The 141,557-nt window shown below is 41.7% G+C and overlaps 4 protein-coding genes across 7 annotated transcripts; 3 read left to right on the top strand and 1 right to left on the bottom strand.

Moving 5' to 3' along the window:
• Window positions 1-42,282: 42,282 nt before the first annotated feature.
• On the bottom strand, window positions 42,283-59,673 carry CDNF (cerebral dopamine neurotrophic factor). The gene is made up of 4 exons (XM_062210494.1): window positions 59,453-59,673; window positions 48,378-48,505; window positions 47,225-47,366; window positions 42,283-43,448 (listed from the first exon to the last, which is right to left on the bottom strand). Exons 1-4 carry the CDS (start codon window positions 59,565-59,567, stop codon window positions 43,270-43,272), a joined length of 564 nt encoding a protein of 187 aa, XP_062066478.1. The 5' UTR covers window positions 59,568-59,673; the 3' UTR covers window positions 42,283-43,269.
• A 240-nt stretch (window positions 59,674-59,913) lies between these two features.
• Window positions 59,914-96,075, top strand: HSPA14 (heat shock protein family A (Hsp70) member 14). Its single transcript, XM_062210492.1, has 14 exons — window positions 59,914-60,094; window positions 60,833-60,913; window positions 60,989-61,071; window positions 69,930-69,978; window positions 70,113-70,218; window positions 71,541-71,631; window positions 73,605-73,709; window positions 75,157-75,318; window positions 76,569-76,724; window positions 79,277-79,379; window positions 87,988-88,200; window positions 88,608-88,781; window positions 94,445-94,515; window positions 95,868-96,075. Exons 1-14 carry the CDS (start codon window positions 60,038-60,040, stop codon window positions 95,944-95,946), a joined length of 1,530 nt encoding a protein of 509 aa, XP_062066476.1. The 5' UTR covers window positions 59,914-60,037; the 3' UTR covers window positions 95,947-96,075.
• On the top strand, window positions 60,992-68,281 carry MSANTD7 (Myb/SANT DNA binding domain containing 7). The gene is made up of 3 exons (XM_062210493.1): window positions 60,992-61,071; window positions 63,023-63,811; window positions 65,025-68,281. The coding sequence occupies exons 2-3, from the start codon at window positions 63,250-63,252 to the stop codon at window positions 65,546-65,548; spliced, it is 1,086 nt and encodes a 361-aa protein (XP_062066477.1). The 5' UTR covers window positions 60,992-61,071; window positions 63,023-63,249; the 3' UTR covers window positions 65,549-68,281.
• Window positions 96,076-112,714: 16,639 nt separating the features above from the next.
• Window positions 112,715-140,115, top strand: SUV39H2 (SUV39H2 histone lysine methyltransferase). 4 transcript variants are annotated; one of them, XM_062210491.1, is made up of 6 exons: window positions 112,715-112,802; window positions 115,303-115,448; window positions 131,490-131,621; window positions 135,470-135,616; window positions 138,463-138,592; window positions 139,404-140,115. In XM_062210491.1, exons 1-6 carry the CDS (start codon window positions 112,772-112,774, stop codon window positions 139,508-139,510), a joined length of 693 nt encoding a protein of 230 aa, XP_062066475.1. In that variant the 5' UTR covers window positions 112,715-112,771; the 3' UTR covers window positions 139,511-140,115. The 4 variants fall into 4 exon arrangements, with proteins under 4 accessions (XP_062066475.1, XP_062066472.1, XP_062066473.1 ...); XM_062210488.1 differs by having other exon boundaries at window positions 112,716-112,802; window positions 131,490-132,197; XM_062210489.1 differs by having other exon boundaries at window positions 112,717-112,802; window positions 131,490-132,161.
• The last annotated feature ends 1,442 nt before the right edge of the window (window positions 140,116-141,557 follow it).

Below are 141,557 nucleotides of genomic sequence, written 5' to 3'. Positions count from 1 at the left end.
ATCATGCAGTTCTTCAGCCTCTGGACCAAGATTTCTTAGACGTTGGCGTGCAGTCATTGTTCCTTGGTTGATTTCTCATTACTGGAGACATCACTGTGGAGGGCAGAGCAGATGGAGGCTGATTTCCAGGCTTATTCAGCCACTAGGGAAAGCACACACCTCGCTGGGCCTGGATTTCCTCAGCTGCCTCCCAGGACTGCTGTGACATCAGATAAGAGCGTGGAGAATGAAAGGAGGAGTGCTGATCCACAAGACCCCTGAGGTTGACTTGTCCCTGTCAGAGTGAGACCTAGCATTTTCTAAGATGGAAGAGGACAGGCCCTGTGTCTGTACTGCCCTTCTTCCTAAGGGGGTCAGCTGTACCTCTATACTTCCTCATGGTATCCCAACAAAGGGAAACAAGAAGAATGAAATGTTCTTGCCTGGGAAGGGAAAAGGAGTATGGGAGGTAGTGCTCTTTGCAGCATTCTCAAGGTGTGGGATGTCACAGCCCTAAATGTGTCATAGCTTCTCTGATCGCTGGTCTCCCTTTCTCTAACTTTGCTTCTCCAGGTTTCTAGCATGCCTCTCCCGCTCCCTCACTGCCTTCTCTCCTAGCAAACTCCTTGCATAAGTTCAATGAACAATCTCAGGCCCTTTACTCAGAGCATTTCATGCTGGAAAATTGACCTTCCAGTCTGATGATTCCTTATGGGCTGTTCGAGATACCCGTTGATTTGCTGAAAGGTCCGGCTGGTGCCCACTGTGGGCTCTCAGGTCCCGACTCATCACTCCATCCTGGAGCCCCACGGCAAGCACGAAGTGGCCAGGCCACAGGCCACTCCTGCCCCAGCACATCGTGCAGAGGTCAGGTGCCCTCAGCGTCAGACAGACCCTGCCCTCTCTGCTCTGTTACCTTTTGGACATTACTTGGTGACCTTTCTCGCCTATCAGAGATTTTCTAATAATGTGAAACTTCAAAAAGAGTGAAGTTTTCTCTTTCCCCCTAGGAGGTTCCTTGGCTTTTATAGAAATGCCCCCAACCCTATCCCCGCTTCTTAGTAGCTGTTCTCATCTCCTCTAGACAGAGAGCAGCATCTTTTTGCTAAAGTTCCACATGGCCACTCTTCTCTCTTTTCCTCATTTCTTCCCATCCTCCCTCCCCACCTGCTATGGTTTGAACTTGAAATTTAAATGCTGTTATAACGGTATTAAGAAGTGGAGTGGGGTGGGGAGGGCATGGCACTGTGGCGTAGTATGCCTGTGATGCCAGCATCTAATAAGGGTTCTGGTTTGTGTCCTTGTTGATGCACTTGGAAAAGCAGCAAAAGATAACCCAAGTGCTTGGGCCCCTGCACCCACATGGGAAACCTGGCAGAAGTTCCCAGCTCCTGGCTTTGGTGTGGTCCAGCCCTGGCCATTGCGGCCATTTGGGGAGTGAACCAGCAGATGGAAGATCTCTATTTCTCTGTAATTCTACCTTTCAAATAATAATAATAAGTAGAAGTGAAATCTTTTAAACTATTTATTTATTTGCAAGAGCAACAGGGAGAGAAAGAGAGATAGATCTTCCATCTGCTGGTTCACTACCAAATAAGTGCAACAGCCAGGGCTATGCCATGATGAAGTCAGGAGCCTGGAAATATATCCAGGTCTCCCAATGGGTGGTAGGGGCCCAAGTACTTGAGCCATCTTCGGCTGCTTTCCCAGAGGCATCAGTCGGGAGCTTGATTGGAAGCAGAGGAGCCAGGACTGGACCCTGCACTCTGATATGGATGCCAGTGTCGCAAGTGGCAGCTTAACCTACTGCACCACATCTGCCCCAGCAGGTGGCATCTTTAAGGGGTAATTAGGACAAGAGAACATTTGTATCATGAGTTTTGGATTAGTGCTTTTAAAAACGATGAGTGTGGGGCCCTCCTGCCTCCTCTGTCTTTGCTTTCCTACCTTGTGCCATGTGAAGACAAAGTGTTTTCTCTCCACAGGAAACAACAGCCGAGGCACTGTCTCAGGATCAGAACTCCAAACTTGCTAGTCCCTTGACGCTGGGCATCCCAGACTCCAGAACTGTGAGCCAATAAGTGTCTGTCCATTGCAAATTATCTAGTTCAGATATTCAGGTATGTCTGCAGAAGTGGACTGAAACAGAAATTGATATGGCAGAGTTGGGTTACTGGTGGTGATGGTGGTGGTGTGTGTAGCTGTGACAAATACCTGAGATTGTGGAAATGGCTTTGGAATTCAGTCATGGGTAGAGGCTGAACTAGCTTTTTGTTTTTGTAAGATCTATTTGAATGGCAGACATCAGAGAGACAGACACAGAGAGAAGGGGAGAGAGAGAGAGAGAGAGAGATATCTTATCCATCTGCTGGTTCACTCCCCAAATGGTCACAAAAGCAAGGTTAGGCCAGGCCAAAGCTGGTTCTCCCACGTAAGTGGCAGGGACCCAAGTACCTGGGACATCATCAGGTGTCTTTCCAGGTGCACTAGCAGGCAGTTGGGACTCAAACCAGCACTCCAGAATAGGTCGCGAGTGTCACAAGTGGTGGCTTACCCACTGTACATCAGTGCCAGCCCCTGCAGTAGTTTTGAAGTAATGCTGGGAAAAAGTCTGTGTTGCACTGAAGAGAGCATTATGGGCAATTGTGGTAAGGGCTCTAGAGCTACAGGGAAACTGACTTCTTAGCGACTACTGAGTGGTAGAAACACGGACAGTAAGGGCCGTTCTGATGAGGTCACAGATGGGAATGAGGAACGAGGAATTGGGAACTGGGGGAAAGGTCATCCTTGGAAAATGGCCAAGAACTTGGCTGAATTGTGTGCATGCTCTAGGGCATTATGGAAGACAGGATTCAAGAGTGATGAAGCAGGACACCCCACAAAGGAAACGTGGAGGAATCTTTGTGGCTTCTTTTAACTGCATATGATAATATGAGAGAAAAGAGAAATTATTTAGACAAAGTTGAGAACAAAAAGGGAAGTGGAGAGTAAAGACTGAGGAAGTCCCCAGCCTGGAAAAAGAATGAAAAAGCATGTTTAGAAGACACTATGGTTTGGCTCTCCAAGGTTTCTATGCAGGAGGCTGCATCCTTAGTGTAGCGGTGCTGAGGTGCTGGGACCTTTAAGCAGAGGGGCCGAGAGGAAGCCTATAGCCCTTGGAAGGGACTAACACGGCTCCTCACGAAGTTAGTTTCTTGAGGTTGGGCTCTTATAAGCAAGGCTACCCCATGCACTTGCCCTGTTCTATGTGAACTTTAAAGATAAGGGAGCTCTTGATTTCTAATAATTATTCCTACTAATTATAAAATCCACAGTCAGTAAACATGTTGAGTTCAATATGTTCCCTCAATGATACGAATTAAAATTAAGGAAGCTGCTTCTCATGAAAAACAGAAAAGTAGCAACAGATTGAGTCACCACTTCCCAGAATTTGAAAACATGTTGATTCTGGGGCTGGCGTTGTGGCATAGTAGGTTAAACCACCTGCCACCTGCAACACTGGCACCCATCTGAGTGTCAGTTTGAGTCCTAGCTTTCCTGCTTCCGATCCAGCTTCCTGCTAATGCACCTGGGAGGGCAGCAGATGAGATGGCTCATCTGCTGGTGCCCTGCCACCACATGGCAAACCTGGGTGGAGTTCTGGGCTCCTGGCTTCAGCCTGGCCCAGCCCTGGCCGTTGGAGCCATCTGGGGAGTGAACCAGCAGATGGAAGATCTCTTTCCTTCTCTGTTTTCCTCTGTCACTCTGCCGTTCACATAAATAAGCAGATCTTTAAAAAATATAAAAATAAACCCAAATCATATTGATTCCACTTCAGAAATCACCTCCTAGGCAAGGAATGGCCATACAGTGGTCCCCCTTTATTTGCTGGGCATAGTCCCAAGACCCCTAAATGATCCCAAAAACCACAGATAATACCAAATCCTGTCTACACTATGTTCCTATACATGTGTATCTGGCATAAAGTTTAATCTATAACTTAAGCCTAGTAAGAAATTAACAACAGTATAACAGAATAACTGTATAGCAATGTGCTGTAATAAAAGTTCCATGAATATGGTTTCTCTCCCTCAGAGTATCTTAGTATAATTTCACCTTTTCACTTAAAGGAAGCAATTTACGTCTTCTCTTTGGCTTATCTGAATTGTCGGCATTGTTAGCCCTGTGCTTTAGGAATGTTATTAAGAAGAATAAGGGTTAGTTGAACATAGGCAGTGCAGCACCATGACAGTTGATATTGTACTGCCTGACGAATGAGTGAGTGGCACATACAGTGTGGATATGCTGGACAAAGGAGCGATTCGTGTCCCCAGTGGGATGAAGTAGGACTGTGCGCGATTTCATGATGCCATTCAGAACAGCATGCAATTGAAAACCTATGTGTTGTATGTTTGCAGAGTTTTCCATGTTTTATTTCTGAGTTATGATTGACCACAGGTAATGGAAACCTTGAATAAGGGGGAACTGTTGTATCTGGCACTTTGAACATCAAGTCAGAAAAATTTTCCATGAGATGTTTTTCATTTTTCACTGCTTGTGTTCTTTCTAGTCAAGAATTTCTCATTCTAAGATGCTGCCAAATTGCTTTATTACTTTCAGGATAATAAAACTGAAAGGCAAAGATCTTGTAGCCAAGCATGGGTATCCAAATGGCTCTGATGTAAATGTCTGTCACAAGTGGTGGCCCCCAAATCCACAAATATTGTAATGTTTTATGTTTGGGCATGGAGCCGTGGATGGTTTTCATTTTCCTACTTGGGATAATTTCCTAAATGTTCTTTTTGTGTCTGCTAGAGGAGAACTTTTAGTTCTCCAAATGAAAAAAAGAAAAAATATATCTAACTTTTCCCACTTTATTCTGGTAATGAATTAATCTTCTCTTTATATAAAGAAGTTCTATTTAAAGGCTTATTAACTGAATTCTGTTTTGTTGGTAATTAGCAGTACATGTGACCTATTCTTTTATCTATCCACCCATCCATGCTAGAACTACGATGCTAAGACATGCTATTCCATGTGAACACTGTGGGTTTCTGCCTCCAGCTTATAGTCTGGTGTAGAAAGATAAGGAAACAGACTTTTACAGTGGAGTATAGTAAGTGCTATGAGAACATGTCAGGGGAGGGACACCTAATTCAAACTGGATGACTGGAGTCAACGAGGAGAGGCTTTCTCTGAAGTGAGGCCACGTTAAGTGAGAAGCAAAGGTAGGAGGTAGCCAGAGAGCATGAGGGTGGTTTGTGGGGACAGCAGCAGCCAGTCAACAAGAAAGCTGGTTGGTGAGAGAAAGCTCGAGGAGGTAAGAATCTGAAGAGTGTCAGGAGCTAAGAGGGCACTCAGAGAGGCCCAAGGAATAAACAGTGACAAGTTCATGCCGAGCTTCTGACAGCATTTAAGTTTCATCTTAAGAATGATGAGTACTATGATTGGAATGTGCCTCTCAAATTTCATGTATTGGAAACTTAATTGCCAAGTTGTGTGTTAATGGCGTTTTAGAGATGTGACCATTAAGAAGTGATTGAATCATGGGGACCCTGCCTTGGGACTGGATGAATGCAGTGAGTTAAAGGTGTCACAGGAGTGCCTTTGTTGTGAATTAGAGCTCTTTCTGACCAGTCTTGCTACGTGGTGCCTGTGCTGGTTGGGACTCTGCGGAGTCCCTACCAGCAAGAAGGGGACTCCTCGGCCTCCAGACCTGTAAGGAATAATTTATTTTTTCTTTATAAATTGTCCAGTTTGTGGTATTCAGTTAAAACAACAAAAAGCAGAACAAAACCATAGAAAACTTCCCAAGACTTTATAAGAAGTCATATTGCATCTGTGCAGTTTAGAAGGCTCACTCTGACTGCCATGAGGATAAATCCCTGGAAGGAGCAAGAGGAGAGGCTTGGTGACATTCAAGAGAGGATGAGATGCAGCTTGGCCGAGAGTGGCAGCCACAGGGATGGAGAGCGTGGGTAGCCTGGGGTGACATCCTCTTTAGGGAGAAGTAGTAGGACTGAGGGGGCAAGGCAGAGCATGGAATGAAAACTGATTCTCAAGTCTGGGTCTTGGGCAACTGAATGTTCCTGAATCATTCAAATGATGTATGAACAAATCCCTAAATAGTGACACATTCCAAATCAAAGGCATGCAGCCTTGTTTCTGATTGCTTATTAGCCAACATAATCTCATGAGGAAACTATTGTGCAGATAAACTACAGAAAGACTCTTTTGGCCTTTGGAAGATCCTTTTTGTCTTTAGAATTTCTGTTGTGCTCTTGATAAAGTAACAAGGTGATTTCATAATGCAGATAAGCCCCAAAGCTTCTCTAACAGCTCAAGAACACAACTCCTAGAGCTGTTCTAGAAGGAAGGGATGGTGGATAGTGGTGTCAGTACTGAGGCCAGCAATGAACTTGGGCAGGACTGAGGTTGAGAAGCTGTGTGTGATTCGTGGAATTGAAGATGGATACCTGGTCCACACAAGGTGGCAGCCAGCACTCATGTAGGCTCCATGTAGTCACTACTTTTTTTTTTTTTTGTATTATTCAACTGAAATACTTGAGAGAAGTTAATTATGAAGGGAGAAGGCTTGTTACAGTTTTGGAAGGTCACAGTCCAAGTTGCCCGAGTAAATTACTTCATTTTTTATAAGGCATTTCCTTCTTCATTTTTCAGTCTTAGGATTCCTGCTCAGTCTGGGGACATTCCATGCTTGGCCCTGCCAATGCCACACTCTGTTTCCTTTCTATGAAAGTAATGCTTCTATTCCCAAAAAGTCTGAACCCCTGTAGGATAGTACTTCTTCTCTGGACACTACTTCTGGTTTGGAGGACCAATTAACTAGGTAATTTCACTGAGCTTGGGAGACTTCACACTGTAAGGAGTATTTCTTCACCACACTGACACAGTTCCTACTGATCAGATAAACGACAACAACCAGTTCAAGACCTGTCTGCTCCACTTCTTTTTTTTTTTTTTTTAAGATTTATTTATTTATTTGAAAAGCAGAGTTAGAGAGGCAGGGGCGGAGAGAGAGAAAGAAAGAGAAGTTTTCCATCCACTGGTTCACTCCCCAGTTGCCACAATGGCCAGAGCTGTGCCAATCCAAAGCCAGGAGCCAGGAGCTTCTTCCAAGTCTTCCACGTGGGTGCAGGGACCCAAGTACTTGGGCCATCTTCTATTGCTTTCCCAGGCCATAGCAGGGAGCTAGATCAGAAGTGGAGCAGCTGGGACTCGAACTTGCACCCATATGGGATGCCAGCACTGCAGGCATTGGCTTTACCTGCTACACCACAGTGCTGGCCCCTGCTCCACTTCTGATCCAGCTCCCTGCTATTGCACCTGGGAAAGTAGTGGAAGATGGCCCAAGGCCTGAACCCCTGTATCCATGTGGGATACCTGGAAGAAGCTCCAGGTTCCTAGCTTCGGCCTGGCCTTGCTCTGGCCATTGCAGCCATTTGGGTGAGTGAACTAGCAAGCAGAGGATCTCTCTTTCACTCTGTCTGCCCTCCTCACTAACTCTCCCTTTCAAATAAATTTTAAAAATAAAAATAAAAAAGTCTACTCAAGATGGAACAAAGACCAGAAACTATGAAATTGTTAGAAAAACACATAAGGAAAATGCTTCAAGGCACTGGTGTAGACAGTAATTTATTGAAAAAGATCTTAAAAGCATAGGCAACCAAAACACTACTAGACAATTGGGATTATATCAAGCTCAGAAGCTTTTGTACAGCAAAGGAGCCATTTGGTAGAGTGAAGAGACATTAACAATGGGAGAAAATATTTACAAACTACTTATCCAATGAAGGATTAGTGTCCAAGAATATATCAGGAACAAAAAAAAACTCATTAAAAACAAAAAGTAATGAAATCCAGTTAAGAAATGGGCAGAAGAATTGAATACTCAGTTTTCCAAAGAAGAAATATAAATGGCCAACAAATACTTGAAAAAATGCAAAATGTCACTAACCATTAGGGAAATATCAATCAAAACCACAATGAGATTGTGCTTCATTCCAGTTAGAATGGTTATTATCCAAAACAAATTCTGGAAAGCATATGGAGAAAGGGAAACACATACATGTTGGTGGTGGGAATGTAAATCAGTAAAGCTACCATAGAAATTTTAAATTAGAAATGGATCTGCCATATAATCCAGCAGTCCCACTGCTGGGTGTATACCCAAAAGGTATAAAATCATAGTATCAAAGAGGTGCCTACACCAGTATGTTTAAAGCAGCAAGTTATGGAGTGTGATAAATTTCCCAGGACAGGTTGACAATCACCTGCCCGCGGACAGACTACTCCAGACGTTACAAACCTTAGAAATAGACTATCCAAAACATGCTTTCCCTGCTAATTAACCTATACCCATGGCACCGTGTGCGTTTATAAATGCCAACAAGTCACTGTATGGAATAGTGATCAAATTCTCCACAGAAAAGATAAGATCCATGTAGAACCCCATGGGCAATCAGTATAGTTGGGAGAAATAAGGGCAATAGTCAAGGTTTTACTCCTTCGCCTGGATGGGCTGGTAAACATATGTTCGAACAGCAAATACTCAGTACAGGTAGCAAAGACGATCCCTTTTGCAGTCTTTAACCTGACCAATAAGCCAATTGACCAGGTGTTCACAACACTTGAAGAGCTAACTGAGAATAGAAAATGCTGACGGTTTATCTCAAACGTAAGATCATATACTGGGTTACCTGGCTTTATTTTCCAAGGCAACAAAAAGGTTGATCATCTTATCTCCTGCAACATGGCTCTCATTGGACACCTAGAACAAGCTTGTATTCTACACCAAAAATTTCATATGTCAGCAAGCAACATAAAATTGCTTTTCCCAGAGCTAACAATGAGCCAATGCAAACACCTAGTGCACTCTAGCAAGAATTGTGACCCCCTCACCCCGTTAGGCCCACTGCAACAAGCAGGAGTGAACCCGCGTGGCCTTGCTCCTAATCAGCTCTGGCAAGTGGACGTCACCCACATTAATTTCTTTGGTAAACTTAAGTTTGTCCATGTGGTGGTAGCTATTTATTCAAAGGCTGTATTTGCAACAGCCCAATCCAGAGAAAAGGCTGGTAATGTGATAAAGGCGGTTAAATCAGCTATGCTGGTCCTTGGAGTCCCCTGAACCATAAAGACTGATAACGGGCCAGCATATACATCACAGGAATTTAATCCCTTCCTGAGGTCCTGGAACATACAGTCTGCCACAGGTATCGCATACAACCCACAGGGACAGGCAATCATTGAAAGAACTCATAGGATGATTAAAGATCTCTTACAAAGCCAGAAAAACAATCATATGCCCCCAGACCCACAGCTTGCTTTGACTGAGGTCCTTTTCTTTTTTTTTTTTAATTATTTATTTATTTATTTATTTAACAGGTTGAGTTATAGACAGTAAGAGGTAGAGACAGAGAGAAAGGTCGTCCGTCTGTTGGTTCACTCCCCAAATGGCCACCAAGGCCGGCACTGCACCAATCCAAAGCCAGGAGCCAGGTGCTTCTTCCTAGTCTCCCATGCGGGTGCAGGGCCCAAGCACTTGGGCCATCCTCCACTGCCATCCTGGGCCACAGCAGAGAGCTGGACTGGAAGAGGAGCAACTGGGACTAGAACCCGGCACCCATATGGGATGCTGGCGCTGCAGGTGGACGATTAAGTAAGCCCCGGTGCCGGCCCCTGAGATTCTTTTCACCATCAATTTTCTAACTTTTGATTCCCAAGGGACCAGTCCAGTTTATAAACACTGGGGATCCTTTCCATCCCAGCCCCCAGCCAATATGGTTAGGTGGAAAGACCCCCTGACAGGAGAATGGAAGGGACCACACCCTCTGCTAACCAAGGGCCGAGGATATGCTTGTGTCTTTCTAGAGAATGTGGGACAGCCCATTTGGGTACCAGCCAGAAACATCAAGCCTGCAACTGACAGCCAGAACCAGCTGAACAAGACTGAGAGTCTGCCTTGTTAGCGGATGTGCCTGCTACCAATTGTCAAGCTGCTGCCCTATCATCCTACCCTGAGAAACTGTCCATAGCTACGTCCACTACTGCTTTATACCTGACTTAACTCTGGTCAGCCACTCAAACAGCCCACAAGCCTGTGTGCAGTCACGCCATTCCGGGTTACCATTGTTCCTCATTCCTACCCCTATCTGAGCAAGCACTCCTGTGGTCTCTCATTTTGAGCACTGGTTAGTCAATGACGGGTAAGATCCCCTGGGGGACAACCTAAGACAGGCACAGCTGCATACAGAGACCACATGGGAACGGGGTTGACAATGGTATGGCCAAGAGTCATGCCTCCCGTTGCTAAAAAATAAATGAAAAGGGGAAATAGTGGTGGAATGAGAAGGCCATGCCAAGATGGCTGCTGGTAACGGAGCCTGCATGGCAACAGGCTGTGATTGGTTAGGGCATAGACCGCCCCTTGACCAGATTGGCTGCCTTGGCTATATAAGCTGCTGTACCAACTGAAACGAGTCTGTGGGCTGCTCGACTCCTGGGGTTTGTGTCATGACTCCGTGCCTCTTTCTCTCACTGCGCTCCTCTTCTGAGAACAAATCCACCTCAACAATCCACATCCCTTTATCAGGGGGTCTGGGTCCAGTTCCAACTACCCTGTGTTTCCGATCCAGCGTCCTGCTAATGTGCACCCTCAGAGGCAGCAGCTGATGGCCCACATACTCACAAGGGACACCCTGATGCACTTCCAGGCCCCTGGCTTTGACCTAGCTCAGCCCCTGCTACCCCAGGCATTCAGGAAGTGAACCAGCAGGTGGAAGATCAGCTCCTTCTGCCTCACTCTCTCTGTCACTCTGCCTTTCAGGTGAATAAATAAATCTTGTTTACTTAAAAAATTAAAACAGGTACATCTTAAAAGGAGAAAACCAAACGAGTCTAAGAGGCAGAGCCTAGGCATGTCCTGTGGCCCCTTCACCATTTGGGTCCTGGTGTCCTCGTCCCCAAACAGGTCAGAGAAACACCCAGACCTCACGTCAGTGACTCGGGGTCCTCCCAGATCTGGAAGCTGCGGACGTCTTGCCAGAAGCAGGCTCGCACACACCTGTGGGAAGAAGGCTGCCTTGAACTCGGTCCCACCCGTCTGCACCTTCAACACCTCATCCAGGCCAGAACTTCCCACGTGCAAGCACTCACCACCAGATTTAATTTTTAAAGTGCATTCTTTCCTAAGGCTTTTAAGTTCACTTTGGTTTACCCCCAAATCAAGTTTTTATACGCTTTTTCAAACCATGTAAAACCATTGTAAACATCCTGAGGTTCCCCCCCCCCCATGGGTATGAGTTATTTTCTCACTAAAAGGGGGCAAAAAGGAGAAGAAAATGACAACAAAATCAGTCAATACAAAAAGTGGGCGGGGCACTGGGATTTTGCTTGCCTGACTGTTAGTTGTGGTTTTGTGAAAGAGCACAGCGCTCAGCGCGAGGAGGCTCTGCTGGAGAACGGGGAGTGTGGAGGGGCTGCCCGGGAGCCCCTGCTGTCCAACACAGCAACCACTCCTCCGCAGGAACACGAGGCTCCAAAGGGTCAGGAAGGCAGGGCGGCTGCATAAAGACCCGTCTCTGAGGCGGTGCTCACACTCCTGGAACACTGAGCGTGCCACTTCAAACCTCTGGGTGTGAGTGAGTGGATGGAGAGTGACGCTGAGCCTGAGCGTGTGTGGGCCTGCGTGAGGCTGAGGGCGTGCGGGCGTGTGGGAGTGAGCGTGCAGGGCTACGGTGCAGGCCAGCAGTGTGGACGGAAGCGGCAGAGTTCAGAAAGGAGGACAGGACGCCGTTGGTGCTGCCCCTGCAGAACCGCCAACGGCACTAGCTCAGGTTCGAACCCGGCCCAAATGCCCAGTCGGTCATGGTGTCTGGCCCCTGTAGACAAAACATCAATTTCAGGCCGTCCAGTGAGTTTTGGCCTAGTGAGCAGATGTTCTGATGTCCGAGCTAAGGCCCCGGCCTAACAATCTGTGCAAGGAGACGCAAGCCTTCCTTATCCTGTAAGCACTCCACCGAAGCTCAGAAGTCCCAGGGTCCCATAATTTCCAGGTGGTGACCCACCTACGCCCCCGTCTCCCACTCCCCATCACCTCACATGATTCAGAGACGGAAGCCAGCAGGGGAACTTCCCCTGGCTCTCTGCTGTGGGCATCTGAAAACCCGCTTAGAGATGGGAGGTAGGCTGGACCACAAGCCAGTCTCCTTGCAACCTGGGAAGCTGTTAGCTAACTTGAAAATACCACTTCAGCCTCTGGTTTGTCCACTGGTAGCCCTCCGGCAAAAGAGAGAAACAAAAGGATCCCCTGTCATTGTTTATCTCCCTTAGTTCCAGACAAGAGCTCTTTCCAAACACAGGACATCGAAACCACTTTGGAAATCAGCCGCTCGCAGCTGCTAATCTGCAGCCAGAAAGGGCAAATGGAGAGCGGGAGGAATGAAGTGGCGGTGTGTGACCACACTTCAGGGTTTGCACAGAGAACGAGACGCCTGGGTCCATGCACGCCTCACTCACTAGCTCTCTACCTGCTGTAGGTGTGGGCCACACCTTCAGAGAGCATTTTCCACCCGTCCTGCACCACCGTCCCCTTCCAGGAGGACCGCCCTCCTAAAGGTGCTGTGCCCATAGCCAACAGCAGGTGCGGGCCTTGTGCTGCCCACAAAATGCCAGGGTGACTGGGGCCAGATTTTGCATACATATTTGCCTCCGGGTCATCATCAGAAAGCAGAGTTTCAGGAGGAGAAATGCTTGGCCTCCACAGATTCAGGCTGTGACTTGTGACGTGGAATCAGACAGAAGCATGCTTTTGGAGTACAGACATCTTAGCGAGGGACGTGGCATGGAAACAGCAAGTTGTGCAGGAGAAAACGATCCAGGTGCAGTGACTAGTGTTTGATATTCAACATGAAGTCAGAAGGCTACCGACAATACAATGCCAACTCTACCCCTCAAGGCAGCACAACAGCCCCCCCCCCCCCATGGAGCTGGGAAATTCCCCAGACTCTGGAGGAGCAAAAACAAAGTCCAGCCCTGTCAGCAGTGCTAGCGCCATCACTTACGTCTTGTTAGGTCCTCTGATCCTGCAGTCTACAACTGAGATTAACCATGCAGAGGAGAAAAACTCCTGTCTACAGCTGCAGCCAGAGGGAGACGTCAGTGTGATGAACCCAGAGATGCACCTGACAGCACACCTGCCTAGCATCTGTACTGTAGCTGAAGGGACTTTCTTGTGGTCAAAGGGAGCCATTGTCTTGGGAGAACCCCCCTGTAGGTAGTGTGTCTGACCGCACAGCCACGGTGGGGTGACCTCCCCTGGAGACGCTGGACCAGTGCCAGTGACGTGGCCTGGAGGCAGAAGACACCAGCCACCACACACCCCTGCCACCTCCACCCACGGACCCAGTAGCATCATAAAATGGCTGGGTTCCCCCTGGGGCCAGCAAACAAAGGAACAACCACCTTTTGGAGTAAGTAATCCTGATCCTGGCTGTGGTCCAAGACACACAGAAGGGATCCCTCTGGCAGACGAATCATGGAGCTGCAAGGCAAGAGGGACCTTCAACTGTGCTTTTGTTTCAAGATGAGGAAACAGTGCCCGTGGAGGTGAAAGCCGTTGTCCAAGGTCGCGCCACCGGTGAGCGCAGCAGCTAGAAATGGACCCAGATCGTTTTCTCTGTCCCCCGAGGCTTTGGATGCGCTGAATCTCAAAGGATTTCCAGCTGGAACTTCAGGACCCGGAGGCAGAGTCGCTAACCGGAGCAGGTGGGCTCCATGTCTTGACGTTCGTTTCCTGTAAACTTGTTCTGGAGCGGCCTTGGTTCAGGGCCCGTTTGAGGTGGGAGGTACAGGACAGATGTGTGTTCTGTTGTGGGGAAGCCTCCATGCTCACGATGGTGCAGACGGCACCTGAGAGCTGGTATGCTCCGTGAGCCAGTTCTGGTAAAATTCCTCCAGGGTGGGACAGCAGAGCAGGCAGACTCCAGGTTCGGCTCAGCACAACCCAGGACCCTCTGACCCCATCAGTTTGGCAGGGACCCTCTCCCTGCAGTGGACATCTCTGCCCCCATGCATTGGCGGCATCCTTCCACTTCTGGCTCCCAGCCTGCCAGGGTGGCCTCTTCCAACCCCTGGACAATGTTTAACTCTATACTGGAGAGTTTCCAGCTGATCTGCGGCTGTTGGTCCCAGTTTTTTTTTTTTCCCTGCAATTTGGATCTAGACCTGGTCAGAACATCGGAATACCTGCTGCTTTTCTGAAATAACAGACCCGGATACCCTGGAGCTCCACAGCCGCAGGCCCACTAACACGTGGGCAGACCCCAAGGCCAGAGCAAGAAGGAAGCGCCACACGCTGAATAAATGAAGGCAACAAGCTGTTAAGTAAAACAAGTGCCAGCCTACATCTTGATAAGCTTTTCCTTGTAACAAAACTTTATTTATTTGACAGGTAGAGTTACAGACAGAGAGAGAGAGACAGAGAGAAAGGTCTTCCTTCCGTTGGTTCACCCCCTAAATGGCTGCTACGGCCCACGCTGCACCAATCCGAAGCCAGGAACCGGGTGCTTCCTGCTGGTCTCCCATGCGGGTGCAGGGCCCAAGCACCTGGGCCATCCTCCACTGCCTTCCCGGGCCACAGCAGAGAGCTGAACTGGAAGAGGAGCAACCAGGACTAGAACCTGGAACCCATATGGGATGCCGGCTTTGTAGAGAACATATGTGTATCCAGTAAGCTTCATTTAGGCCGGAGGTATAGCAGTGTTGGCCACGAGGTCACTGGTAGTGAATCAGCAATAGATATTCTAAAGACATTCAAATGTAAACGCATGGAATCCAAGGCTGTGTATTGATTGGCTGGTGAAATGTGACTAGTGGCTCACAGGAGCCCAGTCCCGTGTTTCCCCCCGGGGAGCAAAGGTTCAGTACTCCTGTCCACAAATTCAGTGTTCATGTTGATTTTATAGAATACAGCTACTATGGATAGTGAGAACTGACTGCATATACATACTTAAGAATGATGTTTCCTGGGGCCAGCGCTGTGGTGCAGAGGGTTAAAGCCCTGGCCTGAACTGCCGGCATCCCGTATGGGCACCTGTTCTAGTCCTGGCTACTCCACTTCCAATGCAGCTCTCTGCAATGGCCTGGGGAAGCAGTGGAAAATGGCCCAAGTCCTTGGGCCCCTGCACCCATGGAGACTCAGAAGAAGCTCCTGGCTCCTGGCTTTGCATATACACAGCTCCAGCCATTGGGGCCATCTAGGGGAGTGAACCAGTGGTTGGAAGACCTCTCTCTCTTTGTCTCTACCTCTCTAACTCTTTTAAATAAATAAAATAAATCTTCAAAAAAAAAAAAAAAAAGAATGATGTTTCCAACTGCAAAGTATTCCAAGGCTGGCTCATGCAACTGTGGCAGATACTACATGAGCGAGGGCTTCTGGAACCACGAGTGGGAATCTAAAGAGTTAAGAAAGTGGATGGTAGGGGCCAGTGTGGTGCAGTGGGCTAAGCTGGTGCACCGAGCACTCATAGCTGAGTGCTGGTTTGAGATCCGGCTACTCTGCCTCCAAACCAGCTCCCTGCTAATGGGCCAAGGAAGGCAATGGAAGATGGTCGTAGTAGTTGGTGCTGTGTAGTGCTTCCCCTGCACCCATGCTGAGAAGAACTTAACTTGTTTGTCCTTTCTCTAAACTCACTGCTCAAATCTTCCCATACTCCAACAAGTGTCCATGGCCAAGGCTGGCAGTGATGCAGTCTACAAACTTCATGGCATGCCAATGTCGTTGCTTTTTGTTGCGAAAATATAGAACAACTGGCCAGCACCGTGGCTTAGCAGGCTAATCCTCCACCTTACGGCGCTGGCACACCAGGTTCTAGTCCCGGTTGGGGTGCCGGATTCTATCCCAGTTGCCCCTCTTCCAGGCCAGCTCTCTGCTATGGCCCGGGAAGGCAGTGGAGGATGGCCCAAGTCCTTGGGCCCTGCACCCGCATGGGAGACCAGGAGAAGCACCTGGCTCCTGGCTTCGGATCAGTGAGATGCGCCGGCCACAGCGGCCATTGGAGGGTGAGCCAACGGCAAAAAGGAAGACCTTTCTCTCTGTCTCTCCTCTCTCTCTCACTATCCACTCTGCCTGTCAAAAAAAAAAAAAAAAAAAAAAAAAAGAAAGAAAATATAGAACAACCACTGTAGAGGAGCCTTTCTCTGGAGCCTGCACAGTGTTGTCAACAGGACAGGGGTTTGGGCTTGCAGGCTGCTCTGGGCCAACATATAGCACCGGACACCGGTGACAAAGCCTTCTGCGTGTTACTTGACACACTCGTTTTTACTGTGCATGTATTTGATGTACAGGACCCTTGAAACCATGGGCCCCTGGGGCAGAATATAGACACGGATCCCAGCGACTGTGGATTAAAAATGTTCCAAGAAGAAATTGTGTCAGAACTGAGCATGTGCAGATATTTTTTCTTGTCATAGACTGACATGGTATTAGGTTCTGTGAGTCATTTGAGAGGATGCGCCCAGGGTCACCGTTTAAATACAGGCCTTGAGCGTCCGAGGTGTTGCCATCCACACGCACCCAGAACCAGTTCCCGCAGACACAGAGTTGACTGAGGATTGTTCCTGACACGACCGACGGCTCCTCGCTCTCTAGTCCTTCTGAGGAGGTGTCCAAACAGAACTCTGAGAGGGTTCTTCTGCTACTCCCTTGTTCCAATGACCTCCAGGATCTCTGAAATGGGTAGTGAAGTGTGTGTGTGTGCGCGCGCACACGCACGTGTATGTGCGCACACGCGCATGTGAGTGTGTGTTTCCAAAACAGTGTTTGTATTTCATTGTTTTTGCAGTCCTCCTTTCATAAGAACTTTGTTTATTTTTTTATGTAAAATAAGATGGATGGTTCTCTTTGGTCACCCGATCAATGTCTTAAAAAACAAACAGCATTTTTCTTTTTATAAAATATACCATGTTGGCCGGCGCCGCGGCTCACTAGGCTAATCCTCCGCCTTGCAGTGCCGGCACACCGGGTTCTGGTCCCGGTCGGGGCACCGATCCTGTCCTGGTTGCCCCTCTTCCAGGCCAGCTCTCTGCTGTGGCCAGGGAGTGTAGTGGAGGATGGCCCAAGTGCTTGGGCCCTGCACCCCATGGGAGACCAGGAGAAGCACCTGGCTCCTGCCATCGGATCAGCATGGTGCGCCGGCTGCAGCGCGCCTACCGCGGCAGCCATTGTAGGGTGAACCAACGGCAAAAGGAAGACCTTTCTCTCTCTCTCTCACTGTCCACTCTGCCTGTCAAAAATAAAAATAAATAAAAATAAAATATACCTTGTTCATCACACAAGCCCTTGCGTGGTCTCTCTGCCCGATTCTAGAAGCCCGGGAGTGTTGAGCAAGCCTCCGTGGTGTGAGTCTGCCACTCTGTGCCTGCCTTCCCTCCTGCCCCTTCTGCCTCTGTTTCCTTCCTTGGGGGTTAGCACCCAGTACTGCCCACTGCTGCTTACCTGTGTGACCTGCAGACAACCTCTGGGTCTCCGATTTGCATTTGTAAAGACAGGAAGTTGATGGCTAGCTCACAGGAGTCATGGTGATGGCACTGAAGCTGCCTCCCTGACAGGTGGAGGGCTGAGCCCAGCACAGGGGTGAATCTTCTGTCCAAGTTCCTGTCCTTGTCGCCATCCCCTCAAGGAGAGGATTTGACTCATCCCTCGCTCCCTGCCACCCAGAGAATTTCACTGAGTGTGTGGAGCCCTTCCCAGGGCAGCAGCAAGGAGGCATTAAAGATGAGTGTTGCTCTTCTGTGGTCCAGGCAGGCCCGTGGGCAGAGCTGCTGCTCACCCCCCCCCCCCCAGGGCCGCTGACAAGCAGGGCTGGCCGGGCTCCTTTTGAGCTTAGACTGCCTCATCAAATGTGGTTTGGACAACAAGAATGAAACACATGAAGCCATTTGCATCCCGAGGTGTCAGATCTGCCTTCCAGGAGTGGGAGTGCCAACAAGGAAATCCCTGGTCCCGCTCTCAGCCAGGGCTGGGCAGCTCCCCAGCACCCCTCCTGGAGAAAGAGATTGCAGGGGAGCAGGGGGCCAGGGACTCAGGCCCGGGGTTTGGTCAGCTGTGTGTTGCGAGCAGCGTGAGGAAGCAGATAGGTTCCATTGAAAAATGAGGGGGCAGTGAGGATGTCGAGTTACGGAGAAAGAGGAAGAAGGAAGCCGTGGGTCAAGGACCAGGAACCTGAGACAGGGGCTGGGCCAGTCTCAGAGGAGAAGAGGAAACAGAGTTGGAAGGAGAACATTCGTCCTGCCCCTCTGCCTTCTGATGCCATGAAAGCTGTGTCGCGCAGCTACAAGCGGCCAGGTGCTGCGTGGAGCTCAAGGGATGGGTTGCCGCTTGGGAGCCCGTGTGGAGGGGAGAAGCAAACAAGTGCTGTCCACACTGACCGAGGCCAGCACAGAGAACGGGAGGAGAGAACGAGGAGGGGTCCTGGGACTGCCCTTGTGGTGGGGGTGATGAGGTGGGGTTGTGTTGGCCCCAGGGTAGAGGGAAGGGCACTGCAGGCAAGGGGGTCTGCCTCTCCTGGCCTCCTGCGCTAGCTTGTCCGTGGCCTGGGACCGGGAAGAGTGATCGCGGTGCGATGGGAAAGTGTGCTGCCTGTCCCAGGTGAGGGGGGGACTGGCAGGACACAGTGCAGAGGTGGGCTCGCCGTGCTGCTCCTGGAGGCGGGGATCACCAGGGAAGTGGATGCCACAGCACCGGCGATGACGCTGGCAGTGACATTTGGGAATGGTATTTATCAGCCCTCTCTGGCCTAAAGGCCCGTTTTCTAACAAAGAGCTCGTACCTTTGAAGTGGAATTAGCACATCATATGTCCTACATGCATACTTATTTGCAAAAATAGCACTACAAAGACCTAACTAGGTCACGGAAATCACATAGAGGAAGGGAAAAAAGGAACACATTTATAATGAAAAATGCGTATTTAATATGAAAACGCCTCAGGAAGACATCAGCAGGGGTGAAACATTGGCAGCCACACTCAGCATCCCACAGCCACGAATGACCGCGACCAGCACAGCCTAGGCAGTACTAGCGGGAGACTCACTTGGTGGAGCAAGGACCCCAGCAGCTTTGCGTTATTTGATGTGATTGTCTGAATAAAGCAAAGTGCAGTTTTCCCTGGAAAACAGTGTCTGCTTATGAAAGAAGCACTGAGTCTCTATGTCAAACAGGGGTAGGAGCTACTGCTAACCACCTAGGAAAGCAGTAGATGGCCCAAGTGTTTGAGCCCCTGCATTCACAAAGGAGACCCGGAAGAAACTCCAGGCTCCCGGCTTCAGAGTGGCCCAGCTCTGGCCATTGCTGCCATTTGGGGAGTGAACCAGCAGATGGAAGACCTCTGTCTCTCTCTAACTCTGCCTTTCAAATAACTAAATCTTTAAAAATAAAAGAAACATTCTCTCCTGTTTTAGGATAGCTCGACAACAATCACTGTTAATTCTTCGAAGGTTTGATGGAAATCATCAAATCGAAGCCATCTGTTCTGCTTTGGCAGGAGTTTTTTACATTATTGGTTCAATCTTCTTTTTTTAAGATTTATTTTATTTATTTGAAAGGCAGAGTTACAGAGAGAGGTAGACAGAGAGAGAGGTATTCTATCTGCTGGTTCTCTCTCCAGATGGCCACAGAGGCCGGAGCTGCACCGATCTGAAGCCAGGAGCCAGGAGCTTCCTCCAGGTCTCCCTCGTGGGGGCAGGGGCCCAAGGACCTGAGCCATCCTCTTCTGCTTTCCCAGGCCATAGCAGAGAGCTGGATTGAAAGAGCAGCAGCAAGGACTAGAACCGGCACCCATATGAAATGCTGGCGCTTCAGGCCAGGGTGCCAGCCCCCAATCTCTTTACTTTTCAACAGGTTGTTTAGATTTTCTATTCTATGGGGCTTCCCAGGCCTCTCCGCACCCGCGGCTCCTGGTGTGCCCCAGCAGTTGAGGGAATGGGGCATCACCTGCGGCTGTGGGGCTCGTGGCCCAGGGCACTAGGGCTGGAGAGTGGATCCGCGACCAGCGGACCAGGACCTCAGAGCGGAGGCGTGCATGGCACACCCGGATCTCAGTAGCCACTGCAAGGTCAGGGACCTCTTGTCCTTGGGGGCTACAGCCGAGTCAGTCTTGGTGCAAGGACTCCCTGATTTGCCTTTGCCACTGTCACCAGGAAGACCAATCCCAGGTGGTCCCAGACACAGGGGCAGAGTGGAAGGAGGGTGTGACCATTCACACCCAAAATGAGCCCAAGCTGACACCATGGAAAACGAAAGTATTCAAAGAGCCACCTGTGGTCTCACATTGAGGCTGAGACCCTGCTCAGGATAGTTCTGTCACCAGCTGGCTGTGTGCTCTGGGTGCCTGTCTCTGGGAGCGAGTGATTCGCTATGGCTGGAGGGGGTAGAATGCCGAGCAGGTGTTGATTCAGCGCGTACCTGTGAGGCCAAGCCTCCAGAGGGCAACTTTAGGGCTTGTTCTCCTTTCTGCGGATGGAAGAGCTCCAGCTAAGAACTTCCCCAGGTCTGCAGCAGGGGTCTGTGGAGCCCTGCTGGGTGGACTCTGTTCTCAGGCATGGCCACCAGGGGGCAGAGCCACCCTCCCGTGGCCCTGGGCTGAGCCTGGGCTGGGGCAGTCTCTGGGTAAAGAGGCTGAAAGGCCCCACCCAGCTGGAGCTGCCCCTGCTGGCGTCCTGCTTCATAAAGCTCACTTCTCTTCACATCCTGCTCCTGCTCGGACACCCTCGCTGGCTGCCCCGTGCTGCGTTAAGCTCTTACACCATGGCCAGCACCCAGACCCCTCCCAGGGACTGTCTGCCTGCCCCTCCAGCACTGGTTCCCGCTCAGCCCGCCGGGTCCCCCACTTCAGCCACGTTGCAGCGCTGGGAATTGTCGTGACGGACCCACACGTGTTCCGTCCCCGCGCGCGTGCATTTATTGCAGTGGTTACCACTCTGCAGAGTGATTTGCCTCAACCTCTGCCTGGCAAAATTCCCAACCTTCGAGGCCCGTTTCATGCCGCAGCTGCTCCCCGAGACCGGAGACCAGAGCCCACAGCAGGCCCACAGCTGAGAGCGCCTGAGCGCCAGTGCAGGGTGATGCTCGGGCCTCCCTCTGGGCCTGGCCCTTCCTTTGCCTCCTGCCCTTGTTGCCCCTGCTCTTGCTCTGTGCATCCCGAACAGAAGGGGCCCGGGGCGGGGAGCTGACGGATTTGGGAATTGCTGTGAGATCAGTGAGTCAGGGAGCTGAACAGAGGCTGCCCTACCTCTGCCTGGGGGAGCCCACTCTTGAAAAAGAGAGGTGGTGGCCAGCACTGTGGTGTTAGTGGGTGAAGCCGCCGCCTGCAGTGCCAGCATCCCATGTGGGTGCCAGTTCTAGTCCCGGTTGCTGCACTTCCAATCCAGCTCTCTGCTATGGCCTGGGAAAGCAATAGAAGGTGGCCCAAGTCCTTGGGCCCCTGTACCCACGTGGGAGACCCAGAAGCAGCTCCTGGTTGCTGGCTTTGGATCAGCACAGCTCCGGCTGTTGCAGCCAATTGAGGAGTGAACCAGTGGATGGAAGACCTCTCTCTCTGTCTCTCCTTCTCTCTCTGTGTAACTCTGACATTCAAATAAGTAAATAAAATCTTTTTTTTGGTTGTTTTTTATTTTAAAGTTGCCCACGGGCTCTGCAGGCGGGCTTCCTGGAGGAGGGGCCCCATCTGCTTCCCCTGGAACTTGCAGCAATTGCAGGCTGACTTCTCTGGAGACACTGGCAGCAGAGAGTGGGCCTGGCTCTTTCCTCATGTGGGATCTCTGTCCTAAATGTGCTGTACATTGTGAATTGATGCTATAACTAGTACTCAAACAGTATTTTACACTTTGTGTTTCTGTGTGGATGCAAACTCTTGAAATCTTTACTTAATATATTCTAAATTGATCTTCTGTATATAAAGATAATTGAAAATGAATCTTGATGTGAATGGAAGGGGAGAGGGAGCGGGAGATGGGAGAGTTGCGGGGGGGGAGGAAGTTATGGCGGGGGGGGAAGCCATTGTAATCCATAAGCTGTACTTTGGAAATTTATATTAAATAAAAGTTAAAAAACAACAACAAAAAAGTGAGATAAATATAGAAACTTTGGAAATTATAGAGTTTAATTAATGCTGTACATTGTTTCAGCAAACCTGAAAACATTTGTGTTATTGTGACTGGTACTCCACTAGGAATGTCTACGATCTATTTTAATTATTCCTTTTGCTGTTTTTCTTAGAACCAAAGATAAGAAAATGAGAGCAAAATTAGATACTTCAGTTGCTTCCAGGAATGGCAGAAAAAGACAATGATTTGTGCCTATAATTATTTTACTTAGCAAATTCTGTAACTAAAAATAAGTACCATTAACAGACAATAAAATGTTTCAGCAAACAAAAATAAATAAATAAAAATAAAAAAATAAAAAGTAAAATAAAAATAAAAAATAAAAAATAAAAATAAATAAAAATAAAAATAAAAATAAAATTAAAAATAAAGATAAAGATGATAAAAAATAAATAATAAATAAAAATAAAAAAGATAAAGATAATAAAAATTAAAAATAAAAATACAAATATAAATAAAAAATATTTTCTCTGCATCCTACCCAGAAGGGCAATGATCATGAAATAAATTGTATGCAGCCTCCCTAGACTGAGAAGCACATACGTTCCATGACCACTAAACAGGTTAAGGCCACTGAACTGAAAATACCACAGTCTGTTGCTAAATCAAGTTTCTGAAATCGATTCATTGCTGCCTTACTTTGGCAAGCTGAAGGTTGAGTAGGGCTCCATGGTTTGGTCTACAAGAAAAGCTGTGCCTTCAAGTTGGAAAGGAACAATAAAGGGAGAAATCCCAGTTCTGGCTGTGTCATAAAGGAAAATAAACTTAATTTCTTTTTCCCATAGCAAGTAAAGCATGTGTACTTTATAGAACAAGTCTCTTCTGCAAAACTAAGTGCGTTGAATTGTGTGCTTGTTTAAAAAGAAGTTAGGATAAAAGTCTTATGCTAAAGCTTTATGTTTATGTAGAAGTCTCAAAGAAAAAATAAGTGGTATGGTATAAAGTACTTAATTTTATCCTAACATTGGTTAGAATAAAACATTTTCATTCTATACAAAGATAGTTGACGTGCATATTAGAAATTTTCCTTTAGGCAAATTCATAGCAAATTCTCCACTTTACACAAGATTATGTCATACAGATAAATAAAAAGCAATATGAAATTAAGGACTAGATTTTCTACACAAAATAGATGAGAAGGGGCCAGCACTGTGGTGTAGCAGGTAAAGCCACTGCCTGCAGTGCCAGCATCCCATATGAGTGCCGGTTCAAGTCCCAGCTGCTCCACTTCTGATCAGCTTTCTGCTGTGGCCTGGGAAAGCAGTAGAAGATGGCCCAAGTCCTTGGACTCCTGCACCCACGTAGGAGACCTGGGGGAGGCTCCTGGCTCCTGGCTTTGGATTGGTGCAACTCCGGCCATTGTGGCCATTTGGGGAGTGAACCAGCGGATAGAAGACCTCTCTCTCTCTCTGCCTCTCCTTTTCTCTGAAACTCTGACTTTCAAATGAGTAATTTTTTTTTTTCTTTTTTGACAGGCAGAGTGGACATTGAGAGAGAGAGACAGAGAGAAAGGTCTTCCTTTTTGCCATTGTTTCACCCTCCAATGGCCGCCGCAGCCTGCACGCTGCAGCTGGCACACCGTGCTGATCCGATGGCAGGAGCCAGGTGCTTCTCCTGGTCTCCCATGGGGTGCAGGGCCCAAGCACTTGGGCCATCCTTCACTACACTCCCTGGCCACAGCAGAGAGCTGGCCTGGAAGAGGGGCTACCGGGACAGAATCCAGTGCCCTGAGTGGGACTAGAACCCGGTGTGCTGGCGCTGCAAGGTGGAGGATTAGCCTAGTGAGCCACGGCGCTGGCCAAATGAATAAATATTTTAAAAAGATAGATGAGAAGTACTGAAAGAATAAGCTCTCTAAAAGTCGAAATGTAACAGAAAGCCTTATAAAAAAGGGAAATCAGGAACTGGGTCTGAATAGGTGAGGATAGACAAACAGGAAGAGCTAGAAAAGGCAGGCTAAGTAAAGGTGGAGATATGGGGAGATTGAACAAAAATCCCTGACAGTTTGCTAAAATGCAAAGACGGGAGTAAGCATTTATGTACACACAACTCAGAAATAAATGATCATACTGTTGGACCTCTCAGTTGTAGAGATGCCCACTTGCTCGAGAGGACGCCCAAAAATCCAGACTCCAGACCAGTTGATGCAAAAAGCATGAGGTATTTATTGTACGTTTGCGCAAACGGGCCCCCACCTAAGGCGGTGAGGAGCCCTGAGCGGCAGTTTCACACAGGTTATATAGTCAACAAATTAGCATATGGGATTGGCCGGTTCGGAGGGACAATTAGCATACCGGAAAGTGCTGAGGAGAGTGCTGAGGGAACCAGCTGAGGAGAATGCTGAGGAGAGTGCTGAGGGAACCAGCTGAAGAGAATGCTGAGGAGAGTGCTGAGGGAACCAGCTGAGGAGAATGCTGAGGAGAGTACTGAGATTCTCCGAAGGGGAGTGGCAGCTCTGCTCTGGGCATGCCTAGAGGTTCTCTAAAGGGGATAGACTTTTCCTTCCCAGAGAACGTGCCCGCTGGACCCTGGGGAACATCTAACCTCTTAAGAAGCCCCTGATATCTGCCCAGGCCTAGTTTCTTGTCCCTCTCCCCCATAAGGGTCCTTCAATACCAGCATTATTAATAAAAGCCAAAAACCGGGGAAAAAGCTAAATGTTCACAAACTGATTAATGGATAGTTCATGAGATAGAATTTTATGCTGATATGCATTATTTTATTACTATAAAATATATCCTAATGTAGTTCTAATAAATATATAATAGAAGATTATTTGACAATAAAACAAAGAAATATTGATAGACGCCACAACCTGGAGGAACACTACAAATGCTATGCTAAGTGTAAGTAGCTGGTCATGAAGGGCTACATCCTGCAGGGCTCTCTCTATATAAAATGTCCAGAACAGCAAATCTTTATAGAGACCAAACATAGGATGGTGATTGCATAGAACTGGGAAGACAGAAGAACTGCAGGGGTGATGACTAAGTGGTACAGGATTTCTTTTCAAGGAGATAAAAGTGCTCTAAATTGACTGTGGTTGTGGTTACAGAATTCTGAGAATACATTATGAATGGGACACCGAATTTCATTAGTTTAAATGAGAGAAATCTATGGCGTGTGAAATAGACGAGGGTCCTTTTGTGGGAAAATAGGGTTCAGGGCCAAGTTGACATTGATGTAAACAGTTTTGGAAATGCATGCTTAGTTTTTCATATTAACAATTCCCATGAACTGTATGAAGCCTCTCTGTAACTCAAATACTTGTTCTGAAAAATCTAGTGCAGGATCTAGATGGTTTTCTTAATTCTCTATTTTAGGTATACACATTATACATGATCTGCACATTTCTATCCTGTTATAAGATATACGAAAAAAAAAAAAAAAAGGGAAGGGAAGCAAATGCCCCTTTTCCAGATAGATTTTTTATTAGCTGAAAACTTTTACATTATGGAGAAAAGTATAATGGCTTTTCTGTCCAAATTATTCTGAAATCAATTAAAAATATGTCTTCACAAAAATGAAGGTAATAAATAACATTTTTTTCGAGCATTCCATTAAACGCTATCTTCCCATTAAATCTGGTATGATGGCAATGGAGCTATCACTAAAAATATTAAAAAGAAAATAAAGCTTTCAACTTCTAAGAGGAATAATGCATAATTCTCAACTTTCCTAAGAGTAAATACTGTTTCTGAAAATAATGTAATTGTAAGAAAAAAATGGCAGAATGAAAGACTGAGTTTAAGAAATAAATGCATTACAAAGATGAAATTATACTAAAGTTAATTATAATAAAAATACAAAAGAAATTCATGTTTACTAAAATTCCTATCCTAAAACACCTATATTATTTAATTGGCAACAGAATTACTATTGATATGTTAAAGTTTCATACTTACTTGTCTCCCAGTTTCCCTTGGTGTGTCATTTCTATTCTGTTTGTCTTTATCTAAGATTTGATGACAAGTCATTAAAATCTCCACTGCAATGCTAGTCTCAGAAGGACTTTCTTCAGCATTGGGTAGTACCTGGTAAGACACTTCTGTTACTACATCATAGGTCACATTATGACATTGTGATAATAAAATTTAATTCTAGTGTATATACAAATGGTCCTAGATTTGTGATGGTTTGACCTATGGATTTTTCAAACTAATGATGGTGTGGAAGTAACAAATGTTCTACATAAAAAAATACATCCATTTTTTCACTAGCCCACTTTATGGGCTGTTAGTATGCCAGACGTTACTCTCTCATGATGTTGGGTAGCAGCAGTGAGACACAACTGCCAGTCAACCACACAATCACAGGTAAATAACAAACACTCTACAGTGTACTGTGTTGTTCAGATAGGACGGTGGGTAGGTAAGTCAAATCAATGACTATCGTTGACTTAACAGTATCTTCTACTTAACAATGTCTATCAGTATATAATTCTGTCGAATGCCATAGAACAAATGTGCTTTGAAAACCAGCACATCATTGATTCACCTTCTTCTCTCATGTATACACATTCCCGTTTTTCACTGAACTAACCAGAGTACTAATTTCTTGCTTAATAAATTTTATGTGGTTAGATAATAGATTTAGCCCAGTATTGATTCCTTCCCTGATGAATATCCCCACTAAGTTTCTCTCATTGGCACTGCAATGATCAGATAATGGCTGTATTGGTTTTGTTTCCATTTAAGCATTTCCTTACTTTTTAATTTTCTAACATTGTAAGAACTCTCACTTGTGTTAAAACCATGTCTGGTGACTGATTTACTATTTTCATACTCTCATACTCTAATTTATTTTCCATTAAATGAAACTTCAGAGGTGATTAGTTAGGGGCTGGTGTTGTGGTATGGCAGGTTAAGCCACCACCTATGACATGGGCATCCCATGTGGGCATTGGTTCAGGTCCCAGCTGTTTCACTTCTGATCCAGCTTCCTGCTAATGTGCCTAGGAAGGCAGTGGAGGATGGCCCAGATCCTTGGGCCCTTGCACCCACGTTGGGGACCCAGATGAAGTTCCTGGCTCATCGCCAGCCATTGCAGCCATTTGGGGAGTAAGCCATCAGATGAGAGATTCTCTCTTTCAGTGTGTGTGTGTGTGTGTGTGTATCTCCCTCTCTCTAACTCTGCCCTTCAAATAAATAAAACTAAAGCTTAAAAAAAATAAAGGAGGAAGACAACTGGTTTACACATAATGGAGACACAGAGCACAAATGGGATGGAAAATTTTCAAGGTCAAGTTCATATTTTTATTCATGAAATGCCTGAACTACAACAGAGATGGACACTACGAATGCATCATTATGCACACAATCAGGTGTATCACTCATCAAAGTTGAGGATTTATCCTCTCTGTCAAAAACTTTACTCATCTCTGGTTCTTAAGACTTACTAGATATTCTATGGATAGTTTAAGTTTTGTAACTATTTAAAATGTTTCCAATTAAATATTAAATCATGAACTCCTGATTGTAAAAAGCTAATCTGAAAGTCATTTTGTGTGGTGCATGGTGTTATTAAAGCAAGGAAATATTAAACCAGCAATTTAAATTTAAATTTTGACATACCTGTTCTTTTTCCCTTTCATCAGAACATGCTGTTTCTACCTTAGGGATTGTTTCAATATTACAGGATGGTGAGGAAATGGGTTTCACTTCAGTTGTCTTATGTTTGTAGCTATCACCATCAAATTGACCCTGGGCCATGTCTTCTATAGGTGTTGTTTCTTTACCACTGTCTGTAACAGTAGAAACACTGTATCTCATCATTTGAATCACATGCTTTGAAGCCCCAAATTCAAAAGGTTTCTGGACTACTAAAGTGAGGCATATGTCCAGTGTCTAATCCATTTAGTGTTAATTTGGCTCATTTTTTTGTCCTTTGCATCGGTAAATCGAATCCCCATGACAGATCTATATGTTTAGTTAAGTACACTATGCAGTATAGTTTAAATAAAGATATAATTGTTTTAAAAATAGAAATGAAATTTATTTTTATGTGTTGAAAGTTTAACTTAAGCTTGATATTTAGTTGAATATTTACTTCTTTAAGACACACTTCTAATTGTTCAAAATGGGAACCAGCTACTTGGGGAGTAATAAACGTCACCAGACTCAAAGAATACAAACATGACACATGTCCATACACAGATTCATCCCCTCCACACACAAGAGTAAACCCGTCAGACACCAAATGAAAACATATAGGAGAAACACGCTCTCTACCTCACACCAGTATCATTTTAATAACATGAGACTGGGTTGTTCATTGTTTATGATTTCCACAGCCACAGCCACTCTTAGATTATTACACCTTTATCAGTGTATAAATTGTTGTTTCTATTTGAAATGCTTTCCTCTACAGCTCTAAGACATTTTCTTTTCCCTTTTAAGACTTTGCCAGCACTGTGGCCAAACAGGGAGAGCCACTCCCTGGGATGCCAGCATCCCACATGGGTGCCCTTTCATGTCCCGCTGCTCCACTCCCATCCATCTTCCTGTGAATGCACCTGGGAAAAGCAGTGGATGGAAGATCTTTCTCTCTCTTCCTCTCTCTAACTCTGCCTTTCAAATACATCCATAAATCTTTTTAAAAACATCAAACACCCTGCTGTGTTTGTGTTGGTTAATCATTGGATTTCAGCCTAGATCTCCCATTTTGTCAAAGTTCTAAAATATAATCCTGGAGCCCTGACACAAATTTATGCTAAATATCAGCCTAAACAAAATTATTCTTTACCCTAATTCTATGATTTATATGTGGTTTTGATTAAAAGAATACTAATGACTTCCTAAATGGTATTCTGTTGCTTGTATGTTGCAGTATGGGAGTAGACACAAACTCAACCTTGACATAAAGTGATCATAAAGTGATTTTTGGAAAGCATTATACTATTATAAAGCCATGCAGAGGTCCTTGGAGAGCTGGATTTTGTTTCCTGGTAGCTATGACTCACATTAGTCACAGAGAATGGAATTCCTTATTATAGCAGATGGCATAAGGCACTATAGCTTACACTGCCAGAAACACTGGTTCAAGTCTTGACTGCTCTGTTTTGATGGAGCTCTCTGCTAATTCACCTGGGAAAGCAGCAGAGGATAACCCAAGTACTTGCGCCCCTGCCACCCATGTAGGAAACCCTGGATAGAGTTTCATGCTCCTTGCTTTAGCATGGCTCAGCTGCGGCTGTTGTGACCATTTTGAGGAATAAACTAGTGAATGGAAGACCTCTTTCTGTCACTCTGCTTTTCAAAGAAATTAATGAATCTTGAAAAAATTCCTTAATGGATACACAGCTCCAGTGTTAGTCTATTATTCAATTTTCAGGTTATATGTCCAAATTTGTGCATTCTGATTGATTTTTGGTCTTTGATTCTAATACAATAGATGTTAATCCTCAATTTTCAAATTTCTGTATCTTTGACAAGCCTTATTACTGACTGTCAAACTGGTAGAATTATCACCTAAAAAACTTAAAAATGAATTTTCAATTATTAGATTGAAAGGTATATGTGCACTTCTTTGTTTTAGTTACAGACATTTGAAACATAATCAGACTTAAGAAATCTTTTTTTTTTTTTTTTGGACAGGCAGAGTGGATAGTGAGAGAGAGAGAGAGAGAGAGAGAGAGACAGAGAGAAAGGTCTTCCTTTGCCGTTGGTTCACCCTCCAATGGCTGCCGCGGCCGGTGCATCATGCTGATCCGAAGCCAGGAGCCAGGTGCTTCTCCCAGTCTCCCCTGCAGGTGCAGGGCTCAAGGACTTAGGCCATCCTCCACTGCCTTCCCGGGCCATAGCAGAGAGCTGGCCTGGAAGAGGGGCAACCGAGACAGAATCCAGCACCCCAACCGGGACTAGAACCCGGTGTGCTGGCGCCGCAAGGTGGAGGATTAGCCTGTTAAGCCATAGCGCTGGCCTAAACTTAAGAAATCTTAATGACATATTTTACTAACTGATAGGCTGTTTTGAATTATTTGATTTTTTTAAGTTTTATTAACAGCAATTGTATATATTTAATGGCATGTAGTATGAAATCTCAGTATATGTATATGGTGTGTACTCATCAAATCAGGGTATCAACATTTCCCCTTCTTTGACATTATACAGATAACCATTTTTTATATCCATATTTGAAAAAAAATTTACCAGCTTAAGAATGAGAGATTTTAAAAATAGCAGGCTTAAATCTGATGTCTTAAAGTACTTCCATGTTTTGATATCCTAAAGTCTCAAGCTTGAAATTGTTTTTTACGTGCTCCACATGTAGAACCTCTGTCCTTAATGAGTTGTACTATGAGAATTAATGCTAAAACTTGTACTTAATACTTTGTACTTAATATAGAGTAGACTCTATATTTTCATCTTCTAGAGTATATGTAAAATGCAAACACAGATCCACTACTGAGAACAATTATTACTGTGAATTATAACTATACATACATAAATAAAACTCTACCCATGAGTAATTCATTTAATAAAAGTAATAGCAAGAGAGAATTTCAGAGGTTTGAAGCAGTTTCAGAAAGAAGATGGCAGTGATGTTGAATTAAGATGGCTAAAGAAAACACCAAAAAGAAATGTGTATCATATTTGTATCTTCACATTGTACTTCATACAATAGCATTTTAAACACAAAAATGTTGATCAATACACACTCACCATATAAGTTGTCTGGTTTAAATTCCTCAACATACGTTATCTCTGTTTGGTGTTATTGACTACTTTGAAGTACAGATGTGTCAGTATTGTCATTCCCATTTACCCACAGATTTTTCTATAGAAAAAAATACAACTTCAACAAATGTATTCATTCAATTACTCCTCCACTCACTCACTCACTGAAACATTTATTGTGTCAATAAAATCATAAGCACCATTCTAGGAAAAGATAAAAATGTCCATAGAAGGCAGATTCGACATTATGTTCAAGTGGGGGTAGACATACAGTATACAAAATTAAATTCAGGTTAAAAAAATATAATTAATTATTTAATTAATTATTAATTAAATAAGTAATAGAAGATTTTACCTTGGCAATTAAATTGATTTCTTCACTACTGTCAGGAGTGGTTTTGATGCAAGTGCTTTAGAGCAAAAATATATAACAAAGATTGTTAAATTATTTCCATTAAAAAGATCTAGTAAAAGGTCAGCTATCCATAGATTAAATGGTGACTTTTATATAATGAAAATTTCACTTTTGCTTTAGAAAATTTTCTATCCCCGTTTCTGCTTCCATCTCTCTTATTCTAAGGAAATACTTAATGAAGACAATTCATTCTATAACAAAGTGTGAGTGCCAATAAATTGGCAGTGCCTGAGAAAAACTGGTCTTTACAATTTGTCTACCCTAAAGGTTCAACTGAAAATCCAATGGTTGCCCTAAGTTTTATTACCTGAATGTAACAAACATGGTAACCTTGGCTGGTGCCATGGCTCACTATACTAATCCTTCTCCTGTGGCGCCAGCACCCTGGGTTCTAGCTCCGGTTGGGGTGCTGGATTCTGTCCCGGTTGCTCCTCTTCCAGTCCAGCTCTCTGCTGTGGCCCGGGAGTGCAGTGGAGGATGGCCCAAGTGCTTGGGCCCTGCACCCACATGGGAGACCAGGAGGAAGCACCTGGCCCCTAGCTTCGGATCAGCGCAGCGCGCCGGCCGTAGCAGCCATTTGGGGGGTGAACCAATGGAAGGAAGACCTTTCTCTCTGTCTCTCTTTCTCACTGTCTATAACTCTCTCACTGTCTATAACTCTCTCTCTGTCTCTCTCTCTCACTATCTAACTCTGCCTGTCAAAAAAAATTAAAAAACAAAACAAAACATGGTAACCTGTAACACAGTAGAAAAATACATGGTCCGTCTCCCATTGCCTATCCTTGTTTTATAGGGTAAACTGTGTAATGTAAAAATGGAAGTCTTGAAAAATTCAGCATAGAAATCACTTATTAAGAAGGCTTCATTGCTTCCTATTACCCAAAAACAATATAAAGAATCCTTGGAAACATACAAAATTTTTGAGTGCTAAAGGTATACAGGCCAAAGAACAAATGTATGGACTTTTACTGGTGATTTTCTCAGATTAAAATATTAAATATTATGTAATCAATATTAAGTCTTGCCTCATTCAGGTATACATAAACTGGTAAGCCATTAAAAACCTCCATAACACTGAGATACCCAAATAGAGACTCTACTGGAAAAACAAGAGTCCCAACACTTGTACCTCTACTTATGTATCAGTACCATCTAAATGTCTTTGCTTCCTATGGCCCCACCCCTACCCCAGGACACAATGGCAAAATATGATTTGAATAATAATTTGGATATCAATAAAAGTAGCATAAATTTGTGGCTTCATGCCAAAATGTCTTATTTTTTGGTTAATGGATTACCGTTAAAGCCAATGGATTAAGGATGAAGACAATACAATTACGGTGTCAAGTATGTGGGATTAGTGGGAGGCATACGGGTCACTGAGGACTTATTCTCCAAAAGTAGTTCTCTTGAGGGTTGAACGGCACCATGGTTATCTCTCTGCTTGCCGGCTTGCCAAGTCATCTCCTCCTGCTTATATCCACCAGCTACCACAGTCATCAGATACCAGACTAATGGTGCCACCTGGCCTTGGAGTATGAACCTCAAAACCAGAAGCCCCTCTTCCAGGCACAGTGGGTTAAGCCACTTGCAATGCCAGCATCCGTATTGGAGCATTTGTTCAATCCCTGGCTGCCCAGGGCCAATCCTGTTGCCTGTTAATACATTTCAGAAAACAGTAGAACACACCCCAAGTATCTGGGCTCCTACCACCTGCATGGGAAAACTGGATGGAGTTCTGGGCCATTTGAGGAGTGAACAAACCCCCACCTTCTTCCCTGCCTCTCTGTCACTCTGTCAAGTATATAAAGTTTTTTAAAAATGTTACTGGGGGGGTGTCCTAGATGTGTAAATTTTTGTTAAATTTTTCTAAGTCGTTGTGATGAACAATTTCAACCTAGAGCTAGTGCAGTGGACTGACTCTCCTGTCACCCACATGCCACTTTCATTCATCATTTGGGAACCTGGCCGAAAACAGGAATGAAAACAGACAGACCCGCTTGTCGAGAACTCTGTTTCATGTTCCCTGGGAGGAGTAGCCTAGCTTTATTTATAAAATCTTTTTCTGCCAACTTCCCATCAAGGCATTCTAGGTTTGGAAGATGAGTTTAGACTCCTCTCTTAGCAATTCGCATAGAATACTAAGCCAGCTAATCATCTGCTCTTCCCTCTTGTTTGCCTCTTGATCACCACCTACTCACTCCCAGTCTGGTTTTCCCAGGGTCCTCTTAAAAAGGGAACTTAAGGCAAGCTTACAACTCACCAACTCCTAGTTACCAAAAACTGTGAATTCTTACACCCAAAACTGAAGACCACTTTGTCTACACACGTAAACCAGAAAAAATAAAACAAAAGTAAACACACCATCTTGGTATTTTTCCCCAATTACCTAATTTTCAAGTAGCTGACATTTTCTCTTTTTTCCTGTCCCAGTTTCCCCCTTACGCCTTGCCACGGAGATTTACGTAGGAAGTCAACAACAGCAAGGTTTCTACTTACTGTATTATGCTTTTGCCTTGTGTCTTAAACTAAAGCCTGTTTGCAAGACAAAATTTACTTTCCTGTGTTATTTTACACTAACTAGAAAAAAACGTGAGTGGAATGATATATTTGAAGACAGTTTTACCTTTAACAGTGTTTTCCCCGATACTGACCACAAATACATGGAAATCTGTACTCTCTAATGCTTCTGTAAAAACATCAATATTTAAAGTGAAATCTTAGACAGTTATTTTAAAATATGTTCACACAAGGAATACTTGAACTTAAAAATATGGAAAACTGATTCCAAATATTATAATATTCGAACAAATGCATTTCAAACAGTTTGGAAAAAAGTTGATCATACCTTATTTTTTGCATTAATATCAGCGCCATAGTAAAGCAGTTCTTTTATCATTGGCAAGTTGTTACTAAGTGCAGCATAATGCAGGGCCATGTTCCCCCCACTGTCCATGTGGTTTGAGTTTGCTCCTTGGGACAATAACATTGTGACACATTCCTTTTCCAAACATTGGGTGGCCTGTCAGTATGATACCGATAAATAGAGTGTAAGTTCCCATAATTCAAAAGAAACATTCTCCTGGTTTCACCCACTAGTTACATTTAAGTGAGATCAATTCATTTGTATTCTCATCATTTAAACCACATCTTTCCTGTGCTGGAAATGGGTGACTACTGCATACCTTAATTAATGGAGTTTCCTCCTTTTTGTCAGTGGGGTCAATTTCACACTTATTGTTGAGAAGAATATGTACCACTTTTGGTTGGCCACTGACACATGCCAAGTGCAGCAGAGTCCTATGGAAGTGAACAAGCTTTTAGGAAGTTACAGTGCACAGTCTCCAAACAATTATCCATGTTACTGTGAGCATCAAATAGCATAATATTACGTGCCCTCCAAAGGAATACTTTTCTTCTGGAAAAAGTACAGTACTTATGAGCTCTCATTACCACTAAAGAAAGAGTAGCCTATTAGAAGAGATGACACCGGCGCTGTGCATAACAGGCTAAGCCTCTGCTTGTGGTGCCAGCATCCCATGTGAGTCCCAGCTTCGCCACTTCTGACCCAGCTCTCTGCTATGGCCTTGGAAAGCAGTAGAAGATGGCTCAAGTCCTTGGGCCCCTGCACCCATGTAGGAGACCCGGATCATGCTCCTGGCTCTTGGCTTTGTCCTGGCTGTTGTGGTCCTTTGGGAAGTGAACCAGCGGATAGAAGGCCTTTCCTCCCTCCCTCCCTTGCTTGCTCGCTCACTCTCTCTCTCTCTCTCTCTGTTACTCTACCTCAAAGAAATCAAAGAAAGAAGAGGAGAAAGAGGCGGCGGAGGAGAAAGCATGGCCCTTATATTCAGCAGAGGTTTTTTTGTTTTAAATTTATATATATATATATATATATATATATATATATATATAAAAGATTTATTTATTTGAAAGAGTTACAGAGAGGCAGAGGCAGACAGACAGAGAGAGGTCCACTCCCCAGATGGCAACAATGGCTGGAGCTGGGCTGACCTGAAGCCAGAAGCTTCTTTCAGATCTCTGCCCAAGGACTTCAGCCATCTTCCACTGTCTTCCCATTAGCAGGGAGCTGGATCAGAAGTGGAGCAGATGGGACTCAAACCGCTGCCCATATGGGATCTAGCACTGTGGTCAGCGGCTTTACCCACTACACCACAGTACCAGCCCCCAGCATAGCTTCTTACATTCAGCACAGCTTGGTTGAATCCTATGTTAATCTCTGCTACTTATTAGCTCTATCAGCCTTTTCCTGCCTCAGTTTCCTGATCACACTGCGATTCCCGAGTGACACTCTATGCAAAGGATTTAGCACGGTTGCTGGCACAACTAACAGCTCAGTAATGGTCAGATATACTCACTACTAATATGACTGCTTAAGGAAGACACCATTTAAGACTACAATAATACAAGTGTCACAATGTTGCAGGTATGTTTGAGGGATTAGAGAGAACACTGCACTGTTTCGTCTCACTTCCATGTGTCTGTCACTGGAGCACTGCTTATCTTCATTCGGGATATCCCCATTATCACCGCAGGTGGAGGATTAGCCTATTGAGCTGTGGCGCCAGTCCCAACAAATGTTTTTAAAAATGCTCTGGGCCGCCACCTACAGTGCCAGCATCCCATATGGACACTGGTTCAAGTCCCCTGCTCCACTTCTGATCCAGCTCTCTGCTATGGCCTGGAAAAACAGTAGAAAAAGGCCCAAGTCCTTGGGCCCCGGCATCCACATTAGAGACTGGGAAAAAGCTCCTGGCTCCTGGTTCCTGGCTCCTGGCTTCAGCTTTGTACAGCTCCAGCCATTGCAGCCATCTGGGAAGTGAACCAGCAGATGGAAGACCTCTCTCTCTCTCTCTCTCTCTCTCTCTCTCTACCTCTGTAACTCTGCCTTTCAAATAAATAAAATAAATCTTAAAAAAAAAAAAAAACTCAATATGAAAACAGACTCTTGATTACCAGAAACCAGGAAAGCTTCGAAGGATAGAGGGAGTTTAGATTTAGACAGCAGGGGAATATGGGAGCTTTTGTTTGGTCCTTCCATACCCCAGTAACCCAGCAGCACCTTGCTGGCTAGGGCTTTAAATAAAACTCTCTATGCTTGGGTCTCTGTCCCAGAGTTTCTATGTTCTGCCCAGTTCCACAGAGAGACTTGGGGATCCATCCCTCCATGCAGCTGCCAGGTTTTGGGTGCTACTGCTCATTGTGGCTTGGGCCTGAGGTTCTTGCATTCCATCCAACCCAGTAATCAGCCTGAATAGAGAGGTCCAAGACTTCTTGTTCTATTTTCATAAAGTCAAAGTGACACACCGAAATCCAGCCACTTGCTCAGTCAGCATCTGTGAGACCCACCTCCTCCATCCAGCATTAGTGCTATTCTTGGAGCACTGGAGTTGGGCAGTGGGTAGGAGTCTATGAGACCATCCTGCTCTTGGAGCCATCACTGAACTCCCAGCTCCAGCTCCTGACTTGGACATTGGCTGGGAGTGAATTTGCCAGGTCCACCCACAGCACCAGTGGAGTCTGCTTCCAACACCCTGGAAATCCCTCACTCTATTCCCTCGCTTGGGAGATGGCTGAGGGTCCTACAAAACAAGGATTTCAGAGATCACATTGAGCCACAGGGACATCCCTATTCCTAGTACTGCTACCCTCAGCTATACCAAATAAAGTTATAGGGAGATGATACTACAAAACAAGCAAAAAACCAGTAACCAAAGGCACAGCTCCATAGAAAAACCTTTAAGAAACAAAAACCATTCTCTAAAAGTGATAGAAACAATCCCCCAGATGTGCAAAAATCAACATGGAAACACAAGAAATATTAATAAGGAAGGCAACACAACAACCCAGAGAGAATACAATAATGCATTTATATCAGACCATGAAGAAAGGGAGATCAATAAAAGGCCTGAGAAAGAATTCCAAAGAATAATTATAATGTTTCTCAGAGATACAAAAAGTTAAACAGTTAAATCAGAAAATCAGTACATGATAGGAATAAGAAATCTAGTGAAAAGATAGAGATATTGAAAAAGAATAGAACAGAAATATTGGAAATGTACTCAATAAGTCAAATAAAAAACACAGTAGAGCCCCTTTTTTTTGCCCTTCTTTCACCATTATTGACCTTTGTTGCCCTTGTTGTCCTGAGCCTTCGGGGTGGGTGGCTTTCGGGCTGCCCAGTCTCTGCCTTCACTTTACTACCCATGCTAAGCTGCTTGTAGCTGCTCATAATCAAATGCTCGCTGCACGTGGCTCCTGGCCTGCTCTCTGCTCGGTGTGGCCCCAACTAATCTCCGGATTTCCTTTTCTCCCTTAGATAGAGCCCTCACTCTCCTATGCATTTCTCTCTAAATAAAAAAGCTTAAAAAATATATACAGTGGAACGCCTTAGCAACAGACTTGATCAGGCAGAAAAAAAGAATATCTGATCCTGAAGACAGGTCTTTTGAAGCATTCCAGACCAAAAAAAAAAAAAAAGGTGTGTGTGTGTGGGTGGCGCCGCTGTGGCATAGTGAGTAAAGGTGCCACCTGCAGTGTCAGCATCCCATATGGGCACCAGTTCTAGTCCCGGCTGCTTCACTTCCAATCCAGCTCTGCTATGACTTGGGCAAGCAGTAGAAAATGGCTCAAGTGCTTCAGCCCCTGCACCCACGTGGGAGACCTGGAAGAAGCTCCTGGCTCCTGGCTTCAGATCGGCGCAGTTCCGGCCGTTGTGGCCATCTGGGGAGTGAACCAGCGGATGGAAGACCTCTCTCTCTCTCTCTCTCTCTCTCTCTCTCTCTCTCTCTCTCTCTCTGCTTCTCCTCTCTCTGTGTAACCCTAACTCTCAAGTAAAAAAAAAATAAATCTTTAAAAAAAAAGAAAAAGAAAAATTGTGTATATCTGTATTTATATAATATCCACACATGAAGTGGATATAGCAAAATGTTAAAAATGGTTAAATCTCAAGTCTTAAAATTGCTCCTAGGAATACAAAGAAGAACAAAGAAATGTCATACCATACCCCATAAATATGTATTATTTTTGTTAAAAAGATTTTTAAAATGTTTAAAGAAAAGCACAACAGGATAAGCCAAGCTTTACCGTAGAAAAACAGTCTTCTGGGAAATGTTTCTATTTCAGAATGTTATTATAAGAGTGAAATAATTGGGGATACAATTCCTTTGCAAGAAATACTGAAGCTTTTTCTTAGGGAATTGACAAATTTTATTTCTCAACGTTCCTGAAGTTAACCTAAAACTTCATGCGTGTCATCACATTTCAGCAAAAAAATAACAAAATTATCGGACTGTGACTTGCCTTGAAAATATTGGCATCAGGATAAAATCTGCCATCAGCTAGGTGGGAAATCTAAAGTGGGCATTTAAATTCCAATTTATACTTATTCATCACTTACTGGTAAAGACAGTGTATAAGGCAGTAGCTTTTATTCATTTTATTACAAATTTTTGGCAAACAGACTTCAGTAATGTTTATTTCTTCATATTTTTGTCTTTGAAACTTTTATTTATGTGAACATGCACTTTTTTACATTAAAATATTTATCTAGGTAGCAACTGGGTATTTCAAGAAAACAGCACGAGCACAATTTTACCCATTCCCACAGTGAAGTTCAGGTGCTTCATAAAAGGGCCACAGCTGCCCCATGTGGCTGTAGAGGGAAATGCTATGATTTAAGGAAGATAAAAGGGAGGCTCTGCCAACTACTGCAATATTAATTGTCCCTAAAAAAAAGTCTCAAATTTTCCACAAGCTTTTGCTTCTTTCTTACACCTGCAGCTTTCTTTTATGATCTCTGTCAGAGTTTAGAAATCGGTATTTTCCATCAAAGAATTTTTGCTTTTTAAAATAAACATTCATTAGCAGAAATCCTTCAGATTAGCTAAACCTCTACCACGTCATCAAATGTCCACTCAATAAATATTTTTGAAGGGAAAAAAGCTAAAATAAATGATAGCCACTAATTAAAAAGGAAAACAAAAAAGATCCAAAATAAACTAAAACAGGGGGAAAGGCACTAAAATAAAATTCTAAAAGTGTCTAATATCAGAATGATAGAATGTCCAAAAGAATTTCTCTTTGGGTGGAATGGTCTATTTCAAACACAGCTATGTGCATAGAAAAGGCACTTATTAAGAGCTGCACAAATTCAGACAAGGCCTTTGCATCATAAAACGCAATAGTATTTTTTTAAAGATCTAATAAAATATTTTCTTGTCCTATATGCTGAGCTAATTTAGTCAAGATTTAAAACTTCTTTGTGGAATGTGAATTATAAATCATTCATATGCAAATGAATTTATTTACAAGCCAAAATTATGAGTCTTTTGCTTGGAATTTTTTTAAAGATTTATTTATTTTATTTGAAAGTCAGAATTACACAGAGAGAGAAGGAGAGGCAGAGAGAGAGAGGTCTTCCATCCGCTGGTTCACTCCCCAGATGGCCACAATGGCCAGAGCTGTGCTGATCCGAAGCCAGGAGCCAGGAGCTTCTTCCAGGTCTCCCACGAGGGTGCCAGGGCCCAAGCACTTGGGCTTTCTTCTACTGCTTTCTCAGGCCATAGCAGAGAGCTGGATCGGAGGTAGAGCAGCCAGGTCTTGAAGTGGTGTCCATATGGGATGCCAGCCCTTATAGGTGGCGGCTTAATCCCCTATACCACAGCACCAGCCCCTTGTTTGGAATTTTTGAAATCCAGAGTAGATCAAGAGCAATGTCTGTCTAAGACTAGTACAATTTAGATGAAAGACTTTCAGAGTTTTGTCACTTTTTAAAGAATATCTTGACTTGTAACTCATGAGTGCTTACAGATTTGGGGTAAAACACATACGTACATACACAAACACAATGCCCCATGAGATAAGAAGTAATTTTAAATGAAAATAAAATAGGGAAACTGTACTCAATGCTTGTCAAATTCAAAACACTAGGAAAGAGGCCAGCATTGTGACCCAGCAGGTTAAACCACTGTCTGTGATGCTGGCATCCCATATAAGTGCTGGTTAAAGTCTTGGCTGCTCCACTTCTAATTCAACTCCCTGCTAATGTGCTTGGGAAAGCAGAGGAAGATGGCTCACTTGTTTGGGCTTCTGCCATCCACATTGGAGACTGGATGGATTTCTGGGCTCCTGGCTTTGGCCTGGCCCAGCCCTGGACTTTGTGGCCACTTGGGAATTGAACCCATTGGATGGAAGATCTCTCTCTCTAACTCTACTTTTCAAATAAAAATAAATAAATCTTTTTTTTAAAAAATGAGGAAAAATATAATTGCTTGTATCTATGTAAAATATAAGCAACGAGGAGAATGAAGAGTTATTTGGAGTTTGATAACCAGAATTATAACTAAGAGTCATGCTAAGGAAAAATTTACACTATGTGGCAGAGATGGTTTGTGGCCATGTTTCTACCTTTTGCCCCAGTCATAGCAACAATAACAAATTCCTGATTTTATCTGTGCATTTCTCTGTGCCCAACCCAAAATGTAATTTCCTAAACTTCCTTGCAGCCAAGTTTGGCATGTGATTAAGTTCTGGCATGCTATTAGAGTTTTAAATGGAACATGGGGGTGTTTCTGGGGGGGAGGAAGATAGAAGGGCACACACACCTTAAAGGGCTTGGGGCCAGTGCTGCGGCTCTCTTGGCTAGTCCTCCACCTGCAGCGCCAGCACTCTGGGTTCTAGTCCCGATTGGGATGCCAGATTCTGTCCCAGTTGCTCCTCTTTCAGCCCCGCTCTCTGCTATGGCCTGGGAAAGCAATGGAAGATGGCCCAAGTGTTTGGGCCCTACACCCACATGGGAGACCCAGAAAAAGCTCCTGGTTGCTGGCTTTGGATCGTCCCAGCTCCGGCCATCGCGGCCATGTGGGGAGTGAACTAGCAGGCGGAAGGCCTCTTTCTCTCTGCCTCTCCTTCTCTCTTTGTGTAACTCTGACTTTCAAATAAATAAATAAATCTTAAAAATAAATAAAAATAAAGTAGATGCATTACACGTGATGATTAAGCTGCCAGAATCCAGAAGCAATCATCACTTTTGGCCATTCAGTACACCAAATATTTTTATTATTATTTTTAGTTACATAATATACAACATATCTTCTTAAGAAACATCAATTCTCTGACAAATTTGGTTACATCTGAACTGCCCAGCTGAAAATTCTACCTCTGCAGTATTTAAAAGTGAAAACTCCACTTTCAATATATACTTTGTCTGGAAAATTTCTCCTCTACAGATGTTGCCGTTGATTTCTCAACAATGTTGCAGTGGATTCGTTTCTGAGAGGAGGAGCGTGGTGGGGGCAAGAGGTGCGGAGTCACCACATAGACCCCGGGAGTCAGGTGAAAGCAGGCTTGAGGCGAGCAGCCTGCGGACTCGTTTATTACAGTTGGAACTACATCTTATATAGCCAAGACCAGCCAATCTGGTCAAGGGGCGGTCTATGCCCCAACCAATCACAGCCTGTTGCCAGGCAGGCTCGTTGCCAGGTGGGTTTCAAAGCCATTCCTGAGTAACTGACACTCACTTGCCAGTGGCCACCTTGGCATGGCCTTCTCATTCCACCACATTTCTCCCTTTTCGTTTATTTTTGAGCAACGGGAGGCATGATTCTTGGCCATACCATTGTTGACCCCGTTTCCATGTGGTCTCCGTACACAGCTGTGCCTGTCTTAGGTTGTCTCCCAGGGGATCTTACCCGTCATTGGGACTGTCAGTCAACGCAATTCTTGACAGTGTATTTGCATCAATTAATTTTAGTTGATTTTCAAATAATGATTCTATAGCAGTTCTCTTACATGTAATTTACATACAACAATATGTCTAGATCTTAACTCTACCACTGGATGAGTTTGACAGTGGTGGTCATCCATATAACCACCACTCTAGTCAAGGTACAGGACATTGCCATCACCCCAGAAGGTTCCATGGGAACACTGTTCCTCTGTCATTCCCCACCTCCATGTACAAAGATAAGCATTTCTTTTTTTAAGATTTTATTTATTTATTTGAGAGGTAGAGTTACAGAGAGAGGGAGAAACAGAAAGAAAGGTCTTCCATCTGCTGGTTCACTCCCCAGATGGCCACAATGGCCAGAGCAGAGCCCATCTGAAGCCAGGATCTCCGTCCAGGTCTCCCATGCAGGTGCAAGGGCCCAAGGACTTGGGCCATCTTCTACTGCTTTCCCAGGCCACAGCAGAGAGCTGGATCAGAAGAGGAGCAGCCAGGACTTGAACCAGTGCCACAGGTAGAAGCTTAGTCCTCTATACCACAGAGCCGGCCCAAAGATAAGTATTCCTACCTTAGTTTCTTTATCTTATGTGGCTGGAAAATAGAACTAAAAATGATTTTACAATTTAAAGTTGATAAAATATGGTTACGAACCATAAAGTTCCATGCTGCCTGCAGATGCTCTTAATATGCTTTGTCTATGACAAGCTTGTCTGATATGTGCAAGAGAAAAATGAAAAAGACCTTGAGCTTCATCAACTTAGCAATCTGAATATCAACAAAATCTGCCAAAACATCAGTGATACTTACAAGAGTTACAAAATTTAAAGTCTTAGGAAAGAAGAGAGCTAGAATGTATAGTGATTTGCAGTTGAAAATACGAAGTTTACTCTAAAAAAACATTTAAACATGCTAAATTATTGTTTAGGGTTGAAGTCTGCATTAGGTAAGCTAAACGTTGTTTCTTTTGTCCTAGTCCAATATATTTAATAAAAAACAAGTTGTGCATGGAGAGAAGCCTTCTTTGCTTCTTAGAACCATCTTATTCCATCAGTCTTAGTAGCTCACTTTCCCCTACTTTAGAAGGCACTTGGAGGTTTTGGTGCACTACAAATGTACAATGCAACACTGGAAGTTTTACTCATCAACACAACTACCAAAATTCTGAGGTATAATATCGAGACAAAAACTATAAGACCAAACAGTGCAATTCCCAGGCGTCCTTAACCAGCATGTCCATATCCCAGAGAGTCATTTTTCTCTAAGTACGGCTGATGGGTGCTGGTGTCCATGGTCAGAGTTCTGTTTGAGGGTGCATCGCTGCATACTTGGGGGCCAGTTCTTTGATCAGATTCACATAGTCAGTTTTCTCTGCACAAGCCCTGCACTCTTCCCCCCAGCTCCGCAGTATCTGTTTCAGTTCTGCTACTCTCATCTTCCACAGGTCAGCTGATGCCAAGTCCAATTTCTTTTCTAAATGCCAAAAAAGAGCATAATTGAAAAAAATTAAATCATAAAACCCTATGAAACACTTCAAGAAGCATATGGTATTGCTTATCTCAATGCTGACCTATGGTCCAAAGTGGGGAATGGTTTTAATTTCCATGGAAACCAAAATATACCATAAAGAAAATGTGACATATACAGCCAGCCCTCCATATCTGTGGATTCCATATCTGCAGATTCAATCAACCATAGGTCAAAAATATTCAGATAGAAACATTGCCTCTGTCCTGAATGTGTACAGACTTTGTTCTCATCATTCCCTAAACAATGCAGAATGACAGATATTTGCATAGTATTTACATTGTATTAGGTCCTGGAAGTCAACTACAGAAGATTTGAAGTATGTGCAAGGAAGTGCCTAGGTTAAATGCAGATATGCACCATTTTATATAAGAAACTTAAGCATCTACAGATTGGAGTAGCCTGGAACCAATCTCCCATGGGATACCAAAAGACAACTTTACCAAGCTATCAGAATAATTTGTGTTCTATTCAACTTTCTTTCCCAGGGATCTTATTTGCTTGAGTGTACTACCACCCCAAGGATTCACAAGATCAGCATTATTAAAGCAACTAGCACCACATCCTAATTGTGCTCCTAAAGTAAAAGGAAGGAAATCCATAAAAAGCTGTGCCTTTGGAGGGCCATGATTGTGGCCAACTAAAAGCCATAAATCATAGTTAACCAGCAGGTTACGGTTCACTTTTGCCCATAGGACCGTCTTCAGTAAGACAGATGAGAAAACACATTACAAAACACTCTTGGGGCCGGCGCCACGGCTCAATAGGCTAATCCTCCGCCTGCGGTGCTGGCACCCCGGGTTCTAGTTCCAGTTGGACTGTCCCGGTTGCACCTCTTCCAGGCCAGCTCTCTGCTGTGGCCCGGGAGTGCAGTGGAGGATGGTCCAAGTGCTTGGGCCCTGCACCCCATGGGAGACCAGGAGAAGCACCTGGCTCCTGGCTTCGGATCAGCGCAGTGCACTGGCCTCAGCGCGCTGGCCGAAGCGGCCATTGGAGGGTGAACCAACAGAAAAAGGAAGAGCTTTCTCTCTGTCTCTCTCACTGTCCACTCTGCCTGTCAAAAAACAAACAAACAAACAAGCAAAAAAAAAACCACTCTTGGATTTTCAATAAGCATGTAAAGAAATCCAAACATAATAAAATTAGGAGCTTTTCCACTGAGCCTTAATTATTTTGGATCTCTGTTTAAGCTCACCTGATGCCCTGCCCCCGCTTTTATTACCAAATTATCCCAACCCTTCTCCAATGCTAGTGCTTCAGTGCCAGCCAACCTAGCTCTTGCCATTGGTCCCAATGACACTTGTCACTAACAACTATTCTAGCAAGATTACTGTTTCCCTGCTTACAGATTCTCTGCAGAAAATATTAAGATTTCTATTGACAAGTCCAAAATTAGAAAAACAATAAGGCCATTTATAATGTAATGATGACTATAATTTCTCTAACAGAAAGAGGTAATTTTCCTCTTTCAAAGGAAAATCTCCATTGTCCTTCCCCCACTGCCATGTGAGTTTACAATATTTAAGTTGATTTTTTTGTTAGTGACAGCCTAGGACTTTTACAGCTTGACTTCTCATTTAAAATCCTTTCCTTGTTTCCCTATGTAAAACAACATACCACATGCAAATATTCTAAACTCAACAGTTCTCAAATGATTTGTCAAAAAGTTCCAATGTGTTCAAATTTCAAAATTGTCTTCTAAAGCTTTTTTTTTATTGGGATGGTCAGCTACACCCTGTGTTCCAGAGAACAAACACTTAAAATGTTACAGGGATCTTCACCCTTCTAAAAAAGAAAATTAACAGAACAGTCTTTCAAATGAAGAGCCAAATGTCACTGTCTTCACAGAGAACATGCTCTAACTCTACACTTACCTTGCTTATTAATTTCATGGCTGACTCCTCAGGGTACCTTTAAAAGTAGACACTTTCATAGCCCAAATAATGAATCTCCAACATGTGTTGGCTCTCATCTTTCCCACCAAAATAAGCAGGGAAGAAGAAATTTGAACTATTGATCTACTCAAAATAAGTGGTTGAGGAGAAAAATACTTTTCTGTCAGTGTCAGCAGCTGGATTTTTCTAGAGAACTTGGTAGCTGGTACACATTTTTAAAAAGGGGAAACCCAGGGTCAGTGCTGTGGCATAGCAGGTAAAGCCGCCGCCTGCAGCTCTGGCATACCATATGGTCATACCATATGGTTCGAGTCCCGGCTGCTCCACTTCGGATCCAGCACTCGGCTGTGGTCTGGAAAAGCAGTAGAAGATGACCCAAGTCCTTGGGCCCCTGCACCCACGTGGGAGACCTGGAAGAAGCTCCTGTCTCCTGGCTTCGAATTAGCACAGCTTCAGCTGTTGCAGCCATCTGGGGAGTGAACCAGCAGATGGAAGACCTCTCTCTCTCTCTCTCTCTCTCTCTCTCTCTCTGCCTCTCTGTAACTCTGACTTTCAAATAAATAAATAAATAAATCTTTAAAAAAAAAAAAAGGTGGGGGGGCCCTCTGTGGCCACCCTGAAACTGCAAAGAGAAGTTCAACACAAAAGCTACAGTTGGTTCGCGGCTGCCCAAGGACTTCTAACAGCCAGCCTCACCGAAACCTTCATTTCTTCTCAGTCATATCTGATTTTTCTATTATCTGGGAGCTCTGTAAGATCTTCTTCATGTAGGAAAAGTTATGCAAAATAAATGTGTGAATGAAAGAGTCAGCACAGGCGTGTCCCTTTTGTGAATGCTGTTTATGTGAACTCAGTGATCTCTGCCTCCCAATAAAAAGGATACCTGTCCATAATAACTACCCTGGAAGGTAGGGTCTGCCTTGGAAATTGAAAAACAGGTTATCTTTGGTACCTTCCAACCTGAAAGCTATTTAAAGCTAGCTTTGAAGCTGCGGTGCATAGGCATACTACACAGCTGTGCTAAAAAACTAGACTGAAATAATTCAGAGTTGAATGCTAAAGACAGTTTGTAATACTATACTTGGTATGTAACATGAAACAATGATTTAAGCAGAAGAAATGAGTCTCTACTGGAGGAATTTCAGGTGTTAGGACAGGCAGAGGGTGGAGTCTTCCAGCCTTTTTTACTTACCAATTTATCCCAGAGGCTGGGCTAGTTACAAATCCTCAGTATAAGAATAGATGTATCTATGTAAAATTTAGAAGGCCAAACGTAATGTTTTAAATAGAACATCAACTTTCTTTCATTTCTATTTATTTTAGGCACCCCTTGATAAGTTATTTCATCAGGCAAAACTTGACTTGATGTAAATAACCTGTTTCCTGTCATTTAAAACTGACAGTATAGAGGTGCCTAAAAAGAAAGGTATGGTAACATTTCCAGCATCAACATTTTTGTATCATCTTTGAATAGATGCAACTTTTGTTTTAATAGGTTTTGTTTTATTAGGTCACTAAAGCTAAATTGTAGCTGCTCTCCTTATGTTCTGATATTTTAAATAATTTCTTATTTATTTTCTTTGACATACATAGCTGACATTACCTTAGTAACATAGGAGCTCAAACTTTGCTATTTGGGTTGCAGTTTTAACCAGGAGCTGATTTGCCAGTACTGTTTATTTCTCTTCCCTCCGTGAAGCTCAGGTGGCTCTAGGCATCATTCATCAGCCCAGCAGCCTTTCCTTCTAACAATGACATTTTAGAAAACGCGGCCCTGTGTTTCATGGCTCAGCGACATACTGGGGAAAATATGTGGCTTTGCTATACCATATTTCAGCTCACAGATCTGGCTGTCCATCTTCTTCAGTTTCTCACAGATCTTCACTGCGGGCATATGCACACTCATTGGGCGAGTGACTTCACTTAGGATCTTTGTGGCAGCATCCTTTGTGGCTCCTAGGTAATAGCACTGAAGGAAAACCAAGAGAATGTAGCATCCCAGATAATGCAAAACAAACAAACAAAAAAGAAGCTAGTATGGAGAGGGGAGAAAGAGATTAACCTAGTCTTCACAGTCCAGACAGCAGAAACAAATGACTGCCTTCTTGTGATGATGCTAATTAGAAGTGCCCTCTATTTCACCTGGTGTTAAAAAGCTAATGAGAAGCGCTAACACTGTTTTCTCTGTGCAGGTGCTCTTCTCAGTGCTTTAAAGGTAGTAACTTGTTTAATGTTCACAACAATCCTGTGAAGTAACTACTATTAATATCTCTGTTTAACACCCAAGCCAACTAAATGAAGGTTGCCCAGACAGCAAGGAGAGATAGAATTATAAAATCCATGCCCCATTCCATTACGCAATATTCACACTACCTCTCAAGCTACCCGATTTAAGGAATTTACATTAAAAAATAAAATGTAATGGCATAAATAAATGACCAGAGTTCCAACAATATATCAATGGTGAGTCATCAGCAATGCAGATTGAGCTGACAAATTCAAAGTGACCATTTTAAGCAAAAAGGAATTGGCCTGAAAAATGTCCTTAGTGATGTAAGAAACAAGTGGATGTGTATACCCAAGAAGCATAATACAAGTGCTGTTACAAGAAAACAAACACTCATTAATTACAAATAAATAATAGTATAAAATGTTCTGATAGGTTTGACTCATTGTTCTGGTAGGAAATTGAAAGTCTTCCCACGCCTAGCACAGCTAATTCTCATTAGGAATTCCATTTTATAATTGAAGAAAAGATGGAATTGGTTGCCTTTAGTTTACTCAGAAATCCAAATGAAATTGGGTGAAAACTCGCAGGACTATGTTTCACTGGAAAATCGACTTTCTGGTTGCTGTCCCCAAAGAACATGCTGGAGGGGAGCCTGTGAGTGAGAGGCTATTAGGTCCAAGAGGAGAAATGAAACAATGAGCAATTGTCTTTAAGCACACAGGAAAAATGACAGGTGAAAACTGACCATACCAGGCGGTTTTCTTTTCCTTTGGCATCCAAGCAAAAGCTGATCAACTCTTTTTCTATGATCTCCAGTGAAAAATGAACTCCTCTGGCTATCAAGGAGTTGTAGAATCGATCCAAGAATTCCTTGCATACTAGAAGGAATAAAGAAACATGTCTTTATACACAAGCAAATCACAATCACACTTATATACGTGGCCTACTCACCAAATAAAATAGTTATGATTCAAAGCATTGTGAAAATGGGTTCAAATTCCACGTAAAAATGATTTCAGACCTGTTGCTATCAGTTTAGTACTGGGCCTCAAATGCAGTGAAAATTTAAGTTTTATTTATCAATTATGGAAACAAATTCCAACCAGTATGGGAATTTTCCACAAAAGTTGGCTCAGCAAAAAGAAAAATCATAGCTTTCTATAGGATTTGATGGCATAGCCTAGTTTTAAGCACAGAGAAAAATGTGAAGAACTTTCTTGAATGAAGTCCTTTAGTACTAACTAAAACCAGGTAACATGCTCTGTCCCTTGTGCCTCTGTGGCCAAGTGTCTTATCTACCTATCTGATAAAGCCATCTACACAAAGTAGATTCTTGAAGTTGTTTAAACTATACTCATTTGATTAAAGTCATTTATCCACGTAATAAACATTTACTGAGCACTTTAGACAAAGCACTATGGGAGAACTACTACAGGGTGAACCTGTGGAACGAGGTGGAATCCAGAGATGAGGACCAAGTTGTAAGAAGCAAATGATGAGGGGGCCAGCGCTTGCACAGCAGCTAAAGCTGCCACCTACAGTGCCAGCATCTCATATTGGCATTGATTTGCTGCTCCACTTCTGATCCAGCTCTCTGCTATGGCCTGGGAAAGTAGTAGAAGATGGCACAGGTCCTTGGGCCCCTGCACCTGTGTGGGAGACCCAGCGGAAGCTCCTGGCTTTGGATTGGCCCAGCTCTGGCTGTTGCGGGCCATCTGGGGAGTAAACCAGCTAATGGAAGACCTCTCTCTCTACCTCTGCCTCTCTGCAACTCTAAATTTCAAATAATAAATAAATCTTGAAAAAAAAAGTAATGATGAGAAAAGAAAATGGCAAATGTGAGAATATCTGAATAAAGATAGACAATACAAACAAAAATAGTGAGCATATTGTTGTAAACATAACCCAAAACCTAAGTGCAATAAAATCATAACACATAAGATGACAAATAAAGGAAAATTCAAATTAAACTTCCTAGGCTCTCTCATTATCCAGGAAGACGATACAGAAATATTGTTAAAACATTCATTTATATTTAATTATGCATGCTAAAATGTAAGGGTAACTAAAAAAAGATTACTGGTAAGTCAGTATCAGTACAGAGAGAAAGGAAGCAGGAAAGAGAAAAAAACAGAAAAAGTATAATTTTTTTAAAAATAAAAAATTGATAGAAATAATTCAAATATATAATTAATTGCAGTATGTGTAAGTACATTAAACTTGCAATCATGTAACAAGATTTTTCAGATCAGAACCTTTAATAATCTATATACTGTGGGTAAGAGACATAAAAGTATAAGGTCACACAGGGATGGCTGGAGGAAACCCAGTGACAGAAAGACCAATTTCACTCCTATGAGATACCTAGCAGAGTCACGTCTCCAGACAGAAAGTAGAGTGGTGGTCTCCAGGGGCTGGGGGAGGGTAGAGTTTCTGCCTGAGAGGATGAAAAGAGCTGGGAAGACGGTTGGCAGTGCTGGTCGCAGAACAGTGTGAACAGCCTTGATACCATGGAACTGCACTCTTACAAATGGCTAAGATGGTAGCTTGTGTGTGTGTTTTGACCACAATAGAAGCAATGTGTTGATTTTTAATGCCACAGAAAGGGGTTGGAAAAGCAACAGCAGTAACAACAGGTGAAGGGCTTTAAAAACAAAAGGATATGCTAGGCAAATGCTAACCCAACACTTGTTCAGTTTTATGAAATATTAGGGATGACCAAAGTCATGACTACTCACAAAGTGAATTATTTGGGGTGGTGCAGTGGCATAGCTGCCTGAAGCGCCGACATCCCTTATGGGTGCCAGTTCAAGTCCTGGCTGCTGCACTTCTGATCCAGCTCTCTGTTATGGCCTGGGAAGGCAGTACAGGATGGCCCCAAGTGCTTAGGCCCATGCACCTACATGGGAGACCTGGAAGGGGGTTCCTGGCTCACCCTTTCTGATCAGTGCTGCTCCAGGCTCCTGGCTTCAGATCAGTGCAGCTTGGGCCGTTGTAGCCGTTTATGGGATGAACCAGCAGATGGAAGACCTCTCTCTCTCTCTCTCCCCCTCTGTGTGTGTGTGTGTGTGTCTCCCTCTTTGTAGCTTTGACTTTCAAATGTATTCATTAGCAAGAAATGATTAGAAAAATTACAAATTTTTATTTATTTGTTTTAAAGATTTGTTTATTTATTTGAAAGGCAGAGCTACAGAGAGAGAAGGAGAATGTGTGTGAGGAACTGAGTGACTGGTCTGAAGCCAGGAGCCAGGAGTTTCTTCTGGTCTCCCATGTGGGTGGCAGGGGCCCAAGTACGTGGGTCATCTTCTGCTGCTTTTCCAGGCACATTGCGGAGAGCTGGATTGGAAGTGGAGAATTGGGACTCAAACTGGTGCCCATGATGTGATCAGATGTGGAATTATTTCTATTTACTCTATTTAGAATATATTGGACTTCCAAATCTATAGATAGGTTTCATCAGTTTTGAAAAATTAGCTACTATCTTTTTTGTGTGTGTGTGTGTGCCATCCTTTCTCTGCTCCTGGAAATCCAGCTTTATCTTCATTGAATCTTCATCTCTCTACTTTTATCTCTTAATTTCTCAGTGATTCATTCTTAATTTGTTTAGCTCTCCTAAAATAATTCTCTCCTCAACTGTATTTAATTTTCTGTTGATCTTATCAATTTTTAGCTATAGATGTTTATTTGGCTCTTTTGAAATATGCTTGGACATTCTTAATAGTCTCTTGCTCTTTATTCATATTTTCAACCTTTTCTTTAAATAATAAAAAACATACCTTATCTTCTTTGCATGGTAATTCCAATACTTGAAGGCCTTGCCCTATGCTGCTTCTGTCTCTCGACTCAACTGGCTGTCACTTATGGTGTTCTTCTTGCCTATAGGTTCATTAATTTTCTGAGTGGTAGTTATATTTCTAGAATTTTTATGTGGACGAATTATTTGAGGATTAGGATGAACATGAGTTCCTGTAGGTAAGACTGACATTTGCTGACACCTGAGGGTACCAGCCACTTAAAATCACCTCAAATTAAATTTTCAGTTTGAGATGTCTCAAATTATCTAAGTAGTGTAAATTTAGTCTTTCATCCATATATGGGCTAGCTTATAATTATGAGTTATCAATGAACATTTTTGTTTTCCCCTTTACTCAAGAAAAGTTCAAGTTATGCAATTCCTAGATGGAAATAAGTTGCTGTTATATCCAGTTCACCCTTTATAATGAGGGAAGAACTTTGGGGCTCTAATTTAATGGGGGGTTGGGGAGGGGAGCTACTATTCCATTCCTAACCCGGGAACACAAAAGATGTGTCTTTGTGGTAGTCCATTTTGTGTCACGGTAACAAAATACCTAAGGCAGGCTATTATTTAAATAAAAGAATTTCGTTTTGGCTCCCAGTTCTGGAGATCCAAGGACAAGAGTTGATGGCCTCATCACTGGCTTCTCCAAAGTGGCACAGGGCATCACCAGGCAAGAGAAGGGAAAGCACACAGGAACATTTGTGCTTCTGGTTTCTTTTCCTCTTCTTATAAAGCCACCAGAAATTCAATCAGGAAAACTCCATCCCAATGGCCTTACCTAATCCCAGTGAAAGTCCCACCTCTAACTATCCTATCTGAACGAAGTGTTTACCCTCTGAATAGCTCACCAGGTGGTTTAAATTTCAATATGTGAAGCCTTGGGCCACACACTCAAACCATATCCAAACCACAGCCATGGTTTTTTTCTCTCTTAATCTTGTCAAAGCCACAAAAACCAAAGTTCAGATCACCTGGCTGTCAAATGCTCTCAAGACAAAGCCAGGTACAGCACTCCTGCTACTCTTTTGGCTCCTGTTCCTAACTCTGTCTCTGGTTCCTGAATATGCCTTCTAAGTTATACAACTATTTTCGTTTTATCTAGTGTTTTTAGTTGTTTTCAGAAGGAGGACTGGTCTTTGGAGGCTGAGGTCATATATATTAATTTCCAATTCTATTAATAGGAAGAGAACAGTCAGTAGACTACACTGTCATTCACATTTTTAAAAAATACTGAGCACGTGCAAGATGGTATTCTAGGTTCTTAAGATTCAGTGATATAGGCCGGCACCGCAGCTCAATAGGCTAATCCTCCGCCTTGTGGCGCTAGCACACCGGGTTCTAGTTCCGGTCGGAGCACCGGATTCTGTCCCGGTTGCCCCTCTTCCAGGCCAGCTCTCTGCTATGGCCCGGGAAGGCAGTGGAGGATGGCCCAAGTGCTTGGGCCCCGCACCCCATAGGAGACCAGGAGAAGCACCTGGGTCCTGCCTTCGGATTAGTGTGGTGCACTGGCCGCGGCGCGCCGGCCGCGGCAGCCATTGGAGGGTGAACCAAAGGCAAAAGGAAGACCTTTCTCTCTGTCTCTCTCTCTCTCACTGTCCACTCTGTCAAAAAAAAAAAAAAAAAAAAAGATTCAGCAATGAAGAGAACAAAGTCACTTGGTTTGATAATCCTCCGCCTGCGGTACCAGCATCCCATATGGGCGCCAGTTCTAGTCCCAGCTGCTCCTCTTCCAGTCCAGCTCTCTGCTGTGGCCGGGGATGGCAGTGGAGGATGGCCCAAGTGCTTAGGCCCCTGCACCTGCATGGGAGACCAGCAAGACGCACCTGGTTCCTGGCTTTGGATTGGCATAGTGCCAGCTGTGGTGGCCATTTGGGGAGTGAACCAATGGAAGACCTGTCTCTCTGTTTCTGTCTCTCTCTCTCTCTCACTGTCTATAACTCTGCCTGTCAAATAAATAAATAAAATAAAATAAAATAGAGAGAGAGGGAGGAGGGAGGGAGGAAGGGAGGGAGAGAGAGAGAGAGGGACAGACTCATCTAGTCAGTTGACGGTTTGAATAGAATAAAATAGACCAGCCTCCCTGGTTAGCAAGGCACTCTCCAGCAGATGGCCTGCAGACTCCATCTGTACCATCAGCTCTCCTGGATCTCCATCCTGCTGGCCCACACTGCAGTTTTGGGCTTTCCAGCCTTCATAATTATGTGAGCCAATTCCTTGTTATAAATTTCTCCTTAAATATGGCTCCATACTTAAGATGGTTCAATTTATGACTTTTGGACTGTATGAAAAAAATTGCAAAAGCAATGCCCATTCAGTAAAACTGTACTTTCAATCTTGAATTTGGATCTTTCCCTGGACAAGGGAAATGTGTTCCAATCCCCCACCTGATGCTGGACAGTGGCAGAGACACAGCTCCCAGTCAGCTCTGTGGTCATATGGGGAAACAGCTGACACCCTTCAGTGTCACTGTGTTGGTAAGGTATGACATTCTGTAGGTTAGGTACATTCAATCTGTTCTCAACTTGTTGTGTTTTCATTTACGACGTGCTTATTAGGGCATAACCCTAGCATAAGTGGAGAGTTGCCTGTCTGTCTATCTGTCTGTCTATCTATCTATCTGTCTAGTCTATTGCCTATTGGTTCTGATTCTCTGGAGAACCCCAACACAACATCCAACTGGAAACAGTGAGAAGGCAGCTGGATAAATGAATGTAAATGTAGAGATCAGGGGTAAACTCTAGGAGGCACAGATAAATTTGCAAGTCACAAACATTCAAACGGTATCCACGAGATGAGACCACAGAGTTAGGTGAGAAACTGAAAAGACTTGTGAAACTCCAGTGTTGAGAAACTGAGAAGATGGAAAAGAACCAGAGACTGAAAGGATCAGCCAGTAAGGTGGGATGAGAACAAAGGGCGAGTGAAATGAAGAAAGTGTCACAAAGAGATGTCTAACTGATCAGTTCTGTTAATGTTACTGATACTTGTCTGTCTCTACATGTGAGTGTGGGGATGTGTGTGTCTAAAACAAATTTAGGGGCCGGTGCTGTGGTGTAGTGTGTAAAGTTGCCACCTGTAATGCTGGCATCCCATACGGGTGCTGGCTCGAGTCCCAGCTGCTCCACTTCCAGTCCAGCTCTCTGTTATGGCCTGGGAAAGCAGTAAAAGATGGTCCAAGTCCTTGGGCCTCTGCACCCATGTGGGACACCCAGAAGAGGCTCCTGGCTCCTGGCTTTAGATTGGTGCAGCTCTGGCTGTTGTGGTCATCTGGGGAGTGAATCAACAGATGGAAGATCTCTCGCTCGCTCTCTGCCTCTGCCTTTCAAATAAATAAATAAAATCTTTAAAAAAAAAAAGAAAACAAATTTAAAGAACTTTTAAATGCCTGGGTTTAACTTCCAGCTGCAGCTCCTGATTTGAGCTTCTTGCTAATATAGACCCTGGGGGGAAGCAGTGAAGGTTCAAGTAATTGGGCTCCTGCCACCCAGATGGGACAACTGGACTGAGTTCCCTGCTTCTGGCTTAGGCCTAGCCAAGCCCAGCCATTGTGGGCATTTAGGGAGTGAATAAGCAAAAGGGAACACCCTCTTGTGCATGCTCTCTCTCTCTCTGCCTCTCAAATAAACAATGTAAAAATCAATAATTGCCACTGAGTGTGAACAATGTCTCCGAGAATGTATTTTATTGAGCTTAATTAGCAAATATATCAACAATGAGAAGACACCTGCTATAATGGTCAATGCTACAAGTAAGAATGAACCCATCAAAATCTTGTGACCTCTATTTCTTTTCCCCCTATAAAGGAAATCCAGTGTCACAATGCCTCCTACCTATTAACCCTATTGACCAAGATGCATGTTTCCATGACTTCAGTAACTAAATTATTACCCTGCCAAGAGACTAGAAAGAATAAGAAGGTGCCAGAAGGATGGTGTTGTGACAACAGGAAGGTAAAAATGGCAAAGGCCTGTCACGAGACACTGGACCTGGGGAAGCAGAAAGGAGACCAGCCAGGATGCAGACTCAACGGACGCAGTGATTGGTTGGCTGTTAGGGGTAGGGAGAAATGGTCAAGAACGGAAGCTAACTGCCCAGTAAATGACCTGTGCTGACACAGTAAGCTCAACAACAGGTCTGGACAGTCAGAATGGAGGACTCTGTTGAGTCTAAAGTACTAAGTACTTTAAAAAGTTCATGGAAAGTGGATTTTTTTTTTTTTTTTTAAGATTTACTTATCAGGGCCAGGACTGTGGTATAGCAAGTAAAGTCACTGACTGTAATGCAGACAACCCATATGGGAGACAGTTTAAGTCCTGGCCACTCCAGTTCTGATCCAGCTCCCTGCTAATGGTCTGGGAAAGCAGTGGTAGACGGTTCAAGTGTTTGGGACTCTGCTACCCTCTTGGGAGACCGGGAAGAAGCTCCTGGCCTCCTGACTTCGGATCAGTCCGGCTTCAGCCATGGCAGCCATTTGGGGAGTGAAGCAGCAGATGTAAGATTCCCTCTCTAGCTCTTTCAAATAAATAAATCTTGAAAAAAGGTTGGAGATTTACCAGAATGTAGGTAGGTGCATTTTAATTGCACATAAGAGTATGTAGACTGAGAATAGAGAAAAGCAGAGGGCAGAACCCTGAAAAATTCTAATATCTAAGCCACGGCTAGGAGATTACAGGCAACATAAATACTTTGAACAAATGGCACAGAGATGATAAGCAAAGGCAAGGGGAAAATCAGCATCCCAGCCATCAGTGGAAGAAATTTTCCAAAAGGAAAGGAGACAGTTGTGTCACATGCCACAGAGAAGTCAAGATGGAAATACATTCCTTGGCCTTTCATAATGAAAACAGCCTCATTATAAATCACCCAAAAAAGATAGAAAAAGATTGGTTTCTGGCATGTATTTATTGCTAAAATAAGCTTATACCACTATATTCATTTATGCTGTTTTTTTGCTTATTAAAACACTCTCAAAAGTGAATCTGTATTTCAAAATAAAAAGTTCATAAAAATAGCTCCATAATATAATCCTTTTAAAGAGATGAGGAAATACTTAAATTTTCCCAGTAAGCTTTACCTTAGCTAACACAGGGTTCACAGACTTAATATCCATAGGATCTAAGCAAGTAAAATGAGTAAAGCAATTTGAGTCTGGGGGGGTGGGGGATCCTGGAGAACAGAAAAAGTGACCCCAGTGATAACTACTAAGAGCACAACCCAGGTTCAGAGTTCATTTCAGTAGCTGGTAACAAATGCCCTTTCTATAAAGAGCAGGCATGCCCAACTCTCACTATATGACTATGGACCAGCTTGCCAAGTTATCTAGCTTTCAAGAAAGCTAGATATGTTTTTTTTTTTTTTACATGAAATCTCCCAGTTTTACAATACAGCTGATTAAATTTTTCTGAAATACATGTTAATTTAACAAAATACACCAATATATCCAAGGCAGCCCATGAGCCATCATTTTAGCTTTGCTGTAGAATACATATGACACAGCAGTTCAATCTTTTATGTTGTGAAAGCAATAAAAGGGCTCACAGGCAGTAATACAGCCAGTTCTGGAATCTAGTCCTTGTTCCCAAATTATTTCCTTCCTCTGTAATTTCACAGCCTCTTTATCAAATGAAATACATACACAGGTTAGTCTGACATGCAGATTAATAGGTCATGCTTTGATAAGTTTAGGAAAGTGTAACTGTCACATTTTATCAGTCCAGATTCACTGTCACTCCTGAAATGCTGTTCAGTAGAAATTCCAGGAAATAAATTACTGAAGAGTCATCAACTGCGTATCCCTTAACAAATGCTGCCTTAAATGTAAAGGACACAATTGTACCTTTAAGCAAAAACTGTAATTCAGTGAAACAAATTATCTTTATATCAAGATTCAAAAAAACCCCATCAAGTATAATACTTCAGTTTCAGGAGAAAAATTTGCTTCAGGGATAACAGGAAAGCTGGACTCCAGGGGTGGGTATTTGGCCCAGAACTTTATATATATATATATATATATATATATATATATATATGTGTGTGTGTGTGTGTGTGTGTGTGTGTGTGTGTGTTTGGACAGGCAGTTAGTGAAAGAGAGAGAGACAGAGAGAAAGGTCTTCCTTTTCCGTTGGTTCACACCCCCAATGGCCACCACAGCCCATGTGCTGCGCCAATCTGAAGCCAGGAGCCAGGTGCTTCCTCCTGGTCTCCCATGTGGGTGCAGGGCCCAAGCACCTGGGCCATCCTCCACTGCACTCCTGGGCCACAGCAGAGAGCTGGCCTGGAAGAGGGGCAACCAGGACAGAAGCTGGCACCCCGACCGGGACTAGAACCCGGGGTGCATGTGCCACAGGCAGAGGATTAGCCTAGTGAGCAGCGCCGGCCTTTTTTTTTTTTTTTTTTTAAAGGTCTATTTATTTATTTGAAAGGCAAAGTTAGAGAGAGAAGTCTTCCACGCGCTGCTGGCTCACTCCCCAAATGGCTGCAATGACCAGGGCTGGAAGCCAGGAGCCAGGAGCTCCATCTAGGTTTCCCACGTGGGTGCAGGGGCCAAGCATGTGGGTCATTTTTGCTGCTTTCCAAGGGGCATTAGTAGGGAGCTGCATCGGAAGTGGAAAAACTGGGACTCAAACCGGTGCCCACCTGGAATGCTGGCACTGCAGGTGGCAGCTTAACCCACCATGCCACAGTATTGGGCCCAGCCCACAACTTAAGATGCCAGTTAGGATGCCCACATCTCATATCCAGGTGCCTGGGTTCACGTCCTGGCTCTGTTCCTCATTACAACTTCCTGCTGATGTGCACCCTGGGAGGCAGTAGTGATGACTCCTGTGGTCCCTGCCACCCATGGAGGAGACCAGGATTGAGTTCCTGGCTCCTGGCCCAGCTACTCACCCCCCTCCCCCCCACACACACACCATGGCAGACATTTTGGGAAGGAACAAGCAGATGAGATTCTCTCTCATGCATACATTCATACCTAAGAGCTGGACTGTAAGTACCAAGACTTGACCACTCCATATTCACTGAGTCCTTCAACATAATTGGTAAGCCAACTACTTCCTGTTAAGCAGGCAGATTCTCCAGGGTATGTCATATGTATTTAAATTCTTTCAATGCAACAGGGAGGTAGGGGCTACCGTAGCCTAAGAATAAGATGCAAAGAGAGCTAATTACAGCTTTTGTTCTTGCTAACAGACTTGCAAGAGCCAGGTACAATGGCCTGAGTCAGTGGGCTTGATGGGACTTTGGACTCAGGTGTTGTGACTCCAAGTCAGCAGCTGAGGCCCCGTGAACTGAAAGGAATCATTCTTTTGAATTCCTGGCGAGGCATTCCCTTCTAAAGCCCACTTTTACCTGTACAGTCTTGTACAGGTAGTCTGTTGTACATAGTCTGTTGGCTATGTTACTTTATTTGAGAGTTAGGAGAGAGACAGTCAACGAATCCATCTGCTGGATCATTCCCCAGGTGCCCAGAACTGCCAGGGTCTCCGACGCGGCAGGGCCCTAAGGTACTACAGCCATCACCTGCTGCCTCCCAGGTCGTGCACTAGCAGGAAGCTGCAACGGGAAGCGATAGCAGTGACTTGAACCCATGCACTCCGATATCACTCCGACACGGGATGGCTGCAGTCCCAACCCCGGTGAGCCAAACGCCCGCCCCACCACGCTTTATTTCCAGTTTGTGGCCTCAAAATACATCGAATCTGTCTTCTGCTCGAGGAGCGGCAAACCTACCTACCTATTCGGGGTCACCTGAGTCTAGCAGCGTTTGCACAAAATCTAACCCAAATCCAAACCCACCGGCTTTTATTGCGGCAATTTAATATTCACAGCAAAACCAGGACATGGCCTCAAGGTGTCACTGGCCTGGCCTCCAGCTTTCGCTTAGGCTTGGGTAAAGCGATCGGGGCACGGCCTGCGTTTCTTGGGCGACATGTCATTTACGGCGGGCCGGGATAAGCCAAAGCCAACAGCAGCGGCGCGGCTGCGCGGTACCGGGAGCCATGCTAGCAGGTCACACGCCGCTCACCTTCACAGTCGGCCCCCGGCCGGCCCCCGGCTTCCGGGCCCTGAGCCTGCACCGGACTAGAGACCCAAAGCCCAGCGCAAAAAGCCAGCACGGCACCTAGGCTCGCGCACCACATGCTGAGCCGGCACCTGTAGTCAACTACAGCACCCGCACCAGAGCACCGAGGTTACCGCCCCAGGTTGCGACAAGACCCCGCGGAGCGGAGCCCGAAGGGGGAGGAATCTGCGCGGAGTCGTAACAACAAATGACGAAACTCAACCTAGAGTTTCAATTGGCTCTCCGTAAAGGGTCACGGGAGAGAGGCGGGGCGAAGGAGCCTCTTCCTGTCGCCGCCGCAGCCGGCGCATGCGCCCTGTAGCTCCAGCAGAGCGCGGAGAGATGCGCTGATGCTATTCGCCGACTGCTCGTGGGGTAGGAATGGACCTTCACTCTGATTGGTGGCGAGAGGGAGACCGCGGCGAACCAGACGTACAGGGAGGGCGGGAACGTGAAGTCTCCGCGGTGCCTGATGGGGCCGTTTGGCGGCCGGTAGCTGTTGGCAACTGAGGGACCCCTCGTTTCTGGTGTCGCTCCTCCTGATGCCCTATGGCGGCCATCGGAGTCCACCTGGGCTGTACTTCAGCCTGTGTGGCCGTCTATAAGGTGAGGGACTGGTGGCGCTGGGCTACGGCACCTGGTTCTCTGGGTGCAGGGTCACCTGCAGGGTAGGGGCGGCGTGTTGCCGACCCAGTATCGTGGCCTGGAGTGGCCTTCCTGCAAGACTTTGGAGGCGGAGGGCCGAGTGGGCCGGGCCTCGTCCCCGGCGGCTCCTGTGGAGAGCCGGCTGCGCGCTGAGGCTCGTGGCGATGTGCCTGCACGTGGGGTTCGGGAGGTGTCCCGGGGACGTCAGAGCCGCAGGGATGTCCGAGGGTGACGTCACAGTCTCAGGATTCCCGGGGGTGGACGGGCTCCGGGGCGTCAGAGCATCGGGACGCGCTGGGCTGGACCGGGAGGGGCGGGGTGGCCGCGATCTGAAACTGGAGCTCTTGATCCCTGCAAGTGTGCCTCGCTGTGGAGCGAGTTGATCGTCCGTGCGCTGCAGACTTGGCCTTTCTGGAAGTGAGAGCTTGACGAGGACTGTGGCCTTCCTCGAAGGAACAGTAACAATGAACTCCTGCAGTTGAATGTAAACTCTGTAAGGAAAAACCAAAGGCATTAGTGCTACTTCATTTGTAGGAAAGAGAGGAACATTAGGGATGGAGGTGGGGAAGAGAAGGCAAAGGGGGGGTGCACTCATAGCTTGCTGTTGTGATGGAAGCGTTGTTGTCTTTGATCTGGCTGTTGATCCTGGGGAGCAGGCTCATGGAATGTCGGCCTTCTAAATGTCTTGTTTTTCTCTAGGATGGCCGGGCTGACGTGGTTGCAAACGATGCAGGTGACAGGGTTACTCCAGCTGTTGTTGCTTACTCAGACAATGAAGAGGTACTGTTGCCCTCATATTTTTACTTGGAAAAAAATTTAAAGTTACATGCATTGTAATGTATTGCTCTGTTTCAGGTTGTTGGACTGGCAGCAAAACAAAGTAGAATAAGAAATATTTCAAATACAGTGATAAAAGTAAAGCAGATCCTTGGCAGAAGGTATGGAATAAAGTGATATTTTAAAATATGGTAATAAAAACATGTTTGCAAATTCTAGCATAATGTTAAATATAAGTAGCAGTATCACAGCTTGTTTTTTGTGACAGTGATTTTGGAGACTACCCCCAGGAGACTGACTTTCTTTTTTTTTTTTTTTTAATATTGCTATTGGATCTTTTCTTGGGTGTAATTCTTACTGACAGATCTATTTGTATTGATAAATATCAACATTTCATTTAGTTTTGAACATTTTTATCATTTAGAGGTTGTAATCTGGATTTTCCATAATTTTATAGGGCTTTTTTAACTGAAGGAACTTGAAAAATTTGTGGGAATTTGAAGACTTCTTTGCAGAATGGTTGAATTTTTTTCAAAATCTATTACAGTTGCTTATAATTTATGTACATGGTATTAATTTTCTTTTTCTGGGCCTTTTGTGACACTTTCTGGGAACTAGCTTTACCAGTTGGCTTAAAATTTCATCATTAGAGAAGAATCTTAATATCTTATATATAAATCAAGTTAATCATCTGTTGTCACTTTAATTAGAAGATTAAAGAGGCTTGCTTCCTCAGACTTCTGTCTCTTCAAATTATAGATTACTATACTAATTAGGAGTTTCATTTTAATTAGCATAGTAATACTTGATAGAGTGTTTTTAAATTTTTGAAGTATTTTCACATCTGTTTTATTTAATCCTCTCAAAATCCCTGTAAAGCTGGTAGGGCAGGTACTATCCATCCTCATTTATAAATGAGAAAATCAAGGCATAAAGTTGTGGGATTTTAACTTAGTTAAGGGATAAACTAAATAAGACTGCAGGTCAGGTCTCCTAACACTCAGCCCCAGGTTCTTTTCTTTCTACTTTGTTTAATAAGGACTTAAATAGAAATTTCCTTGTTGATTTTAGGATCTGGAGATTATAGATTACACTTAATATTTCTTTTATACATACAAGTATCTTAATTATCTCTTATGTTTAGTTAAATCAAATTTGATCTTAATTTTTCTTCCTTAAGATATCTATGCATTAAACCAAAAACTGTAGTATGGAAAGAATTCAGATTTTTGTGATGATAAATATTTTCTCATATCCTTTAACCTGTTGACAAAACTGGTACTGAGCAAATTAAAAATAAAATTACTTGTTTTCAAATATTTTCAGATCATAAACTCTGGGGAGAAAAAAACATAAACTTACAAGTCTTGGAACCAGAATCACTGAACAGTCAACAATATGATTAAACTGTATTTTGAGATAATTGTAGTTTCACATGCTGTTATGAGAAGTACTACAGAGATATCTGGTGTGTTGTTGGATTTGCCACTTTGTGCAAATGGTGACATCTTGCAGAACTATAGTGTATTGTTAGCCAGGATATTGACATTGATATAGTCGAGCTAGAGAACATTTCTGTAGACCTATCAATACCCTGGGAGCCAGTAGTATGTTTTTTGTTTGTTTTATGTTGATATTTGGGGACAGGTAGTTAAAGTAATGGTGTGGCTGTCTTCTGCCATATTATGCAGAAAGCTTGGTATTAGCAGAATTAAGCTCAATTTTCTGGCCTGAAGGTTGTCTTTCAGCCAAGGGGTTCAATAGTGATAGTAACACATAGCCACAGCATGCTCGCTAGGCAAAGGTTCCTACAGGATGAATACCTTTCAGACGTACTGTGAACCATTCTTCTGCTAGTACTTCTGCAGAGTTAACTGTCACATGGCCCAGTTTGTTTTCCTCTCTGATCTGCTACTCACTGGTGTTGATTTTTATAGATATGTGGTTGTACCAGGTCTCAGCCTTGCTTCGAAGCATTTGGCCGTTTGTGGAAGAACCAGTCCCTTTGTGACCCGGCCATTAAGCTTTTGGTCCAGAACCTACCCTGGGCAAACTCAAGTAGGGATTTCTCCATCTTGGCCTCATGCCTGTTTATGATCTATCTACTCACAGGTAGCCCCGCTTAACTTGCTGCCAACTTGTCCTTACAAACCCTCCCTGTAACTCTCCTTCCCCTCTGGCCTTCCAGCCAGAAATGTGGTCCTTGGACCAGGCTTCTCAGCAATTAGCCCTGAGAAGAAAGAACCTGCTGGCTCCTGGAAATACACTGAGAGCACACCGAGTTTACCCACACCTGCTGCCTGGGAGCTTGCTTCAGTAGCGTTCCTTTCCAGCTCACTATGGCCAGTGCCAATAGCAGTGCAGGGATCCGGTGGTCCAGACAGGAGACACGAACTCTTCTCTCCATACTAGGGGAGGCAGAGTACATTCAACGCCTCCAAACTGTGCATCATAATGCAGATGTCTACCAGGCCGTGTCTAAGCGAATGCAACAGGAAGGCTTCCGCCGTACGGAACGTCAGTGCCGCTCCAAATTTAAAGTTCTGAAGGCATTATATTTAAAGGCCTATGTTGCTCATGCCACGAGTATGGGTGATCCACCCCACTGTCCGTTTTATGATACGTTGGATCAGCTTCTCCGAAATCAGATAGTGACTGACCCAGACAATGTAATGGAAGCTGCTGCTTGGGCCAAGCACTGTGAACAGAGCTTAGTGGCCTCTGACAACACAGGGAAGGAGGGAGCCACCATTCTGAAAGCAAGAAGAACGCAGGCAGCTGATCGTCAGCCTACCTTGAAAACAGCTCAGGGATCAGATGAGGATTGTCAGCTGAGAATGAGCGACCGGATGCAAGAAACCAGTGACCTTGAGGACCCCTGGGATGCATCCTCAGGTGCAGGTAACTTCCCAGTATGTGAAGGATTGGGGTCCCAGAGTCACTTCATTTTAAACAAAGTGTGTGTGGGTAGTCCCTGTTTCTGTCCCCCATCCTTTTTTTAAAACCTAACAGTGGCCAGCGCTGTGGCTCAATAGGCTAATCCTCCGCCTTGTGGCGCCAGCACAGTGGGTTCTAGTCCCAGTCGGGGTGCCAGATTCTGTCCCGGTTGCTCCTCTTCCAGGCCAGCTCTCTGCTGTGGCCCGGGAATGCAGTGGAGGATGGCCCACGTGCTTGGGCCCTGCACCCCGTTGGAGACCAGGAGAAGCACCTGGCTTCTGCCTTCGGATCAGCGCGATGCACCGGCCGCAGCGGCCATTGGAGGGTGAACCAACGGCAATAAAGGAAGACCTTTCTCTCTGTCTCTCTCTCTCACCGTCCACTCTGCCTGTCAAAACAAAACAAAACAAAACAAAACAAAACAAAAAAACCTAACAGTAAGATTAAAGGGCTAAAGCTATATAAGGTATTGGGACTCTTTTTTCCCCTCCTTTTTAAAAAGATTTATTTTATTAATTTATTTGAAAGTCAGAGTTACAGAGAAGCAGAGGCAGAGAGAGAGAGAGAGAGAGAGAGAGAGGTCTTCCATCCACTGGTTCACTCCCCAAATGGCCACAACGGCTGGAGCTGGGCCAGGCTAAAGCCAGGAGCCAGGAGCTCCTTCTGGGTCTCCCACTTAGGTGCAGGGGCCCAAGCACTTGGGCCATCCTCCACTGCTTTCCCAGGCACATTAACAAGGAGCTGGATCAGAAGTGCTGCAGCTGGGACTTGAATCGTCACCCATGTGGGATGCTGGTGTTGTAGGCAGTGGGTTAACCCACTACACCACAGTGCCAGCCCTGGTTTCAGAACTTTTTAAACCCAAAAAAGGAAATGCTCTTTGGAACCAAACTAGTTTTGGCATTATTTATCATGGGTACTTAGGAATTTGTGGGTATCAGTGGGTTGGATAGTTACATGGAAAGAGATTTATGGAGGCCAGGGGGAAGTTTTGGAGGTAGGATTACATAGGATAAAATGCTTAGATTAAAGAAAGAAGTTCTTCCCAATCCACTGTAGCAAGAGGCCTTTCCAGGAACTACCATGATCTTGTTAATTGTCTTTCAACTCTGAGGCTGGCTGCAAACATTCCCTAGCAGGAATGTCCTCATTGCAACATTGTTGCTTTGTTTTTCAGGGTGTTCTCAAGGGACCCCCAACTACAGCAGTTCCCACAACCTTTTCAGAGGTGCAGTTGCTCCCTGTCAGAGCAGCCCCATGACCAGGATGGGTGTGTCCGGTGAGCCCAGTCCCTGCACCAGCACCAGCCGAAACCCTCCCGGTGTAGCCTCCACACCACAGCCTCCGGTTTGCTCTTCCAGAGTTGATTTTGTTTCTGGAGGGCGTAGGCCTTTGACCAGTGAGCCCCCTCCAAGGTGGGCAAGGCGAAGAAGGCGGTCAGTGGCCAGGACTATTGCAGCTGAGTTGGCAGAAAATAGGAGATTGGCACGAGAACTTTCAAAGCGTGAGGAAGAAAAACTGGACAGGCTGATCGCTATTGGTGAGGAAGCCAGTGCCCAGCAAGACACTGCCAATGAGCTTCGCAGAGATGCTGTCATCGCGGTCCGACGTTTGGCGACAGCGGTGGAAGAGGCAACTGGTGCTTTTCAGCTAGGGCTCGAAAAATTGCTTCAGAGGTTGATTTCAAATACCAAAAGCTAGGAACTGATGACAGAAGGGTGCCTTTGCTAAGCTGGGAGCAGCCCAGTTTAACACTTGCCATCTCGTTCTCTGGCTCCTTTTTGTCTCCTCAGAAAAAAAGAATAGATGAACCATGAATGTGCAGGGTAATATGCCTGCTAGTTCCTTTTCCCAGAAATCTCCACGAATTGAGAGATCTATCAGAAATGAGAGCGGTGGCCTAATAGAAAACCATGAAACCAAGTCCAAGAGCTAGTTTGTCCGTGGCTTTGTCACTGATGTGAGACAATTTCGTTTACCCTGTTTACAACAGTTTCCTCATCTGTAAAATGGGGGAATAGATCATAACTCTTGGCCTGCCTACCTCACAGGGTTGTTGTGAGGATCACGTGGCTAATAGATGGGAAAGGGTTTAAAAGCTTAGAAGCACTACACACATGTAAGTTATTAATGCGTATAACCTTGGCTGAAGCAAGTCCAGGATGCGCACATTAGTTTACAAGATAGAGAAGCATGGTTGTATACTATGACTCATTGCTTGAATCTTCCCTTTACTAGTTTATCTTGACTGTTTCATAGAGCTTGAGAGCTTCATTTCTTAAATCCCTCTGTGGCTCTTTAGACAGTATAGGCACAACAAGTATTCATACCTTTATTGATTCTATTTTCACTGCTATGTCTCTGAATAGCACTGGGTAAGCACTCTGAGTAGTCAAACCATCTCTCCCTCCTTCATGTTACTAGTTCATAGTCTCCTGTCAATATAAGGATATGATTAAGGAATAACAGGAAGCCACAGTAGTTTGTTATGGCTCATGTTGGCTGTTTATAAAGTAATAAGTGTGAGTGAATTATTTTTATTTCATATTATTTGAGTCCCTTCATATTCATAAGTTATGTCTTTAAATATTGATTGCCGTTTGAACACTAGAAACAACTTACATTATATCAGTTTGCAATCTGCTTTCAGCAAATTTTATTTTTTTCTGTTAGCTGTTTTTGTTTGGTGTTTTTTTGTTTTTTGGTCTAGTATGTTACACAGAGGAAGTCTTAGAAAACTTTATAAGGTCACTTTTTCTCAAATGGCATAGACACAAGTTCATCTAGTCAAAGCCATAGCTTTTGTTTCTCCTTTAGCTTTGGGAACACTAGAGAGTGATATGGACAGACACTTTTAAATGCAAGCCCTCAACAAATACCCACTTCCTTTCTCCCTGCCCCACCCACCCATCCATACACAGCCACTGTCTTTGGAAGAGATGAAGGTGATAAGCTGAATTTCAATTTACTTTAGAAAGAAAGTCATTACTGGCCATCATTGAACTACAATCTTTTTACGGGTTACTTAGTACTTATAGGAGATACAAATAGGAGTCCTTGCTATTTACAAAGCTTTCCTATAATTTAGAAGCCAGGGAAAAAAGAGTGGGTGTGTTGGGAAAGGATTTTGCAGGCTTGGGTTCTTACCTAAGTGCTGGACATACAAATAGGTGGAGAAATGGTCAAATGAGCAGCGGGACCATACCTGGAAGCACGAATTGGTGGCAGAAAAGCAAGATGCTCTGATGAGTGAGTGTTGGGTATATGAAGCAGCTGATGTGGTAGAATAGGGTCGAATCTTGTTAGAACTCCTGGATTCTAACTTTCAGTTTGTTTTGTTAGGCAAATCACTTGCCCTTTTTCAGCCTCACTTTATCTCTTAATTGAAGGTTTGTACTAGATATTTTTTTCCTGATGCCTTCCAGTTCTAAAGAGTTTTAAATAGTATCATTTAAAAAAAATGAGTGTAATATTTGTCACAGCAGCATATTAATGTATGTAACTGATAACAATTGTATTTTGAGGAAGTATTCTGTGGTATTAATGTTTATTAATATTCTCATTAACTTGGGCACCACACTAAGCATACATATTCTTTGCGTTGAAGGAACATATATTAAGCCTTGAAATTGATACAAATTGTATACATTGTCTTAATTGTTTGTGGCCATTTTGTGGAAGGATGGATATCGGTTGTAACTAGATAACACTAACATACATAGGTAGATTTTTCTGGAAAAACAGGGAAGTTACTTGAAAACTTAGACCTATACTATATAAATCTATTAATGGAAACAAAGTACATAGGGATTTATTTATGATAAAAGAAATGCTGAAGAACACAAGCGGAATTAATGTTAAAAGGTAAGATTGTAAATTCTAGTGGATGAAGTAAAGTAACTTTAATGTGAGGAAAAAAATGTGAGGGAAAGACTCTGAAGAAGTAAACAGAAAAACAGTGTCAAGTAGAGGGAAGTTGTCCACAGGGGAGACACAAGAAAGCAAGCCCTAGGAATCCTGTCTACACTGTAGGCCCGGCCACTTCTACCTGCATATCCTTAGATAAACACATCTGTTTGCCATTCTTTGACTCAGGTTCCTTATTTATAAAGTAGGAAACTACTAACAATTGTCCTACCTACCTCACAGGGGTGTTGTGAGGATTAGCAAACAGATGAATGTAAATACTTTTAAATGTGTAAGGTACTACAGTGAAACAGGCATGGGGTGGAACACACTATGGTAGTGAGTGCTGGCATGTGCCAAGTCCATGGGCCTGTTGGCAGAGAAATCATTTGGAAGAAGGAAAAGGTGATGACGTGACTGGTAAAGGTTGAAAACCATGGTAGGATTAACTCTGCCTGCTGAAACCACAATGTGAATAAGGTGCTGTGTATACCAACCTCCTACTACCTTTATTTTTCTGTTAAGTAATTCTAGTATGAACAAATAAAGTTTTACTTGTATATAGTTGTGGGTCAGTCCGCTACTTTCTGATGACATCTATGATCCTTTTTCTTCCCCTGTTCTCCGCTTTCTACTACTCTAGTCTTCTGACCAGTCTCCAATGTCTTGTCTATATTTATAATGGTATATATTCATAATGTGCTTTCTGTCCACAAATAAGAGAGGCCTTTGTATAGCAGTTGGGAAATAATTTTCAATTGTAGGAGTCCTATAAATTTCATGAAATACCCATATAATAAACATAAAATATCCTTCTTGGCAAATTAGTTTGTGGTAATAGATTACCTATACATAATAGGATAAATTATCCTATTCTAAAGAAAACAGCTTTTAGATATCAAGCTGAAATTATAATAAATACTGAGTTTAGAAACAGGAGCAGAGAGGTTTTTTTTGGGAAAAATACTATATTTTGTATTGAAGATCTAGATACCAGCAAATAATGTCCTTGTTTAGCTGTGTAACTTCTGAGCAAGCTAGTTTCCTCTAGCTTTTTAGGTGAAAGAAGGAAGAAGAACCAGCAAGTATTCCAGATTAGTCTCTTTTAAACCACTTTTCTGTGCCTCTTATTTGTATAGTTGAGGCCCTCAATGTTGTGTAACCCTTCCACAAGTAGCCAGTATTTTCAACTCTTGATAAATATTTTAGGCTGGTCTCTGAATAGAATAGACACAACCCTAACTAGAAGGGATTCTGGTGTATGTCATCCTTATTTATGGATGAAATTAAGCCAGGGATCAGAGAATGTTCTCCCCGCTCCAGGGGCAGAAGCACAGTGATCATTCATAAGTTGGAGGTAGGCTGTTAAAGTGGAAACAGTAGTCTGATGGATAGCTGCGATCAAGTACTAGGTCTGCCCCTTGTTAGGTTATAAATCATCTGTGAACCTTTTTAATCTCCAAAATAATATTAAATGTATCTTAGATGTTGTGAGATTCAAGTGAAATAAAGTATGAAAACATTTTATAGCCTGCATACATTGATATTACTACTTTGAGCAATATAAAACCCATTGTTTTCATTTTTTACTGTGATGTACATTAATTTAGCACTTATTTCATATAGGACATTATTACAGATCTATCTGTACTGTATGTATATGCATACCTAATTACTTTGCACCTTTCCCTAAGCAACATTCACATTTTTGCTCATTCTTTTGGTTTTGGGTGTTCAGTTCAGAAACCAAGAAGGATGGTGTTAGTTAACCTGGTTTGCCTTTAGTTTGCAATCTTACCTCTTTTTGTCCTTTTCATCCCAGTGGTTGGGTCTTCAGGATCATAGGTGTACAAATAGGTGATATAAAATCATTGATACTATGAAAAATAACCCCAAAATACATAACATCTGTTAATAGCAAGTACAAAACTAGAAAGACTTATTTACTCCCAAATGCAAAGGTTAACACTTCAATGAAATTATTATGATCATTATAAATGCTCCATCCATTTAATTCTATCTTCTGTAATATTTGAAGATTTTTTTAGTAGTAAGCAACTGAATAATTTTGTTTATATTTTAATATTTGTTCAGTGGTCTTGAAAAATAGTCTTCTTTAGACCTTATATATCTACAATATGGATTTTAACAATTATCTGTCTTTCTTTATGGACAGCACTGATGATCCACAAGCTCAGAAATACATCGCGGAAAGTAAATGTTTAGTGAGTATGGTTCTATTATTGCTTACCTGTTGTACAAAGTAATTGCCAAGATTATGACCTACAGTGGTTATTTGAAACTTTACATTTTTATTAAAAAATTATTCATTATTTTACACCTTTATAATGTCTTCTAGGTCACTGAAAAAAATGGGAAATTACGATATGAAATAGATACTGGAGAAGAAACAAAATTTGTTAACCCAGAAGATGTTGCTAGACTGATATTTAGCAAAATGAAAGGTATTGATTGAGCAGAGAGAAAAGTTAACTTTAAATGATCTTTTAAAAGTTGACTTTAAAAAAAAAGGGGGGGGGGGGACTTTGTAATCTTAGGAGATGCAAAATGATTAAGCACATTAGTAGTGAGAGAGTCCTAAATTGTAGACCTGGTTTGGCCACTGATGGACTGTGTGACCAAATATTTTGGAACATAACTTGCCCTCCCTGACTTTGATTTCCTACTAAGTACAGTTGGGTCTCCCTGTCCTCAGGTTCCCCATTTCTTATTTATTTATTTAAAGAGTTAACAGAGAGAAGGAGAGACAGAGATTTTCCATCCACTGGTTCACTCCCCAAATGGCCGCAATGGCCAGGGCTGGCCCTGGCTGAAGCTAGGAGCCTGAAGCTTATGTGATCTTCCACCGATTGCCTGGGCACATTAGCAGGGAGCTAGATGGGAAGTGGAGCAGCTGGGACTTGAACTGGCACTCATATGAGATGCCAATGCTGTTGGTAGCTTCCACAGGTTCTGTATCTGCAGGTTCAACTAACTTGAATTGAAAATACCTACCCCCCCCCCATTGTGTTTGACTAAATACATATAGGTCTTTTTTTTTTCCATCATTATTCCCTAAACAATACAGTATAACTACTATTTCCATAACATTATATTAGATATTTTATATAATCTAGAAATGATTTATAAAGTATATGGGAAGATTGTATAAGTTAAGTGCAACCTATACCGTTTTATATAAGGAACTTGAGAATCGGTATCTGTGAGGTTCTGGAACCAGTCTCTTATTGACACCAAGGGATCAGTATTCTATAGTCTCTTCAGCATTGATAGTATTCTCTGAACAATAATTTAGGCAGATTAAGCGGATCTGATTTTATCACTGCTTCAGACAAAGGCCTTGAGGTAAGTGATAGTCTGTGGAACAATTGGGAAATTCTATAGTAGATTATTTTTAAGAATTACTTCACCTCAGAATTAGGTTATGAACTTGTGGGAAGGCAAGTGGCCTTTTAATGAATTACTCTAACATTGTAATGTTGGGTCTTCGTGCTGATGCGTTAGAAGCCCATTTTCTGTGCAAGTGGTCTAATTTGGAAGGTGGCTGAAAGTTGGAAGCCAAAGAGCCAAACAGTTGATGAAGTACTTAGTTTTGTGTCCTCAAGTTATCAGTATAAAGTACTGCATGATTTAAAAGCACAAGAGAAGAAAATGGACAGAATGGTGAATTGGAAAGTTTTTTTAGAACATATTTGGCGTAAATTAAGCACCTCAAAAAATATCACTTGACATTTTTTTCATTATCAATTTATATTTTTTAACATAGAAACAGCACATTCTGTCTTGGGCTCAGATGCAAATGATGTTGTTGTTACTGTTCCATTTGATTTTGGAGAAAAGCAAAAAAAAGCTCTTGGGTAAGTATATTATAGGGTTCATAGTATTTGCTTAATTACAAGAAATACAGATTTCACAACATCACTATATAGTAAAAGGTAAAAATATACTTGAAAATGCCTTAGGCATTAAAATTGTGTTTGTAAATAACTTTGTATAGTAATGAACATTAGCATTTTCTTTTATGATATGGCAAGAGAGCATAAAATTAGTTTTGATTGGAAACATTAATTACCAGGTAAAGTTAATACTTATAAATCACCTTGCCTTAGTTTCCTATAACTAAGATGTATGTTGGAATTATACAAGAGTATGCCATTTTACAAAATATTTGTGATTATTTCTTCATCTTACTTGTAAACATCTAAACAAAAAAGTTGCATTTAGATTTTACAGGTCATTGGGTAAATATAATTGGTAAGCCTGTGTGCCTTTGCTTTATTGGATGAAGCTCCAGCAAACATTGATGTTACTTCTGAAGCAGAAAATTACCATATTTACCTTTAAAACCTGTGAACTTAGATTAAAGAAGTTAGAAACTTCCAAAGTGCTGTTTGTCCAAAATCTCTTTCTAAAGTTTGTAAGCATGACAATTTTTTTTTTTCATTCAGCAAACATTGTACTGTTTAAGCCACACTGTATACAAGGTTGAATATATAAAGATAAATAGGACATAGATTCTCACCTCATAGACTTGACCATTAGGGTAGAATGTAGTAAATGTTTTGGGTAGCGAAGTTCTAGATGGCATGAAGGCAGTACCTCTCCTATGCTATGAGAACACAAAAAGACTTCTCAGAAAAAGTGAACTCTTCTGTTTGGTTAGCATGGGTATTTTTAAGAGCTTTGTTTTCCTGATTCAGCATAAGCACATAATACTGTTTTCTTTGTCCAGAAAATGGCTGTTAACATTATAATGTTAAACCAAAAGTGAACTCTTACAGAGTCACATCCATTTCTTGTGTTCTGTTTTCTTCTAAAGATCATTGTACTTCTTATTCTACAGTAGTCTCTTCTTATCCTTGGGGGATGCATTCCACACCCCCAGTGGATGCCTGAAATCTCAGATAGTACTGAACTCTATGTATGTATAAGTTATATTATTATGTTTTTTCCAGTACTTACATAACTATGATAAATCCCTTTTTAAATTTTTATTTATTTGAAAGGCAGGGAGGCTGACAAACAGGCTGAGCGATCCTGTTTACTCTCCTAAATGCCTGCAACATTTGAGGCTGGGCTGGGATGAAGCTTGGAGCCTAGAACACCATCCAGGTCTCCTACATGGGTAACAGGGACTCAAGTACTTGAGCCATTACCTGTTGTCTCCTAGGATATGCTTTATCAGTCATGCCAAGTCCTCACTCCAGGGGCTGGCACTGTGGCCCAGTGGGTTAAACTGTCCATTGCCATGCCAGCATTCCTTATTGGGGTGCCAGAGTGGCACTTTGAGGCCTGACTCCTCCATTTCCCAACCAGCTCCCTGCTAATGTGTCTAGGAAGGCAGCGAAAGATGGCCCAAGTACTTGGGTTCCTGCCACCCATATGGGAGACTTGGATGGAGTTCCTGGCTCCTGGCTTTAGCCTAACTCAGCCATGATTATTGCAACCATTTGGGTAGTGAACTAGCACATAGAAGATCTCTGTCTCTCCCTCTCTATCACTGCCTTTCAAATAAATGTGTTTTTTTAAGGCCTCAGTAAATCTTAGCTCATTACTTAGGCACAGTGAAATGTTAACACTAATAATAAAATAGTACAATTATAGCAATGTACTGTTATAATATGTCATTGTCCTGTACAGTTACTGTATTTTTGGACTTCAGTTGACCATGGTTAACTGAAACCACAGAGAGCAAAAGTTCATCTGGGATGGGACTATTGTACTTGTGAAATCTTATTTCTTATTTAAAAAAACTTTAGCAAAGCGTTTCTAAAAATGTAGTGTTGAACATGTTGTGATATGAAATTCATTGCAAGCATGTTGTTCACAGAGAAGCAGCTGGAGCTGCTGGATTTAATGTTTTGCGATTAATACATGAACCATCTGCAGCTCTTCTTGCTTATGGAATTGGACAGGACTCCCCTACTGGCAAAAGGTAAAAATTGTTATTTATGGTGTTAAGGTTTGTTTTTTTTAAACTGTTGAAAACATGCTAGGTAATATTAGATGATAGTAATTATATCAGCAGGGATTGTTATACAATGTACGATTTCCCAACTTTATGTATGAGAAGATACTGAAACTCTCACTTAGGATTTTTCAAATAGTTGAGAAAAGTGCTAAAGAGATCAGAGGAAGGATGTAACAGGAGGGAAGACTGAACTTTTCTGCTCTTTTTAAAATTTTTATTTATTTGAGAGGCAGAGTTATAGACAGAGAGAGGGAGAGGCAGAAAAAGGTCTTCCATCCACTGGTTCACTCCCCAAATGGCCTCAACAGCTGGGCCAGAGCTGAGCTGATCCAAAGCCAGGAGCTAAGAGCTTCTTCCTGGTCTCCCAAGCTTGTGCAGGAGCCCAAGCATTTGGGCCATCCATTGCTGCTCTCTGAGGCCATTACCAGAGAGCTGGGTCAGAAGAAGAGCAGCCAGGATGACAACTGGCAGCCATATGGGATGCTGGTGCCACAGGCGGAGGCTTAGCACACTGTGCCAAAGCTCTGACTCCTAGCTTTTCTGCTGTTAGTACCCTCATTTTGTCCCTTTATTGGAAAAAAATTGGAAAGTTATAGAACTGGCAAAGTTCCAAGGCAAGCTAGGGCACTGTTGATCTTACTACTAATTCTAACTATTAGGCATGTGTAGAAACAGTGAGTACTTTCATAAATAAGTACATTTGACTTAACAGGAAGTAAGGGAAATGCAGAATGAGGCTTCCAGACCAATTTTATGGTGAAATAATAACATATTTATTCCTGATTTGACTGTCAACATTTGTGTTAGTAGGCCTGATGGCCATGCAACTTTAGAGAAATTAATTTAGGTATTGTTTTAATTTTCCCTAATTGTTTCAATCCATTCATATCTCACAGTTAAAGAGACTAATGCATGTATAAATCATCAGGAAATTATTTTTAAGTAAACTAGGTAAAATAGAAATAGCAGAAATTATGAATTTTGATACATAGGAAATAGAAGTTTAGCTCCTAGTTTCGCATATATTTTATGCCTACAGAACCTATTATTGCAGTAGTTATTGCTTTATATTAACCCAAAGAATTTGTTTTTCTTAAAAGTCACTGTTTTCACAAATCTCTTCTTGATTTACTATGAAAAGTCTTTTGAACTTTAATTATTTAGAATAGTTAAGTAAAAAAGGAGTTTGACTTGAACTGAGAAGTAACACAATTGTCTATTGTCATTTGGTAATGAACACAGGTTCTAGGCTGGGTTCATTATTAGGTGACTATAGCCACTTATTCATTGATATTTTCAATTTCCTCATTTGTAATTTAAAGGAATAAAACTAAGAGAGTTCTAATGTCCAGTCTGCCTTTAAAATGTTATGGTTCTATGATCATTTACTTACATTATCTTTTTTTTGAAGCAATATTTTAGTGTTTAAGCTTGGAGGAACATCCTTATCTCTCAGTGTCATGGAAGTTAACAGTGGAATATATCGAGTTCTTTCAACAAACACTGATGATAATATCGGTGGGGCACATTTCACAGAAACCTTAGCACAGTATCTAGCTTCTGAGTTCCAGAGGTGAGTATCAATGGCCTGGATATACATTGTGATTAAGGTTTCTCTTCAAGTGTTTTTGTTTGTTTGTTTCCTAATTTATTTCATATTACCCTACTGCAAAGGAAGGTGTAGTCTTTTCATTGCTTGGAGACTGACATTTTTAGCTTTGGAATTATAATGTCCTACTCAAGCGGTAGCAAGGAAACAGAGGCCCAGCTGCCCAGTGCAATATGCTTAGATTTTTGCAGTTAGTGTCCAGGGACCACTAAACACTGACCTTCGTGAACTTGGATTTCACGTTTGTTTTTTGAATTCTTCACATGCTACTTTGTTGTCTGAATAAAGGATGTTATAGGTACTGATGCCTCACTTCCTCCTAAACAGTGTTTCTAACTGACTTTCATAAAGATTGCATTATATTATCACGTTCCAGTGAGTTAATGCCTTATGGAGTACTTTAATTACTTATCTGCCATAAGGAATATTTTAGTGTTGTTGCTGGGTATAATTACTCCATTCAAAATTCTAATTCTGTTTGTGCATATTAAGAATCAGAAATACAGAGGTTATATTTTGGATTTTGCTGCTCTAGAAAAAATTGTGATTGAAATAGTATTTTCACCAGTTTGTCCAAACTCATTGGTTTAAAAAGTTTTGGAAAAGTAGTAATTTCTCATTTGCTTAATAAAGACTTATACTACTGTACTACTGTTTTTGTAAAGATATTGCTTAAACAAAGTCATTGATCACTATTTAGCAAGCACTTTTTTAGGTGAACTCATTGGAGATAGAAGAACTGTGGTTTTATTTATTTTGTATGTGTGAAATTTTGAAGAAGCCCTTTATAGTTTTTTTTAAATGTTTAAAAATTACTCTTATACTGTTAAACTGTGATGTGCTCTGATTCTAAAGAGAGAAATAGGAGACTGACTCAGTTACATAAATCTTTTTCAGCCTCTGTCTCAGCTGCAAAAAAGATGATTATCTACTCTGTTTTCTTCCGAGTATCATCCATGATTATTACATAATACAACAATTCAAGCTATTAAATAATATGATTATTCATTAGTTTTTGAGGAGACCTTTCTGTTAATTGCAGAGAATGTTCTTAAGAAAGTTTGAAGGGATTAGAAACCAGTTACTAAAATCCAATATGTAATGTTGATTCATGAATTTCTTATTGTTCTAATAGGAGTTATCCAGATTTTAGTTTCAATAAATTCTAAGTGACCCAGTAATTTTAAACTTGAAAGGCTATGCTTTTAATTTAGATCCTTCAAACATGATGTGAGAGGAAATGCTCGAGCCATGATGAAATTAGTGACCAGTGCTGAAATTGCAAAACATTCTTTGTCGACCTTGGGAAGTGCTAATTGTTTCCTTGACTCGTTATATGAAGGTCAAGATTTTGATTGCAATGTGTCCAGGTAAACGTGTTTGGAAAAGTAGTAATTTCTCACTTGCTTAATAAATACTTGTGCTACTGTACTACTGTTTTGTAAAGATATTGCTTAAACAAAATCATTGATCACTATTTAGCAAGCACTTTTTTAGGTGAACTCATTGGAGATAGAGGAACTGAAGTTCAAAATCTTTAAAAAAAAATTCCAAGAATATTCTTATGTAGGTATAATTTTTTTTCAACTTGGGCTTTTTGTTTATTCATTTCTTTGAGATTTAATAGCCATTTAATAGCCATCCATAAGTGGAGAGCTTTCCTGTCTTTCCTTTTGGGGTCTAATTTTTGTCAGACTAAATAGCGGTTCCCAGATTGACCACATCAGTTGTGATTGCTTGCCCTTTTATTTCAAAGCTGCATTTAGCAGAGTGTGAAAAGGGTATCCGAGAACTTTGAGAGGTGGAATAGAATTTGAAGGTTGAGATTTTCAGAATTTTCTTAAATTGTAGTTCTACCAATGTAGTCCCTAATTGTTCCTAAATTTTGATGTAGGGCTTGGTTGTATTTCAGTATTACTTTGCCATTGTGTGTCAGGCTACATTTTAAGTAGTTTATATTAAATCATTGAACCCTCATATGAGCCCTACGAGGTAGTTACTTTTAACTTTACAAAACTAAAGCCATACAGGTTTTATCATTTGCCCGAGGTCACAGAGCTAGTAAATGATAGACCTAGGATTCAGTCTATTAATTGGACTCTAAACTCCATACTCTTGAACTATTATACTGTTTTGAAGATTGACATGTCTTATTTTTGGTTGACTCTGTCATCCATCATCAGTATTTTACATTTTAATAGCTCTTACAATGTCTAGTAAGCACACATTTAACGTGCAATATTATATTATTATTTTTAGAATTCCACTAACTATATAGGTAGTTGGTTAAATTCTCTTGTCATCTGTTCCTCAGAGTTTAGCTTCTTCATTTTCCCTGGTCTTTCCTGATAGAATTCTCACAACCCACCTTTGGCAGTTCACATGTAAATTAATTAGGATAATTTTATGAATGCTCAGTAGTGTTATGTGGCTAGCGTACAGCAGTACCGTTGCTCTTTGAAGAAAGGTTTCAAGCTACAACCCAAATATAGCAAAGGTGTTATATGTTATATGGAATTGAAATCTTTGATGAGTAGAATGGCTTCGTATTTTTCTATTTCCAGAATTCCTTGACACTAAGTTTAAGTTTTGAATATATGTTTACTTATTTTTTTTTTAAAGATTTTATTTATTTGAGAGGCAGAGTCATAGGCAGAGACAGGGAGAGATAGAAAGGTGTTCCATCAACAATTTGCTCCCCAAATTGTTGGAGTGACCAGAGTTGAGCCGATCCAAAGCCAGGAACCAGGTGCTTCTTCTGGGTCTCCCATGTGGGTACAGGGGCCATCTTCCACTGCTTTCCCAGGCCTTGGCAGAGAACTGGATTGGAAGAGGAGCAGCTGGGAATGAATAGCCCCTATGTTTTTGCTTATTAATATCAGTAAGAAGAAAATGAGATTTGTAATTTTTCACCAAGAAAATATTGCTACTATTACAAAAATTTCAACGATAAAAGATGTTTTGATGTCTATAGGTGACACACAAATAAGTTTTAAAATCATTTATCTACATTTAAGAACTTCAGAATCAAATTAGGGAATAAATTTTTTTTATGGACATAAATCTTTCTTAAAATTTTATTATGTGGCCGGCGCCGTGGCTTAACAGGCTAATCCTCCGCCTTGCGGCGCCGGCACACTGGGTTCTAGTCCCGGTCGGGGCACCGGATTCTGTCCCGGTTGCCCCTCTTCCAGGCCAGCTCTCTGCTGTGGCCAGGGAGTGCAGTGGAGGATGGCCCAAGTCCTTGGGCCCTGCACCCCATGAGAGACCAGGAGAAGCACCTGGCTCCTGCCATCGGAACAGCGCGGTGCGCTGGCCGCAGCGCGCCTACCGCGGCGGCCATTGGAGGGTGAACCAATTGCAAAAAGGAAGACATTTCTCTCTGTCTCTCACTGTCCACTCTGCCTGTCAAAAAAAAAAAAAAAAATTTTTATTATGTGCCAGCATTCAAGCTTCACAGGCAGTGTAAAAGGTATAGACTTATATACAACACAGTCTCAGACTACAGAGAAAAATAATTAGAAATAATTTTTGAAGCTTTAATATAAAAATAGCAAAAACTTCCAAATAAGGATTTGGCTAGGGTCAATAGGTTTCCTTTGGGAATGCCCTATATCTGGTATGTTTTCTTAGATTTTTTTGAAAGCTTATAAATAGGCCATGGACAAAGCAGGCTTCCACCTGAATTTGCTGTGAAATCTCTATATATGTAGATTAATAAATAGACTTCTTCCTCCCCAAGATATTTTACTGCTGATATTTATGCCCTGTTCTGATCAATTTACCATTCAAAGGACTATCACATTAAGTTTTAACATTACTGTTCTCAAGAAAAATAAGTTTATTGGTACTAAGCCTTATCTCTCTCTTCTCTCTATGTGTGTGTGTTTGTGTTTGTGTTTGTGTGTGTGTGTGTGTACAGAGCAAGATTTGAACTTCTTTGTTCTCCACTTTTTAATAAATGTATAGAAGCAATCAGAGAACTCTTAGATCGAAGTGGATTTACAGCAGATGATATTAACAAGGTAACATTTTTATATTAATCATTTTAGGAATTGTTTCAGATTTGAAATTTAAGAAATAGCTCTAGGTATTGAATAATTTTTATGCATTTCAGTATTTTTTGTTTGTGTTAGTAAATATAATGACCACTGATTACATTCAACACTTATAAGGGAGTAGTCAGGGTTTTTGATTTATTCATCTAGAAAAGCACCTTGGCTGCTTGATTCCTGCCCATCCTCACATCCTGGAATGAGCTGTCAGTGACTTCTCCTGCACCATTGCTTTGCAGTTGGTCGGCATGTAGTTGACTCGTATGCTTCCTGTGAACAACATGTTTATTATAAGCTGAGAGCAGCAGTCCTGTCTCTTAACCTGGGCTCAATTCCTTTCTAATGTTTCCTTTGTCCATCCCTGCTCTTTCTCTCTCCCACTTGAAAATCTCATGAGATATAATCAAAGAAAAAATAGGATTTAATCCATTTGACTCAAGTGCTTGAACTAGAGTGACAAAGTCTCACAATTATATCTGATTCAGTTATTTAAAACAATACCTTCTAAACCAAAACATCCAGTATTTTTTTTCAAGATACCATAATCATACATTTTATCTTCAGGAAATAGACTAATACTAACTTCCATTTCTGTGTAGCCTGAGGCAGAGTGGAAAGAAGGAACTATCTGCTGTGGTTGAAGGGTATAAAACTGAATCAAATTGTTGAGTATAGGAAAAAAAGAACTACCATAAAATATCAGACTGATATTTTCAGACTGGGTATAAATGTGTAAACATGCATATATATGATATTGGAGGTTATATTTTAAATTTCAAGCTTAAAAATACAAATTGACATCCCATGTGGGTGCCGGGTTCTAGTCCCGGTTGTTCCTCTTCCAGTCCAGCTCTCTGCTGTGGCCCAGGAAGGGAGTGGAGGATGGCCCAAGTGCTTGGGCCCTGCACCCGCATGGGAGACCAGGAGGAAGCACCTGGCTCTGGCTTTGGATCGGTGCAGCACGCCGGCTGTAGCAGCCATTTGGGGAGTGAACCAATGGAAGGAAGCCCTTTCTCTCTGTCTCTCTCACTGTCTAACTCTGCCTGTCAAAAAAAAAAAAAAAAAAAAAAATTACAAATTGGGCCAATGCGGCACAGTGGTTTAAGCCTCCTCTGACCATGCCCACATTCCATATCAGGGTGCCATTTCATTCTGCCCTGGCTGCTCCATTTCCAATCCAGCACCCTGTCACTGGATCTGGGAAGGCAGTGGAAGATGGTCCAAGTGTCTGGGCCATTGCCACCCCCAGGGGAGACCTGGAAGGAGTTCCTGGCTCCTGGCTTCAGCCTGGCCTATCACATCACTGGCTGTTGCAGGCCTCTGGGGAGTGAACCAGTGGATGGAAGATGTCTCTGTCTCTCTGTTTCTCTTTTTCACTCTGCCTTTCAAATAAATAAATGTATACATATTTTAAAAAATCCAAATTGACAAATAAAAATACTTAATTATCAATGTTTTCACAACTAATTCCTCCTTCAGATTCGGAACCTGAAACACCTTTCTTCTGCTTCATAATGCCAGAGTCAGGTCTTAAATTTTGAGTTGTTATGTTCAATCTAAAATTCAGCCTGAAAGATAACGTTTCAAAGTGACTGCTTCTGTGTAAGGATGGAATCTTTGTGTAATGGGCTTTTAAAATAGTAATATGTTTAGTATAACTACTCCAAAGATGTCTATAGAATTCTGAAATCCATCTCTGTAATTGTAGAAATTTAATTTTAAGTTTTCACTTTAATATTTTTAATTAAGTACACGGTAGAAAAGTATGCCAAATTCCTTGCCAAGTGAGTTTTCCAAAGCTAACACTTCTCTAGAAAAAGCAGATAGAAAATTCTTTTTTTGTGTGACTATGAGAATGCCTTTGTGGAGACGGAGAAGTCCTCATTTTCTTGAATTTTCCATAGAATATAAAAGTATCAGGAAAACAGCACTTGCTCCTATCATATCTGATACATTGATCTGTGATTTTCCCACAGATGATATGAAAAAGTCAATTTCTTTTTATACTTAAAAAGATATCCTTGTATGTACTTCTTAAGTTCTACCCCAGAATTAAACTGCCTAGCAATCATGTAATATAGTAGACTCACTGTACTTTGTATGTTCCCTTCATCAAGCAAATTATTGAACTGACTGGTTTAAGCCATAGTGTCTATCCACTTCATATTGTTAATTGACCCCTTCCTTGATCTATTTCAGATACTATTTTAGCACAAAATGATTCCTGATGAATTATGGCATGACTAGACTTAAGTTTTGCATCAGTGCAACTGTCAGTACTTTAGCTTTAAGCTTTCTGAAGAGTCCAACATCAACATGCTTCATCCCAGATGCTCTGTCTGTAGTTATGCAGCCTAATTTTTAAAAGTCAAAAGTAAATACTAGATCTAAAAGTTCTTTGGTTATATCAAAATTTTCTTTGCTAAATATAACCAAATGGACAATATTATTTTGATCTGTGGTCTTACCAGTTATAATGAAAAATGTGTAGGTGATTTATCTTATCCTGCTAATTTGTCTTATAGTTTTGTATGCATATTTTCAACCTGGTGAGCATCAGCATTTTTTTTTTTTTAGACTTATATTTGCAACTGATCATATATTTCCAGGCACATAATATTTACTGTATTCAATATTAAATCTTTGATAAACACTGTCAGAAGTTCTGACAGGTTATTTTCACTGAAGACAGAACTACAATTCACAGAAGCCTCATTTATTTGCTTGCATCTGAAATGAAACTCTTGAAATTTGTATTTCCTCATCATAATGTCTTTTCTAGGTTCTAGTAATGTTTGCATGATTGTTATATTGTTAACTTGATTATATTCATTGGATATGTGTATACCTTTTTGTTTACATATTGATAGGAATGGTCCCTACTTTTTATTTTTCTTGAAACCTATGATCATCTTGGTTACTTTTTCATTCTTCTGGATTGAGGTGGGTTTAAGAGTTGAAATAGTTTTACATTCAGCTTTCTCCTGTAAGACAAGCAAGAGCACTAGTGTGATTAGAGGTGGCAAGTGACCATGAGGCAGTGTCAGTGCCCAGGAGTTAGTGATAAGCCCACCCCAGACAGACAGGAGCAGTCCTTGTCCAAAAGGGGCGGCTACTATCCACCTGCGAAATACTGCCATTGAGGGATGCAGGGCATGCTGGGGAGCCTTTACCTTCTAAGAGGCTCTCAGAATATGAATTTTGTAATAAAAAATTTTAATGTTTAGATGATAGTAACTAATTCAGAGAGTAACTAAAACACTGTGTTAGAGAGAGAAAGCTTATCTTTCCTGATATAATTTACAACTTGACTACTTTGCAGTCTGTGGTCCACAGGGTTTTGTTTGTGTTTTTTTCTGTGTTGTTCCCTATGTTGTCAAGGGCTTATGGAATGAATTTTTAAAATATTTACTTATTTGAAAGGCAGAGTTACAGAGAGGAAGAGACAGAGAGAAAGATCTTCTATCCATTGGTTTACTCCCCAAATGGCCATAATGGCCAGGGCTGGGCTAGGCTGGAGCCAGGAGTCTGGAATTCCTTCTTAGTCTCCTACGTGGGTAGCAGGGACTCAGCTACTTAGGCCATCTTCTGCTGCTTTCCCAGGCACATTAGCAGGGAGCTGGAATGGAAGTGGAGCAGTTAGGACTCAAACAAGCTCTTACGTGGGATGTCGGAATTGCAGGCACTGCCTTAACTCACTGTGCCATGATGCCAGCCCCAGAATTAGGCTTTTTTATTTTTGACAGGCAGAGTGGACAGTGAGAGAAAGAGAGACAGAGGGAAAGGTCTTCCTTTTGCCATTGGTTCACCCTCCAATGGCCGCCATGGCCGGCGCGCTGCGGCTGGCGCAATGCGCTTATCCGAAGCCAGGAGCCAGGTGCTTCTCCTGGTCTCCCATGCGGGTGCAGGACCCAAGGACTTGGGCCATCTTCCACTGCACTCCCGGGCCACAGCAGAGAGCTGGCCTGGAAGAGGGGCAACCGGGACAGAATCTGGCGCCCCGACCGGGACTAGAACCCGGTGTGCCGGCACCGCAAGGCGGAGGATTAGCCTATTGAGCCGCTGCGCCGGCCAGAATTAGTTTTTAATACCTTTTCATCTTTTTAAGTGTTCCAGATAAGTGTATATTGCATGGGCATCTCTATTCCTCAGAAATTGTAAAGAATTTACCTCTAAACTCATGTTGTCTGAAACTGGTTTTGAAGTACTTCTGATTATTTCTCAATTTCTCTATTTTTATTTCTTTAATTTTGAATTTACATTTGTTATAGACTTATTTCATAGAGTTTTTTTAAAACTTTTAACAAAACATTGAATAATCTAAAAATTTTTAATTTTATGAAGCTTTTGATAATAGCACTTAGAAATTAAAGGAGTACTTGAATGAAAACTGGCCAATTACTATCTGACTTTTGTTCTTTTTTTTCTTACCTAGATGGGGAAATATTTATCATTTTTATTTATTTATTTATTTATTTATTTTAGATTTATTTATTTGAGAGTCAGAGTTACACAGAGAGAGGAGAGGCAGAGAGAGTCTTCCATCCATTGGTTCACTCCTCAACTGCCCTCAATGGCCGGAGCTGCACCTATCCAAAGGCAGAAGGCAGGAGCTTCTTCCGGGTCTCCCATGCAGGTGCAGAGGCCCAAGGACTTGGGCCATCTTTTACTGCTTTCCCAGGTCATAGCAGAGAGCTAGATAGGAAGTGGAGCAGCCAGGTCTTGAACAGTGCTCATATGGGATGCCGGCACTTCAGGCCAGGGTGTTAACCCGCTGCGCCACAGTGCAAGCCCCAATCATTTTTACTTTGGCTCCAACTCTTACCACCACTGAAAGAATTCTATTTATTTCAAGTCATGTTGATATCTTTTCTTTTTTAAGTTTTCTTCTTTTGTTTAAATTGTCCTTTTCTTTTTTAAGAAACGTACGTATGTTTTTTCTCTTTTTTGCTTTGGATTTTCTCCCAGCCTTTCCAGGCCACTTACTCTTTTTTTTTTTTTTTTTTTTTTTTTTTGATAGGCAGAGTGGAGAGTGAGAGAGAAAGACAGAGAAAGGTCTTCCTTTACCTTTGGTTCACTCTCTAATGGCCGCTGTGGCCAGCACGCTGTGGCCGGCGCACTGCGCTGATCTGAAGCCAGGAGCCAGGTGCTTCTCCTGGTCTCCCATGGGGTGCAGGGCCCAACCACTTGGGCCATCCTCCACTGCACTCCTGGGCCATAGCAGAGAGCTGGCCTGGAAGAGGGGCAACCGGGACAGAATCCGGCGCCCCGACTGGGACTAGAACCCGGTGTGCCTGTGCCGGAGGCGGAGGATTAGCCTATTGAGCCGCGGCGCTGGCCCCAGGCCACTTATTCTTTATGTTCTTGAACATTAATCCACTTATGTCATCTATGTTTCCCCTAATTAAAAATATACCTACAATAACACTTTTATTAGTAGCTTCAATGAAGTGTGTTCTCATTTTCTTTATTTGCAGAGTGATCTGTGACACATTTTATTTTCCTCTTTGTTGTTGGCTTCACTTTTTTTTTTTTTTAGATTAATTTTTATTTATTTGAAAGGCAGAGTTAGAGAGAGAGGTAGAGACTGAGAAAGAAAGGTCTTCCATCCACTGGTTTACTCCTCAAATAGTTACAATCACCAAGGCTGGGCCAGGCCGAAGGCAGGAACCTGGAGCCTCTTCCAGGTATCCCCCATGGGTGTAGGGGCCCATGACTTGGGACATCTTCTGTTGCTTTCCCAGGGACATTAGCAGGGAGTTGGATTGGAAGTAGAGCAGCCAGGACTTGATCCGGCACCCATATGAGATGCCAGTGCTGCAGGCTGGGGCTTTATTTAACCTGCTGCATCACAATGCCAGTCCTGGCTTCATGTTTTTTTAATCTCCAAGTAATTAAGTGGTAACATGGACTGAATATTTGTACCCTCTCTGCAAAATTTGTATATTCCTGCCCTAACCCCTAGTGGAGTTGTTTTTGGAGATGAGGCCTCGAAGGAAGTAAAGTTAAATGGAGTCACAGGTGCAGTCCTGGTCAGCCAGAATTGCTGTCCTTATAGGAGGAAGCCCCAGAAAGCTGGGTGTTGCTACTCTCAACCCACCTCAAACACATGAAGAAAAGATCATGTGAGGATACAGTAATGAGCTGCCTGTTAGCCAAGAGAAAAGTCATCAAAACTACCTTGCTGGCACCTTGGTGCTGGGCTTTAACGTCTGGAACTGGGAAAAATTCTGTTGTTTTAAACCACCCATTCTATCGTATTTTGTTGTAGCAGCTTAAGCAGACTAATGAATGTGTTTTGATTTTCTTTTTAACATTTGTATTAACAATGTTTATTTTGATATTTTAAAAATTTATTTTAAGATTTATTTATTTATCTGAGAGGTAGAGTTACAGACAGAGGTAGACAGAGAGAAACGTCTTCCATCCACTGGTTCACTTTTCAAATGTTCCCAGCGGCAGAGCTGGGCCAATCCAAAACCAGGAGCCAGGAGCTTCCTCCAGGTCTCCCACATGGGTGCAGAGGCCCAAGCATTTGGGCCATCTTCCACTGCTTTCCCAGGTCATAAAGCAGAGAGCTGGATCAGAAGAGGAGCATCTGGGACATGAACCAGCACCCATATGGGATGCTGGCACTGCAGAGGCTCAGCCCACTATGCCACTGTGCCTGCCACTTAAATTTTTGACTGACAGGTAATACCTGTTCATTTTTATGAGGTGCAGTAAGATATTTCAATGCAAGTATACAGTGTGAAAAGATGAAATAAAGTAATCTTCTTTATTTTGGAGTCTATGAGATCCTCTCTTGCAGTTTTTCATACAGTTTGATTTTTTTTTTTTTTTTTTAAGATTTATTTATTTGAGAGAGGGAGAGGGAGGAAGAGAGCAAGAGAGATCTTCCATCCACTGGCTCACTCCCCAGATGGCTGCCACAGCTGGGGCTGCTGAAACAAACACCTGGGCCGCCTTCTGCTGCTTTTCCTAGGCCATTAATAGGGAGCTGGATCTGAAGTGGAGCAGCCAGGACTCCAGGTGGCGTCCATATGGGATGCCCACATCACAGGCTACAGCTTTATGTGCTGTGCTGCAACACTAGTCCCACAGTTTGATTTTTTTATGCACTTTTCTTTGATAAAATGCTGTGAAAATTATATTTGAAAAGGCCTTAGGAAGAATAGTTAATTATATTTGAAATATGTAATTTCTGTTAATTACATTATTATGAGAAGAAATCTCATGTTGTAGATTACACATTTAAATTCATTTTAGTTAAACTTACTGATTACTGTCAGCATCAATAATAACAGTCTTTGTTCCTTTTACCCTAAAATAAAAATTCTGAAAACCAAGATTTTCCAGGATTATTACTATTTTTTTGCAAAGTACCACTAGTTTGTTAATAAAATTTTCTGTTGTTGAATATGAGAAATTTGAAAAGCATAGTCTGCATTTTTATTCTCGTGGTATTTGCCACAAGATTTTGTAAAATTTTAGGGAAGACCTTTCTTTTTACTCACCTCCAAAATAGATCTTTTGGGCCTCTTTGCCAGGGCTGGCCTGGTTTTTAAAATCTCTCAGTTTGTGTTCTTCCTGCCGACACCTGCAGATTAAGGTGGTGGTCCTCACTTTCCACACTGTATTTTAAAGAGGCCGCCTTCTCGTCAGTTACTCTCTGCTTAACAAGTCATTACTCAGTATTCTTTTTGTAAATTCACTATTCTAAATACTCCTGGAATCATAACCACTTAATGCATGAGCCAGTGAGGAACTTAAGGGACTTCAATACATAGGAGTAATTTAGTATGAAATTCTTTAGAGATCAGAGGAACCAAATGGATGGGAAAATAAAACTTTTTTTTTTATTTGAAAGTCAGAGTTACACAGGGAGAGGAGAGGCAGAGAAAGAAAGAGGTCTTCCATCCGATGGTTCACTCCCCAGTTGGCCACAATGGCCGGAGCTGTGCCAATCCGAAGCCAGGAGCCAAGAGCTTCTTTGGGGTCTCCCACGTGGGTGCAGCGGCCCAAGGACTTGGGCCATCTTCCACTGCTTTCCCAGGCCATAACAGAGAGCTGGATTGGAAGTAGAGCAGCCGGGACTTGAACCGGTGCCCATATGGGATGCCGGCCCTTCAGGGCAGGGCGTTAACCTGCTGCATATGGTGTTATTTTCACATAGAGAGATTGCTGATATTTATCATAAAATACCATAATATTTATTTAAATATTTCTTGTAGAACAATGGGACAGTATGATAATATATTTCCTAGTCAAATGAATATCTTGTTTAAACCTCATATGTATAGTGTTAATCATGAACCATTATATAGAGAGCTATATTTTCGATAGGTGGTGAGATCCTGATTTTAAATTTTGTTGTGAGTAAAGAATATGTTAAATGTATATAATAATATTAAATATCTGTATATTTCCACGTGAAGTATAAAATAATAGGTTAAAATATAAGACATTTTGTATTTTATCATTACACATGATAAAAATGGCCCCGCCTGTTGCACTTAATTTCTAGAAATAATAATTCTTTTAAAAGGAAAAACTGAAAATTATTTTCATTTTCTAGGTTGTCCTTTGTGGAGGGTCTTCTCGAATCCCAAAGCTACAGCATCTGATTAGAGACCTTTTCCCAGCTGTTGAGCTTCTCAATTCCATTCCTCCGGATGAGGTTATCCCTATTGGTGCAGCTATAGAAGCAGGAATTCTTATTGGGAAAGAAAACGTTCTAGTGGAAGACTCTCTTATGATAGAGTGTTCAGCCAAAAATATTTTAGTTAAGGTATGTTTCACTTTCATATACTTTTGCATTGAAATCGTACAAATTAATTGCCATACATAGCATGACTTTAGAATAAAACTGTTTACCTGTAAATTTAGGCTTATAATTTTACTTTTAATGAGTTTCTTATATTTTATTAGTTCCTATTTATCTTACATGTAACTTTCTTGGGAAAATGAAAGTTGATGAAATGAAAATCAACTGTAAGCTTCCACTAAATATATTTTTTAAGTAAAGTGAGGTAAGATTAAGTAACATTCTATTGTTATCTCTTTGCCTCTTTTTATAACTTTATATTTTTTTATATATTTCATTTATAATAAGAGTAGTAGGACTTTATAGTAGGAGCTTTTTAAATTGTAATGGTAAATATTAAAGGATATACATCTTATTTTCCTTCTTTTTAGGGAGTGGATGAATCAGGAGCCAATAGATTCACAGTACTATTTCCTTCAGGGACTCCTTTACCAGCTAGAAGACAACACACATTGCAAGCCCCTGGAAGTATATCTTCAGTGTGCCTTGAACTCTATGAGTCTGAGGGGAAGAATTCTGTAAAAGAGGAAACCAAGTTTGCACAGGTGAATATATAAAATATATATAAAAATATATAACATTGAACTGTGACTTAGTCATGAGAAACTGTTTAGCTTTTCTTTCTGGATTCAGTTCAGTTTAATTTCTTAGTATGTGATGTATATAGGACACCTGACTTTTATTTATTTAGTTAGTTAGTTATTTTTAAGATTTATTTATTTGAAAGTCAGAGTTACACAGAGAGAGGAGAGGGGGAGAGAGAGGTCTTCCATCTGCTGGTTCACTCCCCAGTTGGCTGCAGCGGCCAGAGCTCAGGAAAAAAAAATGAAACCACCTGGTTGTCTTTCAGTAAAAGCTCACTATTAGACATTTTTTAAAGGATTTTTTTATTTATTTGAAACTCAGAGTTACACAGAGAGAGAAGAGGCAGAGAGAGAGAGAGAGAGAGAGAGAGAGAGAGGTTTTCCATCCGATGGTTCACTCCCCAGATGGCAGCAATGGCCGGAGCTGCACCCTTCCGAAGCCAGGAGCCAGGAGCTTTTTCTGGGTCTCCCATGCAGGGACCCAAGCACTTGGGCCATCTTCTACTGCTTTCTCAGGCCACAGCAGAGAGCTGGATTGGAAGTGGAGCAGCCGGGTCTCAAACTGGTGCCCATATGGGATGCCAGCACTTCAGGCCAGGGCATTAACCCACTGTGCCACAGCGCTGGCCCCAAGGACACCTAACTTTTTTTTTTTTTTTTTTTTTTTGGACAGGCAGAGTGGACAGTGAGAGAAAGAGAGACAGAAGGAAAGGTCTTCCTTTTGCCGTTGGTTCACCCTCCAATGGCCGCCGCGCTGCGGCCAGTGCATCGCGCTGATCCAAAGCCAGGAGCCAGGTGCTTCTGGTCTTTGATGCGGGTGCAGGACCCAAGCACTTGGGCCATCCTCCACTGCACTCCCGGGCCACAGCAGAGAGCTGGCCTGGAAGAGGGGCAACCGGGACAGAATCTGGCGCCCCAACTGGATCTAGAACATGGTTTGCCGGTGCCGCAGGCAGAGGATTAGCCTATTGAGCCGCGGCGCCGGCCGGACACCTAACATTTTTTTTCTTTTTTACACCTAACATTTTTATGAGTGAATTACTTCTACTCTTTTTTGAAAACGGGAAGAAATAGACTATTTTAATTTGGAACAGTTATGGAAATATAAAAATGAAATATAATTGATTTTTAAAAGATTTATTTATTTGTTTATTCCTTTATCTGAAAGACAGAATAACAGAGGGAGAGCTAGGGGGAGAGATCTTCCATCTGCTGATTCACTCTCCAAATGGTTGCAACAGCCAAGGCTGGGCCAGGCAGAAGCCAGGAGCCAGGAGCCAGGAGCCAGGAAACGCCATCTGGGTTCTCCCCATGGGTGGCAGGGGCCCAAGTATGCATTGGACCTTCATCTGCTGCTTTCCCATGCACAATAGCAGGGAGCTAGAGCAGAAGCAGAGCACTGAGACTACAACTAGCACTTGGATATGGGATCCTTGCAATGACAGGCAGCATCTTAACCTCCTGAGCCATGAGGGCAGCCTCTATGTTTTTTTGTTTTTGTTTTTAAAAACATTTATTTATTTGAAAGTCAGAGTGATACAGAGAGAAGGAGAGGCAGAGAGAGAGGTCTTTTCATCTGCCGGTTCACTCCCCAGTTGGCCACAACGAAGCCTATGGCCAGGAGCTTCCTCCAGGTCCCCATGTGGGTGCAGGGACCCAAGGATTTAGGCAGTCTTCTACTGCTTTCCCAGGCCATAGCAGAGAGCTAGATTGGAAGTGGAGCAGCTGGGACCAGAACCGGCACCCATAAGGGATGCTGGCACTGCAGGTGGTGGCTTTACCCACTATGCCACAGCGCTGGCCCCCCTATATATATATATATATATATATATATATATATATATATATATATATATATATATATTTAAGATTTTTATTTATTTATTTTATAGGCAGAGTTACAGACAGTGTGTGAGAGAGAGAGACAAAGAGAAAGGTCTTCCTTCCATTGGTTCACTCTCCAAATGGTTGCAATGGCCAGAGCTGCACTGATCCGAAGCCAGGAGCCAGGTGCTTCCTCCTGGTCTCCCATGCAGGTGCAGAGCCCCAAGCACTTGAGCCATCTTCTACTGCTATCTAGGCCACAGCAGAGAGTTGGACTGGAAGAGGAGCAACCAGGACTCGAGCTGGCCCCCATATGGGATGCCGGCTCTGCAGGCGGAGGGTTAACCTACTGTGCCACGGCACCAGCCCCCCTTATATTTGTTTTTAATGTTTATTATTTCCAACTGCTTGAAAGAGCGATAGAGAGACAGAGAATGAGATCTCTCATCCACTAGTTCTCCAAGTGGCTGCAACTGCCAGGGCTGAGCCAGGCAGAGGCCAGGTGCCCAGAACTCAGTCCTCGTCTCCCACATGTATGGCAGGAGCCCAAGCATTCAAGCCATCATCTACTGTCTTCTAGGATGCATTAGCAGGGAGCTGGATCTGAAAGGAAGTAGCGAGAATTCAAATGGCACTGCAATATGGGATGCAGACAGTGGCTCAACCTACTATGCCACAATACCCACCCACAATTTGTCTTTTATATTGTTATCTGATGTGCTCTTGGCCCACCTTGGTAATTAGGTAAGGGAAGAGGAAAATAGCATTGTTTTTATTTGCTAAATGCCAGATGCTGTACTGCTGTGAGGTAGGACGTTATATGTATATTCTTATCACAGATGATTAAGAAATCAGCTTGTTGTAGTAAATACCCTATTGGTTTCTTTGTCAAGCTAAGATTTCTCTGTAGCTTGGTTTTATTCCTCAGTCTATGTTTTTTTCTTTCTGCCATGCTGCCTCTGATAAAAGATAAATTACTTTTTCAAAATACCACATGCACATTTCAATCTATACTATCCTCTGTATCCTTTACAAAGAGGAAATAGGGCTATATCATTTACTTAGAAACATATCCAAGAAATATGGCTACTGTAAAATGCACATACACAGGGTAGGCATAGGGGTGTAGCAGGTTAAACTGCCACTTAGGACACCCTCATCTAAGTGCTGGTTCAAGTTCCTGATCCAGGGCCCTGCTAATGTATCTGGGAGGCAGCAGACATGCTGGCCATAGACTTGGGTTCCTGCAACACACATGAAGAGAATGTGATGGAGCTCCTGGTTCCTAGGACCCGGCCCAGCCTTAACTGTTGCCAGCATTTGGAGAGTGAACCAATAGATGGAAAAATTCTCTCTGGTTCTCTCTCTCTATCTCTCTCTCTCTCACCTTCTCCCTCTCCCTCTCCTTTCCACCTCTCCCTTCCTCCGTCTCTCCCTCCCTCCCTTTCTCTCTCTCTCTCCTTCCCTTTTCCTGTTACTCTTTCAAATAATAATAATAATAATAATAATAATAATAATAAACTTTATTTTAAAAGCACACACACACTTGGGCCGGCGCCACAGCTCAATAGGCTAATCCTCCATCTAGCAGTGCCGGCACACCGGGTTCTAGTCCCAGTTGGGGCGCCGGATTCTGTCCCGGTTGCCCCTCTTCCAGGCCAGCTCTCTGCTATGGCCCGGGAGTGCAATGGAGGATGGACCAAGTGCTTGGGCCCTGCACCCCATGGGAGACCAGGAGAAGCACCTGGCTCCTGGCTTCGGATCAGTGTGGTGCGCCGGCTGCAGCGTGCCAGCCGCGGCGGCCATTGGAGGGTGAACCAAAAAAAAAAAAAAGCACACACAAAGGTACTTGGACCATGCCAAGCACATTAGCAGGGAACTGGATCAGAAGTGGAGCAGCTAGGATTTGAGCACCAGTGCTGGCGTTGCAGGCAGCGGCATAATCCACTGTGCCACAACACTGGCCCTTATATTGAATGTTTTACACAGTGTAAAACATAAACATAAATTAACTTGTTATAAAAATAAGACAAATAGAGGTAACAAGAGAATGTATAGTACGATTGGTTGTGTGTGTGTGTGTGTGTGTTTTGTTTTTTTTTTTTTTTTAGGCAGTGTGGATAGTGAGAGAGAGAGACAGAGAGAAAGATCTTCCTTTTTGCTGTTGGTTCACCCTCCAGTGGCCGCTGAGGCCAGCGCACCGCGCTGATCTGAAGCCAGGAGCCAGGTGCTTCTCCTGGTCTCCCAAGCGGGTGCAGGGCCCAAGGACTTGGGCCATCCTCCACTGCCTTCCCGGGCCATAGCAGAGAGCTGGCCTGGAAGAGGGGCAACCGGGATAGAATCCGGCGCCCCGTCCGGGATTAGAACCCGGTGTGCCGGCGCCGCAAGGCGGAGGCTTAGCCTGTTGAGCCACGGCGCTGGCCATGTGTGTGTGTTTTTAACGTATTCAGAGAAAAGTCTGAAACCAGACTACAATGTCTAGTTGTTTTTGAGAAGAGGATATGTATTAGTGACAATACATGCATAGATCTTTAGCTTTGTATCAGTTTTCCAATACAAACAAAAGAGTAATGAAAACCCACACACTCATACATAGTGTGCCAGGGCCACACCTCAGACTTACCAACTTGAAATCTATTGATGAAGTTTTAAGAGCTCCTCCAGATGATTCTGCTATGTATATATTTTTCTTTCTCTTTTCTTTTTTTGCTGTGTATATATAAGCTTTCCTATGTACCCGCATTTCCAAAGACAGATTGCAGTTTCAATATTCCCTTAGCTGTCTCCCTTACACATTTATTTCTTTTTTTCTTACATCCTACTGGGAGGCTGCTGCCACTGTATCCTAACTTAAAGATGCCCCCCAAATTAGTCCAAGAACACTGAATTTGTAAGAGAATCTTTGAGAAAACCTGTCTGCTTGAAACTCCTCAGTTTATAATTGAGTGATAAGTGATGACTTACCTGAGGTTATTAAACTCGAATTTGGCAATCTGAAGTCACTGCTAAACTCCAAATTTGGTTATTAGTATACCTTTCTTTAGGAAACTAAGTAAGCTAAGTAAATTCATGTATCTCTTACAGATGTACTCTTAATTGTACAAAAGAAATTGCCCCATTTCTTTTTTAATAGGAAATATATGGGACAGGCATTTGACCTAGCAGTAAAGCCACCAATTAGGGTGTTCATATCTCACATCTGAGTGCCTGGTTCCATACAAGCTCCAACTTCTGAAACTAGCTTCCTATTAATAGGCACCCTGGGAAGCAGCAGTGATGGCTCAAGTGGTTGGGTTCCTGACACCCAACTGGGAGACTGGATTACATTGCATTCCTGACTTTCAGTCCCCAACCCCACCCCCAGGGTTGGGGGCATTTAGGGGAGTGAATCAGTAGATAGGAGTGTTCAATCCCCCATGCTCTGTCTCAAATAAAAATTGAAAGTATGTATAGGAGGCTTGCCTGGATATATTTTGCATGTTACTGGCAATGGCTTAATTACCAAAAAGAAGTCTTTATTTTCTGAGACAAACAGTATTTCTTAGAAACAATCATTTTAACCTAGAAGATGACATTTAACAGGAAAAAAATACATTGGTCTTATATGCCCTCCTCCTGGAGGATACATTTCCAGTTAACAAATCTTAACTCCTGTTCTCTGAATATGATTAAATGAAGGAGAACTGAAAACTGCCCTACTTTAAAAGATTCCTTTCAGAACTTGGTCTTTTGTGATAACTGATACATCATTTCATTAATATATCAAAGTACTGAATCGTCTATTATTTCTGCATCAACAGGTTGTACTTCAGGATTTAGATAAGAAGGAAAATGGATTACGTGACATATTAGCTGTTCTTACTATGAAAAGGTACAATATTAAACTGTTTCTGATGTGAAGAAAATTCACTTTGAGACATGACCATTTTTGCAAGTTTATTGAGCCAATGTCAGACAATTTATTTAAAACTTAAAATATTTTATTTTTATTTACACTTTTTTCCTGAAAATACTGTTTTTACTAGGAAAATAATATCTTAATACTTTGCACTCTGAATGTTTTATGAATTCTTTGTTTTTGTTATAGTCAACCTAAAAACTGACCCATGCTCATGATATAATTTTTATCAGTTTTCAATATAATTATTTAAAGTTTACATAATTGTACTATTTGCCCCATGAAAGAATAAGATTATTTCACTATTCCTGCAGAAAATCTCTATGAAATAAATGACCAATTAAATCCAGCTATTACCATTTTCCTAACAATAAGCCATCCATACTACTATGTGTTGCAAGTAAATCCTTTCCAGTTTAACATTAGGGACAACTTGTTCCATAAATTGGATAGCAAGAATATTATTGAATCCATTGGAGTGGATTTGCCTTCACCTGGGCTGGAACATTTTGAGCTCCAATGAAGTGTTTTTTTTTTTTTTTTTTTAGAAAGCTTTTATTTAATAAATATAAATTTCATAAGTACAGCTTTTAGAATATAGTGGTTCTTCCCCCCATACCCTATACCTGCCCTCCCAAACCCCATGCCATCCCACCTCTTTCTTACTCCCTTTGCCATCCGTTCTTCATTAAGATTCATTTTTAATTATCTTTATATACAGAAATCAACTCTATACTAAGTAAAGATTTTAACAGTTTGCACCCATACAGACACATAGAGTATAAAGTACTGTTTGAAGACTAGTTTTACCATTAGTTCTCATAGTACAACTCATTAAGGACAGAGGTCCTGCATTGGGAGCAAGTGCACAGTGACTCCTGTTGTTGATTTAACAATTGACACTCTTATTTATGACATCAGTGATCACCTGAGGCTCTTGTTATGAGCTGTCATGGAAGCCTTTTGAGTCCACAAACTCCTTCAGTATTTAGACAGTATTTAAACAAAGTGGAAGGCCTTTCCTCCCTTCAGGGAAAAGTACATCCTTCTTTGATGGTCCCTGAATGAAGTCTTAAGATGCTTATCATCATGAGTTTTCAGAGAATACAACTGTTGTCTCCATGATTAGGAGGATATTTCCAAGAACAACTAGCTAAACATAGCATAGATACTAAATTTAAAGACACTGAGATTGTGGTTTCTACTTTGAAAATGCTATTCTTCTGAAAATTAAAATTAGCTCTGTTCACTCCTCAAGTAATTTCTTAAGGACTTTCTGTTTTTATAAAATAAGTTTTTAAATGTTATTTATCTGGTTTGTTTAGGGATGGATCTTTACATGTTACTTGCATGGATCAAGAAACTGGAAAATGTGAAGCAATCACCATTGAGGTGGCATCTTAATGTTTTAGAGAAACCAAGAATTTTTTAGAACTAGAATATCAACACTCTCTGGTTTTGTGTAGAAGTCGTGTTTGTATTAAAATGCTTTTTCAATGAATTATATAAGCTGTTTCTATTAAACTACAATATATTGGTATTATTATATTAGTTTTGTTTTCCTTATAAGATGAACCATTACTAATGGGAAATATAAAATGAAAAGTTTTGCTTCTTTAATTTTCAGTTTTACAATCTTTATTTTTTTAACTAGGGGATTTTTTATTATTATTTTTTTTTTAATTTTTTGACAGGCAGAGTGGACAGTGAGAGAGAGAGACAAAGGTCTTCCTTTTTGCTGTTGGTTCACCCTCCAATGGCCACCACGGCCGGTGCGCTGCGGCCAGCGCACCGCACTGATCTGAAGGCAGGACCCAGGTGCTTATCCTGGTCTCCCATGCGGGTGCAGGGCCCAAGCACTTGGGCCATCCTCCACTGCACTCCCAGGCCATAGCAAAGAGCTGGCCTGGAAGAGGGGCAACTGGGACAGAATCCGGTGCCCCGACCGGGACTAGAACCTGGTGTGCCGGCGCCACAAGGCGGAGGATTAGCCTATTGAGCCGCGGTGCCTGCCCTACAGTCTTTTATTGATTCTTGTTATATAATTAACTAAGGACAATTAAATGTCCTTGATAGTAATGGAAAAAGAAATTGCAGAAACATAGGTAACATAAAAGAAGCTCTTATGCTCGGGGGGTGTGTGTGTGTGTGTACATAGAAAAATATCCAGAAGGCTAAAGGCTAAACTCTTAATGTGGCTTCTTTTATGGAGGGAAAATGGGGCAAACACTTTTACTTTTTCTTTTTTTTTATTTAGTTTTTTTTTTTCCTCCAGCAAATGTTTTTATTTTGAAGTTAAGTTTTGTTTTATTCCATTTTGAGGGAAGGATAACCACATTTTATTCTTCAGGGAGCATTTGCTAGAGCACTGAGACATTTGGTGATCTCCCAGTCAAAAAGCTTATTCTAGAAATGGAAAAGAGAACTCACGTGCCCATATTGAGAAAGAGCTGGAAGATGTGCACTGGACAGCAAATCTATCCTTCGTTCCCAAGAAAGGAGATACTGTTCATTTCTCTTAGTTCCTAGATGAAATGAGAAGAGGAATCTTTACTCAGTAGTTTAAAAACACTATACTTTTAAAAAATCTATTCAAGCCTTTAAATGTGCTTTATTGGGGCCGGCGCTGTGGCGCAGTGGGTTATTCCTTCACTTGCAGCTCTGGCATCCCATATGGACACCGGTTCTAGTGACAGTTACTCCTCTTCCAATCCAGCTCCTTGCCTTGGCCTGGGAAAGCAGTGGAAGATGGCCCAGGTCCTTGGGCCCCTGCACCTGTGTGGGAAACTGGGAGGAAGCTCCTGGCTCCTGGCTTTGGATTGGCATAGCTCTGGCCATTGTGCCATTTGGGGAGTGAACTAATGGACGGAAGACCTTTCTCTCTGTCTCTCCCTCTCACTGTCTGTAACTCTACCTCTCAAGTAAATAAATAAAATATTTTTAAAAAATAAAAAATTAAAATAAATGTGCTTTATTATTAAAGTTGATTCTTATGTATATAGGTGGTGGTGCTCTTCTAAAAGTTTCTGAAGATACGGAAGCCAAATTTGCTTACTGTTCGCATCAAATTATTGACAGAGTTATGAAGATAAAATTCATAGTCAAACAAGTCATTAAGTACAGAAGTGCCTCAAAAGTATACTCTTGATTACGACTGAATACTTACTAATTTGTTAGGCTCTTTTCCAAAGTCATAAAGCATTAAACATAAAATTAAGTATAAGCCACTGTGTCATCAGAAAAATAGGAAAAATAACTAAATTCATTGATTTGCTAAGTCTGTTTTCAGTTATGCATTGGAAAAATGCTTTAAGGTTTTATGTTGTAGTTATTGTTGGCTTTTTAAAATACATCATGAATTGGCAAACTATGGCAAATAGTTCACGTCTATTCCAGACCTGTTTTTATAAATTAAATGTTGTTAGAACATAGTCATATTCATTTGTATATGTATTGCTTGTAGCTATTTTGCATTACAGCTGCAGAGTTGAACAGCTGCCATATACACTGTGTAGTGGCCCATTTAAAGAAAAAGGCTGGGCATGAGCTTTGTGGAACAACCATTAAGATGCCCACAAGGCCTGCAGGCTATATGGGAACGATTGGGTTCCAGTACCTGCTCTGCTTTCCTTTCACACACCTTGGGAAGCAGCAGGTGATGGCCCAAGTAATGGGTCCTTGCCACCAACATGAGAGACCTGAGTGGAGTTCTGGGCTCCTAGCTTCAGGCTGGCCTAGCACTGGCTGTTGTGGGCATTTAGGGGAGTGAACCAGAGAATGGGAGCTCTCTGTTTTCTTTCTCTCTCTCTTTTTCACTGTTGCTCTCTCATAAATAAAGCTTAAACACTTTCTCAATTTTGAAGTAGATTATTAAAATTTATAAAATATAAGGACTTAATTCAAAAATTTTTTCTATATTCATGTAATAAATTATTTTACTTATTTGCCTACTTTTCTCCACTAGATTATTAAACATTCTAAGAGGGGAGACTCTCAATCTTAATTTCCATTTTGTCTTGGCCCCTAGAGTACATGAACATAGCAGGTGCTCATAATGTCCATCAAAAAAATGAATTATGTGGGAAAAAAGTCATCTTTATATCCTGCAGTACAGTGACCAGTAACTACATGTTTTTCTTATTTTTGGTTTGTTTAGAAACACAGTAAAGGAAAGGAATACCACTGCAATTTTTAAGGTACAAATAGCTTTACATTTTTCTGTTTCAAAAATTATACATATTCATTATAAAGTTAAAAAATTTACTATAAAAAATCCTGGGGCCAGCATTTTGGCATAGCAGGTTAATTTGCTCACTGTAACGCCAGTATTCCTATAGTTATTTTAACTATTTTCCTGTAGTCCCAGATGCTCCACTTTCCTGTCCAACTTCCTGCTGGTGCACCTGGGAAAGCAGCAGAAGATGGCCCAAGTACTTGGGCACCTGCACCCAGGTGGGAGACCAGGACGAAGCTCCTGGCTCCTGGCTTTGACCTGTTGTGGTCAATTTGGTAGTGAACCAGCAGATGGCTCTATTTCTTCCTCTCCTGTCAGTCTGTCTCTCACATAAGTAAATAAATTTGTAAAGAAAAAAAAAAAAAAAAAACACTATAGTCTACCACCCAGAGTAGTTACTGTTAAGATATTTTTTGGTATACATCTTGATAATCTTTTTTTTTTTTTTCAAAGATTTATTTGAGAGAGAATTACAGACACACAGAGGGAGAGACAGAAAGGTCTTCCATCTGTTGGTTTACTCCCCAGATGACTGCAGCAGCTGGAGCTGGGCTGATCCAAAGCCAGGAGCCAGGAGCTTCTTCCTGGTTTCCCATGTGGGTTAAGGGGCCCAAGGATTTGGGCCATATTCTACTGCTTTCTCAGGCCATAATGGGACTTGAACTGGTGCCTATATGGAGTGCTGGCTCTGCAGGTGGAGGTTTAGCCTACTACACCACAGTGCCAGCCCCTTGATAATCTGTTCATGAATTTCTCAGTTATTTTTGCTGTGTCATATATATATTTAAAAACTTGAACACTTTTTTTTTTTTTTTAAAGATGTATTTATTTATTTGAAAGGCAGAGTAAGTAGAGGCAGAGGCAGAGAGAGAGAAGTCCTCCATCTGCTGGTTCACTCTTCACATGTCAGCAATGACTGGAGCTGGGCTGATCTGAAGCCAGGAGCCAGGATCTTCTCCTGGGTCTCCCATGTGGGTGCAGGGGTCCAAGGAGTTAGGCCATCTTTTACTGCTTTCCCAGGCCATAGAAGAGAGCTGGATCAGAAGTGGAGCAGCTGAGATTCTGTGCCCGTGTGGGATACCAGCACTGCAGGCAGCAGCTTTATCCACCATCCCACAGCACTGGCCCCCTCTATCACTTCTTAGTCATTGCTTTACTTTACCATAGTCTATGACCTCTTAACATCTCCCTGAATTCCTATATGGACAGTAAGAGTAAATGGTGTCATACATTGTTCCTTCATTTTTACCAGAGGCATCACAGAAACATTGATAAGATTTTTGGACTATCAGCCATGCTGTTCTTTTCTCAGATAGCAACATAGAAACTGGACTTGCAATGGGTTGTGTTCTTTGAGAAAAAAAAAATTACTCCAATACAATTCATGTTCCATGTTGTGTTTGTGTAACATACTTCTCTTGGATTAGAATACATCTCTGCCATGCACCCCTGGTTAACCATGCAGATGCAGAAGGGTAGAATGTCCTGAAATTCTCCCAGGAAAACAAAACAGAAAGTCTTGTGATATATGGTGAGCAGATGCTCTGCATATCTTGTGGAGGGGCATCCCACTTGGCAGAAAAACTTGAACACTTTTTAAAATTTTCTCGTGTTATAGGTTTTCTTTTTTTAGGTTTAAAATTGAAAACTTTTTAACATTTTGCCGTATTCACTTTATATTATTCATATATATTTTGTTTTTCTTGAAAACATTAAAATCCCAAGGGATTCATGATAATCATAATGAGGGGGAAAGAAAGGTATATTGTCTTATTCATGGTATAATTCAGTGAAACAATAGTTATTACTGTGAAATGATATGGCATCCATATAATTTTTATAATCTATATATTACCTTCCACAAATAAAAATAAATGTAATATTTGTCTTTAGGGGAATGGCTTATGTCACACAGCACAATGATCTCCAGTTCCATCTATTTTATTGCAAATGTTGGAATTTCACTGATTTTTTTTAAGGCCTAGTAATATTTCACCATATGCACATACACCACACTTTAATCTAATCATCAGTTGATGGACATCTAGGTTGATTCCCTATCTTTGCTGTTGTGAATTGAGCATCTATAAATATGGGAGTGCAGATATCTCTTTCATATGCTGACTTGACTTGCTTTGGATATATTCCCAGGAGTGGGATAGCTGGGCCATATGGCAACTATTTTTAGTTTGCAGAGGAATTTTTGTACTGTTTTCTTTAATGGTTGTACCAATTTGCACTTAGACTAACAGTGTAATTGGATACCCTTTTGTCCACAACTTCATCAGCATTTATTTTATTTTTATGATAGCTATTCTAACTGGAGTAAGATGATACTCCACTGTGTTTTTGATTTTCCTTTCCTTGATGGAAGGTGCTCCTGAGCATTTTTTCCTGTGTTTCTTGGCCATTTATATTTCATTCTTTGGAAAATGCCCGTTTGTGTCCTTTGCTCATTTCTTTTCTTTTCTTTTTTTTTTTTTTTTAAGATTTATTTTATTTATTTGAAAGAGTTACAGAGAAAGGTAGAGATAAAGAGAGAGGTCTTCCATCCACTGGTTCACTCCCCAGATGGCCACAATGGCTGGAGCTGCACCGATCCGAAGGCAGGAGCCAGGAGCTTCCTCCGGGTCTACCAAGTGGGTGCAGGGACCCAAGGTCTTGGGCCATCTTCCACTGCTTTCCCAGACCATAGCAGAGACCTGGATTGGAAGAGGAGCAGTCAGGACTAGAACTGGCACCCATATGGGATGCTGGCGCTTCAGACCATGGCTTTAACCCGCTGCGCCATAGCACTGGATCCTCCTTTGCCCATTCCTTAACTGGATTGTTTGTTTTGTTGTTGTTGAGTTTCTTGAGCTCATTATATATTCTGGTTATTAATCCTGTATAAGAAGTATAGTTTGGAAGTATTTTCTCCCATTCTGTCTGCCTCTTCCCTTTGTTAATTGTATTCTTTGCTGTGTGGAAGCTTCTTAACTCAATGTACTTCTATTTGTGTATTTTTGCTTTTATTGCTTGTGCTTTTGGGGTCCTACCCAAGAAGTTTGCTTAGGCCAATGTCTTGCAGCATTTCTCCTGTTTTCCTCTAGTAGTTTGATGGTTTCAGGTCTTAAGTTTGGATCCTTGAACTATTTTGAATTGATTTTTGTGTAGGGTATAAGGTAAGAGTTGTTTCAGGGGACGCGCCGTGGCTCACTTGGTTAATCCTCTGCCTGCGGCGCCGGCATCCCATATGGGCGCAGGGTTCTAGTCCAGGTTGCTCCTCTTCCAGTCCAGCTCTCTGCTGTGGCCCAGGAAGGCAGTGGAGGAGGGCCCAAGTGATTGGGCCTCTGCACCTGCATGGGAGACCAGGAGGAAGCACCTGGCTCCTGGCTTTGGATTGGTGTAGTTCCGGCCATAGCAGCCATTTGAGGGGTGAACCAACAGAAGGAAGATCTTTCTCTCTCTCTCCCTCTCACTGTCTGACTCTATCTGTCAAAAAAAAAAAAAAAAAAAAAGTTGTTTCAGACTTGTGCTTGCGTAAATTCAATTTTCCCAACATCATTTGTTGACAAGAATGTCATTTCTCCAGGAAATGATTTTAGCTCATTTGTCAAAATTAGTTGGTTTTAGATGTGTGGATTGATTTCTGAGATTTCTATTATGTTCCATTAGTCTAAATGTCTATTTTTATTCAGTACCAGGCTGTTTGGATTATAATAACTCTGCAGTATGTCTTAAAATCTGGTTTTGTGATCCCTCTTGGCTTTATTTTTATTTTTTAAGATTGCCTTGGGTATTGAGGCTCTTTTGTGTTTCTGTATGAATTTTAGGATTTTTTTTTCTTGTTCTGTTAAGAGTCTCCTTGGAATTTTGATTGGGATTGCATTTAATCTTTGGGTCATATAGAAATTTTGATATTATTCCAGTGCATGAACATGGAAGATTTTTCCAATTTTTTTGTGTGTCTTCTGTTTCTTTTATTACTGTTTTGTAATTTTTATGATAGAGATCTTTCACATCCAAGGTTATATTTATCCCAAGCTATTTACTTTTTTTTAATATTGTGAATTGTACTGATCTTAGAAGTTCTTTCTTGGCCGGCGCCGTGGCTTAACAGGCTAATCCTCCGCCTTGCGGCGCCGGCACAGCGGGTTCTAGTCCCGGTCGGGGCACCGATCCTGTCCCGGTTGCCCCTCTTCCAGGCCAGCTCTCTGCTGTGGCCAGGGAGTGCAGTGGAGGATGGCCCAAGTTCTTGGGCCCTGCACCCCATGGGAGACCAGGAGAAGCACCTGGCTCCTGGCTTCGGATCAGCGAGATGCGCCGGCCGCAGCGCACCTATCGCGGCGGCCATTGGAGGGTGAACCAATGGCAAAGGAAGACCTTTCTCTCTGTCTCCCTCTACTGTCCACTCTGCCTGTCCAAAAAAAAAAAAAAAAGTTCTTTCTTAGCTGGATTATTATTGGAATATAAGAATGCAATTGATTTTGAGATGTTTTATATCCTGCATCTTTGCCAGATTCTCTTACCAGTTCTAATAGTCTCTTAGGGGAGTCTTTTGGTTGACCTTATGTAAAGAATCATGTTATCAGCAAACAGGGATCATTTGACTTCCTCCTTCCCAATTTACATCCCTTTGATTTCTTTCTCTTGCCTAGTGGCTCTGGCTAAAACTTCCAGAATTGTATTTAATATTTGAGGGGAGAGTGGACATCCTTGTCTGGTTCTGAATCTTAGTGGAAGCGGGAATGCTTCTAGCGTTTCCCCACTTTTATGATTCTGGCTGTGGGTTATCTCACAAATGGCCTTTATTGTGTTGATATGTTCTGGTCTGGTTTTGGGATTAAGGTAAGCCTGGCCTCAGTCATTTTGAATAGTTTGAAAAGAATTCATCTAGGTCTCCCTGAAAGGTTTAGAAGAATTCAGCACTGAAGCCATCTAGTCCTGGCATTTTTTGTTGGGAGGCTATATATTACTGATCCAATCTCAGTCTTGGTTATTGGTCTGTTCAGATTATTTATATCTTTGTTTCTCAGTTTTGGCAAATTATATGTGTCTAGAAATCTATCCATATCTTTTAGGTTTTCCAATTTTTTTCAATATATTTGTTCATAATAATTGCTAATAATTCTTTGTATTTCTGTGGTATCAGTTGTAGCATCTCTGATTTTATTAATTTGAGTCTTCTTCCCTTTTTTTTTTTTTGGTTATTTGGGCCAATGGTTTGTCTGTTTTTTCAAAACACCAGATCTTTTGTAAAGTGTTTTTTTTTTTTTAATTTCTACTTTGTTCATTTCTCCTCTAATTTTCTAAAGAGGATTTGTTTATTTGAAAGGCAGAATTACAGAGAGAGAGAAAGGCAGAGGCAGAGAGAGATCTAGATCTTTCATCTGCTGGTTCATTCCCCAAATGGCTGCAATGGCCAGAGATGGGCCAGGCTGAAACCAGGAGCCAGGAGCTTCCTCCAGATCTCCCACGTGGGTGCAAGGGCTCAAGTACTTGGGCCATCTTCTGCTGCTTTCTCAGTTGCATTACCAGGGAGCTGAATCGGAAGTGGAGCACCTGGGACTCAAACTGATGGCCATATGGGATGGTGGCACTGCAAGTAGTGACTTTAGACAGAGACAGAGAGAGAGAGGCCTTCCATCTGCTGGTTTACTCCCCAGTTGGCTGCAATGGCCGGAGCTGCGCCAATCCGAAGCCAGGAGCCAGGAGCTTCCTCCAGGTCTCCCATGCGGGTGCAGGGACCCAAGGACTTGAGCCATCTTCCACTGCTTTCCCAGGCCATAGCAGAGAGCTGGATTGGAAGAGGAGCAGCCGGGACTAGAACCTGGCCCCCATATGAGATGCTGGCGCGTGGGCAGAGGATTAACTACTGTGCCATAGCACCAACCCCTTCTTTGTGTCTTTTAATAGTTTTTGTCTTACAGTTTACTTTCTCTTATGAGTATAGCTACTCCTTTTCGATTTTGATTTCCATTTGCAAGGAATGCCATTTCCCATCCTTTCAGTCTGTTTATATTTAGTAGTGAACTGTGTTTCTTTTAGGCAGCATATGATGGGGTCTTTTAAAAACATACCAGTCTGTATCTTTTAATTGGGGAATTTAATTTATTTATATTTAAGGTTATTATTGATAACTAATGACTTGGTTCTGCCACTTTTTCATAAAGATTCCTGTTGTTTGTTTTGAATCTCCCTTTTTCTTTTACTAGTCTGTTTTCTGCCTTCACTTTCCATTATGCCTGTTGCTTTTCTCTGTTTCTGTATATAGTACAGCCTTAAATGTAATTAGTAAAACTGGCCAACTACTGACAAATTCCGTTTTTGTTTGTTTTCAAAGGTCTGTGTTTCACCTTCATTTATGAATGAGATTCACTGGGTAAAAGATTCTGGGTTGACAGTTTTTTCTTCTAGAACTTGGACTAAATCTCTCCTTTCTCTCCTGGCCTGTGGGGTTTCTTTTCAGAAACCTGCTGTCAATCTGATGGGAGTTCCTTTAAAAGTGACCTGGAATTTCTTTCCTGCAAACTTTAGCATATTTTCCTTATGTTTTACTTTTGAAAGTTTGACTATAATATGTCATGGTGAGGATATTTTCTGATCTTTCCATTTTGAATTCTGTGTACTTCCTGTATTCAGATGTCCACATCTTTCTCCAAATTGGGGGAGTTTTCTGTTGTTATTTTATTGAATAGGTTTTCTAAGCCATTCCTAAGACTTGTATATTGGTCATTTGAAGATTTTTGTTCCATAGTTCCCAAACACTGCTTTTATTCTCTACTTTTTTTTTTTTTTTTTTTTTTTGGTCTGAGATATTTCCTTTTTTTTGACAGGCAGAGTGGATAGTGAGAGAGAGAGAGAGACAGAGAAAGGTCTTCCTTTTTGCCGTTGGTTCACCCTCCAATGGCCGCCGCGGCTGGCGCATCGCACTGATCCGAAGCCAGGAGCCAGGTGCTTCTCCTGGTCTCCCATGCGGGTGCAGGGCCCAAGCACTTGGGCCATCCTCCACTGCCTTCCTGGGCGATAGCAGAGAGCTGGCCTGGAAGAGGGGCAGCCAGGACAGAATCCGGCACCCCGACCAGGACTAGAACCCGGGGTGCCGGCGCCGCAAGGTGGAGGATTAGCCTGTTGAGCCACGGTGCTGGCCGGTCTGAGATATTTCAAAAGACTTGCCTTCTAGATCAAATATTCTTTCTTTTGCTTCATGTACTCTGTTGTCAAGGCTTTATACTGTATTTTTTTCTTTGACTTTTGTGTGTGTGTGTGTGTGTGTGTTCCAGGCATTTACTGGGGCAGTAGCGATGGGACCCGCCCCTACACGAAGGTGTTGGGCCTCTGGGTGGTGAAACAGGGCTTATGCTGGTGCCATAGCACCCGCTGCAGCAGCGGAACTTGATCTTGGAGTCATGGAATTGCTTAACGGTGGGCCGGTGGCACTTGCTGGTCGCTGTCTCCTCCACCTTCATGATCTGGGTTGAGTGGGCGCGAGTGTTCCCGCCATCCACCTCCCGGTCTACGGAGCGGGGCGGGGAACGGAGGGGGCGGGACATGAGAGGCTCGGCCCTGACCCAGGAGACTCCCGCAGCCCCCAGCTACCACTGATGTGGGGGTGTAGAACCTCCAGATTCACTCCTGGGGGCACATCAGCAGCCCGCAAAGGCAAGATGCACTTGTCATGGCAACAGTGATTCTTGGGTTTAGGCTTGGGTATTTGACTTATTGAGTACTTCATTTCTAATGTTTCTTTTTGATGTTTTCAATATCTCTTATTTCTGTGCTGAATTTCTCATCCATGTCATATACTGATTTCCTAATTTCATTTAATTATTTCTCTGTAATTTTGAGTAACCTTATAATCATTCCTTTGAATTCTTTCTTAGGTACTTTATCAGTCTTTCTTCACAGTCCAGTATTAATGAATTGTCATATTGCATTCCTCGTTCAAATTTCTTTTTTAAAAAAGATTTATTTAATTGAAAGAGTTAGGGGCCGGCTCTGTGGTGCAACAGTGCCATGGCCTGAAGCACTGGCATCCCATATGGGTGCCGGTTCTAGTCCTGGCTGCTCCTTTGCTGATCCAGTTCTCTGCTATGGCCTGGGAAGGCAGTAGAAGATGGCCCAAGTCCTTGGGCCCTTGCATCCACGTGGGAGACCTGGAAGAAGCTCCTGGCTTTGAATTGGCGCAGCTCCAGCCATTGTGGCCAACTGGGGAGTGAACCAGCGAATGGAGGACCTCTCTCTCTCTGCCTCTCCTCTCTCTCTCTAACTCTTTCAAATAGATAAATAAATCTTTAAAAAAAAAAGTTACAGAGAGAGGGATAAGCACAGAGAGAAAAATCTTCCATTTCTTGGTTCACTTCCCAAGTAACTGCAACAGCCATGGGTGGGCCATGCCAAAACCATGGACTTCATTTATCTGGGTTTCCCTGTAGTGGCAGGGCCACAAACACTTGGGTCACCAAGTGACTTGGGTCACTGTTTTTCCCAGACCATTAGCAGGGAGCTAGATCAGAAGTGGAGCAGCTGAAACTAACCAGCATGCATTTGGGATGCTGGTATCACAGGTATCATTGATGAAGTGGCTTATCAATAACAAATTTATCTCAAAGCTCTGGAGGCTGGGAGTGTGAGATCAGGGTGCCAGCATGATCAGTTCTGCTGAGGGTTCCCTCTCAGGTTATAGACTGCTATCTCATATAGAGGACAGGGGACAAGAGAGCTCTCGAGGGTCGCTTTTACACGGGTACTAATTCCATTCATGAGGATTCCACTCTTATGATCTAATTACTTTCCAAAGGCCAAAAGTTTTTACAAGGTCAGGGTCCTTAAGAATTTTTTTAAAAAACTGTTATTAGTACAAAATAAGTTCTATAGGAAAATGTCAGGATGTCTAAAATGATAGTAAATGACCATGTAACATTTATAACAATACTACTGTGTTTTTTTGTTTTTTTTTTTAAGATTTATTTATTTGAAAGGCAAAATACAGAGAGGAGAGATAGAATCTTCCATTCACTGGTTCACTCCCGTAATGGCCAGGGCTGATCTAGGCTGAAGTCAGGAGCTTCTGGGTCTCCCATTTGGGTGCAGGGGCCCAAATACTTGGGCCATCTTCTACTGCTTTCCTAGGTGCATTAGCAGGAAGTGGGATGGGAAGTGGAGCAGCTGGGACACAAACTGGTGCCCATACAGGATGCTAGCACTGCAGGCGGAGGCCTACCCTCTACAGCAGTGTTGGCCCCAGCAATACTACTGTCTGTTTGCTTTAATTCATTATTTATTTTCAAATTTGATCTCACTACAATTCCATGAGTACTTCTAAGATAGAGAGACTAATAGGGCATGAACTATTTTTGTTGTCTACATGTAACATGGATTCTGACAAGTTAAATAAATTATCCAACATCTCACAGTAAATAAATGGTGGATTTTGAACTGCTATTCAGATGCTTATTTTGAAAACTTTTTCTTGACTAGTTACAAGCCCATTACATGCATTATTTCACTTAAATTCGTATTTTTAATCTAGTATCCATTCTGTTGGCTGCCTCTCAGAGAACATTTATTTAAATCAAATAGGAGACAATTCATGGTCCTCCAGAAATGCTTTCAGTTGTCTTTATGAAGAAAAACGAGGAGAGAGCAAGACAGTCGGGTATGTCTCAGTGGCTTTTGATTTCTCTCTTTATAGCCAGGATTCACCAAGGTCCCCAAACATTTTTGTTTTAGGACTCCTTTAAATTATTACCCCAAAGAGTTTTGGTTTATTGTAGATAAGTGTATGACATATAATTACCATCCAGAAATTAAAACAAGGAAGTTTTAAAAATAATCATCCATAAATTAAATGCTAAATCTTAACATGAATAATATTTTTATAAAAAAAATCTTCTAAAATTTTATAAATAAGAATCGTATTTTTTTAAAATCTCTTTGACTTAATAGAAGATAGTTGTAGTCTGACATTTGCTTCTTCAGTGTGTTACAATATCTGAGTTATATGACCTCTGAAAAGCACCAAATATTCATGAAAGAAGAATAAAGAAGGCAGATAACATCTAACATGCTGTCATTATGAATACAGCATTCATATCACCCCCTCAAAGAGTTTCAGGGTTCCCATTCTGTACTTTGAAGGTTGCTGCTCTACATGGTGGATAGTGTTGACTGTTGAAGAAGTAAATCGTACTCTATGCTCTGGAAAACAAAGGAAACACTTGACTTGCGAACTAGAGTAAAACATCATCTGTAAATTTCTATTAAAACTGACTAAGACAAATGAAAAACAGACAAAATAATTGCCAAGTTTTAAAGTGCTTTTAAGGATACAAGGAGATTGTGTTGCCAGTTTCAGATGGGGTGACCATGGGAGGGCTCTCTGAAGAAGTGGCATGTAAGCTGAGACTCAGGTGATAATAAGGGAGTGATGTAAACAGTACCTCTGAACTAAGAAGTAATCTGTGAGATGTCTTATTTATTTACTTGCTTGTTTATTATTTGCTTCTTCTACTAGGAGATAAGCTCTATGAGGACAGGGTCTGTGCCTTTCTTCTTCACTGCAATATTCTCAACACATAGGCGGTGCCTGGCACATATGAAGTGCACAATAAGATTCCTGAATGAGTCTGGGGAAAAAAAGTCCCAGGGAATAGTGAGCAAAGAGGAGAGTGACAAAAATAAGGCTAGAAAGACAGTTTCGCAGCCAGCGTTGTGGTGTAGAAGGTTAAGCCTCTGCCTTCAGCACCAGCATCCTATATGGGCGCTGGTTCCCGCCCCAGTTGTTCCACTTCTGATCTGGCTCCTGGCTTCAGCTTGGTCCAGCCACAGTTCTTGCAGCCATTTGGGGAGTGAACCAGGGGATGGAAGATCTCTATATCTCTGCATTTCAAATAAATAAATCTTAAAAAATAGTAAAAAAGGTTAATTTTTTTTTTTTAAAAAGGTTTCAAACACAGAAGGCCCTACAGGCCATTGGAAGGTTTGGGCTTTATTCTAGGTGTATTGGAAATATTGAAAGCAGGGGAAGGATATGTTCCAGTTGGTTTTCCAGAAAATGAATTGGGAGGGGAACAATACCGGAAGTGAAATCACTTAGGCTTTTCAGGACTTTGGTTGAGATAATGGCTTGGACTTGGTTAATAGCATCAGAGATGGAGAGGACAGAATCGGCACAGGAATTAGCATTGACAGGACTTGCTAATGGAACTAAATTGAAGAATGAATGAGGACAGGGTGAATCAAGGCATTAAATTTTCTTCTCGAACACCTGAAGTGCCAACGTGTTGGGATGAAAAAGCCTTGAGGTCTGGACTAGAAGGGATGGGCTGGAGGCAAAACTCAAGGGTAGTTTTTTTGAATATGTTCAGTTGGAGGTGTTTATGGGGACACCTCAGTGGGTTAGTCCATTAGGCACTGTAGATAAGATTCAAGTGTGGAATTTAGGGCACAAATCAAGGTTGGAGACAAAAAGTTGGGACTATTGAGCATAAAGATGGTAATTTAAGTCCATGGGAATTGAGGCAGTCACATAGAAAGACAGTGTAAGAGAAATGTGGTCCCACATCAGACTTTAGATATGCATAGAAAGGATTGAAAATGAGTGAAGAGTCGTTGGTGAGGTATAAGGAAAACCAAGAAAGAAGTTGAGGGAGTAGCATACAGGACACTGAGACAGAACACCCAGAGAGGGCAGAGGGCGAGAAGCCCTGGGAAGAAGGGGAGCCTCTTTCCAAGTCTTAGAGGGTCTGTAGGAGTAATCCTAACCGAAGAGGCTCTTTCATGTGACCTTTATCATCAAGATGGTGAGATCCTCATTATAAAAAATGGTTAATTATGAGGCTGGTGCTGTGGCATAGTGGGTAAAGCTGCAGCCTCCAGTGCCGCCATCCCATATGGGCGCCGGTTCTAGTCCTGGCTGCTCCACTTCCGATCCAGCTCTCTGCTATGGCCTGGGAAAGCAGTAGAAGATGGCCAAGTCCTTGGGCCACTGCACCCATGTGGGAGACCTGGAAGAAGCTCTTGGCTTCGGATCAGGTAGCTCCAGTCGTTGTGGCCTTCTGGGGAGTGGATGGAAGACTCTCTCTCTGCCTTTCTTCCTCTCTGTGTAACTCTTTCAAATAAATAAATAAATCTTTAAAAAAGAAAAAAAAAGGTTAATTACGGTAAAAACAAGTGAAAAAGTCACGCTGCAAAAATTAAAAAAAAAAATAATTGGATGGGCCTGTGCTGTGGCATAACTGGTAAATCTGCTGCTTGCAGTGCCAGCATCACGTATGGGCTGCTGCAGTCCTGGCTGCTCCACTTCTGATCCAGCTCCTTCCTAAAGGCCTGAGAAAGCAGTGGAGGATGGTCCAGGTGCTTGGGCCCCTGCACCCACCCTGGGCTCTGGCTTCGTATTGGCACAGCTCCGGCTGCTATGGTCATTTAGGTAGTGAACCAGCAGATGCTAGATCTGTTGGTCTCGCCTCTGCCTAGCTGTGTAACTCTGCCTTTCAAATAAATAAATATTTAAAAAAAATTATTTGAAAGGCAGAGTTAGAGGGAATTACATCGGATTGTTCATTCCCCAAATATCAACAACAGGTCCTGGCTCTGGCCAGGACTCTGGAGTTTCTCTGGGTCTCCCTTGTGGGTGCAGGGTCCAAGTACTTGGGCCATCTGCTGCTTTCCCCAGATGATTAGCAGGGAGCTATATCAGAAGTGGAGCAGCCAGGACTCTAACCAGAGCCCATATGGTATCCGGGGATGCAGATAAAGAGGCTAAACCTGCGGCTCTGCAACCCCTGTCTCTCCATGCAAAGATTTCATTTTGTTGTCTTCCTATATATTTTTTTCTTAGCTAATTGAAACTATTTTAGGAGGATTTTTTAAAAAAAAACATACTAAACACTTTCCTATGATACTAAAAGCTTCAAAAACATTTTTGGATGGCTACACGGTGTTTCATAACGGAATCAAATAATTAGCCATAGCCTTAATGGTCCGCGTTTATTTCCAGTATTTCAAATTTATACAAGATGGCTTAAACATTTGTCATTTTTAAAGCATAAATCTTTGTAAAAACCCTCGGTAGACGTCAAATAGCTACCCACGGAAGTTTTTGCCATTTGCACTTCTAAGGCTTCTGCTTTAGATTGTTCAAGCCATCACCACGGACAGGCTGCGAAGAACGCAGCGGGCAGGTGAGGGGTAGAGACCTGTGGAGGCCCCTGGAGCAGCAGCTGCAGGCAGAGCAAGAGCCTGGAAGCCTGTGAAATGCAGACGCCCAGGACTCAACGCAGACCCACCAGATTCGAACGTGCACTTTAACAAGCTTCCGTAAAGCGCCGCCAGCACTGACGGCCGCACGTTGGAATCACCTGGGGAGCCCTCAAATGCCCACTGCCCGGGTCGGAACCTCTGCCCGAGGAGCAAACAATTCCTCTCCAGGAGATCCTACGTGGGGCCGATTTTGGGAGCCAGGGCGCGGGGGCGGGGACAGGAAACGAACTACGAGGGGGCAAAGCTGGTTCGTTGGGCTCAGGTAATGAGGAACGGAAATTGGAGGACGCGTCCCAAACACAAACCCACGCGGCCCTTTCGGATTGCGTACCTAGCTCCCAGGTAACACGATTTCAAAGAAAGGCGTGGGAACGCCTGGAGGGCTTTCTCCTGAGCGCAGGCGCCACGCGCTCCAGCCTAGGGAAGACAGCGGCTTACCTAGTTTAGGGCCGCGGTGCCCGCCCGCTCCGCCCCGCCCCGCCCCTCCCGCTCCGCCCCTCTCCCCCCCTCTCCCCCTTCTCCGCCCCTCCCCTCCCGCGCGGCGGCCGGTGTGGTGTGGGCCGTGGGCGCAGGCGCACTGCCGCCACGCTCGGGGTCAGCCTCCGGTGACGTCAGGACGCCTCGCGGGTTCCAGCGCCGCCACCCCCTCCGCCTGCCCCCCGGTTGCCGCGCGGGCCGGACAGGGGCGGGGCGTAGGGCCAGCTGAGCTATCCCGTCAGACCGCGCCAGTTTGAATGAAAGCTCCACAAGATGGCGGCGGCCGGGGCTGAGGCGCAAGGAGGTGAGGCTGGAGCGTTGCCCCCCTCTTCCCTCTCCGTTCCCAGGCACGCTTCTGAGGCCTGGGAAGCGGGGCCGTCCCGCGGCCCAGCCAGGCGGCGACGTGGCGGGACTCCGCCTGCCGCCTCGCTGACACGCCGACCCCAGGATGCGCTTTGCGGGCGCCTGCCCCCTCCTCCTGGCCGCTGACCCTCCTGAGGGCCTGGCCCGCTCCTCTCGCGTTCTCCCTGCCCTCGCCGTGCGCTGGAGGTGGACGCCCGCGCGAACCGCGGCCGCGCCGGGCTGCGTGGAGCGTCGCTTCCCGCCGCGCGCTCGGCCCGGCCCCTCAGGGCTGCCCGCGGCTGCATCGGGCGTCGCGGTGACTTCGTTGTGGGCTCCCGGCGCGAGGGTTCGTGGGCACGGCTGTGGTGACTCCTTTGTGGTCTTGTGAGCCGGGCGTGTGGTGTTCGCTTGGGCGTCTGGGAAGCGGGGAAGAGAACCCGCAGGTGTAAACGGGACCCTGGTATCACAACAGCGAGGGAGAGGAATTGGGGTTGAAGTGGGGTCAGAAAGGGAGCGAGTGCGGCGCTGCCGAGAGCGGACACGTAAGAAGGTCTAATTGCTCCTCCGTGAGATCGCGCAGAGACGTGTGTGAGGATGCAGCCTCTGGCTGGCGGTAACTTTTCTTCCCCCCCGGGAACTTGGTGTTATTTATATGGACCTCGAAGACTCACACTGAGCACGCGCGCGCGCGTTTGTGCGCGTGTTCGTTTGTGTGCGCGCGCTTTGAAAGCCTGGAATTTTCAATGCATTCTGGAATTTAAAGGTTCTTTCCTGCTCTGCTCTACGTAGATTATCTCCTCATTATCCCAGAACTTTCCTTCCTTTAAGAATGGCAACGGATAGGTTTTGATAGTGGTGTTGGAATAGTATTGTCAATGAACTTTTTTTCTCTGTTACTATAGGCTGTCGGATTTTTTTTTAACCGTTTTTAGTTTTTTTTTTTTTTTTTAATATTCTAGTTTGTTTCTTCTTAGAGATAGCATTTCCATCGACGGTGGTGTTTTAAATCCTCAACTAGATAAGAATGGTTCGGAACAGCACACCACACATACCTTAGGTAGATATCCAAGAGGTACCTCCTTGGCACCAGATCAGCTAATGAGGTTCACTTTGCACAGAACAACCTCAAGGTTTTTGGATGGAAGGAACTTAAAAGAATTAGTATTTTTCTATCCTCTACCACCACTCCCGGTCAACTTTTTCCTCAGCCTCAGTTTTCTGGGAGAAGTACGTTTTCCTTCCTTGATTTAGAACTAGGAGTCCTGGGCAGGGGGGCAGGGGGGCAGTGGTGGAGATTGTGCTTAAGGGTTTCTGACATTGAAGACCCTGTGTGAGTTGGGGATGAGGAAATAATGTAGTAAAGTTAGAGCAGCTGTACTCTCACTTCCTGCAAATTTCCTCAAAACACAAAAGGTTATGGCCACTACCTTGGAGAGCTACCACATATGGCTTGAGTTTACTGATTCTGTTTGGCAACCCAGTTTTTTTCAGTGAATCTGATCCCAGAGCAGGCTGGGGCAGACGATTTTTGACCTAGTGCTTACAATGACACTAGCCATAAAAGCAAGTTTATTACATTTTTCTAAACATCACTTTGTGTTGATTTGTATTGTAAATTCAGCATGATAGCCTGACTACAGGAATTTGGAAGTAAAATCTTATGCAACACAAATAGTTTCCTGGCTTCTCTAAGGTAGATTAAATCCAATTTTCTTCAAATTGGGTATGTGGATTCTGTAAATTGAACACTGGGTAATCCTGGCTTTAAAAACAATACAGGAAATTAGTGTTACCAAAAAAAAAGTCAATATACACTGCATTTTTAGAATTATAACACTTGGGTTGATAATACATTACAGTGTGGGCAAAATATTAAGTGGAGTTAAATTTCATGCAGGATTTCAAAGTGGAAAAATTAGGACAAATAATGCCTTTGTAATTTAGAACTATTTTTTAATTAGGTCTCTGTTCTAATTATCCAGTTAAAAGAAATGAAAAAAGTTACTTTTTAAGAAATTAAAGATTGTGTTTTAAAATATATTATAGATGTACTTCTACACAATAAGTATGCCCTGGAGATCTACATTTTATAACAATAATTGTATTCTATGTAGAATAAAATGGAAAAGTAAAAAACATCACCTCTGTTGACCTTGGCATCTGTATGTTATCTTAAGAAAAAGTTATAGGCATGGGATGTTTTGTTCAAGTGACTTGTAGAAATTAATGTCAATTGAACATAGTAGGATAGAAATTCATGAGAAAAACCGAAGACCAATTATCACAAATAGTTCTTTAATACTTCATCTTGAAGACACATCATTGTTTTCTTGTCATATGAATTTTTAGTTGTGTAAAATTTCCAGTTGAAGGGTGGGGATATAGAAGTTTTAAGATTATCTTTTTTTTGTTCTAATTGAATAGCTGTTTCATTAGTAAAGAATTCTATTTTCTTATTGTAGCTTGGTGTGTGCCTTGCCTAGTTTCACTTGATACTCTTCAGGAATTATGTAGAAAAGAAAAACTCACATGTAAATCGATTGGAATCACCAAAAGGAATCTAAACAATTATGAGGTGGAATACTTGTGTGACTACAAGGTAGAAAAGGTAAGGCAAATATCTAGCCCCTTAAAGAGAGCTAATTGGACTTCATAATTTCTATAACATAAAAGAACTTTAAAAGTAAACAAAGTTCTTCTTAATGTTTAAAATTCTAAGCCTTGATAAATTTATATGTTCTATCATCTATATTGCCAAATAATGTTTAGAAGATTCTGAAGCATAAAATGTTCTTGCATTAGAATATGTTAAGGTGCTTATATCATTCTGCATCCAACTCTTGATTATCTCTATGTGGATTATCAGAGTAAATGTTTGATCTCAGATTGGCTTTTTTTTTTTAATAGAGTAACAATGATAACAGTTCAATATACTTTATTTTTTAAATTAATTTATTTGAAAGGCAGAGCCGCAGAGAGGGAGGGAGAGAGAGAGAGAGAGAGAGAGTCTTCTATCCACTGGTTCACTCCCCAAATGGCCTCAACGGCCAGAGCTGCGCCCATCCAAAGCCAGGAGACAGGGGCTTCTTCCGGGTTTCCCATGTGGGTGCAGGGGCCCAAGGACTTGGGCCATCTTCTACTGCTTTCCCAGACTATAGCAGAGAGCTGGATTGGAAGTGGAGCAGCTGGGACCCGGACTGATGCCCATATAGGATGCAGGTACTGCAGGCGGCAGCTTTATCTGCTATGCCACAGTGGCAGTTCTTCAGATTGGCTTCTCTTGTCATTTATTTTGTTCCTGGATCATATTTCCCCACTATTACCTGAAATGAACCTAGAATTTCAAACCAATTTTTATATTCATCTCCTCAAGAAGCATTGTTTCTATTTCCTGCCCTCGTGTTGAACTCCAGATATTAGTGAGATTCCATGGTAAAATAGAATGGCTTGAATTTCAAAGTCATTTCTAACCTTCATTTAGTTCAGTATGACTACTAACTCACTTAACTTCTCTGGGCTTCCCTTTATTCTTCTTAAAAATGGCAAGGTTTTTCTTTTAAGTTTTTTTTAATCTAAATCTTAGAGTTATATTTTTGAGTAATTATCTATCTGTAACTTTCCTCCCTGTTCTAAAAAGTCCGATTTGGTCGTTAATCTTTCAGTTGTTGTCAGATAAATGAATCGGGAATCTTGTTTAATCCTTTGTTTTCCTTCATCTTCTATATTAAATTAGTCACTAAATCCAACTCTTCTTTGAAATGTTCATCTTTCTTTGGTATCATTGTCTTCCTCACCTAGTAAGACCTTATGATCAAACATTTTACCTATATTCTCATATCCTTCACCCTGTGAAACTGCCCATTCATCTCCCATCTCAATATGTAAACTCTGAACTAATCAATCTAGTTGAAAATGTCATACAGTCTTACATATTGGCTCCATTAAAATTTAATTCTGTTCTCATACTACTCAATTCTGCTTGACAAGCTGTTTTGTGTGTGTGTGTTTAAATCTATGCTGTCTTTTTCCATTCTCTTCAGTAGTTTTCCCAGATTTATTACTTTCTGTACTTTATACTCTATTCTCAATTTCTCATACACAGCTAAAGATCTCCTCTTCTCCCTCAGCTAAAGATCTGCTCTTCTCCCTTAGTGAAAAACAGAATTGAAGCTTCAGGTTTAAACTTAACCTTGCCTTCACTACCAGTTATTCGTATCTTCACTTTTCAGAGGTGCCATGATTCTTCTTCCTGTCCATCCCCTTTAGGAATTTTCTTAATCCTTCGTGTCTTTTTCATGTCAGGCTCCCTTTTTTTGCTGATTTATCCCCACTGATAAACATTTTCAGATCTTGCCAGCTTTCAAAAAATCTTCCTTTGACCTTGTCTCCTCTCTCATGCAAGTATTTCCTGTCTTTTCCTTCACTTCCAATGAACTTTTTAATGGTTTTATTGAGATACAATTCACAGGCCATGATATAGTTCATTTTTTTTTTTATATTCCTAGTCAACTTTAGAACATTTCTCAATACCCCCAAAAAGAAGCCACAAACTCCTTGACTATCACCGTGAATCTCAATCACCCTTCCTTGGAACCTCAGTCTTAGGCAACCACTAAATGTATTTTCTGTTTCCATATTTGCCTGTTGGGACACTGCATATAAAAAGAGTCTGACAAAATGTGGTTCTTTGTGATTGGCTTCTTTTACTTACAAAATGTTTTCAAGGTTCATCCATGTAGCATATATGAATACTTCATTTCCTTTTTGTTGTCAAATAATATTCTGTTATATGGATGTATCACATTTTTCTTATCCATTTATCACATGATAGACATTGAGTTGTTTCTGTTTTGGAATTATTATATATAATGCTGTTATGAACATTTTATGTACAAGTTTCTCTGGGGACATTTTTCATTTCCTCTTGGTTAGTACAGAGGAGTGGAATTGCAGGCTTGTACGATATCTCTTTAACTATTTGAAGAACTGCTAGACTATTTTCCAAAATGCTGTGATATTTTCACTTTCCTACCAGCAGTATATAGGAGTTTCAGTTTCTCCATAGCTTGTCCAGTAGTTACTATCTGACGTTTTGATTGTAGTCATTCTAGTGGTAATGAAGTGATGTCATTTTGGTTTTGATTTGCGTTTCTCTGATGGCTGATGATGCTTAGCCTCTTTTTGTGTGTTTTTTACCCTTCATATATCTTCTTTGGAGAACTGTCTATATGGGTCCTTTGAGCCTGGATTGTTTGTCCTTTTGTTATGGAGTATAATCATTCTAGATATAAATCCCTTATTAAATACAATTTGCAAAAGTTTTTTCCATTCTGTGGGTTATCTTTTCACTTCGCACTAACTTAACTCACATTTTTCTGGTTTATACCTCTATCAGTAGCCTTCCAGTTGTCAAATTTAAAGACCTCAAATCTTGCCACATTTAACCATGTTGACTACTGTTTCTAATTTGAAACTCTTTTTTTATGGAGACTGCATAGATTCAAATTTTGGCTCTTTAATTTATTATGTGACCTTTAGCAATTTGCTTAGTGTATGTGTCATTCCATTACTTTGTCTGTGAAATGAAGATAGTTAAACACTCATCTCATAGGGCATTATTAACATTAAAAGAATTAATACAGGTAGAATGCTTAGAGGTTGACATGTGATAATTATGCTCTTCTCAGTGTTTACTCGTTGTTAATTCTGCCCTTATTGCTTCTCTACCTGTTTTTTGTATTGCCCTTTAGGAATCTCCTTCATTGTTGCTTATCCTTCCTCTGATATGTAAATAATCTCCAAGACTCTGTCTTTGGCCTTCTTTTCACCTTGAAGTTGCTCTGTGGGTGACCTCTTTCCAAGTGGTTTCTAATTATATCTGTTTGGCTCAAGATTCCCTAAATCTTTCTGAGGCCCCCTTTCTGGGTTTCATTTCAGACTGATACTCTGTTGAGTACCCAAGTTCAACATATTCAAAACTGTACCTGTTTTCCTCCCTCATATCTACATCCTGTGCCAGTCTTCCATATTCTTGTGAATGAAATCACAATACTCTGAGTTATTTCATCTCAATATTTCATGTATCTTTAATTCTTGTTTCCTTCTTCTTAGCCTCTGAATTCAGTAGGTGATTGAATGTATTGCCTCTATATCTTTGTCTTTTCCTAATCATTCCTGTTACACTTTCACAGAGAGAATTTAGGGTATCTAAGGGTCTGTGTTTACACTGAGGAAGCTATCAAGATTCTTATAGAATTTTGAGTATTGTAGCTCAGTTTCAGATGGTTTTTGCTATTGGTTTTCTTATTATTCCATCTAATTGTTTGCTTTGGAATAAGCAACCTTACTTTGTTCATTTATGTATTCAACATCCTATCTATATCCCCATTTCTTCTTTTACTTGGCACAAATGTTTAATCTCTAAGCCCATATTCAGCATATTTCTACCTTTTTCCATCTCTTTTTCTTTTACGTGGTCAGGGTAGATCAAAAATCTTCTGGCCCTGTTCTTTTCTTGTGTGACTCCCTGCAATTAGTTCATAAAAATTATGGTCTTCTTCTGTATATAAAGATAATTTAAAATGAATCTTAATGAAGAATGGGATGGGAGAGGGAGTAGGAGATGGGATGGTTTGTGGGTGGGAGGGTGGATATGGGGGGAAAACCACTATAATCCAAAAGTTGTACTTTTGAAATTTATTTTAAAAAAGTTTTCCAAAAATAAAAATAAAATTCACTTTTGAAAAAAAAATGGTCTTGATACCATATTCCACAGTATAGCATTACATTTGTTTTTTCAGCCTAGCTCTGATTGTACTGGAGTCTTGCTTTAGCTTTCTATTGAATAGTTTCCTGTTGTCTGCCAGTCTGATGTGAGACACTGGCATGGGAACAAGGTTCTTTATCCTCTGGCCATCAACCACTTCTCCAGTTTCATCTCTTATCTCAAGTCCTGTTTTTTATCCATATGGAAACGTTTGTAGACTTTTTAATTTACCTAAGACTTATGGAGCCTTATGGAACACCTGCTATGTTCTGAGCACTGTTTGAAGCATAAGAACATAGCTTAAAAAAACAGACATAACATATGTTCTAATTCCTTGATCACATTGTGCGTCTTTGTGCTCTGTTGCTTTTCTCATCCACTTTCCACTTTGTAATACTATTGCTTCCCTTGTCTGTGTGGCAAAATCCTAGTCTGCAAGATCCAGCACAGATATTACCACCTACTATAGAAGTACCTTCCTTCCTCACCTCAAGCAAAATTAGTTCCTTTATGTTTAGGACTTACAAAGCACTGTTCTTGTCATTATTCTAGAACTTGTTACATTTTGTAATTCTGTGTCACCTTCCCTGTTGTATCATCAGCCATTTGAGGGCCAAGACTATGTCTTACCATGGTCCCAAATCTAGAATGAGTATTTAGTTAGTGGTTAGTTGAATTGTCTTTTGTGTGGGTCACTTCTCCCTGTAATCATTAGTAGATAAGCTTCATTCTTAGATTATAGCAATAGTTTACTGACTAGTATCTCTGTTTCTTCTTCCCATAGACTTATTCAACAAATATTTGAGTGTCTTATATGTGTCAGGTACTACATTAGGCACTAGAAATATAGAGATTAAGAAGGAATAGGGGCAGGCTCTGTGGTGCAGCAGGTTAAGTTACCACTTAGGATGGCTGCATCCCATATCAGAATGCCTGGTTTGAGTTCCGACTATTCATGCTTCCAATCCAACTTCCTGCTAAAGTGCTTGGAAGACAGTAGATGATGACACAAGTAATTGGGTTCCTGGCACTCATGTGGGAGACCCAGATGGAGTTCCTGGCTTCAGCCTGGCCTAGCTCTGGCTGTTGGGGCCTTTGAGGAGTAAACAGCAGATGGAAGATATCTTTGTCACTCTGCCTTTCGAATCAGTCAATCTTGAAACAAAAACAAAGAAATCCCCCATTTTTAAGAATTTATAGCCTAGTGAGAAAAGACTGACAATAAATAGTCCTTTACAACACAGAGTAAGTGCTGTGGCAAACATCATTTCACAATATATGTAGGAGGTACATCTAGGGCAATTCACAGAAAGCTTCCTAGATGGGGTAATGTGCAATTGGGGCCTGAAAAAATTTTTTCTTATAAATCATATGACTTCTATCTAAAGAATGGGGTGGTTGAAGATAGAGGGGGCGAAAAATGAGATGAGTGAAACATCTTTCAGATCATGATGCAGTGGAGAGTCAGTTGGAAGGGTTTAAGAAAGAGTGACAAATTAGGTTTGTAATTCAGAGAAGTTTCTGCTGTGAGGAAAGTGGATTGACAGGGAGAGGCAATGATATGTGTATAGTTACATGTTCTGAAAGGCTGTTGTAATAACCTAGGCAAAATGCAATGGTTCTTAAAGTATTAACAATGGTGATGAAGAGTAGATGGATTTTTAATTATTCGGGATGTAAAATTTACAAATCAGGTTTGTGCTGAGGGGATTACATGGGGCTGGGCATCAGGGGTGTCTGATAGCTGAGAGAGCCACATCTAGGAAAACAAGGATTTCTGACTTGGGCTGTGATATAGGTAATATTACTGTTCACCAAGATCCAGGAATGTGAGAGGGGTGACTAGATTGGATTTGGGAAATACAGTTGAGTACATTTTAAGTAGTAGGTTGGAAATGTGGCTCCAAATCCAGAGTGCAATCGAATTAGAAATAAAGATTATTGAAATAATTGTCAAAAAGATAGTGACTAATTGAAGCAGATATTTATTGGCTATGTGCTATGTCCTGTGCTAGTAGCCAAGAATCTCAGCAGTGAAGGACATGGAGGTATGACCCCTGATATCAAAGAGTTTTTATTTTAGTTGCATTACGAATATCTTAAATACATTTGTACAAAGTACTTAATTATAATTGAGATTAGTGCAGATGTAACGGATAGATCTGATTTACCTTGAAGAGACTGGGAAGTTATCCCTGAGGAACTGATGTTTAAACTTAATCCTTGGTGCCGGCGCTGTGGCGCAGCGGGTTAACGCTCTGGCCTGAAGCGCCGGCATTCCATATGGGTGCTGGTTTGAGACCTGGCTGCTCCACTTCCGATCCAGGTCTCTGCTATGGCCTGGGAAAGCAGTAGAAGATGTCCCAAGTCCGTGGGCCCCTGCACCCATGTGAGAGACCCAGAAGAAGCTCCTGTCTCCTGGCTTCGGATTGGTGCAGCTCTGGCTATTGCGGCCAATTGGGGAGTGAACCATCGGATGGAAGACCCCTCTCTTTCTCTCTCTCTTTCTCTCTGCATCTCTCTCTGCCTCTCCGCTCTCTGTGTAACTGACTTTCAAATAAAATAAATCTTTAAAAAAAATAAACTTAATTCTCAAAAATGAAAAGCTAAGTGGGAATAGATCTTGAGACAGGAGACAGCCTGACTTCAACGAATAGAAGATGTGCATGTAACATAATCAGAGGGAATGAGATGAAGCTGGAAGGGTAAGACAGATCAAGAAAAGGATTTTGGATTTAACCTAAGGGCAATAGGAAATCATTTAATAGTTTTAAATAGGGGAGTGGCATGGTGAGATATATATTGACAACATTAGTCTGGCTTTTGTGCCATGAATGGATGGATGGTTACAAAAGGCTATGCAGTAGTCCAAGCAGAGCAAGTATGAGAAGGATTGAGTTTGAGCCCTGAGATACCCATAGAAAACTGTCAGAGACTAAAATTAGCAAGAAAGATAAAACTGAAATTGTAAATCTTGGAAATTTGAGCAAGAGATAAATAGTGGGTCAAAGAACTGTATAGAAACCATTGTATTTAGCAGTGGAAGGGCCACTTAGACCAGCTTCTGTAGTAGCATGGACAGAAGAGCTAAGAAGATGAGTTAAAGAATAAGAGGTAAGGGCTGGTGCTGCAGCTCACTAGGCTAATCCTCTGCCTGCAGCACTGGTACCCCGGGTTCTAGTCCCGGTTACTCTTCCAGTCCAGCTCTCTGCTGTGGGAGTGCAGTGGAGGATGGCCCAAGTGCTTGGGCCCTGTACCTGCATGGGAGACCAGGAGGAAGTACCTGGCTCCTGGCTTCGGATCAGCACAGCGCGCCGGCTGTAGCGGCCATTTGAGGGGTGAGTCAGTGGAGGGAAGACCTTTCTCTCTGTCTCTCTCTCTCACTGTCTGACTCTGTCAAGTAAAAAAAATTAAGGGCCGGTGCCGTGGCTCAACAGGCTAATCCTCCACCTTGCGACGCCGGCACACGGGTTCTAGTCCCGGTCGGGGCACCGGATTCTGTCTCGGTTGCCCCTCTTCCAGGCCAGCTTTCTGCTGTGGCCTGGGAGTGCAGTGGAGGATGGCCCAAGTCCTTGGGCCCTGCACCTGCATGGGAGACCAGGAGAAGCACCTGGCTCCTGCCTTCGGATCAGTGTGGTGCGCTGGCCGCAGCGTGGCAGCCATGGCGGCCATTGGAGGGTGAACCAATGGCAAAGGAAGACCTTTCTCTCTGTCTCTCTCTCTCTCTCTCACTGTCCAGTCTGCCTGTCAAAAAATAAAAAAAAATTTTAAAAAATTAAAAAAAGAGGTAAGTTTTTCCATGAATGCTAGCTTTGATGAGAAGGAAGTAGAGGATTATATAGAGGAAAAGGGTGCTTATGATTTTAAAATTTTTATTAAAAAAATTGAGGTAATATATGCATATGATTTTAAATATTGAATGTTATAAGAGGCCATATACTGAGATTTTCTACCCTGTAACCTAGTTGCAGGCTCTCTTTCTTAGTAATTTAATGTCTTGCAGTATTTCATTGCATTTACATCTCTAAGATTTATTTTGCTTTTAAAAAAATGTGGGAAGTTTAAAAGCTGGTGAGAACTGTATTTTTGGCGGCGGGAACTGAAGAGACTAAAGGAATAATTTATGGGAAAAGGTACATCTATTGTATATATATATTCACCTTCTGTATAGTTAACATGTCTATGAAAGGCTGTACATTAGGAACAAAGGTCACATACTACGGAAAACAATGTAGAAATACTAAGATTGGGACCTTGTAGGATGAGTGAAATAGCCAGCTTCGGAAATGGAAAGAAGTGCCGTCCCATGCTTCTGGGGAACAAAAGGGTGTTACTACTATGAATTCATGTCAGGTATGTAGTGGAACCTAAACGAAAGTAGTTTTAGTGCTATGTGATGATTTTTTTTAAATTTTTTAAAATTCATTTGAAAAGCAGAGTTGCAGAGATAGAGGGGTCTTCCACCTGCTGGTTCACTCCCCAAATCCCCACAATGGCCAGAGCTATGCCAATCTGAAGCCATGAGCCTGGAGCTTCTTCTGGGTCTCCCACATGGGTGCAGGTGCTTGGGCCATCTTCCACTGCTTTCCCACGCCATAGCAGAGAGCTGGATCAGAAGTGGAGCATCTGGGACTCTAACCAGTGCCCACATGGATGCTGATGATATGAATTGCTGACGCTGCAGGTGGTGGCTTTATCTGCTACTCCACAGCGCCAGCCCTGCTGTGTGAGTTTTTTTTTTTTTTTTGTAGTATTCTTGCTACATTACCCCTTCATAAAAAACAGTGTGACAAAACTATTATACTTAACATGCTGAGCTCACCAATAAAGAACAGGGACCCCTTTAACATTGTAAAGATAAGTGAAGTAATGTTTCCATGTAGCTTTGAATTCTTAAATATGAGGGTGCTTTAAAAAGTGAATGGGAAAATATAATTAAAAGATTTTTATGCAAAAAACAAACCCCTTTATAGTTTTTCATGATATACATTATCAGTGAACTTTCTGAAGGTCTCCCATACAGCTACTTCTGTGTGTCTAGAATTTCCACCATAGTGCATGGCATAACCAATGGAATAGTCCCCATATAACAATAGGTTAATATTCTTAAAAGACTGCTTGTACTTAGAGTGGTTTTTACAAACTAGAATAGTGTAGAAATCATTGGACTACAACCTTAATTTTAGATACCAAGATAACAGAGTTCCAAAAAGGGACATTTCCAGAGTCATTGGCTCATTTTTTTCTTTCACCCAATGCAGGGTCTGTAAACTATATCTTACAATTCCTAATCTCCTGTTACTAGCATGAAAATTCGCGACTTTTTTTTAACTATAATCTCATGTTCCCATGGAACCATTGTTTTCATAATGAGAGGCTGTTCTGCCACTAATACTGAATATGATGATTATTTCAACATTAACAGAACAACTAGCTATTGGAAGGATAGAAAAGTGTTTTTTGTTCCCTATCTATCCATCCATCCATCCTCCTCAAAGTCACAGAGCTCCTTATTGCTTAACTCCCCAAATGGTTGGGCCTGAGCCATAGCCAGGAGCTGGGAACTCAGTCCAGCTCTCCCAAGAGGCTGGTAAGACACATTACTTGAGCTATAATACTTTACCTCCCAGAGTTGGCATTAGCAGGAAGCTGGAATCAGGAACTGGAGCTGGTTTTCAAACACAGGTACTCCCTTTTGGGATGTAGGCATCTTTAACTGGCATCTTAACCACTAGGCTAAACACCCATTATAAATATAATTTTTTAAAAGTTTATTTATTTATTTATTTGACAGGTAGAGTTACAGACAGTGAGAGAGAGAGAGACAGAAAGGTCTTCCTTCTATTGGTTCACTCCCCAAATGGCTGCTACGGCCGGCGCTACGCCAATCCAAAGCTAGGAGCTGGGTGTTTCTTCCTGGTCTCCCATGTGGGTGCAGGCGCCCAAGCACTTGGACCATCCTCCACTGCCCTCCTGGGCCACAGCAGAGAGCTCTACTGGAAAAGGAGCAACCAGGACTAGAACCTGGCGCCCATATGGGATGCTGGTGCTGCAGATGGAGGATTAACCTAGTGTGTCATGGCGCCGGCCCCTATAAATATAATTTTTAAGTTTCAATGTTAGCTATGACAGATAGCAGGTAGCAACAGATATTGAGAGAACTGCTGTAGTAGCTTGTTATTTCTTTTAGGAATTTGTAGTTACTGTTCTGGTTTTTATATTGAATACATGTTGATAGTCATACTGTTATATGTAGGATCTTCAGAAAGTTCATGGAAAATGCTTATTACAAACAATACATGAATTTCAGAATTTTTGTACCTTAATAAACTTAGCTTTTAATCCATTTTCCAAGAATTTTTTAATTCCCTTTGTATGTTCTGAAACATATTGGCAAAGTTTAGGATATAGTAGACAGTGCTCATTTGCGTGCTTTAAAACTCCATCCCTTCTCACAAAAGGCTTATAGTTTAAATTAGAAATAGGAATAAGAAGGTTGGCAATAAGCAGTTCTCGGGCAAAAGAGGCAGGAGGCACTTCAAAGAAGAGGTAATTGAGCTGCTTTTAAAGATGAGTACATTTCTCTCCACACATAAAAAGATGAGAGTGAAATAGTGTTCGTTATACAAATGGGAGAGACCATTCTAATTAGGGAGAACATTGTGAATAAAGCAACACAAAGGTATGAAAAGGCCTGGCATATTGTGGTGTAGCAGCAGATCAGTATGGCTAGAGAGTGGCATGTGAGTGAATGGGGCAATAATGGTAGATTGAGCCAGTAAGGCAACAGGGACCAGTTTAAGAATGGCTTTCTATGTTAGAATAGGAAGTTTGAACTTTATTCAATAGGTAGTAGGGAAACCATTAACAGTTTTTATACAAAACGATAAAGTAACTTTCTATGTTTTTTTCTGGGTTTGTAAGAAAATGCTGCACTTTAGTACAGGACAGACTAGCGTATTATTAGTCTGAAGGCAGGGAAACCAGATGAGAGGTTAATGTAATAATCTAGACAAGAATTGAGGGCCTGAAGTAACTAATGCTATAGTGAAACAGATAGACAGGAAGAAGTTCATCTCCAAAGAAACTAGGTATTGGATTGAGGAGGAGGAGTTGAGATTTACCTGGTTTGTGACTTCTGAGGTTTCGTAGATGGGTAAGATTCACCATGATAAAAAGTATACAGAAAGAACCCATTTAAGAAGAAAAGAAATGTAGATAGATTGCTTTAAAAACCTACTGGCTGAACATTCATGAGGCTATTTAGATATATAGAGTTGCAGATAAAGTTTTGGAGTTGGGAGTACATAATTGATAAAAAATACTGGAATGAAGTTACCCAGAGAGAACATTTAGAGCTGAATTTTTAACTTGGAATTCAAATATCCTGAAATTATGCAGAATGTTATATATGTGACTTTTGTTATGGGTAGATCTATAGTTTTCATCAGATTCTCAAAAGGGATAAACACTTGCTGCAGTAAATAGGGGCCATGTATTTGCATTGTTTAAGTGAAGGGCAGGTAAAGCAATCTCAGTAAAAATAGTAGAAAGGGAACAAGCATGGAGACAAAATCATCATACGGATGCCTAAGAGACTGCAAAGCAGTAATAGGGTAGCAGGTACTCAATCCACCACGGATGAGCAGCTGCTTCTCTAGAGAGGTCAGATGAGATGAAGTCTGAAAAGTTCATTGATCTGGCAATTAGATTAGTAAAAGTGTTCCTGATTAACAAGTTAGTTATGTGTTTGTGTTCCATGAAGCTCACAGCAGAAACAAAGAACCGTTGGCCTGTAATAAAATTCAAATAGTACAGCCAAGTGTTCAAGGTTGTCTAGAATTTGCTCTTGCCTTACCATTAATTTTGTCACTTCAACATTCTCAACTTTAAGCTAGACAAATCCACCTCTTTACTATTTTTGCATACTTCATATAAATCTTAGCTCTAAGCTTTTGCTCCTATTTTTCATCCTGTCTGCATATTCTCTACCCTACAAGTTCTGTCAGTCTTTTAGTATTGTTTGTTCTACTTTATCTGTTCCCCTTTCTATCTAACCTGTAAAGATTTCTTTCTTTAGATTCTAGTTGTATTCATTGTCCTTTTTTTTGGCATTTAAAATCACATTTTTTGCAAATTATTGCCTTCTATTCATTAAGATTTTTTTAGAGGCTAGTGAAATCTTTTTATATTAGCATTTCATTATACTGCCCAGTAACCAAAATTCCATATACTTGGTATAGATAATAAAATGTTTGAGTGAATAACTTAAGCTAAACATAGTTTGGGTAAAATTCTTTGGATACATTCCAGATTACATAATTGTGATTAATGGGTCATTTTTACTACTTTTTTCCATTTCTGTTGGTAATCAAGAGTTGATTATATATCACAATAACTGGTATAATACATAATCTTAAGAACTTTTTGGTTTTTATTTGAAATTTTAGGTTATTGTTTTTTTTTTTTTGACAGGCAGAGTGGACAGTGAGAGAGAGACAGAGAGAAAGGTCTTCCTTTGCCATTGATTCACCCTCCAATGACCACTGCGGCCAGCGCGCTGCGGCTGGCGCACCGCGCTGATCTGAAGGCAGGAGCCAGGTGCTTCTCCTGGTCTCCCATGGGGTGCAGGGCCGAAGTACTTGGGCCATCCTCCACTGCACTCCTGGGCCACAGCAGAGAGCTGGCCTAGAAGAGGGGCAGCCGGGACAGAATCCGGCACCCCGACCAGGACTAGAACCCGGTGTGCCGGCGCCGCAAGGCGGAGGATTAGCCTATTGAGCCATGGCGCCGGCCTAGGTTATTGTTTCTTTAAAGTGATTTTCCTGTGTGGAAGATGTCCTTTTTGAATCTTAAAGTATGCTTATAAAATAAGACAAATCTACAAAGTAGAAATAATACAATTGCTACATTATTTTGCCAAAAGCATTCATATTTTCATTTACTGTCCACAAATTACATAGGCATGAATTTTATTAACATACAGAACTTGGTTAAAATGAAAGTGACTCAGCCATGATTAAATAATAAAGTACAATGGCAAATGCTCTTAGTTTTTGTCAGAAGATAACTTAATCATGTGACTTAAGGCCAATTTATATTATACAGAACTATGGTAGGAAAGACTATAACAGGGGGAAAAAAAGCCAGACCAGGATTTCATTGCTTTAGTTTACCATCAGAAAAATTTAAAACTTCGAATTAAGGGGAATAGATACATCCATTACTTCCAACTGGATTTCATAAGAGTTTTAGTATATACCTGACATCAGCAATCCCAAAATTTACTGATTACTTGACAGCAGACAGAAGTCTTCAGACTTTAGTAAATTCAGTTTGACAAATACTTAAATACATGTCTATACTTTTTTCTTTTTTTAATTGTTACTTTAATATTAATAAATTCTCAACAGATTCATTGTATTTATGCTTTTTTGATTGTAAGCTATATCATATATTTTCCATGGAAATAATTTTTGTGCATATCCTGACACCATAATTTTATCATAGGTTTGAAAATTTTTAATTGTGATTGAAACAGAAAAAATATTAGTGGCTGGTGCTGTGGCTTAACGGGTAAGGCCACCCGCAGTGCCATTATTCCATACAGGCGCTGGTTTGAGTCCTGGCTGCTCCACTTCTGATCCAGCTCTCTGCTGTGGTTGGGAAAGCAGTGGAAGATGGCCCAAGACCTTGGGCTCCTGCATCCCTGTGAGAGACCCAGAAGAAGCTCCTGGCTCCTAGCTTCGGATGGGCGCAGCTTCAGCTGTTGTGGTCATCTGGGGAGTGAACCAGTGGATGGAAGGCCCTTCCCTCCCTCCTTCCCTCTGCCTCTCTTTCTGCCTCTCTGTAACTCTGCCTTTCAAATAAATAAATAAATCTTTAAAAAAATTATATATATATAAGACCAGTTTTCAAAATAAGCAAACTTTGCTTTTTTTTTTTTTAGCTACTTTATTTATTTATTTATTTTTGAAAGGTAGAATGACAGAGAAAGAGGGTGAGAGACAATCTATCTTCTGGTTCACTCCCCAAGTGACCATAACAGCCAGGCCTGGGCCAGGTGGAAGATGGGCGTTAGGGAGACATTCTGGTTTCCCGCAATGGTGAGAGGGGCCAAAATATTTGGCCTGTCTTCCACTGCTTTCCCAGGCACATAAGCAGGAAACTGGATGAGAAGCAGAGCATCCAGGACTCAAACTGGTTATCTGATATAGGATGCCAGCATTACAAGCAGCAGCTTAACCCAGTGTGCCGCAAAGCTGGCTCTACAAAGGTCTTTCAGTAAGAATTATTGCTTGTTGAGTAGAATATAATCAAACATTAAGATGATACAGTGGGGATAAAATAAGCTAACTTGTGATGAGTGACTTGCCCCTGCACAGCTCCCTCACAGTGTTCCCCAGCCTAATGTGTACTAAATACCACATATGTGGCCTAGACCTTCCAGGTCATTTGTCATTAATACATTTATGAATATTGAAACAAGTATCAGGGGCATCCTTACTTCATAATAAAAACTATTAAAAATTTTTAGAGAAAAGTCAATATACCAATTGGTTTTTCTGATGCTTATGAATTAAAATGATACTTTAAAATTGTCAAATGCAGTTTAACCATTTCCATATTTCATAAATTTTATGATTTCATTTTAGAGTATGTCAGTGTTATTTCAGAGACAAAAAGACTTCAGAAGTCATTCATTTTATATGCTTAAGTGCCTTATTTTTTTTTTAAGGGGAAATTTAATGAACATGGAATTGCCAGACTTTAAGGGAAGAAAACATAGGTTACAGTGGTGGAAAGGCAGGTTTACAAATACTATGGTAGTACCTGGGGGATAAATGAAAATATTTGATCTTTGGTGGATTGAGTTCCTGCTACCCTATCCAATAATGGATGAGTGTAAATATGATAAGCATTCTCTGAAATGGCACTGTCCAACAGAAATACAACAGGAGCTACAGATGGCATTTAAAGTTCTCTAGTGACTTTATTAAACGAAGTAAAAAGGAACAAGTGAAGCTGCTTTCCATAATACATTTAATGCAATATATCCAAAATATTATTTGAGCATGTAATCAGTACTTTTAAAAAGTTATATATTTTATGGTTTTTTTTTATACAAAGTCTTTGAAATTCAATGTGTGTTATACTTAAAACACAATTCAGACTAGCCACGTTTCAAATTCTCATTAACTGCATGTGAGTAGTAAGGACCATCTTAGACAATCATCTCTAGCAAATTTAAGAGATTTGTGTCAGTGACATTCAGAAAAAGTAGTTCCCTCATTTCTAAATTATAATGTTAAGTTATGAGCTTTAAAGAATGCCTGCATCTATGCTGGCCACATGAGTCACTTACCTAGGTCAAAATTAGCTTAGGAGGCCCATCTATTTCCATGATCAAATAAATACTTACTAGTTTAACTTCTGTTTAGTAAAATATTTGTAAGTTTCAGTGCCTTTTTCTTTCTCCAGGTAAGACTTTTTACCCTATTGTCAAATATATTATGTCACCTCTAAATTATGTGTTTTATATTATATAATATTTTTAAATGATTTTATCTATCTGATCTATACTTAATCTGATAGAAATTTGACTCTAAGCTAAGAAAAATAATGAATACCTTACTCTGTTTTTGTAGTACGCTATAGTTTATTTCAAGATACTAAACCAAAAAAAAAGCACAACTCCTTTCTTGGGGGAGACAAAAACTATATTCTCTATGTCCAGTGTTGGCCTGATTGACTAATATTTGTTAACAAAAAAGTGTTTAGGTATAGCCTACCTAATACAGCTTTCTTTGTACACATTAAGGTATTTATTTTAAATAACTGAGACTATCATAATCTGATTTGCATTTTCTTTTATATTTTAAGGATATGGAATATTATCTTGTAAAATGGAAAGGATGGCCAGATTCTACAAATACTTGGGAACCTTTGCAAAATCTCAAGTGCCCATTACTGCTCCAGCAGTTCTCTAATGACAAGCATAATTATTTATCTCAGGTAAAGAAATGCAAAGCAATAATTCCAAAATACAATAACAAAGCTTTGAAACCTGCTGTTGCTGAATACATTGTAAAGAAGGCTAAACAGAGGATAGCTCTGCAGAGATGGCAAGATGAACTCAACAGAAGAAAGAATCATAAAGGAATGATATTTGTTGAAAATACTGTTGACTTAGAGGGCCCACCTTCTGACTTCTACTACATCAATGAATACAAGCCAGCTCCTGGAATCAGCTTAGTAAATGAAGCTACTTTTGGTTGTTCATGCACAGATTGCTTCTTTGAGAAATGTTGTCCTGCTGAAGCTGGAGTTCTTTTGGCTTATAATAAAAACCAACAAATTAGAATCCCACCTGGCACCCCCATTTATGAATGCAACTCGAGGTGCCGATGTGGACCTGATTGTCCCAATAGGATTGTACAAAAAGGCACACAATATTCACTTTGCATCTTTCGAACTAGCAATGGCTGTGGCTGGGGTGTAAAAACACTTGTGAAGATTAAAAGAATGAGTTTTGTCATGGAATATGTTGGAGAGGTACGTTCAACTTATCACATAGCAGATGATGTGCATGTAAGTGTAAACTTTTGAAAAATTACCTCTTTTTACCTCGGTAGCAAATACTTGGTACATTTTATAATATCATTTGCATAAATGTAGAAATTTACTTTCAGGTTTAGAGGAAGCATTCACTGGCATCATTAGGAATATAACCTTTTATGTAAATGAAAAATTCATATAAACACCCATGCATAGGATCTGACATTCATGAATGTTTAATTATGACATTGTTTTTACACAAAAGTCCTAAGAAGAAAAATCAGATCTAAACATACTGTCTTTGAAACTCTTAATATACTTCATCTATTTTGCAAAATATAATTGTGTAACTGACAAACTATTTTGTATCAGTATGAAAGATATAATAGGGTACACCAATGCCTTATAAGTATTATAAAATATAAACAAGCATTTGTTGTATCCATAAGAAAATCAAACTGTGTCTATGACTCGGATATTTTGAACTGCAAAGAACAGTCTCTAAATTACCAAATAACTATCAAATTTATTTTTATATAAATATAGATAGTATTTACTGTGTGCTACAAACTGTCCTAAGCACCTTATATATTAACAACTCTGAGGTACTGTTGTCTCCATTATGACAAATAAAATAATGTAATCATAGAGAAATTGAGCAACTTGTTCAAGGTTACATAGTAGTAAAAAGCCAGGATTCCAAATGAAGTATTTTGAGGTCTCAGAACTCCATAATCAATGTTCTTGATCACTCACTACAGTGCTTGAAACTGAATGGTGGGATATCCTGTGACTTGAAAAACATATGTGGCTGCCCATTGGGGTTGTCAGTTCTGCCTGGTGTTTTAAGTAATGTGGAATTGGGTCACCTAAAATTACCTGTATTCATTTAGAATTCTGAAATTGAGATAGCTGTTTTGAGCCTTATACATTAATTTCTTTTTTTTTTTTTTAAAAGGATTTTATTTATTTATTTGAGAGGTAGACTTACAAACAGAGGAAGAGACAAAGAGAAAGGACTTCCTTCCATTGGTTCACTCCCTCAATGGCCGCAATGGTCAGAGCTGCGCTGATGCCAAAGCCAGGAGCTAGGAGCTTCCTCCCGGTCTCCCATGCTGGTACAGGGGTCCAAGCACTTGGGTCATGTTCCACTGTTTTCCCAGGCCATGGCAGAGAGCTGGATTAGAAGAGGAGCAGCTGAGACTAGAACTGGCGTGTATATGGGATGCTGGTACCTCAGGTGGAGGATTAACCTACTGTGCCACAGCACCGGCCCGAATTTCTTTAATTCAAGAAAGAGAGAGATCCCATCTCCTGGTTCATGCCCTAAATGCACACAATGGCTGAGAATGGGCCTGGATGAAGCTGGAAGCTGGGAACTCATACCAGGTCTCCCATGTGGATGTCAGGGACTAAACCACTTGACCCATCACCTGCAGCCTCCTAGAGTGTGCATTAGCAGGAAGCTGGCATTAGGAGGGGAACCAGAACTAAAACTCAGGTACTCCCATATGGAGTACCTCTAGGCCTAATGCTCACCCTGATTCATATACTTTTAAGATAATGGCAAATTACTTTTAATTACTGTACAGAATACTAGTTTTTTATTTTTAAAGATTTATTATTTATTTGAAAGGCAGAGTTAAGAGAGAAGTCTTCCATCCACTGGTTCATTCCTCCAAATGGCTGCAATGGAAGGGGCTAGACCAGGCCAAAGCCAGGAACCTGGGTCTCCCATATGGGTGGCAGGAGCCCAAGTACTTGGGCCATCTTATGCTGGTTTCCCAGGTGCATTAGCAGGAAGAATACTAGATCTTGTATGATCAAAAAAAGGTTCTTTTGCTTATTGAATGCCACAGCCAAATTTGTTGATGACCATCAATCACTTTGAACATTTTTTTTTTTTATAAGATTTTATTTATTTGAGAGGCAGAGTTACAGACAGTGAGAGGAAGAGACAGAGAGAGAGGTCTTCCTTTCATTGGTTCACTCCCCTGATGGGCTCAACGGCCAGAGCTGTGCCGATCTGAAGCCAGGAGTCAGGAGCTTCTTCTGGGTCTCCCACGCAGGTGCAGGGGCCCAAGGACTTGGGCCATCTTTTACTGCCTTCCCAGGCCATAGCAGAGAGCTGGATGGGAAGAGGAGCAGCCGGGACCAGAACTGTGCCCATATGGGATGCAGGCACCGCAAGTGGAGAATTAACCTACTGCGCCGTGGTGCCGGCCCCAAACACTTTTAATTTATTGAGCTGAGCTGTATTCATAAGAGCTGAACTACAAATAATGGTTTTGAACTATAGAATTTCAGAAAAGCAACCTATTCTGCAAAACAAACCTTTCATACAGTTGACTGTAGGTTTAGGATACCTTATCCCCTGCATCGATAACAAATTTTCATTTGTAACTCTATGCATAGCAGAGGAAAATTATGGAGGGGTGGAAACTTTTTTTCTGCCAAGGGCCATTTTGATAAATACAACATCATTTCCGGGCCATACAAAATTATTTAAAAATTTGCTTGGGGTTGGCGCTGTGGCACAGCAGGTTAACGCCCTGGCCTGAGGCACCAGTATCCCATTTGGGCACCGGTTCTAGTCCCAGCTGCTCCTCTTCTGATCCAGCTCTCTGCTATGGCCTGGGATAGCAGTGGAGGATGGTACTGGTCCTTGGGCCCTTGCACCTGCATGGGAGAACTGGAAGAAGCTCCTGGCTCTTGGCTTTGGATCGGCACAGCTCCGGCCATTGCAGCCATCTGGGGAGTGAACCAGCAGATGGAAGACCTTTCTGTCTCTACCTCTCTCTGTAACTCTGTTTTTTAAATAAAATAAATCTTTAAAAAAAATTTGCTTGCTATAGATTTCTGAATTTCAAATCCTACCTGTGGTTGTCTTGGCAGGGCCAGACCAAATGATTTTGCAGGCCTTATATGGCCTGCAGACTGGATGTTCCCCACCCTTGCTAGAGCATAGAGCCTTGTAAATTTAGTCCTTTGCATTCACGCATGTCCTATAGACAGCTAGTTGTATACCTTTTTGAACATCCTAATGGTAATGAAAGTAATCTGTTTCAACTGATTATCTCAAATCCTATTTAAAAGCCATAATCTTTTGCACCATCATTTTTCCTCCCTTTGTTTTCCCTTTCCATCTAGCTCTTAATTTGTTTGCATCATTATTTTGATGACACTAGATTTCTTTTTTTTTTTTTTTAACATTTGTAGCCATTAATATATTAACTTATTTATGGATGAGTGTTTCCTCAGTTTAGCAATACCTACATAATATATTGTAGTTTTTTTCTGTTTAGGTGATCACAAGTGAAGAAGCTGAAAGACGTGGACAGTTCTATGACAACAAAGGAATAACTTATCTCTTTGATCTGGACTATGAATCTGATGAATTCACAGTGGATGCAGCTCGATATGGAAATGTGTCTCATTTTGTGAATCACAGTGTAAGAAGAAATACAGAAACTATAGATAATTCAGCCTACTACTGTTTTAAATGACTTTCCATAGTTGAATACTTAACTTTAAACTGTATACCCTTTTTTTGTAAGATTGATTGATTTATTTGAAAGTCAGAGTTATACAGAGAGAGGCAGAGAGAGAGATCTTCCATCTGCTGCCTCATTCCCCAACTGGCCGCAACAGCCAACCTGAAGCCAGGAGCCTGGAGCTTCTTCTGGGTCTCCCACATGGGTGCAGGGGCCCAAGCACCTGGGCCATCTTCTACTGCTTTCCCAGGCCATAGCAGAGAGCTTGATCAGAAGTGGAGCAGCCAGGATTCAAACTGTCACCCATATGGGATACTGGCACTACAGGTAGTGACTTTACCCGCTACGCCACAGTGCCGGCCCCAAAACTACATATCCCTTCCCTTTTTTTTTTTTTTAAAAAAAAGATTTATTTATTTATTTATTTTTTTAGTTTGTTTGAAAGAATTACACAGAGAAGAGGCAGAGAGAGAGAATCTTCCATCCACTGGTTCACTCCGTAGTTGGCTGCAACAGCCGGAGCTGCGCTGATCTGGAGCCAGGAGCTTCCTCTGGGTCTCCCACATGGGTGCAGGGGCCCAAGGACTTGGGCCATCTTCCACTGCTTTCCCAAGCCATAGCAGAGAGCTGGATCGGAAGAGAAGCAGCCAGGACTAGAACCGGCACCCATATGGGATGCCGGTGCCACAGGCAGAGAATTAACCTACTGTGCCACGGCACTGGCCCCATAAGAGTCTTTACACATGTGACTTCATTTAAACTTTAAATTTATAACTTAGATATATCACTTGAAATCAATGAGCAGAGAGTTAATAAAATGCTTAACAATCACATGCAATTCCATAGATACCTCAGAGTTAACTAAGTTTTGGAATGTACAGTAACCCCCCTTATCCCATGCCATTAGCAGGGAACTGGCTTGGAAGTGAAACAGCTGAGACAAAAACTGGTGCCCATATAGGATGCTGGCATCACAGGCTGTGGCTTTACCCAATACACCACAATGCTTGTCTTATAGTTAGAATCTTAAGTGTATTATACTGTACAAAAACTATTTCCAAAAATAAGGAAAATTCATGCCAAGTGGATATTATAACATTAGGCTTGTGAGATTGACATGTCTGTTTTGCAGATAATAAGGAATGTCACAAAGAGTAAGTTAAATAGCTGACCATTTAAGAATGCACATCATGTTAAACTCCTGTTGGATTTCATATCAAGAAACTAATGTATGATTGCCAGTGAAACAGACCTTCTGACTCCCTTATTACCTTTCTGGTTTACTTAAATTTTTATGTTAATTGTGGTGCAGCGGGTTAAGCCACTGCTTGGAACAGTTGCATTCCATATCAGAGTACCTGGTTCAATTACTCACTATTACACTTTTTTTTTTTTTAAAGATTATTTATTTATTTATTTTAAAGAGTTACACAGAGAGAGAAGGAGAGGGAGACAGAGGTCTTCCATACGCTGGTTCACTCCTCAGTTGGCCACAATGGCTAGAACTGTGCCAATCCGAAGCCAAGAGTTTTTTCTGGGTTTCCCACATGGGCGCAGGGGCCGCAGGACTTGGGCCACCTTCTGCTGCTTTCCTAGGCCATAGCAAAGAGCTGGATCGGAAGTGGAACAGCTGGGACTTGAACCGGTGCCCATATGGGATGCCGGCACTGCAGGCGGCAGCTTTACCTGCTATGCCACAGCGCCAGCCCCAACTACTCCACTTCTAATCCAGCTTCCTGCTAATTTCCCTAGGAAGGCAGCAGATGATGGCTCAAGTACTTGAGTCCCTGCCATCCATGTATGAAACCTGGATGGAATACCAGGCTGCAGGCTTCAGCCTGGCCCCACCCTGGATGGTGAGCATGCAAAGAGGGAACCAACAGATGGAAGATCTCTTTCTCTCAAATATTTTTTAAAAGGCTTTTTTTTTTTTCTTACTGATAAATTTGAGATACAGTCGTCCCTTGGTATCCATAGCAGATTAGTTTTAGGAAAATTCTCAGATGCTTAAGGTCCTTTTATAAGATGGTGTAGTATTTGCATGTATTCTATGTACATTCTTTCATACCCTTTAAATCAACACTAGATTATAATACCTAATACATTGTAAATACTATGTAAATAGCTAATATACTGTATTGTTTAGGGAATGGCAAGAAAAAAAATCCATTTTGTGTTTAGTATAGATGCAGTCCCCCACCCACCCAAATATTTTCAATACATGGTTAACAGAATCTTTAGATGCAAGCTCATGGATATGGAGGCCAACTGTACTCCCCAGGTAAATTCCTGGGTAATTAAACACTTTGAATTCTTAAGGTATGATCTATCAGATCTGTCTTTTTACATATACCATAATTTAGTGCAGAGTTCTGAGAATATCAAATAATTTAAGCAATGACACTCCTTGTGCTGATTTTGGTTTGATTTTTTTTAACATAGTTTTCTTGTTGTTTAATGAATTATGCCTTTCTGAAATAGTTACAGGTGAAATATTATCTGGGACTTGCACTAAAAGTCTCCAAAAAGCTTAAAACCAGATGAACAGGGTTGGCAAACATGTTAATAAATAGTTGAAGCAGCATAGTGGGATACATGTGGATTTATGCTTTTTTATGTCTGAATTTTTTTTTAATCAATGAAAACAGTTATTTTTAAATGTGCATGCCTTAATGACCTCTAAATTATAAGTAACTTTATTTCTAGTAGAAACTTAAATAATGCTCTGGGAAATTGAATATATGGCACATAAAAGAGCTCATTCATGTATTTTTACTTAAATCGGTTCTAATATTCCTTTTTAGTGTGACCCAAATCTTCAGGTGTTCAATGTTTTCATTGATAACCTTGATACTCGTCTTCCACGAATAGCATTATTTTCTACAAGAACCATAAATGCTGGTGAAGAGCTCACTTTTGATTATCAAATGAAAGGTATGATTTTCAAATAAACTTTTATTGGTATTAGTTTCAATCAAATCAGAGTAGAAGACCTTAGATCATCTGAAAGAGACTAATGACGAAATATTAAAGATTGAAAAAAAAGGCTATAGGAGCTGGTTCTCTTTAAGATCCAGCATTAATCTGATGGCTAAGCTGGAACTTAGATCTGTGTGAACTTGCTTGGGCTTTGGAAGGGTCAGTCTTCTATGTAACATTTACCTTCTGACTTTTTGCAAAACTTCCATTCAAGAAGCTGATTTATTATAACATCTTTTCTCAATATAATTTTAAGCCTGTATTTGTAAAATCTTTATTAATTCATTACTAACATGTATTCTTAATGTAAATTAAATCACATGTAAACTTACTCCATTCCTACTTGAATCTTTTAAGAATATTTAAATCTGTTTGCTTTATTTTGATATTTTCCTTTGTTTTTCTAAGAGTGATGCTTTAATAGTTAATTATTTGACCTTGCTTTATGTGCTCTTAAGTGAAATCGGTGAATTATATATGGAATTTTCCCGGTAAAAGTTTCATCATTTCAGAAATTCAGTCTCACAAATGTGGGCTAATAAGAGTCTATCTATTATTGGCCTACACCATCCTTTTAAAGGCAATTTATAATGATTTGTGTTCATTTATCTATAAATACAAAGGGAACTTAAATTTCCTTGGGAGTTAACTTATTCTATTAATCTTAAATATGTAATCATCCTTGTTAACTACTTTAATAGGAAAGTTGAAATTCATTCTGAATTGTCTTAACTCTTTTTCTCCTGTATTTTTTCTATGTATTCAGGTTCTGGAGATATATCTTCAGATTCTATTGATCACAGCCCAGCCAAAAAGAGAGTCAGAACTGTATGCAAATGTGGAGCTGCGACTTGCAGAGGTTACCTCAACTGAATTTTTGGAAAATACAGCTGGTGATAATTATAATTTTGTTTTTCTCAAATGCTATCATTTTTAAAACATACATTTGGGACTTTCTTCATAGTATTACAGTTATACCTATGTTAATTCACAATTAATGTTTCAAGACATTTGCCAAATGCATTATTGCTCTTTCTGAAGAGAGGGACCCAAGGTCACATGGAGTAATGATAAGTATCCATACTTAATGGCTAGATACCCCACATGGCAGACAAACTGTTTTCAGGTCAGCATATGCATACTGAGTCTGTGTAAATAGAGAAATGCCTCAACTATTTGGAAAGTGTTAAACTGATAATGTGACAGTTGCCGAGATCACAGTCAACCTGCCATACACCTTAAATTCAGAGAGTTAATTCAGTTTGAGTAAATATACATGTTCTATTTTTGTTACTATATTGTCATTCCTGTTTAATATTCACTGTACTTGTATTTGAAATAGACGATGCTGAATTTTATACTTTTCTACTTTTTCATTAAAACATTGGCATCTTAATGATATAGAAATGTAAGATAAATTAAATGTAAAAGAAATTAATTCAGTTTGATTTCATATTTTGAAGCAGTTCATCGCATTATGAGGGGAATATATCTTCACCTGTAATTCTTCAGGATTTTTTAGTATTGTAGAAGAAAAATCTCCAAAAATCCCTCTCTGAAAAGTCTAGAAAGGCTGGCAATTTTGCTTTGATGAAATGACAGGACAGTAGGATCAGGAGAATTTTTTAGAGTGCCAGGCAGTGGAAATGGAGCACTTTAAAGGCACTTCTGAGTTGCTTGAATTAGAAGATCCACGTTAAGTACCTCTGGTCTAGAGTAAAACAAGATACCTGGGGTGCCTTGGTACCTAATGATAATGTAACATACATTAACCTGATGTCCTTTCAATTTCAGGCTGTTTTAACATTCCTTTCCACCAAATTTATTTTTATATTTCCTGCAGACTTTTCTTAAAAAGTAATCTATATTTTGAACTGATACTTGTTTTATATATGAATTTTTTAGATGTGATAAACTTGGCCAAAGTATGTGTCTGAATTGAGACTTTTTATTAGTTAATGCTCTATAAATACCTAAATGGGATATATATATATATTTTTTTTTCCTGGCATAGTGAAACCTCAGTAAGGAAAAACTGCTTTCATCTCTTTCTGATTCTGGGATTTCTAATGATGATGTCCAACATGAAGATAAATGTGGCAAATATATGTAGCTTTCAGTATTCCTGATTAACTTCAACCTAAAGCTCATTGCTTTAGGCTTTCATGACCTAAAATAAGCATGGGTTTTAGTAAAATTGAACTTCAAGAATGCAGCACTTCAAATATCTTCTTGAAAACTCAGTGTAGTTACAGGAGAAGCTATACTTTATTATTGATTATATAGTCATCACATGATAGTTCTTTCATACTGTAGACATGTTTGGGGTTAAGAGTATACCTAATATCCACAATTTTAAGAATATGACAATATGTTTTTAAGTATTTTATATTTAATGTAAGGCAAACTTAGAAAAAATCAATTTCTACTACTTACACAAATATTGACAAATACATCTTTAGTGGCATTTCTTGTGTTCACTTTATGAAAAATTAGTCACCTAGTGTCAAGTAATGAGAAAGGGTTGCAAGCTTATGGTGCCCCCAGTGGCCAGGCTTACTTTCAGTTATTTTCACAAGTGTAAAGAGGTAATTTGTCGATATAATTTGTTTTACTGTCTTGTTTGGTTTTGGAAAACGGAGGGCAAAGGAGAAAAGACTATATTTGCTAAATTTGCAGTTTTGCTTTGTCCTTATCAGAAATTTAATGGGCCTTGATGTCTTAAGTTCTTGTATTACCTTTATGTTACTAAAAAACTGAACTGAAACAGTAAAATAGAAACTGAATGAACTGTTTAGGGGCTGTACTATTGTAAGTCAGTGTTTAGCTTCTTCAGATTATTTAACATTTCAGAATTTGTTCTTTAAATATAAAGCAGTTATCAAGGGTTTTAGACCAGGTTTAAAATGTAAATCCATCA

Source organism: Lepus europaeus, chromosome 14 (genome assembly GCF_033115175.1).
Source record: "Lepus europaeus isolate LE1 chromosome 14, mLepTim1.pri, whole genome shotgun sequence".
Lineage (NCBI taxonomy): Eukaryota > Metazoa > Chordata > Mammalia > Lagomorpha > Leporidae > Lepus > Lepus europaeus.
Note: the sequence above shows the minus strand (reverse complement) of the source record. Positions and strands in the feature narration are given on the sequence as shown.

Coding starts and splice junctions, on each gene's coding strand:
- CDNF (XM_062210494.1), bottom strand. CDS start 59,567: ATGTGGTGCGCGAGCCTAGGTGCCGTGCTGGCTTTTTGCGCTGGGCTT. Junction 48,506..59,452: donor GCCGGGGGCCGACTGTGAAG/GTGAGCGGCGTG, acceptor TATTCCTTCTAG/TATGCAAGGAATTCTTGGAT. Junction 43,449..47,224: donor GATCTGTGAGCTGAAATATG/GTATAGCAAAGC, acceptor TTTGGCATTTAG/AAAAGAAATTGGACTTGGCA.
- HSPA14 (XM_062210492.1), top strand. CDS start 60,038: ATGGCGGCCATCGGAGTCCACCTGGGCTGTACTTCAGCCTGTGTGGCC. Junction 73,710..75,156: donor GACTCCCCTACTGGCAAAAG/GTAAAAATTGTT, acceptor TTTTTTTTGAAG/CAATATTTTAGTGTTTAAGC. Junction 88,201..88,607: donor CCAAAAATATTTTAGTTAAG/GTATGTTTCACT, acceptor CCTTCTTTTTAG/GGAGTGGATGAATCAGGAGC.
- MSANTD7 (XM_062210493.1), top strand. CDS start 63,250: ATGGCCAGTGCCAATAGCAGTGCAGGGATCCGGTGGTCCAGACAGGAG. Junction 63,812..65,024: donor GGATGCATCCTCAGGTGCAG/GTAACTTCCCAG, acceptor TTTGTTTTTCAG/GGTGTTCTCAAGGGACCCCC.
- SUV39H2 (XM_062210488.1), top strand. CDS start 112,772: ATGGCGGCGGCCGGGGCTGAGGCGCAAGGAG. Junction 112,803..115,302: donor CGGGGCTGAGGCGCAAGGAG/GTGAGGCTGGAG, acceptor TTCTTATTGTAG/CTTGGTGTGTGCCTTGCCTA. Junction 132,198..135,469: donor ACATAGCAGATGATGTGCAT/GTAAGTGTAAAC, acceptor TTTTCTGTTTAG/GTGATCACAAGTGAAGAAGC.